This window comes from Corvus kubaryi, unplaced genomic scaffold, assembly GCF_017639235.1.
Source record: "Corvus kubaryi isolate FWS band 111438036 unplaced genomic scaffold, C.kubaryi_AGA036_p1.0 133, whole genome shotgun sequence".
Classification (NCBI taxonomy): Eukaryota; Metazoa; Chordata; class Aves; order Passeriformes; family Corvidae; genus Corvus; species Corvus kubaryi.
The window spans coordinates 23647748-23756106 of NW_024580667.1; the positions used below are offsets into that span (position 1 = coordinate 23647748).

At 41.6% G+C, this 108359-nt stretch overlaps 3 protein-coding genes across 9 annotated transcripts in view; all 3 read right to left on the minus strand.

Moving 5' to 3' along the window:
- Nucleotides 1-553, minus strand: part of CCDC138 (coiled-coil domain containing 138) — a 33454-nt gene extending 32901 nt beyond the window's left edge. Inside the window, exons 1-2 of the mRNA XM_042032966.1 lie at nucleotides 403-553; nucleotides 230-312 (exon numbers count right to left, since the gene is read on the minus strand). Coding sequence (XP_041888900.1) covers nucleotides 230-312; nucleotides 403-553 — 234 coding nt within the window. The remainder of the gene's footprint in view (nucleotides 1-229; nucleotides 313-402) is intronic.
- A 593-nt stretch (nucleotides 554-1146) lies between these two features.
- On the minus strand, nucleotides 1147-35449 carry LOC121669890 (E3 SUMO-protein ligase RanBP2-like). 2 transcript variants are annotated; one of them, XM_042039473.1, is made up of 30 exons: nucleotides 35217-35449; nucleotides 32660-32727; nucleotides 32008-32119; nucleotides 30946-31098; nucleotides 29885-30115; nucleotides 29303-29448; nucleotides 27685-27877; nucleotides 26901-26991; nucleotides 25383-25592; nucleotides 24674-24852; nucleotides 24418-24593; nucleotides 23955-24078; nucleotides 23462-23623; nucleotides 23004-23141; nucleotides 22775-22921; nucleotides 22162-22344; nucleotides 21997-22080; nucleotides 21359-21494; nucleotides 21089-21186; nucleotides 16008-20553; nucleotides 15013-15090; nucleotides 10249-10416; nucleotides 8810-8902; nucleotides 7762-7958; nucleotides 7136-7364; nucleotides 6560-6658; nucleotides 6226-6368; nucleotides 4411-4684; nucleotides 3954-4288; nucleotides 1147-1724 (listed from the first exon to the last, which is right to left on the minus strand). In XM_042039473.1, the coding sequence occupies exons 1-30, from the start codon at nucleotides 35289-35291 to the stop codon at nucleotides 1419-1421; spliced, it is 9174 nt and encodes a 3057-aa protein (XP_041895407.1). In that variant the 5' UTR covers nucleotides 35292-35449; the 3' UTR covers nucleotides 1147-1418. The 2 variants fall into 2 exon arrangements, with proteins under 2 accessions (XP_041895407.1, XP_041895416.1); XM_042039482.1 differs by lacking the exon at nucleotides 15013-15090 and having other exon boundaries at nucleotides 35217-35448.
- A 3414-nt stretch (nucleotides 35450-38863) lies between these two features.
- LIMS1 (LIM zinc finger domain containing 1) lies at nucleotides 38864-106303 on the minus strand. Of its 6 annotated transcripts, none has more exons than XM_042039522.1 (10): nucleotides 71828-72061; nucleotides 55401-55560; nucleotides 50219-50285; nucleotides 48023-48143; nucleotides 47038-47187; nucleotides 45703-45853; nucleotides 44818-44910; nucleotides 43379-43427; nucleotides 41190-41265; nucleotides 38864-40362 (listed from the first exon to the last, which is right to left on the minus strand). In XM_042039522.1, exons 1-10 carry the CDS (start codon nucleotides 71929-71931, stop codon nucleotides 40248-40250), a joined length of 1086 nt encoding a protein of 361 aa, XP_041895456.1. In that variant the 5' UTR covers nucleotides 71932-72061; the 3' UTR covers nucleotides 38864-40247. The 6 variants fall into 6 exon arrangements, with proteins under 6 accessions (XP_041895456.1, XP_041895436.1, XP_041895428.1 ...); XM_042039502.1 differs by lacking the exon at nucleotides 71828-72061 and adding an exon at nucleotides 57779-58103; XM_042039494.1 differs by lacking the exons at nucleotides 38864-40362; nucleotides 71828-72061 and adding exons at nucleotides 40727-40936; nucleotides 57779-58124.
- Nucleotides 106304-108359: the final 2056 nt, after the last annotated feature.

A 108359-nucleotide genomic window follows, 5' to 3' on the forward strand; every position in this document is an offset into this window, starting at 1 on the left:
CTGTGCCGGAGAGGGGGGGGGGGGGTTGGTGGTTGTTGTTGTTGCGCGCCGGCGGGGCCGGGGCGGCTGCTGCCCCTTCCCTGGCTCTAACCAACCGCCACGGCCCGCGCCGGCGCACTCGGGGCCGCGGCAGCGCCGGCCGGGGCGGGCAGGGCAGGGCAGGGCAGGGCCGGGGGAGCCGCCGCATTGGGCCCGGCGGGGCGGGCGCACAACAACCACCACCGCTCACCGCTCCTCTCCGCCCCCGGCACAGCGCGGCCTGAGAGCATCGCGGCCAACCCGCGACCGAACACCGCCCTGGCAGCTGGACCACTCAGTGCCACCTCCTTCAACAGTTCCAACGACGGTGATTCCAACCCGGCCAATGTCCAATCACTCTTTCTGGGAAGAAATACCTCCTACCTAAACCTCCCCTGGCACACCGTAAGTCTACGTCCTCTTGGCCTGTCGCTGGGTGGCTGAGAGGCCGAACAAGCCCTAGCTCCAGGCTCCTTTGAGTGGGTGTAGAGAGGGGTAAGGTCCCCGAGGACACCTGAAGACATACTACTGCCATCCTTTAAAAATAAATAAATAAACCCCCAAATAAAGCTAAGTTAAATGCATGGTGCCAACACAGAGCTGTAGAGTATCAGTTTAAATAAACCCCGCATTCACCCATGCATACTCACTCTTGGGAGGCAAAGTTGTAAAAGGTACAAGCATACTGGCATACACAAGCTAGAGCCTGCAGCGAGGTCAGAGAAGTTGGCCACAGCTAATAAAATACTTAAAGTATGTCAGGTAAAATCCCAATGTTAAGTAGATGTTTTTTCATTAAGCCAAGATTTTTAGAAATAAAAGTTTAAGTACAAAAAAAAAAAAAAGTTGGCATACTGCTCTAGCAAAACATCGATCAACCATTTAAAAACTGTGCTCTCGCTTTCAAATACTGAGGTGATATTCAGAGACTCCAGACAGAACAAACCAGCATCCACCTGGCTCAGCCTGCTTTCTGTACACTGAAATACCCATTAACTTTCAAAGGCCTTCAGAGTACAGTCCAGCAACTTGCATCTACAGTCTGCACATTCAAAAGAGCTTCATGAGAGCAAGAACCAAGTTATACAAGTTACTTTCTTTTAAACAAACCAAAGTGAAGACAAGACATTTATTTTAACAAGACTAGGATTTAATTTTTAAAATTTGACACTTGATACAAATATGTCAGGATAACACAAATACACCTGAAATATGCCAGTGCCTGAACTTTATTTACCATGCAAAAAAATCAATTAGAACACATAAAAAATTCAACTATAACCTGTAATTTTACATTTATACATCAGAAGTGTCCATTTTAAGAAGTTGAAATAATTAGTCAATAACATCTAAGTACTGATTTATACTGCTAGGACATTTGTATACTCAAAGAAATAATTCTATATTTGCCCACAGTCTGTAATGACAATTCTTCCATTTACTAGCCCTTTAGGAGAACCAAAGGATTCGATCTTTTTCACTACATCCATTCCATCTTTCACAAACCCAAATACCACGTGCTTGAAGTCCAGGTGTTCTGCTTTTTTAAGTGTTATGAAGAACTGAGAATTATTTGTATCCCTGCCCTTATTTGCCATTGACAACAATCCAGGACCAGTGTGTTTCACTTCAAAATTCTCATCTTCAAATGCTGTTCCATAAATTGACCGTCCACCTGTTCCATCATGGTTAGTTATATCTCCTCCCTATAAAAAAAAAAAGCACAGCATTAACTGACAAGTCCCAAAACATAACCCAAAAATTGCATTTCCTTTCAACAGTAAAGACTTAGTTTTGGAAGAACTCCTTTTTCATTTTCACAAGTATCAATATCTACTTAGATGTAGGGCTTCCCAGCTTCAGCAGGTTTGTTCATGGCAACGGAAGCTGTAAGTAGAAGGTTTATCCCTTATTCTGAACACAGCATTTTATCTTCCTGCTCCCCATGGTGACATTCCTCTAGGCCTGTCTTTCTCTGCATCACTTGGCCCTGGAAGCAGCCTGGACCTGCATTATCTCATTGAAGGCCTGTCCTTGCTTAGTCCCCACAGACACAGAATTAATCACCTAAAAAAGGTAAACATAGCAGTGACCAGTAATTCCATACAGCTTTTGCCACATTACTGGTTGAGCAGCATGGTGTGTTTTTTATCCTTCTGGAAGGCAGCAAATTTCTGGTTCCTGATAATTTGAGTATACACATAAAGGTGACAGTGTAAATTGTATCTGAAAGACAGCCTTAGTTCTCATTGAAGAGCTTCTCACTGTACCTGAAGAAAGTTCAGGCAAAGCAGAGCAAACTTAAAATATACTCATTTAAATGTGACAAACTTTGTAAAGGCACACATGGTGCAGTTAACTGCTTTAAAGAAAGTCTGCTCCTTATAGAATGCAGAATACCCTGAAATAAGCTTACACCCTGAAGTTTATCAGAAAGTTAACAAATGCGCCATAAAGTGCATACTTCAGACATACAGAGATAGCTAATCAAAAGACATGCTAATATTTTATTCTGGTGACAAGTCATTCATATACTATCACAGAATGGTTTACATTGGAAAGGATGACCTTAAAGATCATCTAGTTCCAACTCCCCTGCCATGGGCAGGGACACCTAGAACTAGGACCAGGCTGCTCAGAGCTCCATCCAGCCTGGCCTAGAACACTGACAGGGATAGGGCATCTACAGCTTCTCTGGGCAATTTGTTCCAGTGTTTTACCACCCTCACAGCAAACAACTTTCTCCTAACATCTAGTCTAAACCTACTCTCTTTTACTTAGAAGCCATTCCCCCCTCTGTCCTGTCACTACATGCTCTTGTAAAAGGCTTCTCGCCATCTTTCTTGCAGGATCCCTTCAGGATCTGGAATGACACCATTGTATCTATCACCTCTAAGCTTTCTCTTTTCCAGGCTGAACAAACTCAATTATCTTAGTCTCTCCTCACAAGGACCAGTGCTCCAACCTTCTTAAAAGTCTTGACCCTCCTCTGGACTTGCTCCAATGGGCTGATGTCCTTCCTATTACTTTTGTATATTATTTTCCTATATTACTGTATACATCTGGGCATATAGAAGGTCATCTACATCCCTCATCTTCAGGGATGTAGTGACATGCAGATCATTAGCACAGCATGTACTGAAGTTGGTTCATTTTGCCTGATACAAGTTACTAAAACTCAATGAACTATTGATGAGAATTTTAAGAAAGGAAAGGTCTATCTGAGATATGATCTATCTCCTAAGCCTTCAGCACTTATGAAGAACTTGCCAGTGCTACCAAATGCACACAGAGGTTTAAAACCAACGCTGTCTAACCTAGGGTTACAGAGGTACTGCAGGTTGATACTCTCAGCACAAAACTTGATGTTTTAGGCAACAGGCCACTGCGTGTTAGTTGGGATCTAGAAGCCTTGTTTTAGATTGAAACCTAACGTCTACACTACCTGGAATATCACTTTTGAAGTGCACATTATCTGAAATAAAAAGTGTACTTTCAAGTCTAAGAGAAGTCTGGAAAGTAAGTGTTCTTAATAGGTGAGCATACAGAAGTCCTTCTCTGGAGAGAGAGAAGAATGAATGGTAGTTTTGGGAAAGCCTACCTTCCTTGGTGTTCCTGTTCAGCAACAGGCCCCTAGTCTATTGTAAGAGGACTCCACTCTCCCTCCATTTTTTCTTCCACACTGACGTAACAGCACTAGGAAACACTGAATCATAAAGCCACTGGCAAACACAGGTGAAAAGCATCCATCTTAGGGTAGCACGTGCTGCTTGCACCATTTCTCATCTTGTAGAGAAACAACAGATGAGACTATCCTGCACAGCGGATCCATGCTGCCAACAAGAATGTGCTATTCTGTGTAAGTCCTTTTTTGAAGGGCCACTGTTAGTCAAGATGCATCTCATCTCAGTGAAGCGTCTTCCTTTTATGCTTACCTGACATACGAAGTCTGTGACTATTCTGTGAAAGCGAGAGTTCTTGAATCCAAATCCTTTCTCTCCTGTGCACAGGGCTCTGAAATTTTCAGCAGTTCGAGGGACAATATTTGCAAACAGCTCCATGGTTATATGTCCTAAAGGTTCATCATCAGCAGAAACTTCAAAATACACAACAGGGTTGGTGTCCTTTGACAATCCTGCTGCCAGAGACAAGTGCCCCTTCTGCAGTTCTGACAAGCTAAGCTGGCATTGTTCAAACATCCTCTTGAAAGAGTTGGCCATTTCTTGGCTTTTAAATCTGACTGCAAATTGCTCTACTTTTACTTCACCATCTGAAAATAAATCCAAGAAGAAGGTTTGTTTAGCTTCATCTTGTAATAATCTCCAGGAAAAATCAGAACCACAGAAACTACAGACTACATAGAAAAAACGAAGACCACCTGAAAAAACTCACCAGCATAATCTGTGGCTGTCCAAATGAAAGCATTGTTTGATGTATCAGAGGGCACTAAGTTCATTTCTTTGGTGATAACATGGTTTGCACAGACTTTAAGAACTTGGTCTCTTCTCATTAGGACTCTATAGTATTTCTTCTGTGTATGGAAGAGGATCTTGATCTCTCCAACACCACGTTCCTTCCACTGAGTAACATCCCTGTCCCATCTGTAAAGTTTTGCCCTCTCCTTGAAGAGAATTTCTTCATCTTCTTCTCCAGATTTTACTTCCACCTAAAAAAACCAGCACAGTAGACATCTGTAATTTCCTAGAGAGATATTAAATAGTCATTACACATACTTATGAAGATTCTGACATATTACAGTGGAAAGTATTCAGTGTGTTCATTTCTCCAACACTCCATTCATCACACCAAAATAGGAAAAACATTTTCAGAATTTAAAAGCCCAACAAATCCCACTATTGGAAATCAATTACAGCACAGCAATACTCCTTCACCATACTACATGTAGCTCTGGTGGGTGTTTGTCAGTTTTGCTTTGGGAGTGGTTTGGTTGGTTGGGTTTTGGTGGGATTTTCTTTTTTGAGTGGGTTGTTTTTTTTTTCTTTTAACAAAACCCCAAGACTTTATCAAGTGCTCAAGTTTCCCAAGTTTCATGTTTGTTGAATGACGTGCATACAGAAGTGAAGACGAAGTATTGTAATCATTCCAGGAGTTACCTTCAGCACTTAGTTAAAGAATATGATACTTGCATTTGAACAGAATAAACACTAAGTATACAAAACTGAGGCCTGACAGCTGTATCTCCACCTCACTTTATGTATGCATTTACTGGCCTCTGATCTCCTTTAGTTAACACCTCTCCAAAGATATTGAACACTTGAGAGCTGGAGAAATATGTGACAAAAAACTTTGTGAAATTGAAAAAGGGAAGCAGGGAAGAAAAACATCACAGAAGTCATAATAGGACACACATTAATAGGACACATTTTGAAGAAGGAAGTTGAACGCATGTTACAAAATAGATCAGACTAGGTGTTCAAATTAAAGGACACCACATACTGCTCCCTTTGTGCTCTATTTGCCTTGCTTAATAATTTTACTAATCTACAGTTAAATTTTATTACTTCTAGAAAGGTCAGAAAATAGCACTATATCATCAAAAGAGTCTGAAATGATTACTAGGCTAAAAACCAAATCAAGATATGAATAACTGTGTGACATCTCACTCAGTAAGTTGTAAGGCTACCTTCAAAGTTGAAGGTTCTCCTACTTCTGGAAAAATAATTTATTTTTAAACTAACGAAGTTAGTTCCCTTAGTCTTCAGGTGATGTTAATTGTACATCTTTTTCTTTAGTGATTCTAGAAATCTCTTGCCTAGCTTAGAGTAAAAATTCTTAGCTGGCATGGCTTTCACAGAACTGAATCTACAAGTCACTGATACAAAGCCATAGCTGAGTTGCACAGGTACTAGCAGTTATCCAGCTACCCTTCCCAATTTTCAGCTGTGCTATATAAATGCTTTAGGTTTTACAAACTATGTGTACAAATTTGCATCCTGACCAATTCTCAGTCAAGTCATAAAGAAATCAGTGTTGAAGATTTTAACTGAGGCACGAGCCAACTCCCCAGGGCTATGCTGTACTAGGATTTAAAACAAGACATGTTTCAACAGAGTCAATTGTAAGACATGCAGAACAAGGCACAACAACACAGAAAGCCAAGTTAGGTAAGCAAAACATATTTTAAATTTGCTGTATTAGCAGACATACTTATCTTAACATTGTTTTATATTCCAGAAGTCATCTTACCTCTGGTAAGGACACAATTGGCTCAAAATGGATATCATCACTGTGTACTACCTCATCATCACTACCACCTTCATCTTCATCTGCTTTACGGGTGGTATCTCCAAACACAGTTGCTCCTGTATTTGCCCATTTGAAGTTTTTATCTACAATTAAGAGAGTTAAAGTTTAAACTCTGTGTAGTTTTTTTTCCTTCCTGACAAAACCTCACAAAAAATGGTTGTTTCTACTGATCAGCAGAAATTTGTAATCATACGATACAACTTTTGCACAAAAGTTACATCGTATGAAGCAGAAGTCCAGCTGAGGTCTGTCTCAAGAGACTAGTTGAACTCACCTTTTGAGCCAAAAGCAAAGTCTTCAGAACTTTTGGATGCCAGATCTGCAAATGACAGGCCTGCAGTATTGCCAAAACCAAATGAGATGATTCTGTTTTCTATCAAATAAAAAGAGGAAAGTAAAAGATTTTTCTCTACCTTCTTAAAGAAAATGCATTTCTGTAGTGACAAGAATAAACTGGAGAACTGCCTACTGCATTTTTTCCCTTCCAATAAATTTAAAGTTTGAATGACACTTGTCATAATGACCATCTATTATGGTTTTAAAAAAGGCCCCAAGACTGTGTGAGTTTTAGCATACTACTTCTATACAGATCCACAGAGTAAGTATTCATATGGTATTTAACAGTAAACTAATGAAAGTACCTCATACGTAAATTACACAATAGACTCTAGCATTGTTTTGTCATGAATTTGAACTTAAATTTCATATATAGACTTTTTACCAGACTGGTACCCATGTTTCTAATTCAGTACTGGTACTACTTCTCCCCAAGACAGCAACTATAGATAAAATGATCTACAGAAAAGCATAGTTTCCTACAAAAAAACCTCAGAGTATATACCAACCTTACCTTGCGTTGACTCTGAACCATCTGAATCATTCTTTCTAGTTGACAAATCTACAGGTTTGTCTTCAGCTTGTGATGAAGTCTGTGATACTTGCACAGTTTCTGTGGTGGAATGTGGTTCTTCACTGCTAGTATCTGACTGGACAAGTACTGTCACCTTATCTTTTGATGGAGCAGGTATTTCTTCCTTACTGGTACAAACTAAGTCACTTGAGCTTGCAAATTCATTCTCCTGCAATTAATAAAAAAAGTAATGTAATAGACAAATAAGTTACAAGACCTTAGGACCCAAACCTCCTCTCTAGGAGACTAAGAACAGTCCTTGTAGAAAAATAAAGAACACCAAGAAAAGTTGTTGTAAGCTTTCTGAAGTTTTTCATTACAGTTAACACATAAAGATGTTAACTTGACAAGAGACCGAAGTAGCCTGTTTTCAAAAAAATACTATTATTTCCTGAAATCAAATCTCCTGTTCCAGTGTTGGCAGAGACTTGAGGCACAGCTACAAAAAAACTCAAATAATTTTTCCCCACTGGATGTTTTAGTTCCACAACTGTACTGTCTCACACATATATGAAGTAATTGTACAAGTTTAATAACAAGAAGTTCAGTAAAGATTTAGATCTTACTTTCATGTCTTGATTTTTAGCTTCTGACTTTAAGTCTTCCAGACTGTCACCTTCAATATCAGTGCTGACACCACAAACAGATGTAGAAGGAACCTGCAAAGCTTTTGTTTCAGCTTTCTCCTCAGGAGCTGGTTTCTTTTCCCAAGTAGCAGCACATTCTATTTCATTGTTGGATTCACCTTTTCCTACAAGGCCTACTGTAAAGAATTAATGGAAAATAACTGTGAAGGCAGCTAAATACTGAAATAATTTTTGGCCCCTACATTGTAAATTAACCTCATAATAGATCAACTTGAAGACAGACTCCAAGAGTTTCACAGACAGCATTACTCTTTAAATAGTGGAAGTGAACTGTCCTAACTTGGGGTGACTAGAATTGAAAATACAACATGCATGGTTTTTTTACTGCTATCAGGGAATTTCCATGCAATGATGAAGAGTTTCATCGTGGAGCTGCCACTACTACTAAGTTCCTTCAATATCTCCTCGTATTTCAGACAGCTCAATCCTTCTAGCCTATATCCTCAAAAAACCCCCAAACTTTACTTCTAGAAGTACCTACCCAGACTTCAAGTCATGCAACACTGAAGTCTGAGGCACAGTCATACACACATAAGCAAGTCATCTGCACCTGTAATTTTAGTACAGAGACCAAATAGGTTTTTTTTAAGGTTGACCAACACTAACTCACAAGCTTAAATTGAGTAACTGCAGAAGCAGCAAGTATTCAAAGATATAGACAACTTTCTCTTGAGCAGTATCATGCTAAGCTGAATTTTGCATATTCAGAGGGAGCTCAAGATAGGAAGAGACTTCAATGCTCTTGTTTAGAGGTCACCTGGAATGTACATTTCCCTTTCAGGTACCCCTTTACTGCTAACAGTTTAACACGCTGAGCTTATTTGAGATGCAGCTTTTCTGCACCCAGCATCTGTGCTTCTAAAAACCGTCCCAGGAAACAAAATTAAGCTCTGCCCATGTGACCTTCAGATTCAGAGTTTATGTTTTAGCACATGAAGCACAATAATTAAAGTTTCTTAAGACATACCTTTTACAGAACCTTGCCCTTTCTTCTTCTCTTCTGAATCACTGGGATAGAGTCTTCCATTAAGTTTCTTAACGGCTGTTTCATAGTCTTCATCTTAAGTACAGGAAACAAGAGTAAGTTCTCAGGCACACTCTAGGTCAGAAAAGTCTGCTAAGCTCTTCCAACTCACAAGGCTAGCAAGCATACATAGTTTTTGCTTATGTTTTAAGAGTTACACAAGTCAACAAGTAAGCTTTCACTTCTAGTTTTGCTTACATGTGCTCCAGTGTGCTGATAACACTTTTTCTCAGCCCAGACTGCTATAGATACGTGGCACAGGTTTTGACTGAGTGATTTTACTAAGAGGACCACTAAACAGATTTGGGAAAGAAGACTGAAGATTTTTTTACATAAAAACTTGCAAGCTCAGGTATTTGTGGGAGGGGGCTTGTCTGCTCCCATTTTCTGTTAAATACAATGTTTCAGAACTTCCATTTAAAGTATTTGCTGCTGAATAAATCAATCAACCAATTTTAATTGCATGCAATAAGGTTTGACATAAAATAAGTTTAGTTATAGTACTAGCAATTTTCTTTAAAAGAAAAAAAACTCATTAGTATAGCATTCAGGGAACCTAAGATTGTTTTTAATAAAGACTGCCTTGTATTTGTAACAAAATACTTAAAGCAAGTGACTTGCTCAAGTACCTGATTATTTAGTCTTGCCTAACCACCTGCCTTGGTAATGATGTCAACACCCGTAATACACCAGACAAATATCCTTAGTCACCCCTGGGCCTCCACTGTACTATTCTGTTTTGCAGACTTGAGCGTAAGTCTTTGGCCATAAGAACATTGACAGCATTACTTCCCATTGGCCCAAACAAAAATATTTGAGTGCTAACTGAGTATCTCAAGTTGGAAGGGACCCATAAGCCTCACCAACTGCAGCTTCCTGCTCCTTGCAGGAGTACCTAAAACCAAGCCATATGACTGAGTGCATCACCCAGATGTTGCTTGATCTCTGACAGGCTTGTTGCTCCAACTACTGTCCTGGGGAGCCTGTTCTAATGTGAACCCTCGCAGTGAAGAACCTTTTCCTAATCTGAACTTCCCCTGACAGCTTCATTCCATTTCCTTGTGTCCTACAGTAGAACAGCAGAGAGAGGAGATCAGCACTGCCTCCTCTGCTGATGCCCTTGAGGAAGTTGCGGACTGTGACGAGGTCACGCCTCAGCCTTGTCCTCTCCCAGCTGAACAAACCAAGTGACCTCAGCCAATACTCCCGAGTCTGGCACTCAAGGCCATTCACTTTGGTCACCCTCCAACAGTCTGATGTTCTTCTTACACACAAGAATCCAAAACTGCACACAGTGCTCAAACTGCAGCTGCATCAGTGCAGTGTATTACACCCTTTCCCCACAAAAGGGAAGTACAAATACAAACTTTGGCATTCCTTACCATCATCCTCATCACTCACATATCCAGGCTTATTCTTGTAACAGAAGAATGTTGAAGGGAGCTTGAGGAAGTCAGCAAGAGCTCTCTGTTCAGGGGTAGGTGTTAACTCGTAAACTATTACGACCTCATCAGACAGAACATCATCCTCTGACGTGGTGGTCTTCTCAGCTTTTTTACAGAAATTGAACAAACCATTAAAAGTGAATCATTTCAGAACAGGAAATAACATTAACCCCACATTGTTACGGAACTGAATTAATTCTAAGGGCTACGTATTTTCTCTTGATACATAGGAAACAAAAATCAAACTTACAGGATGCTAGGACAGAACAGCAACACTTACATGCTGTTCTACTGCTTTTGGAATTCAAATATTAAAACAAAACATGGCTGCATCTTTGTATTATTAAAAGGATTGTTTAATTAAGTCTTCATGTCAAATAAGAGACAACTAAAGAGAAGCGGTATCAAACAGAGGTAAACAGGCATGCTTCAGGCCTGAAAAAAAGTGAGGTTGTGTACAAAAACCTGTCCAAGCAACTGAACAGAACTCATTTCAGATTACTTATTGGATAGCTGAGCTTTTTATTAGCTAACGTCAATTTACCATTATACCTCTTGCTGAAACTTTTATTGTTACAAAAGTAAAGTAATTCCACTACCAAACAAAAAATACTGCTTTCAGCATATTTAACTAGCTTTTGCAGCAAGGAAATATCACCATCCATTTTATTATTTAGCTTTCTGTCTTCTCTCTTTCAACATTAACTTGTTCATTCCACCAGTACTAGAAGAGTGCATGATCAGTGCCAAGGTTAAAGCTGAAGGTAGAGCCTAGAGCAAACTGCAGATAAACACATGGCTGTAAGAACAGACAGCTTTGGAAACAAATATTTGTTTATTATGAGAGAATGGAAACAGAGGGAGGATGTAGCAATTTAAACATCAGGCGTGGTTTGGCTGGGGTTCTGCTTGTTTAGGTTTGTCTTGAGAAGGGGAGTTTGGGAATAAAGGTCTAAGAAACAAATCTGTGAACTATTATTAATAATTACCCCATAAGCACATCAATAGCCACAATAGCTGTTTCTAAGAACAAAATGATGGCTTTAGTATCTCAGCCTATTTTCTGTTCTCCAGATTTAGTTAGAAGAATCTGAGGGTGATCACAAAAGCTCACTGTACTTTTCATTAAAAAAAAATAGTTTGTAAATCTGTGCACAGCTAGTCAGAGGAAACCTAAATCTCCAGCTAGAAAACAAACTAGTACCCAGTTCCTGAAAAACACAGATTTTTCTGATTACAGAATTTAACTCATCATTGCAAGAGGAGACAAGGACAGAACAGACACATTTACAGACATGTCCTTTGATCCTCTGACACAAATGACACACTAAAATAAGTGTTTTTTAAAAGCAGTTTTCTCACAAGTATCTTCCAGATTAAGAGCAGTATAAAGTAAAAGCAAAATCCCAAGTACTGACTCAAACTTACATATTTTTATAAAGTACTACCCCTGCAGTCTTTGCCCTACCTTTGATTACAAGTTGATCATTTCAGGCATTTATACACCAGAGCTACAAAGTAACTCGCACTCATCACCAGCACACTCCTGTAGACTAATTGTTCTTGCTCAGATTTTTAGATCTCAGTAACAGCAAATTGAACAGCAAATTTCTAAGTTCATATCATGACTGCAGGCTACAGATGTTTTCATACATCTTCTCAGAATCTCATCCAAAAAACTCACCCTAGCTGATGTAAGGATTAGAACTACATCTAGTACTGTGTTATGAAGATATGGTAATATGCAGGATATCTCCATGTGTTTTAATCTTTCAGATTAGTTAAACAAGTGTCTTAATTGGACTAAGTAAGTTTGCACCAACTTCACCAGAGGTCTAAATGTAGAGCATTTAGCGCTACAGCAAAAAACCAGCTTTCCTTAGGACTAGAAAATTTTCAAAAATGTATCTTTGAATATTACAAGACACTTCTTCCAAGTCAGTCAGGTAGATGGTAAAAGCATGTGCTTTCTTTAATTTGAGCAGTAGAAATCTAGCCAGAAGCTGTGGCAACAAATACACTGTTCCAGTGTTTTACCACATTCATTGCTCATCAGGCTTGACAGTATTTAAAAAGAGTTATCATGCAGTCTCCTTCAGTTCCCTTTGGGCAAAATAGCTGAATAAGAGAAATACATTTAAGGTCACTTCAGATTAGTCAACAGGTAAAGGTCTCCATGAAACTGATCTGTCAAACACTGGAATAATATCCTAGTGTTCCAAACATCTACTCAAAATGATAAAAGACTTCAACAACAAAGACTACTGTTGCAAAGATCTTAAATATATCTTCACAGGCAGCCACAAAACAAAGAGCCATGCATACATACAATGTATTCTGAAAAGACTGCTGGTTTTAGGATAATAGAACTCTCTACTCTGGGTGAAAAAATCCACACAAAACATTGTTAGTATATGGAAGAAACAACATTCAAGACAATATAATGCACAACAGTTCTTTTCAATACTGTACTGTATTTTCACTTTTGTTTGAACTGACATTTAGACTAGGTAGGCCTAAATCTCTCTAGTCACAATACTGATATTTCCTCTCATGCATTGATCAATGATCATGCAATGATGCAATGACCAATATCTTCTGAATAAAAGAGGAAAGCACCAGCTTAAACCCTAAAGCATGTAAGAGCTACAGTAGCCTGCAACTGACATGACAAACTTGTACAGCACTGGTGTGGTTTAAGTCCAGCTGGCAATTAAGCATCACAGAGATGCTGGCTCACACCCTGTAACCTGGTGGAATGGGGGGGAGAATCAAATGTAAAATTTGTAGGTTGAGATAAGAACAGTTTAGTAATTGAAACAGAAGTGAAATATAATAGTAAATAACGATAATAAAAGGAAAAAATATAACTCAAGGAAAAACAAGTGATGCACAATACAACTGCTGACCACCTGCTGACCAAAGCCAGACTCCATTCCTGTACCCCTACTGGCCCCTCTTCCAGGTAACTCCCCCAGTTTATAAACTGGGCATGATGTTCTGTGGTGTGGAATATCCCTTTGGCCACTTTGAATCATCTGTCCCAGCAAAGCTCCCTCCCAGCATTTATTTGTGTACCTCCTCAATGGCACAGCATGAGAGAAGACAGAGTCCTTGACTTCGGGTAAGCACTGCTTAGCAGCAACCAAAACATCAGTGCGCAATCAGCATTATTCTCACACTGAATCCAAAACCCAGCATTGTACCAGCTACTGAGAAAAAATTAACTTTATCCCAGCCAAAACCAGAACAAGAACTTATACAAAGTTTATGACCAGACCTGAGAAAATGTAAATGCATGGAGGTGCAGAACTACAAGGTTAAATTTCTTCTGAATGTTATTCTAGGGCAACTAAGAAACCATCCCCCAAAAGAGGTTCCCCATGAGTAAGCCTCACATTATATTTGTATAGGGTAGGTTTGAAAACCTAATTTAGAAAGGACTTCTCAAAATCTCTTACTATTAAGTCAGAGCTCAAAGACCAAGAAGTTACACTGAAGACAATTATCAACTGTAAATAAATCACTAAATATATAATCACAACCTAATTATCAGAAAAGTAGAAGTGAAGAACAGTCTTAAATACCAGAAACACTTATTTTGTTTGTTTCTTTAAATATATCCTCCCTGCCATATGCCCCCAACATAAAATCACAATCAATTTGAGGTAGGAAAAGTTCTTGCATGTGTGCATTAGCACAGAATGTTTAATCACTTCACATTACAGACATCATATTATGAAAATAGAACTGAATTGTTAATAAACTCCATCCACAGGGACACTTGGAAAACACAGAGCAAGTGACTTTAGGTTATGGATACAGGAATTCAGTGTTCAAATAAGAACAGCTTCTTGAATGACAATTTGACATTTTAAAACAATGTAAGACTCTAAATTGGAAGACTGTCTTATGCAGACTAAAAGTTTGTTACTTAAAATTAAAATACTTTTAAACCCATGTAAGTTGAGCATGCTTACAGCAAGCATACTTGCAAGCAGCACAGGTAGTAACATATAATCAAACTATAAGCTGTAACAGTTTTGTTTACAGGGTCTGGGTGTAAACAAATTGGTTACAAACTGGCAGAAGTTTTCTAACCAGCTACAGCGGGCTTCAGATTATACATGAAGTATAAAGGCATAAGAGGCAGCTAAGGAGGCGGCTCTCACTTTCTGCGCACTTCTCTCTTCTACGCAGCAGTTAATACTGATAATCAGGAAACTGAAGCAAACATTTCCACAGAGGCTAAATACATTCTAGCTCTTTACCAGGTAAGCTGCCTCAAGATCTTCAGGCACATTTCATTGACATGGAGTTAACCACGTCGGGCACTACAAGACATTTTTTGAAAATACCAATGTAATAGCTCTAGAAAAAAGGAATTTAGGAGATCCAGTGTGCATGCTTAGTAAAACTGTGATGGAAGAAGTGCAGGGCACATATCCTCAAAAAATAAGGCAAACAGAAGCCAAAAGCTTAAACAGGGCCATCCATTGTGCTGACTCATGTAAACATACTAAAGGCTAGAGACATTCTTTACAGGACAAACACAGTAGTCAGACACGCAATTTCAAGTACTCTCCTTCAGCATGCATGTTAATTATAAGGACTACTGAGCCAACTGCTTTGACACAGCTGGGTTATTGTCCATGCCTGCTAGAGTGATTTTATCACACATTCAGTGCAGTATGTAAATACCTTTACTATCAGGTTGCAAGGAGGATGTGCTTGTCCAAAAGGCCATGGGATTAGATTTAAAAAGGCTAAAATTAAATCCTAAAAAATAAATTGTTGATATATAGATGTTTACCTGGAATTTTAAAAGGATAAAACAGACTTACATATATTCTGCAAGTATTCCATAGTCATATTTCACAGCAGGAAATTTCACCTATTAATTCTACACAAGTTTATCCAACCCATGTGAATGAACTACACCTATCATCTTCTGCCACATCACTTTACTACACTTTAGCTAATAACAGACAGGATGTGTTCATAATTCTGAGACATCCCATCCTTCTCACAAGGACCCTTCAGCACATTATAGTGGCCCTGTCACAGCCACTGCTTCTGCCTGTGCATCTTTTTGAGACTGTGACAGAAACAATACAACAGAGTATGCAGTCACAATCTCTTCACAGGCTAAGGAAGGAGGCTGACATCTGGTGTTAAGCTACACAACCAAAACTGCAGAGGCCGGTATTTACCACTTGAAACAAAGGTATAGACTAGTTCCCCAATACCCATCTACTCAGTCATGAGGATAATGCAAATTTTAGCTGAAGCATACATCTGCTGTTCTCACGCTTTGCCACTCAGAGCAAAGGGTTGTATACATACAACATCAACTACATATTTAAGCCCCAAAAGCAAATCCACAGATTCTTTGAGCATTTAAATCCAAGACTCAGATTTAAATCCAAGCTTCAGATGCAGCACTTCAGAGTTTAAGTTCTCTATCTGAAATACCTGTTCTCAGTAAACAAATTTTCATCCTGCATCATACATTTTTATTTGAAAATAATGATGACCTAAAATTCCCTCCTTTAGTTGAAACTCTGGAAAACACGTGGATACCTGCATCAAAACTGAAAGAAACTACCTATTCTCAAGAGAGTAATGAACAGCACAGAACTGACTGCTTAATAAGTTGCATACATGTATAAATTACTAGTTCAACTGACACTCACCTTTTTCCAGAACTCTAAATGAAAAGTTAGATGGTCCATCTTGTGTTGAAGCAGGCAAGTTGTCTACCTTGCTGTCTACAGGCTTCTGAGTAGCAGTTGAGATTTTTGGTGGTTCTGAGATTTCCAGTTCTTTCTGTGCTGTGTTCTGAGATGCTGGAATATGGCCTTCACTCTTTCTTGGGGGATTAAAACTAAAGCCAAAGAGAGAACCCGTGGCTGAAGTATTTCCAAATGTGAATGTCTTTGACTTTTCATTACTGAAAATGCTCTTGACAGATTCAGATCCAAATACAAATTTTGGAGGAGAAACTACTGTTTTTGTTGGTGTTTCAGATGTATTTGACACCTCTGCAGCCTCTACAGTTGCATCAGAAGTATCATCACCATGGCTGACATCAGTTCTTTCTCTGGTTGTTTCTTCTAGCACAGCTACAGCTTTTTTACCACATGGAGATTCCTTTGGTGTATTGGCACGAGAAGAAAGAGGTGTTATCAGTGTTTCTCTCTCTTGGGCATGCTTTGCTTCATCAAAAATTTGCTTAAATGAGTCTGCAACATCTTGCAGCTTGAATCGCACAGCCAGAAGTTCTACTTTTCTTTCCCCCTCTGCGAAGTCACATGCAGTCCATACCCACACTCTGTCAGATCCTTTCATTTGTTGCATGTTCATATCTGGTGTTATCCTATGATTGGCACAGAGTTTTAGTACCTGGTCCCTTCTCATTACTATACGCACTTGTTTGTTGTCATAGTTCTGCAGTATTTTGATATCGCCAATCCCTCTCTCTTTCCACTGTTTTGCATCTTTGTCGTATCTGTAGAGCTTGGCTCTATGACTGAAGACAACTTGCTCATTTTCCTCACCACTGGTCACTTCCACGAGATCAGGCAGAGGTACCACAGGTTCAAAGTACTGTCCATCTCTTTCCTCTTCTTGAGTAACATCAGAATCTTCATCTGTGCCTACTGATGTTCTACTCTGATTCTGTTTGGCAGGAGATTTGGATGGGCTCAAAGCAGATTTAAAGCTGAAACTAAAACCAGTGGTAGACTCTCCAAATCTAAACAGATTTTTCCTTACAGGGCTACTGGCAAGAGGTGATGCATATACAGAACTACTTACACTATCATCCAATGCCTCTTCACGCAAGTCATAGTTATCCCACTCCAGAGTAGGGCCTGTACTTTCAGCATGTGGCTTTATAACCAAATCAGAAGTACTGCTGGCACAAGCAGGGTTTACATTTTCCTCTTCTGACAATTTAGTTTTGTCATCTGTCAGAAAAGTTTTGAGATCTTTTAAGTCACACTTCATTTCTTCTGCTCTCTGTATGAGCTGAGCTGTCCTACCTGTATCAACAAGTTTATGGGGTGTCTGCAGAGGTATATCTAGTAGTAGCTTCTGACATTCTTCAAACTTTTGTTTGAACTCCTCAGCCTGCTCTGGTGTCTTGAATTTTGCTGCCAGATGTTCCAACTTTGCATCACCATCAGAGAAGTCATTGGCCATCCACATCCATGCTTTGTCTGAGCCAGACAGCTGTTTCAAGTTCATTGTTGTCGTTATCCAGTGATTTGCGCACACCTTCAGTACCTGCTCACGCCGCATCAATATCCTTACTTTGCCATTAACTTCATTTTTAAGAATCTTCAGACTGCCCACCCCACGTTCTTTCCACTGGCTTGTTTCTGGATCAAACCTGAACAGCTTTACTCTCTGGGAGTATAACACTTTCTCATCTTCTTCTCCTGTAAATGGTTCTACTTTTTCAGGCATTTGAACTATAGGTTCAAAATGGATATCATCGCTGTCCTCTGTCTTATACACATCATCATCCTTCTCACCAAGGTCAGCAGATGTGTTTGCTTTGTGATCTGTTTTAGAATTTTGTGAAGAAAACAGCTTTTCACCTGCACCTGAAAAGCCTTTGAAGTTAGGATCCTTTTTGCCAAATTGAATGCCTTCCCTAGGAGTACTTTTTGCAAGCTCAGCAAAAGTAGAAGTGCTACTATTCTGCCCAAAAACAAAGTCACTTTTCTCCTTGGCTACTGTTTCTTGAAATTGGAATCCAGTTCCACTATCTGAAGGCGATTCCTTTTTGTCTTTTTCATCAATGCTTTTTAAGAAACCCGTTGTATGCTCTTTGGATGGTTCATCTTTCTTAGTAGTATTTTTAGTAGACTCCTGTATCCCAAACTTAAACCCACCTTCAGGCATTTGCATTGAAAAGTTAAATCCTTCCTTTGCAGACTTAGCTTCAGTATCAGAAGAAATCTGAAATGTAAATGGTGGTGTCTTGTCTTGCTCAAGACCAAACTTAAAGCCTGTTCCCAACTGTCCTCCAGCAAGTTCAGGTAATTTACTTTTCAAGCCAAAAGCAGGAGTTGACAAAGCATCACCAGCTGGCTTACCAGATGGATTTGGTTCTTGGCAGGCTACACAGGCTAGTGAAGAACCTTCATTCCTCACAAAACAAGTACTACAATCCCACTGACCTTCCTTTTTAGTAAAAAGCCCTTCAAACCCATTTTTCAGTGGCTTACTTCTATCAGCAACAGAACCAAACCCTGGAGCAGCAGGTGCCTGAACAGTTGGTATGGATGTATTTGGTTGATTTTGAGGTTTTGGACTCTGACAGGAACAGGAGTTTACATCTTTTGCTTGGCATACAGAGCAGTCCCACTGACCTTCTTTTTTAGAAAAAGCAGCACTCAAGTCATTTTGAATAGCCTTTGGAGCAATCGCTTGGCAAAATTTAGAGGAATTTTGTTGACCAGATACCACTGTATTAGTTTTGTTTGGATTCTGGCAGCTGATACACTTGGAGGCAGTAGGTTCATTTCTTCCTGAACAGACACTGCAGTCCCACTGACCTTCCTTTTTAGCAAAAGCAGAGCCAAACTTGTCCTGCAGTGTGTTGTTACCACTCACTTTGAAACTTGCGGAGCCAGTTAATGGGGTGCCATGTGTTTCCCACATACCTGGATTTGAACTTTGACATGATACACAATTCTTTGCAGCTGCTTCATTTGGAACTGAACATTCTTTACACTCCCACTGATCCTTCTTCAAGAGATGCTGCCCAAACCCACCAGAAGAACAGGCTTGCTGAGCATCCTTTCCAAATGAAATAGTAGTGCTAGATGCAGTGGATGTAGCTGTAAGGCTGCCTTTGCTGTCAGGTTCACTGCTTGCTCCATCTTTTGAAAACTGAAAGCCCAAGTTCATGGTCCCAGAAATGGTTCTGCTAGGCTCCCTGGTGTCCTGATTTGCTGTTTCTTTTGCAGTCCCAGTGTTCTGAGCCACAGATGTGTCAGCATTTGATCCCAAGGATTTTAAAATATTCTGTGCCTCCTCAAACTTCTTTTTGAAGAGCATTGCTTCTTCAGGTGTTTTAAATCTAATTGCAAGCTGTTCTGGTTTGGGCAATTCATCTGCATAGTCTAATGCATGCCATACAAATGACTTATCTGATGCAGCATTTGGAGTTAATTTCATGTCAGTATTTATGTAGTGATTTGCACAGATTTTCAGAACTTGGTCCCGTCTCATTAAGAGACGAAATTTGCCAGATACTTTATGTTTCAGAATTTTCACATTTCCAATACCCCTTTCTTTCCATTCTTTAGATTCTGCATCAAAACGGAAGAGCTTGGCCCTGTTGCAGAAGAATTCTTCTTCATCCTCCTCACCTGTCTTTACTTCAATCTTATCAGGAAGTGGCACCACAGGATCAAAATGAGGACCATCATCATCCTCATCTCCACCATGGGTGCTTCCTCCCTCTGTTTCATGACTTCTATTGGCCAAATCTGAATTTGAAGCCATAAATACAGGTTTACTTGGTTCTTGAACGCTAAGTGTATCGTTCTTCTCAAAACCCATGTTTTTGTGTGCATTTTGGCCTGTGTTTTCTCGAAGAGAGATGCCTGGAATATGTTTACTGCTAAAATTGAAGATATTTCTTGAACTACTTGTGGGATCGTTAACTGGCTTTTGTTCAATGTATCTATCATCCTGTAAAGGTTTATCAGATGTCAGAAGATCCAAGAGGCTTTCTCTACTATTAAAAGGTGCACCAAGAGGCTGTGGTGCAACTTGAGAGGGAGAAGAAAAAGTAAAGTCTCCATCATTAGACTTGAAGTTAGGTTTAAATTTAAAAGTTGTCGGCTGACTTGGCTGTGCTGATGTTGGCAGAGGCGTTTTTGATCCTTCTGCTGTTCCTGGCTGTCCAAATTTAGGCATTGCTTTTGGTTCTGCAGGCTTTAAAGTGGGCGGCGTGACTGAACGGTTTGTGAAATACCCCGGTTTAGGCAGTGTTGGATTGGTGCTTGCCTGTGGGACACTGTAGTTGTAGTAGTCATCACCCGTACGAGGGGAAATGAGGCTAGTACCAGGAGAATCAAAACGCAGAGGTGGGCCATACATTTCTTGGGAAAACATACAACCAGAAGTGTTTTGCAGAGGTGGCGTATGCATTGGTGGTGGTTGATAGGAATATATATGTGGCTGAGGTGTAAGTCGGTTCATGCCATAGACAGGAGGCTAAAGAAAAAGCAGAAAACAAGTGCTCTGCTTATTAAGGTAACAACGACAAACAAAATCTTACTGTGCTGAAGCCCATGTAAACATGTACTCTTAAACGGAAGGCATGCTGTCAAGTTTAAACCTAAACTAGTTTTACCTTAGTTGGAACCAATTAGTTTAAAAACTTGAAGGGCATTTGAGAACAAGCATTGAAAAAGGGGCACAATATGAGTGAGTTTCTTCTTAATGAAAAAAAGCTTTGCAAGCTCCATTTTCTTTTACCACACAATTAAGGGGGGGAATAGTAAAGTGCTATCATACATAGACTGTAGGAGAAATGTACACACATATAACATTTTTCTGGCTTTTCCTCCCAAACTCCAATTCCCAAAAGTTAAGCAGAGAGACAAACTATAATTTTATCCCTAGCAGTCTAAGTTCACCAAATTCTACATAAGGAACTGCAATTACATCCAGCTATGTACAGAATCAAAACCAGTCAGTCATTTTCAGGAGATCATTGGAAGCAACTTAAGGAAATAAACTTTCTCACCTTTGTTGGTGTTACATTGGTTGCAGCAGTTCCCAGAAGATACTGAGAGTTATAGGCAGGTGACTGGCTGTAGAATACAGATGGGCCAGTGGTAGCAACTAAAAAGGAACACCAGGAAAACAGTTAACATTTAACTTTTTTTGTTGTTTTCTACAGACTCCTCCCAGCAATCAGTTTTAAACTGTGAATCACTAATGCACTTTAGCATTACTTTCAAAAGTCATATTTGATTTAGCTAACCATTTAGATAAAAATTCCACAGCAACTTGCCTGTTAACGGGGCTTCATGAAGATTTTGTGCTCTCTGATAACTATCTGGCATTGTATCTGTTCCATAGTTTTCAGCAGGCCACCGATGAGATGCATTTGTGTTGGAATTATTAAGTTTCATTTCTTGCATTTCATTCTGTCAAGACAGGATGCCAAGCAAGAGTGTATCTATTGCACAGGTGTTTGTCAAAGAAAATATAAGGCATGATACCTACCCTTTTGCTATTCAAAAGCATGTTCAAATGGGGGGGTTGGAGCATAATTAAAAGAAAAACAAACCAAGAAGTATCTGCCAGATCATGCAAGGCATGCCCATGGAGTACAAAGTACTCATTGTATTCTAGAGCCAGAACAAGCCAGTACAAAAGCCAGAACCAAGTGGATGAGTACCAAGCTGATACGAGCAGAATTCCTTCTACATACAGAAAGAGTCCCCTAGATGTGTTGCCTCAGCACTCCTGTCCAAGTCCCAAAGAGGAGCTTCTAAGCAGAAAGATTTACTCTAGGACTCACCTTGGGCAGCTTTTTACAGAAAAAAATTCTAGGAATTGTAAGTTAGCCCCTGCTGTTACCACTAGATCCTTACCATAACTAAAAGGCCAATAGTTCTTTACCGAATATGGTGACAGAATTTTTACCTTTAAAGCTTCCACTTGCTGACAAATCATTTGAAGTATAGATTTATGGTCTTCTGCCCACTGAGGGGGAGTTTTCGGAGAAAACTAGGAAAAGAAAAGTTAATTGATTCATTTGAATTTTTCTTACAAGTAACAATTCCCTGAAATAATAACTGGCTAACATACCTTGTAGGTCTTAGTTGGTGAAAGAGAGAATTTGGTTGGTGACGGAGTGGAATGTTTCATTGCTGAATCTACAGTTCGTGACAGACCATTTCTGAAGGCAAGACTTTCCTCTTCACCATTCTCACCAAGTTCCTGGATCACTGAATCTAACACTTCCCTCACAGTTTCAATAGACACTGGCAACTAGAAAGTTGTTTTAAATATGAGTCATGACTGCAATTCTCTCTCAGAACAAGAGAAACTACATTCAGAATTCTGGCTGAGCAATTCACAAGTCTTTCATTACATAAATACTGAGGTCTTTTTCAGCAAAGCTCTAAACCTGTTAAGATTCACATAAGGAAACAATTCACACAAACAATTACATTTTTTCAAACTATCAAACTAAAAGACAGTGGCAAAAGCTCTGCGTTTACATTGGAGCTTTCACCAACAGCGCAACCAGGATACCACATGATCTGGTAGGTTACAGAAGTTACCCAGAATTTAACTTGCCTTAATACAAAGCCTGGTCTAAAAAAACCTAACCTGAATGTAAAGGATTTAATTTTTCAAACAGTAACCTAAGCTACTGCGTCCCTTGGAACAAGTTTTTAAAGCAAGAATTACTTACTTTCTCAGTTAATGACATATCTGAGGAGCTTTCTGCAATAATTTTCATTAGATAATACTTGGCTTTAAGAAGGTAGGTTTTGTGCTCCTCATGCTCTTCTGGCAGCATAACATCATTTTCAATCTCTTCTGCTTTTCTTTGGAAAATCTAAAGAACAGGATGCAGAATGAATAGCATCAGACAGAAGGAAACTGAGTAAAGAGAAACATTTCTGGGTAAAGCAACTTACCACAGCAAGATTCCAGTATGAAACCACATTCTCAATAGCTTCAAATGCTAATAAAGCATCATCAATTTTGCCATCAACTGCATCCAACATAGCAAATGCTATCTGTGCCTCTTCTTCATACGCTGCAACCTGAAAGACCTACAAACAAAATGAAGGAAAACTTGTACTTAAAAATGGAATGACATAACCTTTTTTCCTATAATACAGGGAGAATTCTTTTTCAAGGAAGTTGGTACTGAGGGTACTCAATGCCTTCAAATCATAAACACCATTTTAAAGGTAAGACCAAAGTTGTAAGGAGAGATTTTCTCCCTTTATAAAACACTATTACCAAATATCATCTTTAAGAGTTTCATAGTAATAACAATATGGAATACTACAATGTAGACAAAAATCCCACAACTATGCACGATTCTGACATAGACCCTCTCTTCAGCCTTGGCTCAATCGATCTGTACCTGAATGTCTACACTATGGAAGTGTTTGAAGAGAGGATCAGTAGGTTCAGAAATACTCCTCTTCTTTTTGATAGTTTCCAGCATAGGCAGAACTTTCTTCCAGTAGTAGACACTTCGTCCAATATATTCCTTCTGGTCATAGAAGGAGTTAAGGTTAATTCCCTGGTGAAGGAAAGGGAATAGTTGCATATTATTTCAGCAAATTCAAGTCAAAATCCTATTCCTACATATCCTTCTCCTATTTTCTTTAAGAGTTCCAAAGTCTTCCTCTGACATTGAGTAGCTATGTAAAGTAACATATGTAGAAAATAACACTATAGTTTAAGACAAGAATACTTTATAGTGACTAGACCAACAAATTCGCCTGATAAAATAATCAGTTGTTCTTAATAACACACATTCATCCAATCTCCCATCCTGAGTCTGTTCACAATTTAGAAAATAAGAGGAAAACACTTTGGCTTCCACATATTTAAAAATAATCTCAGCTTACTGTTTTCTGCAAGCTTTTTGCCCAGTGTATGATTAAGGCAGGTTGAAGGCCGTGCTTCTCCAGTGTTCGCAGAGTACTTATGCCATGCTGTACAATAAGCCTCAGTTTTGCTGCTGTTCCTGGTCTGAATATCAGAAGAAACATTCCTTGATTAATATTTTCTGGCTTTCATCTGTTTACATACCATTTCTTTGATGAATACAACCTGCAACTTAAGTCCTAACTTGCTTCTACATTAGAAATGCATTGTTAGAAATGAAAATTCTGTTTTTAGAAATCTTTCAAACATATCAAGTCCCTACTACAATAAAGCTTCAAAACAAAGCTGCAAAAAACTAAAACAAAGCTGCAAAATATGTCCAAAAAATTAATTTTACAAGACTCTATTGGGACCAATCCAAGCTACTGCAGCAGATGCTCCCTTAAGGCTTGATCAAACACTTCCAAACTGAAAAAGCCTTACATTGATTTTCTCTGAAGAAGAGTACGAACAGCATCCCACCAGGATCTTTGCTTTTCAGTATAGAATTGCTTGCATATTGGCAATGGCAAGAATTGAGGTTGATGTGCACTATAGTGAGAATTAAACTTCTCTTGCAGTTGTAAGTTGCTAGTGAATACCACCCCAAGTAGGAATACCTGTTTGTAAAAAATAAAGTTATTAATTAACAAAAAACTTAATTTGTATGGTACATTAAAGAACTTAAAAGTTCACTTACTTCAAGGTCTAACAGGCAAATAGATTCAGGAGCATCTGTCTCAAGTCTTGATGTTTCTTGGGGCAAGTGAAAAAGCTGTTTTAACCACTTGCGCATGGGAGGCAAGACTGACATAGAGTTCCACTGCAAGCCAAGCCACACGAGGTGCTGGAGACTGCCGTTGTGCAATCGAACTGCACCTATGCAAGAAACAAGGTTGGATGCAAATGTCAGCTTCCTGCAAGTCCTCAACACTACTATCTGATCAAAGCTGGATTTCACATTTCTCTCTGCCAGAGCAGCCAAAGATACTTTACAGACCAATAAGCACCAAGATTCCAGTTTTACTTATGAAGGGTCACAAACTTCAGTCAGAATAGCCAAACATACCAAGTTCATCTAAGTGCTCAAAGCCATCAGCCGCTTAAGCTTCTGAGGGGATGACTCTCATCATTTCCATTTTCACTTTATTCAGTCCAATAGGTAACTGATTTTAGCAAAATTTTATTCTCCAAAAGTCCTTAAGGAATTATTGAAGTAGAACTTCTTTACATTGCAATGAAGTATAAGTCTTTCCTATGACATTTAGCCAACTTTGGACAGCTATTCCAGGTATTTGTCTTTTGCTGCAGTACAAATATTTGTGTACCAGTACCTCTTCCACAAGTATTTGCAGAAGACATTTAGGTACACAAAGCTGTGCTGAGCTTCAGAAAGTAACACCTCTTACCAATATCGTATTTATGAAGTTCCCCTTGCACTGGTACTTGTGTACTGACATTTCCAATATCATCTGTGCCGATAAAAGACCTCTCCCTAGAAGCTCCACTCTCAAACAGGCTACCAAACAATGCAAATGAACCGCTCTTGTTTGCAAATGATTCCACAATCTCTTTAAAGAAGTCTTGCTTGCCATGACTTAAGTTCAGCAGCATATGACCTAGAAAACAAAAATATCACTTCACATAAATAAAGAAGCGAACACAAGGAAAGTAGTACTTGCTATGCTGGACTGCTCTTTACTACCGAAGGCTGGATGGGAATCAGGATTTCCCCTTAAGAAACCCACAGACTGTTTAGGTATGTTCTGCCTGTAATTAGGTCAGTGTTTCAGCACATAGGCTTTCCAGGCTTTTAGTGACAACAATCCCAAGGCATTTGTAAATCCAGCTCTTTAGGAAAACAAAGCCCTCTTACCATGACTATTCTAAGGGCATTGCAAGTGGCCTTAAAATAAATAGCTGTAATATAAGCAGAGGTCTGTATTAATGAAATCCATTCTGAAGTAAATGAACCTGATGTCTAGGGGTTCATCTGTTTTCATCTAGGCCCTCTAGGAATTTTGTAGACTTAAACACTGTCTATACTTGGCAGCAAAAAGAACAAAGCTGATGAACAAGTGAAAGGATGAAAGATCAGGGAAACAAACTAATATTTTCTTTCCCTCTTTGGGCTAACAGTACTTGCAAAATAGCATCAGCAGGCAGAAGCTATTTCCAGTACATTTGGATGCTTTAGGTTTTAACTTTTATATTTTTCAAATCCTGTACTGCCTAGTGTGTAACTCTGAAGTTTCATGTAGCCTGTTAACTTCTGCTCTCTCATGCCAGGTAAACGTAACAAAGCCTCTCCAGGCCTGCTCTCCAAGGACACTCAGACTGTCCTAAGCCCAAAAAGTATAGACCAAAAGCCTCTAAAGTGAGGGGCAAGCTTGGGGAAATTACATAATTAACTAAAGCTTTAACTGGAGAATTAAGCCTGATATGCAAATAAACCAAACTTATAAAAGTGGGAAGAACTTGTGACCTGCTGTCCATCTTGGGGTCCATTTTGACAGTATCCTCTGGACTCCCCAGGGTGTACCTTTGAAGGCCCTTCAAATAAATACCTACCTTATTCCCTTATTCTTGTCTAGTCTCTGTTTTTAGGTGGCCACTTCAGGCATCAATTTAACAGATAAAACCTCAATTCTACCTTAGCGTGCTGGAAAGTCAAAAAGGAGGAAAAAAACCAACTACTATTGAAACAAAGAACACACTCTACCAGCATGCTTAAGACACGAAAAATAACTTTAGGTGTCAGAACCAAACCACTGTTCTATTTACATATGTAGTCAGAATCTATAAAGTTTTACTATATATTGGAGTGATAACATTACAAGACACACAAATGTGTTCTTTAACAAATCTTAGCCTTTACAGTAAATCTGCAGCACTAAAATGGAACTATGCAGCTATTTTTTTATTACCAGACTGGCTTTTTCGATCACAGGCCAACATTTCTAGCATATCTTGTCCAGTTTGATCCCCCTTTATGAGCTTTGACTTTGGTTTAGGAACCTGGTGAAGTAAGGAGAAAATTGTTACAGGTTTTTCACAGTAAGAGCAGAACATTTAAATCAATCTCAGAAATTAGGAAAGCTTCTTTTTAGCATTAGGAAGCTATAGGAAAACAGGCATTATTCATTCTGAAGGTACACACATTGGGTTGTAGTTCTGTGTGGGATGGGCGAAGAGAGCAGAGAACCCACCTAAAACCCAGAGATGTGCAACTATAGCTATTAAAAATAACATTAAGTGTACACAAGAGCGAGTAATACCTGCAATGCAAGCAATGGTATAAGAAAGATAGTCAAGGCAAAGAACTTTGATTTTTTTAAATTCCATTGTCTATCCAACAAGTATTATTAGAACTATTCAATTCCTCTCCCTCTTTCCTTACAGGAATAACACTCAACATGTGTATTTGTTGTATTATGAAAAAGGAAATATACTGCAGGAAATAAATACAATAATACTTAAGAATCAGGTTACTCTGGCAAGGGGAACAGTTGAAGGTATACTTTTACCCTATTCAAGTCATTTGAAACTTTTAAACAATTGTGAAAGGGTTTGGTGAGTGAGAACAGAGTTCTCCTTTAGATACATACACAAACACTAGTTCATCTCAGGAATACAGGAATTCAACACATGCACAGCAAGAACATTTCGAGAAAAGCATAAACTAAAGGCTTAGACCAAAAGATCATTTACCTGGAAACTCAGGAGATAACACAATGCTGCTAGTTCACACACAGCTCTCCACTGTGCCTCATTGTCTTGGGCCATTTTCAGCAGCAAAGCTCCAGCATGCATGTACAGCTGTCCTTTCATTTCCACAAAGGTACGAGACAACTCGTCAGCCACACTCACATATGGCTTCACTGACTGAAGTGCACGATCAAAACTAAAATGCAGAGAAGACTCATTCTAAAGAGAGTCCTGGTAAAAGCTATAGCAGGTGATTTTGGTTCATGCTATTAACTGTGTATTAAGTAACTATGAGTTAATGGTAAGTACTGTTTCTATTGCTCAAACTCAATTGATTGTTACTAGAAAGTACAATCACCTCAAACTCCCAAAGCTCTCAAGTTTATTGAAGTAAATATTACTGTAAGGTACTTACAGTCTTTTTCATCACATTTTTCCACAGCTACTTTCAAAACTATTGTCCTGAACCACGTTGATAAACTTGTTCACTACTGCAGATTTAGAGACATACAGGAGGTATTATTCACTCAGCCCTTTCTTTTCATTCATTTATCAGAAAGGTCCAAAATACTGTTCAACAGGCTATTCAAAAATAGAAGGTACTATAAAAATTCTAGTAGCTGTAGATCACTACACAATCCCCACTCAGGAGAGGCTTTCCAGGAAACAGCTGAAACTATTTTTCAGTTACTGGAAAAGTCTCTAATGGCTGTTAATGTTGCCATGATCTGGAAGTATTTCAGAGGTAAACATCTTGAAAAGCTCTAATAAATCAGAAGCAGAAAACTCAAGATGGTCAGTGTTAGAGGAAAAAAAAATAAAATAAAACACACTTGGTATTAAATATTCCTCATCCATTCTGTATTGCTTCAAATACTCATGCAACATTAACAGACTCAAGAATATTTTTACAAAACAATACAGCAATATAACCACCACTGTACTACTGAGGAACAAAGACAAGTTAGTAAAACCAGTAACAAAGGGAAGATAATGGCAAGAAAGAAACCCAGACCTTAATCAAATTATTGACTACAAACAATACTACTCTAGGTGCACCACAGATGGTAAGCCTTTTTGTCAGCTGTAACACCACCAGTTTTCTCTGAAGGAGACTTCTTACTGCTGGTGGTTTCCTCCCTCCCAAATATACTACATACACAGAGTTCCTAATTACTCCAGTGTGTTGTGTTATTTAATAATAGAATGACTAGGACAAAACTGATTCACAAGAGGCAGTTTTGGCTTTTCAGTTGGACTTTTGTTGCTTTGTTTGGATTGGAGTTTTTCAGGTGGGTGTCTGCTTCCAATTGTCTCGGAAATCTGGATTAGTCAATTGCTGAAGAACAGAACAATGTTTTCCAACTGAAAGGAAAGAAGGTACAAAGACACAGCATATAAATGAGTCTTCTGCACGGCTGCGTGCTGACCATTCAAACATTTGTCAAAAGACAGCTTGGGGTTTACACCCAGTAAGAACTGCTCTTGGTGGACAGTACAGGAAATCTCCTCTATCACCCAAAAACAAGATAAGCAGTGAAACAGAAGCTTGGCTGATGTTACGTGGCCCTAAACAATTCTTAGAGGGTTTTTTCTTACTACAGAAAAGTTTAAACAGTACCTTTCAAGTGCCTCTCTGCATTCCTGAACATCTCTAGAAGAAAGTGTCAGTTTGACAAAGCTGGAATAGGCCAGCAGATGATCTTTCTTGATAGTTCTCCAGTTATTTTTATCAGACTCCAAGTCTTGTAAAGATTCCAGATATTCCTAAAGAAGAAAGTTCATCACAGGATAAGGAACAGTCATCCTTCCATGAAGGCAAGGGCAGTACTTCTCCAAAACACACTAGTAGCATTTATTGCATAATCCAGTTTCACAGGTGAGACCTTAACATATTCTTCAGCAGCAAAGTTCCAGGGAACTATTTGCTTGAGCAATTTTATCCCTAATGGAACTGCTGTGTCTAACTCAGCTTTTGAAGTTAGAAACTCAATAGCTCTATAAAGCTTAATTTTAGGGAGAAAATTCGAATTAAAAAAAAAAAATACACAAGAAGTATTTTGTAATTCCACTGGTTTCAGCAGACTTGCATTTGAAGGAGTTAAATCCCTTGAGAATAGCTGTCAGAGTAACGACACTAAGAGAAATAGACCATGTAAAAAGATACGGAAGACTATCACAGGATCAAAATATGATTAAACACCTCAAAGGTCTCTACAACACAGGAACACCATTCCAAGCTTGACTGCAAAGGTATTCTCTTCTCTGCCTCCTGACAGTGGAGCACAGCATCTTTTAATCTGTTATTTGAACGGTAGAGCGCAACTAGTCTGATGTTTATGTAGACATCATCTGGTCTTTGATAAAGTTCTGCTTGAATCAAGTCAAAAAGCTGATTCCACCCATCTTCACCTCTACAATCCAGTAACTGCTCCTGTTGAAACATGAAGGCAAGATGTTAATATTTCATTTCCCACATCAGTCTTTTGAGCAACTACAGTACCAAACAATAGTCTTTCCTCCACTACATAGACTACATCACTCAGGCTACAATACTCTTAAAAGCTTTCAGGTATTACGTAAAGTTTAGGAAAAAAAGCTCAAATATTTAAAAATGCAGGTAACTATCACAGAAGAAAATCCTCAGAAGAATTTGCCTCTTACCAAGAGTAAGAAATGCTTCTCAAACCATTTGGGTCAAAGACAGCCTACCATGCCACAGACTATACCTTGCTTAAGAAAGCCCAGGCACCTTGAGACTTCAATGTGGCTGCTGCCCAGCTACACAAAATTAATATATCCGTGCAAAAGTGACATTGCATGGCTGAAAGTATGTACATGGTATTTGAGAATTACAGCATTTCTCACATTCTGTAGAAATGATCATAATGCAGATTTGAAAACAAAAGAGCAGTGTAAAGCAAGAAAGTCTGAGTTCACAGATTGGCTACCTTCCTGCCAGTGACACAACAGAAAGAACAAGTGACACCTATCTCATTGTTAACTTCTTCACAATTTCTCAGCATTTTGGAAGAGGATTAAACTTGAAATATTAGAAAAGGTATGAAAGCATGCAGCTGCAGCTTCCTTTAATGCTGGACAAAAATGTCAGACTAGAAAGAGTGTAACATCTAATAGTTTTAATACTAAAGATTCTAAAATAATTTAGTCAAAAGAGTTTTGCTTGAGGTGACATGCAAAAGGCACTCCAGACAGATGCTGAAAGTTGTTCAAACCATTGAACAGAGGTAAATTTGAACTTACCTTCAACCTGTAAATAGCAGGGCTCCCAGGAAAGAGCTTAGCAGCTCTGTCAACCCAATATTTTGCTCTTCCATCAGTAATGTCATTATTGCATAGTAACTCTGCAATCTTCAATACAAGATCTTTCTGTGTTGGGTTCAACTCCACAGAACGCTATTTTTCCCCATGCAGACACAGGAGTTTGGAAAAAAAAAAAAAAAAAGGCAACTTTAACTTACGATCCATGTAGAAAAAGTAAGAGTTACACCCCCACAAACATACCCAGCTATTCAAGTTAGTTGAATCTCTAAACACAGATTATGTGAGAAAAGCCTTTCTACATGCCACCACTAGTTTACAGCACCCAAACAGAAGTGCTGAAATTGAGAACAGCCTAAGAGAAATAATGCAAAAATCATCTCCTCTGCATCTACCACTACGTACTGCTATAAATGGATAGCAGGATTATAAGGACCTCTAGTCTAGACAGGTGCAAAAGCTTTTAAAAAAAATTAAGACACACAGTTTAGTAAGCGTGATAGCACTCTATAGAGTTGTATTGGCACAACTTCTGGGCACATCTTTCTCTCCAAAACCAGAACAAAGGCAATCTGACTGGAAATTTGACATTTATATGGTTGCCTAATCGAAATTAGATTTGTCCCTCCCTTCTGCACCTGCCCTCTTCAAAACCAACCAAACAAAAAGCCACAGTAGGCCTACAGTCTTCTAGTAGCAACTAAACTCCAGTTGTCATCACAGTTTGCATTATGGGATTCTACAACAGTAGTCCAAGAGGCAATGCGTGACTTGGGGAGAATTTAACAGCAAGCAGCACAAAGATCAAGTCCAGAAGAAAAAACAAAGAAGCAACTTCAAAATATACTACAGAAGCAAGCAGTATCAAGTGAAGAATCCTCTCTGCAGTGCTTCTTCATGTGCTTTCCATCATCAAATGTATATGACAGTTTTCCCAGAAGCATGTTTTCTTCTATGGGTTTGAGAATGTTCAGCACAGAAAGGTTTTAGAAGTCCATTTAGAAAGGAATAAAGCAGAACATTAGGGGTCAATGTAGTACTTACCTTGTAACACCCAAAAGCTTTTTCTATGTTATCCTCAGCTTCATAAATTTGTCCAAGAAATCTGTGTGCTTTGGGATCTCTCTCTTGTACATTGAGGTATGTAGATATATATCTATGAAGGGGAAAAAAAAAAGTCAGTTACTTGACCAGTATTTTCCACTAACACTCCCCCTCCCACTCAAGCTATAATGGCAACCTAATTTGCCATACAGGACGCACAGACATATTTTGTTCTAGATGCTTTGGCCAGACCACACAGAAGTATACACGTTTTGTTCCAGAGACTCTGTCAGGACCTTTAAGTAAGCAGCAACATGGTTTATACCTGTACAAATGCCACTTACTCACCAGACAGTATTTCTGTTTACTAATAAAACAAAAGCAGGAGTTTTCAAAAATGGTAAGAACTACTTAATACAACGAGCAAAAGAACCAGCCAATTCAGCCAGATAAGTTTTTTCAGTACCACGTAACTAATCTTCTTCTAAGTTATTGTTTTACAGAGATTTAAACAGCACTCAATATCCACATTGACCGCTAGCTTAAAGCGGCATGATACTGATCTTGGTTTCTCTGGTCTACTTCATACAAACATAGTTTTTCTTTTATACCTTAGAGAACAAAAAAACAAATGTCCATCAGTGCATGTTACCTTTTAGCAAGTTCATATTCTTTTATTTCAAAATACAGCTTAGCAAAGAGGAATCCTTTCATCGATTTCTGAAGGAGAAAAACCATGACAAACACACTTTAGACATTTGGTACTTCAAAAGTAATTCCCTAACGAGTGACCTTTCTTTTCAGCAATGCCTAATACTCAGGTGACTGAATCTGACAATTCATTATCAGCTCAAATCCACTCCTCATATATAGGGGTTTGTTTCTGAAAGATGTATGTTGAAGAATGAGAAGAATAAAAGTTTTTGGTATGAAAAGGCTACTAGGAAAATCGAGATTACAAGAGAAGAAAGCAACAAGCCTTTATACATATGGTATTTCATATACCACTCATTAAAGAGAGCAGAAGAATAGGGTCACCTACATTTATTTTATTCCTTTGCAATATAGCAAGGAAAAAAGTTATTCTACAAATCAAGAGAGATCTATCATTTAGCCCTACTGTAGTGTACTGTCATTAGACACTGCTGTTTAAGTATACTTGAGGAAAAAGCAACTTTTGCCTAAGTCGTTCTCAATTTGCAAAAGAAATGCATTTATGCAGTTGTTTATTTCTGACTAAAATAACTTTAACATACACACTCTATGAGCAAGAGGCAAAACACCTCCAAAGGTATTTTTTGAGAGGTAGAACAAGGAAGTAACAAAGAAGCCAAGCTGGCATAAGCATGATCAGGAGGAAAAGTGAAAGGAGTGAGTTAAAGAACTGACAAAGTTACAATCAAAAAGGTAGAAGCAAACCAGACAAATTTAAAGCTTGAGCTCTCAATATCAGTTCAAAACCAGATTTTGCTTTTGAACCAAGAAATACTGGAGCTAGTTACATCTATGATTCCAAAGAAGTATGTACATTTTGAATTCACTTGAATTACAAGTCTCCCTCCCTCTCTCACCACTGTTATTCATGAAAAAATTTAAAAAGCAGTTAAAAATAAAAGCAGGCCTTCTACGATGCCTTGAGTTTCCAGACTGTAGTTTTGAAGCCTGTTATAAAAGGGAAACACTGAAACATGCCAGAGTGGTGGAGCTGCATTTGGCATCTCCTTTTAAACACGGGTGAAAAGAAACCTCAAAATAAATGTTCTGCAACTTTATAAGCACCCCCCTCCTTAAATCATCACAACAGGAAAATCAGTAACATTTTCCACCACTGACTGTGCTTATACAATTTTTGTAAGCATTACTTCATTAAAAAAACCCCTAGCAAGTAAATATGAACCAGTTGGTCTTAAGCACAACAGTACAGGATTTGAGTTCAAAACAATTAAACAGCACCTATGATTCTGAGAGTCATACCCTTGACACTGTCTGCTCTAAACAGCACCCAAATCAATTAAGCCACAGAACAACTTTGCTGCTGTCAGGAAAGAGATACAAATAATGATGATGTACACAAGGCCTGCATAAAGGCCCTACTGCATAATGGTAAACATGGATGTATTCATGCTACACAACACAGTGCTGAATATTCTAACTCAAAAAAAAATCAATTCAAGAGCAGTAGAACAGGATCTTTCAGGATTAAATAGCTCTCATGAATTGCATCAGACTGCTCACTGTGATCCTTTTCCAGATATAATGAAAAATGGTAACAAGTCATGCAGAGTTCCTTATCCTTCTGTCCAGTTACCAAAATACAATAGAAAGATTATTTTCTCCCATTTCTTCCTTTCTTAATACTGCGATAAAAACAAGAATATTATTGACATAGCACATAAAACAAAACTGAAAGTGTTTCACATGTTCCTTGTTTGGATTCTTCTTCTGAAGAAACGAAACTCGAGAATCTTTTCCTGAGAAATAAAACTAGGGAAAAACAGGAACTAAACTCTCACAAAACCGAAGAAGTCTGTACTCAGAGAACTGGTGGACTCCTTAAGACTACACTAGGGCTCACCAGCTGTAAAATACAGGTGCACAGCTCTGGCAAACCACTGCTCCCGCTTAAGGAAAGTGCCTCAGTACGTGAAAGCCCTCGGCCGTTCCTCATAGCTTCCCATGCCTCACTCGATTTAGAGAGACCCTGAGCAAACACGCGCTCAGAAACTCCCAAATACACTATAATTCACAGAATATTAGAACAGTCAGGAATGGAAGAGACCTCTGGAGATCATCTAGTCCAATACCCTCCCAAGGCTCGGTCACCTAGGGCAGGTGATAACAGGCGCGTCCCGGTGGGGTTTGAGTGTCTCCAGAAACATATCCCTCCAGAGAAGGATTCTTTTTTCTTTTACCACCACGGATGAGGAGGGACCAGCCCCAGCAGCGATGCGCCGCGCTCCGCGCCGTAAGTCCGCAGAGAGCGGCCACCCCCCAGTCCGGCAGCGCAGGGGCAGCGAGCGCAGCCGCCCCCAGCCCGGCGGCAGCGAGGCCTCCCGGCGGCGCGGGGGGCGGCAGCCCCTCAGGACGCGCGGCAGGGCCGCCACCGCCCCACGAGGGGCGGGCGGAGAAGAGGCCCCACACCGGCCGCACGGAGCGGCCGCAGCGCCCCCCGGGCCCGGCGAGGGCGGGGAACGCGAGGCCGCGCTTACCTCTCTGGGGGATGGAGCCGCGGCCTGCAAGGAAGCGACGTAGCGCTCCACCTCGGGCTTCGTTCGCCTCATCATGGCGCCGCCGCGGCGGCGGGGGCCGCGCCCGGCCTCTGTCCCGGCGGAACGCGCCTTCCCTGCCGGCCCGGCGGGCTTGGCCCGGCGCCTGCGGAGGGGAAGGAGGAGGGATAAGAGGAAGGAAGCGCAGGAGCGACGCAGCCGCCGCACGTTACGCAAGTTCCCGCTCAGCCGTGCGGCGCGCGCAGCCCCGGCGCGAGCCCGGCTCCCGCCCCCGTGTCAACGGCCGCGGGGCGGGGCCTGGCCCGGCCCGCGCGTGCGCATGGGGATGGGGGAGAGCCGGGGGACAAAAGTCTGTCGTGGAAAATTGTGAGAAACTAAGTTGTAGCATTTTCTCACCGAAAACTATAATAAACTCACCTCAGTAATATATAACTATATACCGGTGATAATGTATTTATCACCTAAATAATACACTATATATATGTGTATATATATGTGTGTGTGTGTATATATATATAATAAACAACTTTTTATCTAAATCTAAGTAACACTTCTGGCGCTGTTGGAGCAAGTCCAGAGGAGAGACACGAAGCTGACAGGAGGACTGGGACGTCTCCCCTACGAAGACAGGGTGAGGAAGTTGGGGCTGTGGAGTTCGGAGAAGGTTGTGTGGAGACCTCAGCAACCTTCCAGTATCTCAGGGGGCCTACAGGGAAGCAGGAGAGGGACTCTGTCAGGAACTGCAGTGATAGGACAAAGAGTAATGGGTATAATTAAAAGAGGAGCAATTTAGATTAGATATAAGGAAGAAATTCTTCACTGTGATGGTAGTGAGGCACTGGCACGTGTTGCCCAGAGGGGTTGTGGATGCCCCATACCTGGCAGTTTTCAAGGCTGGGTTGGATGGCGCTCTGAGCAACCTGGCCTCGTGGGAAGTGTGCCCCATGGCAGGGGCTTGGGACTAGATCTTTAAGTTCCCTTCCAACCCATAGCATTCTATGATTCTATACTTTGTGGTTCAGAGCAACAATAAATTTAATCCCTAAGCATAAAGGCCTTCTTACTGAGATCCAATGCTCTAGAAGATGAGTCTCCAAACATTGTAGCAGCTGTGGTGACAAACCTTTTTTTCCAGGCACTAAACATATAACTAAACAATTAAGCTCTAAAGCACAGCTGGGAACATGGCCTAAAAGATGGACCAGTAACCCTCAAGGCAGGACAGATCTGCAGGTTGTAGTTGTACGGGTTTGGTGGCTTGAGGATGGTAGCCCTGTGGTGAAATTCCTAGCAGGAAGCCTCAGACTGTACTCACTGGAATTGGCCATCTTTCCTGCCAGTTCAGATGCTTTGGTCAAAATGAGGCCAGTGGGCCGTGTCTCTGAAGAAGTGTAATTAAAAATTTCTCCAGTTCTCAATCTCAAACAACCCATTGACAGTCACAGGATTCCTGCTACGCCTAAAAATATGCTGATAGCCCCACAGCTCTTGCCCTCTTTGCAGGAAAAATAAGGAAACATAGCCAACTTTTTCTTTTAAGACCAGCAACATCCATGTAAGACCTTGACTGAAAGAATTAATCCTTTCTTTTATTCTTTCTTCTATTAATGGTGATTTATTTAGACTTTGGATTTAATTCTACAAAAAAAATCATTTTTTTTCTCTCTGTACTTTTTAATGGTGTGCCTGCAGCTGGGATTACCAAACAATTTCTTATCTGCACCTGCCAAGCTAAGTAATAGAAGTGTTGGTGCTGGTGCAGAGGAGAACACTGGAGTTTACTCAGCTCATTGGAGAATATTACTGCCCTTCAGCTGATGGGGAGGGAAACTGCCTTCATATAGACCAGGTCCAGTACTTTGGCAGTGGTCACTGTCTCACCCATCGCTGTGGAAGTGGCACCCCCTGTGTTGTCCCTGGTGGTTGCAGCACAGGGCAGGACAGCACTGACTTGAGAGCTGGCCCTGCAACCTGACTGTGCTCAACCCAGCATGGTACCTGTCCATTGGAACCGAGCACAGGATGTGCCCTGGCCTGCAGCACAGAGGCTTTAGGCTCTGCTCTTCCCCCTACAGCGACATCCATTGGGCTTTCTGGAGTGCTCCCTAGTTAGCCTAAGCAGGCTTTCTAAAGGAGTCTCTCTTGCCCGTGCATAATTGATCCGTGCAGCAGAAAGGGCAAAGCTTCTGAGGCATCCGTTCCCAAATCCCAGGTTCACGGACTCCTTGACAGACCTTACAGGGGACATGGGTTGAAAAACAGTACTAGACTCTGCCTCTTTCAGGAAAGCATGTGCAGCTATGCAAAATATTTCTAATACTGTTGGGCCAGGAAGTGAGCTTCAACACCAGACATGTAATTGTGCAGGCTGCCTAATTGCTAGCTTGCTCCTTGGCTCTGCTTCGTAACTGCTTTTAATTAATCCTGTTCATGACAAAGTCCAGGGGTATTATACCAATGACAGTTCATGCCAAAGACAGCTCCCAAGAGAGCGATATGCATTTGGGGAGTTCTCCACTTGAGCTAGGACTCCAGTAGTAGTATTTTCACCGTGAGGGTGGTGAAGCACTGGAACGTACTGTCCACAAAGGCCTGTGAAATCTCCTTGCATGGTGATGTTCACAGTTTGGCCAAGCAAGACCTTCTGCACTGATGCAACTCGGAAGTTAGACCCACTCTGAGCAGATGGCTGGGCTGATCTCTAGTGGTCCCTTCCAACCAACATTTTTCCACGCTTCACCAGGCTTTGAACCCTCAAGTACCCCCAGATGCTTTCCAGTGTCACATCATGAGATCTGACATACACACACTACAGTTCATGGAACAGAAGGTGCTGCCTTGGTGAACTGCAGCACAGTGATCACCATCAGGAACTTGGAAATGGAAAAACCCAGCCTGTGTCAGACCCCAAGGGCCACCAGAGTGAAGGGGAAATCCGAGGCCACTGTGCTGCAGAAGGACGTAGCCCTGAGCAATGTGGATGTGAGCCATTTAGCCTTGGAGCTAGTGACCCTTCCCAACTCTGAGCAATAAGGCTGGGCACACATAGGCTGAAGGAAGAGATGTACAGTCAGTGTACCATGAAAAACCTAGAAGTCAGTTATAACTTCAGGAGGAAGCAAGACTCTAGCACAGTCCAGAATTTCAACAGGGCTACTGTGGTAGTTAAGTAAACAATTTTTGAGGGGCATTTTAAGCTTTTGTAGTCTTCAACAAAGGGGCTATATTTATGAATCTTAGGGCAATCAATAATTATGTAGGATAAAAGAGTCAAAAAATACCCTACCTAGCAATAAACTGGAAGTTTGGGGTGACAGTTTCATTACAGTGAAAACAGGAGAGAAAAAGTTAACAGGAGGGTGTATGTTTTACACTCAGACAAGATACTTTCTTTAGGAAAACCTAGTGACTGTGCCAATTCAGAAAATATCCAGAAGAATCAAGCTGTTCTTTATGAAACAAACTGTGATTTCTTTTATGAACCTTAAAACTACCTACAGACATAGGCCTTTAGGAAAGGCATATGTCTCCTTTAAATCAAGATAATAAGGAAGTATTTACATAGTCACAGGGAACTAAGTCTTACTGCTTTCCCACCCATCTCAAGCATTTATTTCAGAGAGGCAATACAAGGTTTAATAACATGGCCTTTATTGATGACACAGGAAAGCAGATGTTTTAAAGTAACTAATTTTTCATTAACAAGAAAGAAAATTTTAGTTCCTGTTATGTAATTACATAGAATCTGTTTAAGTCACTAAAGTACAAAAATAAAAAAAAGTTTGCATACTTCGTACCATCAAGAAGACCTAAGTAGCTGTATTTTCTATAAGAAAGGGGAAAATAAAACAAATTTGCATGGACAGAACTCAATAGTATAAAACAATTAAATGTATGTTATAAAGAATTTTGATTAGTTGTAAGCTCAGTCCTTGAGGATGGCTAAAGAAGTAGATCCTAGCAGGATCAAACCTTGCATATTTACACTCAGAGGTGTAAAAGTAGTATTGCCAGTTAATTGAAATACGCATTTTCAGTATTGTTCTGAAAATCAATGAAGTCTAGAAGCTAAATTTTAAATGCAGATGTTCACATTTCAAATAAAATGCTTCTTGCATCCTGTATAATTAAGGCAAAGTATGTTATCTTCTGAAAATACCTTCTATATAGTTTCTGCATAAAAATATGAAATAAAAAATAAAACTATATATATTTAATGGTACACTGGTATGTATGGTCCAGCAGAATAAGGCACAAAAAGTAAATAGAATGCAAAAGCATATATAGATGTTAATGTGTTATTTTAAGTGGAATATAGCAAAATTCAAGTAGTTCTGAGTATGCTCATTTCTTGCAATAGGAATACATTTTTATATAAGTATCTCATGCTAAGCCTGATGTAGAAACATTCATCATGGAAGCATAATCTATCAGAAGTATGTCATTTGTACAGTGGCTGTATTTAGAAATCTGATAGTTTTCAAACCATCTGAAACAAGGCTCCTTAATGAGATGACTCGGCCTGAAATCCAAGTGTGAATTTTTCCATGAGGCACAGTATACTGGTTTCCTGCCCTTGACCAGGCAAGTTTTGTCTGCATGCTTAATACGAAGGTTAATATTTTCACTAACATAAATGACAATACACGTCCCTAAAGTTGGGCACATTTGCAAAGTTTGTTTTCACAGGTGGTGGTCACAAGCAAATTTTCTCTCTCTGAAAAGTTCTGCAGAGTGTCAGTGTACAGAATAGGCCACCTGCATCAGTACAATGGCATTATTGGTCAGAAACCTTTCAGGTCAGCTGGTATTTGTTTTGGAAGTACAGTTTGTCAACAACTAAGCATACATGTGTAGAGAACAGAGGATCTTAATGTATTTTGGGTTGATAGAAGGCATACATCAGCATTTGTTGTCTGACTGCAGCCTCAAAGCAGCAACTCTCCTCTCCAGCCCCCCACCAAGTAATATCTATAATATTTTCACAAAGGAAGAGGAGAGTAGATGATGTCTTTACTTCCTTCCCAAAGTTTCAGCTAATTTCTTCAGTCTTTTCTTCAGCTCTAAAGGAAACTTCTCGTAACACTTTTTGCAGACAGGCTTCATATCAAACTCAACAAATTTATTCCTAAGACAACAAAGAAAAAAGGCAAAGTTTTAGCGGATGCGATAGTGAAAAAAAGAATTAAAAAAAAAATCTCCTATTACATGCACACAAGCAAAAAATTAACCCCCCAATTTATACGTATACATTAAGTTACTTTTACAAGGGTATATACACTGTAGACAGTGATTACAATACCGTGTTTGAATAAGTTACATAGATTTTACCCAGATGCCCATATTTATTAACCATGTAATTTAGAAAGCTTTTCAAACTTAATTGTAGACTAAACATAAGATAATGGAATAACGAGTTAATATTTTAAGTTGCAGTTGTGTGAAAGATGTTTTGGTTTTGACTGCTGTAAGTTCATGCAAAGTGCAAAAAAAGCATCCTTCGGACTAACCAAAGAAGAAAGAAGCAGAGGTGGCGGTGAAAAGGAAAAGAAGTTTACAAGCAGATTGGCTTTTTCTTTTTCTGCTTCTCTTTATCCTTTGCTTCACGTTCCCGTTTGGCAAGTCGTCGCTTAAATTCATCTGGCATTTTCTCATAACAGTGTTTGCAGACAGGTTTTAGATCAATTTCAACAAACTTATCCCTTTAGAGTTAAATGAGAAAAAATAAAGGATGGAAAAGGAGAAGAGTTAGGAAGACTAACTGAAGGAAGACCTGAAGAGATAGCTGAAAGAGACATAAAGAATTAAGTGGAGCAAGAGGAAGAGAGAGGCTCTTATTTCCTCAATGCTGCTTACATGTTTTTCATATAGTAACAGCTACGCTATAGAAACACCTATGCTTTGAAGAGAACCACTGACTTGTTTTGAAGACATCACACTTATCCATAAACTTACTTGAGGGTTAACTTAGTGTTGCAAGTTGAACAAGCGAAACAGTTCACACACCATGCCTTATTCAGAGCAGACACAACTAGGGAGATAGGAAAAAAGAAATCATTAGCATTATCAATTAAAAAAAAGTGATTACAAAGACTTTAAGCTTACATATTCATGAGGTGTGAAGAACAGTCATTGCTTCTTGTATCAAGTATTAAGGACCGTAATAATAACATGGCCAAACTAGCAAACACATTTTAGAGTGTAATGAAGCAGGACTGTGAAGCATTGATACAGCTGTCTGTGAGGCAAGACCAGCTTAACCTATTTCTGCCTCCTATTTTTTGCTTCCACTTCATCTCATACCCAGCTTATCTCAGGCAGTGGTTCTGTGAGGCCGGGTTCCAGCTTAATCAGGAAATGCTTCCAGCTGAAGAGCAATCCAACAAAATTGTGTTTATGTTTTCATTCAGTTTCTTTTCTCAGATCCAGTTCAGACTGCACTGCAATCAACAGTTGCACTTGCTCAGCTGAAGAAAATAATGTGAAGCCAGCAGCCAGGACACTGCTGGTAAATCAGCACTACCAAGGTGAAAAAAACTACGGACTCTTTTTATTCTTTGCTTTGCAGAGAAAGTAACTATTTTCTATTTGTTCTGTAGGTAAATCCAATTCCTGTTCCTCTCAGTACAGCTTTCCAGTTTTCCCTGGCAAAATTTTCGTAAGTTAGAGAATGTGGGACAATATTTTTCATATAATGTTTTTCTTGTTCGATTTCTCAATGTTTTTCTCACAGTATTTTGTCAACAACAAGGAGAACCAAAGCATTGTCATGCAGAGGGTTTTTCCTGCACTATGGGGCCAGCATGTCCACAGATACATAGTTATTCTGTTACTGTCCAGAATAACACTAGACAGATGAAAGTCTTTGCTCCCAAGCAACCCTAGGAATGCAGTCATAGGCACCCTTCTGAAAAACTGTTGCCACAGATATTTGTTTCACCAGACAGAGAACAATACTGGATACCAAACTTGTGACAGCTGACTCAAATTTGTGTGCAGAAATGAAAGAAGAAATGTAATTGAAGACATACACTGAAAATAAAGAAATTAGTGTATACTATATTCTGTTCAGTTTAGAGACCAAAACTTACAATATGGGTGTCAGATTATATGGTGAAAGATTAGGATCATATAGAGATGTAGTTATCAGGAAAGTTGCAGTTCTCCTCATTTCAGTAGAATTTTACCGAAAATGAGGACTCTTTCCTCTAGAGCATTTTGGATTGTTATTTTGCAGGTATAGTGCAGTCCAGAAAATGCGGAGAAAGCACATCTATGGAATGTATGTCTTACCCTGGAGTTACATGACTATAAAATAGTTTATGTCTCTTTTTGAATGTTCAAAGCTTCCTCCTACTTTGCTAATGGCTTTGGCTTAGATGAGGCTAACATAGCACTTACTTTGGATGGGGTAAATAGGCACATAATGTCACATTATTTCAAGTAGAATAATTTGCTTTTGGCATTTTATCAGAGCTAGTTATCAAAAAAAAATCCCTCAAAACCACCCCTTTCTCCCAAAAAACCCAATCAAACAATAACAAAACAAACAAATTACTTGCAGTTCTGCCTTTACAGGCCATATATTTCCAAGTATGATCATTCCTGGTTTTGTGACATTATCTATAAGCTTAGATTTTCAAAAGAAAGGTGCCTGCAGTAGATAGGTAAATATCTCCAGGATTCAAACGGACATAATGGGAACAAGGCATTTTAAAAAAATTCCCAACAGTGCCCACCTATGTCTTTCAGTATCTAAATATTTTTTTGAATTTGGCTCATGATCCACAAATTAATTTGTGGAGATGCTTGTATGCTCATTCTCACCCTTGCATGTGTTCTTTTTTGAAGATGGTATGGCAGGAAGTCACTTCTGAGCATCTTCCAGCATCCCTGGCCTTTGCATGTCACTAAAAGGGGTTTCACAGTTCTCTTTGGTCATGGGGTGATCTTCTACCATCATGAAATGATGTAAGGTTTTCCTGCCACTTGGTCTCTGGTTTATTGGCTCTAATTGAATTTCTGGTCAAGAGAACGTCTGTTTTTGTTTTAATGAAAACAGGACTGTTTCCCCCTTACTTTCACTTTTAAAGAGAACTTCCATCAAAAAGGAACATTAAGGAAACAGTTAAAAAAGTGCTTACCATCTCCTTCAATCACACGGTTGCAATGGAAACAAACATCACCAAATAGCTGAAGAGGAAAGAGAAGGAATAAATTTTTAATATAATTATTTTATTGAGGGTAACTTCTTGAACTAGCAAAATAACTATATTTCAGCTGATGAGCACAATCGCTTTCCTGTTTATTCCAGTGAAATAAAGAGAATGCTGGCAAGTCTGGTTTGGTTTTCCTAGTGCATTTTGCATCATCTCATCACAAAAAGTCTTGATAATATTAAAGCTGAAAACGTTTATTTAACTTTCATTCTCTGTAAGTACGATTTTGTTTTGTTTCAAGATTTCTCTAATCCTGAAGGTTTGAAATACAGCAGTTGGTGTCATATACATATTGTTACTAACCAGAAAAATTAACATTTGGACTTACATGCATGACTAAAACAATGTATTGCTGTAACGGTAAGAAAATTTTATCTTTATTAAAAAAAAAAAAAGGAAAATTTGGGGCAAAAATATTAATTCTTTTTCCAGGCTTAACATTTGTCCACAATATAACAAGAAGTGCCAAAAACTTCATGTATTTTTTCTAACTGTAGTAGTTAACCTAGGAAAAGACATCCACTCACAGCTCTTGTCTGGTGTATGGACTTGCCCCATTCCAGCTGCAACATTTACTATGAACGTCACAGCATTTACAGTCTGCAAGTATGCCAGCACCAATCATCTGCCCTTCTTCACTAATGACTAATTAAGAATCCATCTGTAATTAGCAGATGCCTTACAACTCCCAAGTGTAAGCCCTCCTCATGTATTTATGTAAGCAAGGAGGTGAATGTGACACGACATAGGTGGCTTCCAAGGAAAAAAGGTCTATGCATTGTGATGCTGGACTCCACCTCCAAGGGTGTCTGGAGAGAGGTGGTACCGTGACATGGAATTCCTACATAAATGCACGTGGTCACTAGAGGGTGTCTTCTGACAAATTTAGTCTTGGAAGTCTTCATCGAACTAATGACTGAGCAACAGCATATATCAACACACAGTGTCATAGAGCAGCAGATGCAGGGAAAACCGTATCACTCACTGGGGCTCCAACCCAGTTACTGAGTGGCAAAATCATCTTTAACTTCTTAGGAGAGATTAGGTGTCGTTAGCTGCTCTGATCCACAGACATGTCAAAGCCATAACAGCTCTACTTAAGTACCACTAAGCTTGAAGAACAACTTGATACTGATTGTCCTAGCCGGCCTTTGTGAAATACCTGCAGCTTTCTTTTTTAATGCCACACAGATGAATAGGGAAACCTATATAAATTAAACACAACAGAACATATACTAATTGCCATTACACCCACAGGTGCCTTTAACAAAACAGAAGAATGTCCATGGTTTTACATCTCTAGCTAATAAAACCGATTTGTGGATTTACCAATTAATGCCATTTTTAAAAATATGCAACCTTACCTGATTGTAGTGGGTTTCACAGTACGCCAAGCCTTTTCTCTCATAATGACGATGGCCCAGGAATGGCTTTTCACATTTTGCACAAACAAAATGCTACAAAGAAAATTACATTTTTTTATCTTTTGGAAGTAACGTTATTTTTTTATAGAAAGCAAACTAACCACATCCACTACTTGAACATGGCTGAAGTCTACTGAGCCATCTTGAAAAGCAGAGTTCAAACTTCTGTTTCTACATTTAGACCATTAAAATAATATTTCTTTTAATGTCTTCAACATTTCAATCCAAAAGTTACAAAAAAACCCACAAGCAATGGATTCTCATTTTTTATCAGTGAACAGAATTAAGAGTTACTAAATAATCTGCATTATCATTACACCCTTGTGAAGGAAGCATTTCCTAGAGGAGACTTTCAAAACAACAAAAGGAATAAACAATTTATCTAATTAAAATGGAAGATGTGGAACTAAATGTTGTACGTGGCCTTGAAATACGAACTCTTGTGAACTGTTAAAGAAATATGTACATGGCAGATGACTACAGAAGACCTAAGGGTATTATGATGCTTAGTAACATGGTTGCTACAGATTTGATTGCCTTTCCACATTTACTGCTTTGAGCTCTGAAACTTTCTTTTGTCTTGCCCTGCTTCCTTTGATTACTGATTTTAGTTTCACAGTCAAAGGTCTCTGTAAGGTGGGAATTAACTCCTATTTCACAGTGGAAGACCAGCCACAATAAGGTTGAAGAGGGATTTGGAGAAGGCATTTGTAATTATTGCTGCAAACTTTGAGAATCCTTTCACTGAAATTGATCAGCAAAATCACAGATAAATATGCTAAGGTTTACGTTTGTAAGAGACATTGTATAGCATCTGATGTTTACCTCCACGTGCCATTGTTTGCCCATAGCATTCACCACACGGCCTTCAATTGGTCTCCTACATGCCCCACAGATGGGGACACCCATTTTGTCATGGCAGGGTAAGCAGTAGAGTTCTCCCTTCAGCTCACGAGCATCAGCAGTAAGTTCCTTCCTGTTCAGAAGTTAATGAATTGAGAGCATGAATAAAGGCACTCAAAAATGTCAACTCTTGAGAGTTTCTGAAATGAAAAAAAGTTATCATTTGCTTTAGAAATTATATTCATACTACAGTAATGCAGCAGCATCAAATATAACATAGTTCAACATAGTTCAAGCCTGATTACAGTAAACTGAGGACAGGCTGCAAAGCGAGGTGCACCGAATCTCTCTGGAAACAGCTACTGAGCTATTGTCATTCTGCTCAAGCAGCACAAATCTGTGTGTGAAAGCTGCAGATGTTTGGTTTATATTCTGGCACTTATCACCAGATTATTTTAGATTTGCATAATTGTAACTGAAAGTAAAATGTAGTCCTTTATATCTAGTTACATTTTCCTTGTATCGAACTTCAGAGAAAGAGAACTACAGACCCACGTGAGCTAGGCTGATTCATTTCCCATTGCAGAATCTTATAAACTCTACTTTTATGTAATTTGCATGGTTAGATACTGAGAACAGCTAAAACTTGAAAGTGACTGTAATCACTAATACTCTCAACTGATTGCACTGATATAACACTCCATAGTGTTATTCAATCAGCCTTTGCTATGGCACTGAAATAGTAGCTTCCTTTGCAGCAGAATTAAACAACTATGAATCCATGCTATGTCCTACAATGCTCCATGCTCCCATGCTCATCCTACATCTCTGCATCAGTGCAGGATGTAGAAATGTGCAGTTTCATGGGCTGCAGCTGCAGAAGATGACAAAATGACATGGGAAGAAGGCTTCTAAAAAAGATAGGCTTTAAAAAGAGGAAAAAGTTTGGATGCTGTTCAACTAAAAAAAAAAAAACCGGCAAGATAGTAATTTAAGCAACAAAAGAGAACCGCTTCTCTTCCTCTCCCAGCAAAATAGTGAGCTGTATTTCACTACTGCAGAAATGGTGCCTGTGTCGATACTTTGTATTTTGTAAGGTACCACCTTGTGCTGCAGTCCAATCTTTCTTTAGTCCCCAGCAGGTCAGCTGTTGTTTGAACCCCACTAAGCCAAAAGCAGTAACACGTCTGGCCACAAGACATCCAGACCCCACCACCTCTTGTCAGTTGTACAGGATAAGTTTTCACTTTAAGATGTAAATTGATGAAGCAAATAAGCCCAGCATTTTCCTGTTTCCCTTTGCAGAACTAAAGTTACCCGCAGTTTGCACAGTTGAAATGATCAGGGTGATAAGGATCATTTTTGAATATGAGAGGCTGTTCATCAATAATGGCATGACACTTCTGGCAAATGTACTTTCCCAGGCCTCTGGCTTTTTCCCTGTTATGGCAAGGACGGCAGAGATGTCTGAAACAGCATAAAAAAAGAGAGGTAAGTATTGCTATCAGGTACTACAGTGCAAAATATAAACCAAAAATCTCTCAGAACCTCATTTCAATCAGTTCTTTATTGAGTCTTGTTAAAACAACTTCCTTGCTAAGGAGGGATCACCCAAGTTCAGGGTGATCATTTAATTTTCTGGCACCACAGGAGTATAATTTCTTCAGCTCAGCTAAGTTAAAGCTGTGTTGAAACACAGAAAACAAAGGTTCTTATAGATTCTCATTGCCAAATGTTTTACTTTCAAACTCTTAAACATTTAGATTGGAAGCTGGGTGAGCACACAGGTCCTACTTCTGTAGATAATTCTGTATATTGTATTATACATAAGAAGGCAATGGCCATATAATCCACTTGTAAAACATTCTTTTGATCACAGCTGGCAAAAATATCCTACTCTGTGAAGGGTCCTACTGAACATTAGGCAATTATTATTATATGGTACCAAACTAGACCAAAATTGGAGAACCAAGTTGGAAAAAGAAAGTAAACATTTTTATATCTATAAAAAAAGACAATGCTTCTGTATCCGAATGTTTTCTCTCTTATTACATATAACAATGGCCCCAAAATGTCACCGGAAAAAGAAAATGTTTCCCATGAAACTCAGTGTTGAAGTAGGTAAAATGTTAATATTTTAAGATACTCATTCTTGATTTTGTGATGCGCTCTTAGACCTTCTTCTCACAGAAAATACTTCAGTTGCTCCATCTGAGCTGGAAAGCTTCAGGAACCAAAACTTCTCAGTCCTGCTATTAGTTCAATTTATGATCAGTTAACAGAAGGAAGGGTGGAGATTTACCTGCCAGCATTCTTGACAAATCCAATATCAGCCAATACTGTTTGGCAGATATCACAGCAGAAGCACTCTGGATGCCAGCTATTGTTCATGGCTTTAATAACACGACCAATAATGAACTCACCTGTAAGAAACACAACACCAGGATGTAAAATACCATACTAGACAAAGTTAAAAGTAACCTACAAATGAATCACTACAATGACTACAACCATCATTTCTTTTCTTACCCCAAAATCTGGGGGGACACATTGCTTTCAATATCGCAGTTGTGATTCCAAACCCTGGAATTTGGATTTGTTTGTTGTTTTTTGCTATGGGTCAGAAGAAGACATCTTTGCTGATAAACGACCTTCTGCTCCTTACATACAAGTCCTACATGCACACTCCACCTTCTCTCTGCAATAATCCTGTTTTGGTCCCTTCACTGTTTTTACTTATCTGTTCTCAGGCTGTTAAGAAATTTATGGAGTACTTCATATAAAAAGGGCTTTCTTGTGTCCTAATCATCTTTCTCCTTCTTTTCTTTAAGGATCTGACAATTTTAACTTGCCATGTACATAGCAGGGGTTTCTACTCCACTAGGACCAAGCCTTGAAGGTATTCTATACTCAAGGCACAATAGAACTGAGCTTGAGTGGCTGTGGACCTCCTGCAAAAAAGCTCCCACGGAGTCCAAATGCACAGGTGCAGTGAAGCTGCAGAACAGTCAATCCAACACACACAACTTCTGACCTACCACAGGGAGTCTTGTCCCATAAGGCATTAAAAAAATAGCGTGAGAACTAATGTTTTGCATGCACAGTGCGACTGTACAGCACAGGCAGTGGAGTGATGTCCATCACACGCCTGATTTAGTTGTTCTCTATGCGGATGGACAGTGTAGCCAGGGGCCCTGAGCAGTGCAAAATGTGTTGGGAGCTCAGCTTCCCACTGCTGTTGGAGGCTGAGTTCTGGCTTTGGAGAACAACTCCAGAGCTGCCAAAGGGGAACGATCAGGCAGGTAACCGATGTGGACAATAACATCCAGCATGTGACTCTGTAGCATTCCCATGAAGTCATAGCTTTTCAAGAACAAAATCCGATGGACTCCAAAAATGTCAGGAATGCTCAAGGCCTCATCGTTGACAACAGCCCCATTGACTTTGTGTTTATTAAGTAAAAGCAGTGGAAAAGCCCAGCTCCAGGCAGGACCTTGATGCGGTTTTAAGGGAGCTGGCAATACCAGGAGAGAGGGTAGGAGAAGGGGAAGCTGTGCCAACTGTGCAGGAGAAATCCTGGAGAGACAGGCAGCATAGCTCCTCACAAATTGCCACCAACCCATTTCTTCCTCTTCCCCTGCTTGTTCATGTCTGCAGCCTTAAATTCATATTCCACGGCATCTACTTCCCTCTTCCTTGGTATTCAACCCCACCCCCCACACAACAAATGGCCTCACTGAGATAAGTTAAACCTTTAGCACCTTGCCAAAGGTGCCATAGAAACAAAAGGGCTTCCAGAGCAGTTTAAGGAATAATCAAATAATGACTTCTCAGCTCCGGCCCAGCAAAATGTGTCACACACAGAGAAAAAAGAAAACATGCAAGTGCATGTCAGCACAGCAGACACATAAACATTTACATCAACAGCGGCAAATAAAAAGCAGCCCTCAGTATCACGTAGGATGGACATTAGACACTGAAGCCTTAAAGGTATTTGTTTCAAAAAAAATCAGCAGGGGCCCAGCTGACCATCACTTAATTATAACAACAGATGATGAAGATTGCCTCAGCTTCTGTGAAGTAGGACAGCACAGGTCGGTTACAAGAGTCAAAGCAGATGACAGTCTTGTTGCAGGGTTTCAGTTACATGAGAAGGGACAAATGTCAGCACATAGAGACATACAGATATAAATAATCAGGAGTCATGAATGGTGTATATAATCAGGAGTTTATGAATGGTCTGTTCATTGGATCACTGGCTCAACAGCTAAACTACTTACTAAAAGAATGCAAACTTTTATTTTTCAATCCTACTGGTTTATGACCTTTAGAAAAAGCAACTCCCCAGTTTCTCTGAAGTCTAGTTCATTCTGGAGGTTCAGATGCTCAGCTGAACATGAGCACCTCCCAGAGAACAGATACAAGGGCAGCACATCTTCCCCCAGTGACACTTCCATTGTGATCAGTGTGAAGTATTTCACTTTGAGTTAAAACTTACCACATTGATGGCAGCAAGGGGCAAAAAGCATTTGAAAATCATGTTCACAGTACTTCCTCCCTTCAAACTGCAAATAGAGAAAGATCTAAGTGTTAGAGGGATGAGGAACATGCACTTAACATAAATGCTGTAACACCCTGGTGTGTTTCCAGATACAATTAGGTAGTAAAACAGAGGGGCTGAACAAAAAAACCAGACCATGAGCTCTATGTGCTAGGCATTACATCCACCCACCTTACTTCACCTACTAGTTAGCATGTAGTGTTAATAGCACACCATTTCTCCGGTTCTGCTGAGAGCGTAAGGCATTTTCTGTCACCCATTTACATCACAGGAGACATCTGAAGTTTGACAGACTGCTGAAACTGATGCAGACAAGCACACTCTGAGCAGGAAGTTAGCTAACAAACAGCTTGGCCAGCAGGAGGCGAGAAACATTTTTCCCAAACTTATTTGAGGTCTTCCTCACTCTACATTTCCTGCCAGAATGACCCAGCATAACGGAGGAAGTACACATGGTGGAGGCTGGGGTAGGAAGAACACCCAGGGGCAGAAATCTTTGCAATTTATGGAGCAGTACAGCCAAAACATGAAGGGAAATAAGCCTTTTGCTTCATGATGCTTATTTCATAGAATCATAAAATCATTTAGGTTGGGAAAGACCCTTAAGATAATAAAGTCCAAATATTAAGGAGCAAAGTTCACTACATCGATCAGATTAAATTGATTTTAAAGGATTTGAATTTTATCACAGCTTAGGTAAGTTCAGCTACAGTTCAAGCTCTCATAGAAAAAAAAAACCCATATGGAATAAAAAGATTCAACAGTACTGAATTAGTAGCTTAGCCAAAGAATATGTAAAAACATGCAGGCAAGTATGTGCTGAAATGAAGGGAAATGTTTAGATACCTTCAGGCACCATCATTATTAGACACAAATGCCAATGGGCATGTCAAAACCAGGTAGACAATATTAGGTATTCTATAAAATGTTTGGATTTGAACGTCTCAGTTTAAAACAGTGGAAAAAGGAGGACAGCAAGAAACCTTGCTCTTTTCTTTTTACTGGGCCTAAGACAAAACAAAGTGAATAGCATAAAATACTACCCACAAAATAAGGTTTTGTACATGGACAGAAAATACAGAAATGTGTTTCAAGATTACCTGTTCTATATTATGAAATGACAAGAATTGAATACAATATAATTATAATAAATACTCCTGCAACTGGCAGGATGGGGATCTAATGAAACATTTTTAAAGTCACTAGATATTTAAGGTTAGAAAATTCCTGTTCCCAACCTGAATTGCACCTATTAGGAACAGAAAGACATTAGCTCAGTATAGACTTTTTGAAAAGTCTCTGCCAGAAATTTATCAAGTGCTATTCCAGTGTAAAACTCTAAAACAGATTACTTTTTAATTTCAGCTTTTAAAAAAATAATAATTGAGAGGTACAGAGCTATTACTTTCTCAAGGAGTAATGGAAATTACTGGTTCATTGTGAATTGTGCTTGCTTCCTGTTGGATAAAATCCTTTTCAAACTGAAAAAAAAATGAAAGCTTCCTGTTGTGTGTAAACAGGTGGTCCAGTGGGGGATGCTTAGGCTTGCTTAAATTTCAAAGCCACCACATGTTGATCTGGACAGACCAAACAGGTTTTCTTCCCCTCTTGTTTGTGTCAGGCAAGTTGGTTCCCATTCAGTCTTGTTTATATTTTCAACCTCTCTGCTCGTTTGTGCTGCCCTTTGTGCTGCCCTTTGTGGGTGACCCAGCAGTTATCATCAGAGAAAGCCTTGAGCTTCTGTAACAAATCTTATAGTACATAGTTTAAAGCAAGGTCATTTCACTGTTACATGCTGAAGGTCCACGAGGTAAATGGCTCGTGAAGTAACCTCCAGCTTACCTGCATGTTTTTAGCTAACTTAAGTGGAAAGACATGCACAAAAACTGAGTCTTTAAGAGATTGTTTCTCTAAGGTGGCTTTTGGTAAAAACCTTTTTAAGAAAACACTCGAGGTACAACTGGAATAGAAACAAATCTGACCATCTGTTCTGCCATTAGTATAGGACTGTGCACAGCTACCTGTAGAGAGGCTCTACAACAGCAGCTCTAGGGAATACACACCTTCCAGGTGCTGGAGTAAAAGCAGACCAGAATTGCTACCACTTCACACCTAACAGCAAAGGATGGAGATGGTAACTCTGCTGGGATGTGCTTGTGTTAACTTTTGTTTAGATTGAGTGCATAAAAAAACTTGCTAAAATGATGTTACTGAGCAAACTGGAACACAAATCAAATATGCCCTACCCACAATTTCTGGGCTAATTTCACATTAGCTTTCAGGAATCCATACTATCATTCCTAACACAGGTTAATGAGGACATCCACAAAACTCCTGGATGCTGTGCAGACTCTAAGCTGTGGATGGGCACCACTTGTGCCTGTGAGCGACTTGGTTCCAGAGCCAGACCACAGCGAGCTGTGCTGATCAGGGTGCCTGCGAGGCAGCCCAGAGACAAGTCCTGCAGCACACGAGACCTGACCAGTTCCAACCCCACCCATGGAACACAGCGTGAAAGCTTATCGTGGCAGTGTGTGACGGCAAATGTGATAAGCAGCTTAATGACTAAGTGGGGGAGCTCTGCAAGGCTTGCAATAGGCAGGGGAACAGTATTTGCCTTCTTAATTGCTAAGAGCTGGAAATAATTTCCAAGAAATACTAGCTTAGCTAAACCAGGCACAGAATAAACACAAACTCATTCTGGGCAACCAACAAATGCCTGCATTTACCCATGGGAACCTGCTCAGAAAAACACATTACCTGGCCACACCTCCAAACACATCCATCTTCTCAAAGACTGCATTAAACCGGTCTGAGGAAGATGTCCTTTCTGCCTGTCTTCTCCAGTCAGTGTTTTTCTTGACAGTGATACAGATTATCTCAAGTCCTCTGAGCACTGTCAGCCACTCCTGAGCATTCACCAACCTAAGCCCACCTTCTACCTGCTCAGGACTTTCCTTCCTCCCACAGAATCACAGAATGGGTCAGGTTGGAGGTGGGGTCATCTGGTCCAACCTCCCTGCTCAAGCAAGGTCATCCTAGAACACACTGCACAGAATTGCATCTAGATGATTCTTAAATATCTCCAGTGAGGGAGACTTCACAACCTCTCTGGGCAACCTGTACCGCTGCACAGTAAAGAAGTTCTTTCCCATGATCAGGTAGAACTTCCTGTGCATCAGTTTCTACCCATTACCTCTTGTCCTGTTGCTTGGCACCACCAGGCAGGGCCTGGCTCCCTCCTTCAACACCATCCCTTCAGGTAACTATATATGTTGATGAGGTGCCCTCTCAATTGTCTCTTCTTGAGTCTGAACACGCCCAGCTCAAACATTTAGCACACAGTGTTATTTTCATTCCTGCGATAACCTACTGGCACTCCACTTCTGACTTACTGTCTTTGAGAGCAGTATGTGTCAAAGACCAATCACCATGAATGTAAGTGTTAACAAGGTAGCAGTAGGAAGCAAAATGCCTACATCCAATATATCTAAGCATCACTAGGATACTTGCCTCTGCAACAGAGATTCAGGTATGGCCACCCATGAGCAACACAGAGAGATTGTAACATTCCTGAACTAGGTCCAAAAGTAGGACTTTTTCTGCTGCAGTCTCCCTTAGGGGATATAGGCTGCCTAGAAGACGATTTCTGAAACTTACCTTTAAGGACCATTCAACTTTCTGAAAGAGGTCCCTGGAATATCTCATTGTTTTTTGAGTCAGAAAAAGAATTAATAAAGTATTCATTATTTAGAGAAAATACATTTTATTGGTTTAAGACATTTTTATTAACATAATTACAAATATTTTAATTTTGAAACATTCATATTATTTTACATTTGCCTCAGGTCTTAACATGTCAGGATGGACTCTTTATCGAGTCAGCTCAGTATATATTAACAATTGTAATGCCACTTGTTAAGTATCTAGGGGGTGTTCTTTTGTTTATATTTAATTAATTCTACCTTGCAGATCACCTTTTGATGCGTTATGGAACACTACAGGCTGATTTACTACAATTTATGTAGCACTATCCCTAGAGCCTTTTGATCCTCAAACAAGGTGAGAAAAAGCAAATCCCCAGGAATCCCCTTAGCCAGGCTCTTTTGCGATCCACACTCTTCCCTCAGCCTCTCCTCATAGCCACATAACTGGCTCTGTAAAATTAGAAATGCTTCTATGGAAGATAAACTATTGTGCTCTTGCCAAAGCATGACACCTGTATGTGAGAGCACAGGATTGTTCCTTTTACACTCTGCTCATTTTCCTTTTCAGATCATCATATGACACAAATCCTGTAACTGCTACCTGAAGCTGGACTGTAAGCTACTTGAGCAGGGCCTTATCTCTGACAGTAATTCCCTGTCTCATACCACCTGTCTCATACCCTAGACCAATCACTTTGTATTTTATAAACCAGTCTAGAGCTTTCACTAAAGTCACTTTGTGCTGAGCCACATTCTGAATCCCCATGATAGGGGAATGTAAAAGGAAATGATACCCATACCAAAATACCCTACTGAGACAAGGCCAATCGACCTGGAGCTGAGAAATATGAATGGGATCAGGCTTTAACCTGTGAAAGTGTGTTAAGAACTGATAATTTTGAATGCTCTGGACTGTTAAACTTAAAGAGTTGATCTTACACTGGCCCTGTCTGGTTTGGATCTCAGCATGCTGACATACAGATCATCTCTTTTTCCATGCCAAGCTGGACTCACTCAACTCAGCAATAAACCTCCTATGGACCACAGAATGCTGGAGTTTCCCTCTATATCACTTTCTCCTCTAAGAAGTATGTTTTCTCTGTATTTCTGGTATGATACACCAGATTCACGAATTTCAGGGAAAAAAATCTGCACTGAGAAAAATACCTCCAGCAGTTTTTCTGTCAGTGCTGATAACATTAGGCTCCACATTTAAAAAAGGTTATATACATTGATATCCTCCAAATTAGTACAGAAATGCTTCTGGCTTTTTTCTCCCTTTACTGGGCATACTCTTTCAGAGCCCAAATCCTCCCATGGGACTTTCTAAGCTATCTGTCTGCCTGTAGCTACTTCTGCTATGGGAATGAAGGCTCAAGAGGGGGTACGGTGACAGGAGGGGTCCTGCTTACCTCGTAGAAGAGCCCTTCAGGGAACTGCTGAAAGCACTGGGCGCAGACGAAGCACTGCTCATGGTACAGCTCACCATTGCTGTTGACAATTTTCTCGTCAGGGGCAAAGCCCCCCCTGCAGCGCTCACAGATGGCATTTGCGAGTGCGTTCGCCATGTTGCTGGCATTAAAAAAATAAAAAAAGAAAGAGAAAATTAGCCTAAATACACAACAACACCGGTTGTTGGTGGTCCCCCATCCCCACACCAGGCCAAACTACATCAACCTAATGCTAAGCTGCTCAACACAAGTTTTTCAATGAACTTCATGGCTTGTGGCATCTCCTCAAAAATAAAACTAACCACTTCTCCCTGCTCCCTAACTCTTTAGAAACAAAATCCCTGCGATGTGCTCTAATTAATTAAAAACCCCAAACAGAAATGTTGACACTACGGACACATTTACAGGCTTTTTATGGTTAAAAAAGACAGGCAATTCAAAGTACTATAAGAATTATGAAATACATTAAAATTACTGGAAACAAGGGCAATTATTAGCAATGATTGAGAACTGGCATCACATAAGAAAACATAAATTATTAATTGTAAACCAATTCCTAATTCTAAAATATACGTATAACAGCATTAGTTCAGAGCTCTAAATAAACAATGTGAAAGAATGTGTGGGATCTAGTCTGGCAGATATTAATGAAAATCAGAATAGTTAAATAATTATCCTTTAAACGAGCTCTGCATAACTTGAAGTTATTTTACAAATTTAGTTTGAAGTCATGGGATTTTTGATTGGCTTGTTAGGATTTATCTCAGGGAGCTCAGCTCATGATGTACCAGCTCATAGCCCACTCCAGGGCCAAGGGGGAGGATGTAATGCTCTGGCTGACCCACCGCAACCCACACACAGGCCAACACAAGCTGGCAAACCCATACCAGGGATGCAAAGAAATACTGAAACAGCAACCTTGGCTGCTTCTCAAAGGCACAGGACCAAAAGAATTGGCAGTGTGGTAGCTGTCCACTTCTGCGGAAGATAGTACAGCTGTGTTTCAGTTAATTAAGGCCAGAAAAAGGTTCTTTAGATTTTTCCTTTGCAAACATTTTCTTACTCATATCTAGACTCCCAAAGCGATGCCTTCCAGGATCACCTCTCTGCCCTAATACCATGTGGTAGCAGAGAGCAAATATAGGGCAATGGTCTAGTTTCATTACAATCTGATCTCAGCTGACAAAACCACTGACTCAAACATCTATCTGGAAGGTTATTAGACAAGTGACATTATTTTAAACACATGTGCATGCATGCATACATTTTGATATAGCTATCATGCTGTGCTTCTAAGTGCAGAGCATGCAGTCCTCTGCACGATGCCAAGCCTTCCTTCTTATCCCTTCAAGAGCTCCCACCATGTTCAATAGGAATTGAATTCATTCCCTGCACACCCTCCAAGGGAGCAAGCAAATACCTAGCATGTGGTTCAAAATGGAATGTGTTTTATCTATTTCTTACACTGTCTCACAGAAGAGCCCTACGCAAGGTCACATCTGACATGTTATTATTAGCTGGCACTTTTTTTTTCTCTCTCTTGATCTTTGCAGATAAGGAAAACAGTAACTGCAATCCAAATATCCACTGCCCTCACAGTGAAACAAGTGGGCAAATTTCACATGAAGATGGGCTGCAGGATGGTCTAACCCATACATAACAGACAGACCTATGGACAAACTGCAGTGACTATACACATAAGGAGTGATCAACTATAAAGCTCGCCAATGGTCTTCATGGACTGTGTATGCTTTCTCTGGGGCAAAACCTCAGTCAATTTCCCCATCCTCCTTATCAATCTAAATGAAGAATAATCACAAGAGAAACTGGGATCTTTCATCATCACTTCAACAGTGCTCGAGCATTAAGGATGTTAAGTACTGCTATACATGAAGTATAATCCAAGCAAAAACATGAAACAAAGTTCAAAACCAAATGAAAACAAAGTTTTCCTCTTCAGGAAAACGTGCTTCACTTTCAAACACATCATATATGTAAAACAAGTGAAGTACGTAATACTTCTGCATTAATGAAGCGGTTTATCCATTTGCCCAGAATAACTAGCAAACAACCTGAAGGCAGAGAGACTACTTTACAATTTCCAACCCCAGTTTTACTGCTGATAAAAATTTCTGATGCAATTAATGATGAAATTTAAAATAATTCAAATTTTAGTTGACAGTTACAACTGGCAATGTTTCAAGCAGAACAGTGGCAAAGGTTGGATGAGAGAACAGCTTGCACAGCCTGCTCAGATCTCAGATCATAAAATACATTATGTACAATACACCAGTAATGTCACTGGAGTTACACCCCAAAGCTGAACAGAATGAACTTACAATCTTGCATAAAAGTCACAAAACTCTTTGTAGAGTTTTATTTCACTGTGCCTACGTTGCAATTTTGACACTGGTTTCTCGCCTTCATTTTCTGCAGAGTTGTGAGCATCAGGAGTGACCTTGTACGCAACCTCTTCATCCTCTGGGATGGGGTACGGCTGAGCTCTGCGCTGGAAGTCCATCTCGCTCCGATTGCTTTCCTGGGTGTATGTATCCTATGCTTATACTGCAAAGAAGCTGTAGGCAAAGTCTGAAAAACAGTATGCTGGATTTCCCCTTGTTCCCAGCAAAGTGATTTACTTTAACAGCTCCGTGTCATGTAGCTGGAGCTACTCAGCGCCCTCCTAGAGCTTCAAGTTAAAAGTTCAGTGGTGGGGCTGTGAGCCTGTCACGCTGAGATTTACTGAGGCTGGCTGTGCACAGAGGAGAACACTCCCCTGCCAGGCCCTTATGTAAACTCGCATGCTGGAAAGTGTCTTTGCTGCTGGCTGCTGACAGAAGCTGCCCAGCAGAGCTGTGGTGTGAGTACCCTATGTGAGCAAATAAGGTCACCCCCAAACTCGTCTGCAGCTTCTTTCTGCTGAGGGGGGTTGTTTCGGTTTTTGAGACAAAATTTCAGGAGGAAACACTCCAGAATGAGTGCTCCTCCATTTCCTCCTTCAATGAGACAAATGGGTCACAAGGAGTGAAAGTGGGAAAAAGAAACCAAACTGTTTATTAACTCGAACAAAACAGGGTAGAACAGGATTAAAAAAAACCCCAACCAAACTCAAAATACAACAAATTCCCGGAGAGGGAACAGACACCCGGGCTCGGACCAGCCGGGGCCACCCCGCAGGCTCCCCGGACCGGCGAGGAGGGAAGGGAGTCAATGAGGCAAGGGGAAGGGAAGGGCAAAAAGAACAAGAAAAAAACCCCAACAGAACCTTTCCCCAGCTAGCTGGAACACAAAGGGAACCAGAAAGCAGCACAGCGCTCCCGGCGCACTCGCTCCCGAGCCCCGCCGAGCCCCCCCAAGCCGCCGGGCCCCGCTGAACTGCCCCGCACTTGGGCCCGCGGCTCCGGGCCGGGGCCGTCTTAGAGGCACAGCGGCCTTGGGCAGTGAGCGGACGGCTAAGGAATAAAGCGGCTTCATGACATCAGTCCAGGACAGGGGTGGAGGCAGATTCTAACAACATTTTATCATGGGCAAAGCAGCAGTGGAAAGCAGGAAGAGAAGACTCCTGTCTCCAGGTAAATATTGCTTTAATGCTAGAGTATGTTAATTACCTTGTAAAAATGGCCTTTAATGCTCCACTTGTGTCTTCTAAGTCATATGTGCTGAATTTATCTATAGGTGTCTTTCCTCTTGTCAGTACTTCAGACAAGGGAAAGGTACAGACAGATAATTTGATTTCTGTTGTGCTTCTCAGGCCATTAACTAAGCTGACAGGCATGCCATAATGGACAATGTATGAAGGAGGAAAACCAAAGCTTTATTTCCAGTGATGCGCTGCATTTAAACTATCCAATGTAAAAAAACTAACTGAAATAGGATTTGCAGCTAATAATTACATTCCTTCAAGCTCTCCCTGTTTGAAGCACAGTGCTTGTGGCAGATGAGGGATACTCAGCTTCTTGCACTTTCTAACTGCAGAAAAGGAAGGCTTTTGGGAAGCCCTCCTGAGTAACTAACTAACTGGCTCAGCCTTGTTAGCAATCAGTTGAACTGCAGAACTGCATGCACTTTGTGCTCATGACACACAGCACGCAGGTATCTGAAGAATCTGCTAGACTTTGACAGGGCATGTGAAAGCAGAGGATTACAAGAAGGAGACGAGCAATGGAAACAAGTAGAGAAACTAGAACTAGAAGATCAGAGAATCACAGAATCATTTAGGTTGGAAAAGACCTCAAGAGCACTGAGTCCAACAATTAAACTAACACTGCTACATTCACCACTAAACCATGTCCCCAGGTGTCACATCTACACATCTTTAAAATACCTCCCAGAATGGTGACTCTACCACTTCCCTGGGCAGTCTGTTCCAGTGTTTGACAACATTTCCGTGAAGAAATTTGTCCTGATCTCCAATCTAAACCTCCCACAGCACAATGTGAGACCATTTCCTTTTGTCCTGTCACAGGATATGACAGAAGGTCTAGTCAAGGCTAGTCTCTTAATATACCTGTACCTTCCTAGGACCTACTACAGAGGGTCTGGCTGATGACGGTTTTTTGGCCGTATCTCTCACCAGCAGCTGGGACAGCTTGCTCAGCAAGCGTACAGCAGCCCACACACCCCTCTCCACGCAGGCCGGAGCTTGCACGCAGCTGCCTTCCTGAGCTCAGCCAACACAGTCCTACACTGCTGCTTTGCTGACAAATTTGTGGAATGGGTTTGGTCAGTGTCTTTCCTTCACTTCCCCTCAAAAAGGAGCAACCCCTAGGCAAGCTATTTCCCTGTGTAGGTGGGAGCCAGGCAGCATGACCTGGCTTATTTTCCTGTCTGTAGGTGTGATTATTCATCCTATGCCAGAGCTACCAGCAGTCACAAGCTCTAACAGGCTAAGGAGGCTGCACCCTCACCACTGACACAGCTTGGCTGCAGCTCAAGCCCTATTTTTATCTGTCATGGGGCAAGCTCCAGATGAAGCAATGCTCAGGTTGTAGCCCTAGGCCACAAAGATCTTGCCAGAGCACCACTGCAGTCCTGGAACAAAAGGTTTCTGCATTCTCTGGAGCACCAGTGATGAAAATGAGCAGTGTCTGCCAAAAGATATGCAGGTATAGTGATGCCAGTTCTGCTTCTTCGTCTTGCTTCCCAACACTTTGTGCACAGGTCAATGCTGAGCTTCTGTAGGTATAAAAAACTCCAGCAAGACTGACTGCAATGGACTAAAAATGCTGATTCACCAGGATTAGTGCAGGTGCACAAAGCCACTAAGATAAGAAACAGCAAGTCAGCCTATCTCTTCCTCTTATCGCTATTTTCTCAACAATTTCCCAACTGTTTTCCTGTATTTTGTCCCAGATCACAGACAATTCTCCTGGGAAGATGCTGCTGCAAATCAAAAGTGCCCCGTAAAGTTTTTCTCCTGGTGGACTACTACAATTCTTGCAGTAACCTGAAATCCACAGGTGACCAACGTGGCTAGAAGCCACTTCTGCTGTCTCATGTCCTCTTTGGTCAACAAGAAAACATTTGCTTGCTTCTTCAGCTTGCTACTGTGCAATGTTCTGCATGGCTGTAGCAAAGCAAGTAGTACAGCAAGTTAGTGCAGCAAGATGTCCATCCAAAAAGCCTGATTTAATCTTCCTAGTCTTTTTCAAGAAGCAGTCCTTCAAACATAGGGCTCCATATGTGCAATAAGTAGAAGCTGCCTGGTTCTCCAGTCATATTACCATTGCTGCTGGTGGAATGACTCCCAGTGTTTTCCATTAAGCAAGAAAGGAGCTTGACAGGAGTTTAAAAAGGGCCTTTCTGCTACTGAACAAAACACAGCTTCTACTGTGAAGGTCTGGTAATCCACAAATCCAGAGCAGCTGGCCATCTTTCTCTTTTCTGTCATTTTGCAGGAGGCATGCTGCCAAGACCTGAAATACATTGTTAAAAATACACTGCATTTTCATTAGGGAATTCTAGGCTACTCTGAAGTGAAGTTGTCCATGGGGAGTGAGAAGCATGTAAGGGGTTGGTTGTTTTGCAGCACAGCAGCTTCCCAAGGGCATTCCCTGGGAAATGGGACAAAACATACCAGCCTGTTGTTAAAGATGCAGTGTTATGGAGAAGAGAAAAGGGAGAAGTTCAGCGTTTAACTAGAAAAGGTAAGTATGAAAGAAAAAGACAGTCTCGTCTTGGCACACTGAGGATCTTATCAGAAGCCAAATCTGGTGGTAGGGAAGGTGCTGAAAGAAAGGTAGAAGAGGGAGGGAGAAGTGTCCCGCTGCAGTTACCAGAAGGGCTTTAGTAAACAATAGCAAAAATAGCTGCACTGCCTAATCCCTGCTGAAGGATGACTGCCGCCTCACTCCACGCTGCTTTCTCTGGAGAGCTTTCCAGTCAGGCTGCCCATGCTGGTGGCTGCCAGGGGCAGACAGGGACTCTTACAGAGACGACTCGGTGGCCAGCCAAGCCTGCTGAGCATTTCACTCCGTGCCACAAATAGCCGTGCGGAGCAGTCACGGCTCCAAACAAGGTGCTTGGCAAAGGCAGCTGCTGCTTGGCAACCTATTTGTGCCACCGTGACATATCGCTGCACCGCCGACGCTGTCGGGAGGCCAAATGGCCCATCGGGCCACCCCGGGGGGATGAGTAATCACAGTGCATCCCACCACTTCCCCCACAGGTACGTGTGGTTTAATTTTAATGATGTATTAACAGATGCTATGCAGTGGCTCTCACACGCAAAATACAGAACAACCTAGAACAGAACTTTGGCTGCAAAAGATGTGTGGGCTGGCAGTGCCCTGCTCTGATTTCTGCACCAACATTTTGAAGCACTAGTTGACCTTTGGTGGGGGTTTTTTATTGAAATTAAAAACACTCCTGGGTTCTGGTTGCTGCAATTGTTTATCTCTTAAGCAATAAAATACTTTCCATGTTAAGCTGGTCTCCTAAGGCAGTTTGAAAGAAGGCATGAATCTTTTATATAATAAAAATGCACATTACAGGTAGGATTTTCACATATGCTCAGCACTGCTATAACTACTGTTTCTATTAAAAATGATGAAAAACCATCTCAAAATCACTACAGTAAAAACCAGGTGAATTCTGAGTGCTCCTAAAAGCTTCATTCTTTAGACTTCACCTCAAAATGCATAATTAAGCTTATGTGGTGGGAGTTTAAACAGGGCAAACAAAAAGGCAATTCTAGTTGTTTCATATAGTTCAGTATAAATTTATTCTAGTATAAACATGTCCAAAAAATGCTTTGGTCTCCGCAGACAGAGAAGGTTCACATTCCATCTCTCCATAAGGAAGTAAACATAACTGGAATAGACAGGTAAGCAGCACCTTCCCACACAATGTTTTATCAATAATTCAAGCACAGTGAAAAATCAGCCTGACAGAATTTGTAGAAAGGGAGAGCAATATGCAACTGCAGCATTTTCCTGTTATAAGTAATATTTCAGCAAAGTATTGTGTTTTCTTCCTGCTGGTTACAAGTATTACCAAATGAAGCCATGCTCCATGTAAACCAAGTAATGACTTCTGTGTACAGATATTTGATACTCTTTAAAAGAGTCATCTCTTCCTCCCCCACTACTATTTTTTTTAATCCTGTGCAGACAGGAAAAACAAAACAACAGACACAGTATCATGTATGAGAAGCTCACAAACTCCAATAATTTTGTGTTGCACGAGACACAGTATATTATTGGTTATTCTTCAAATTTGCACCCTGTGTAGCTGACTGCATGCCTACCTCAACATGGTATCCAAATTCTGTATCCAAAGTCCTCCAACTCTATAAATTTCAAAGATGCATTTGCACTGATGCATTTCATATAGCATTTACAGCTTCATTTCCAATTTAAGAATAATAAAAAAGGTCAGCCACTCAATATGAGGGGCTACACATCAAATATCCCTGAGACACCTGCTGTGAAAAGAACCATCTTTTCAAGTCTGAAGAAATAAGATCAGGCCCTCCAAGCTCCAAAAAAAGTGACAGGACAAGAAGAAACAACCTCAAGTTGCATCAAGAGAGGTTTAGATTGGACATTAAGAAAAAAATTTTCATGGAAAGGGGTGTCAAGCATTGGAACAGGCTGCCCAGAGAAGTAGCAGAGTCACCATCCCTGAAACTATTTAAAAGACAAGTAGATGTGGCACTTGTACACATAGTTTAGTGGTGGACTTGGCAGTGCTGGGTTATTGGTTGGACTTGATAACCTTAAGAGGTTGTTACAACCTAAATGATTCTATGATTCTAAAACAATGCAGTGACATCTTTCTCTTTAGGGTAACAGTTTCCTAGCACCAGTATTCAGTTCATGTCATCTGTCACTGACATCTACCAAAAATCCTCCACTGAATCCTCAGTGTAATGGCAAATGCCAGCCTTTGATTCTGCCTGAGTCATCTGCCTGCACTATGTGGAACCAATGTTTTGACAAGCTAAACACCATGACCTGAGCGGTTCATCCAGGAGCTATAATTATTATTATGACTCAACATAACACCCCAGCAATCAGGAGAGACTTCCAGTACATCCATGCAGCTCCTTGTAGGGCAGAGAGAACTGCAACACCAGGCTTCCCAGTTCACAGCAACATCCTTATAGTCACGTCTCCACTGGAGACACCATGCTGTGGACTGACCTTCAGCTTTAGTAACCTGCACGTCACACACATGTTTTATTATTACTTTCTTAGTATTAATCTACACTTTCAGCAACATAATTTCTTCTCACCTTCATTAGTCTGAGCTTCTATATGATGAAGTGCAAAGTTTTTCATTGCCTGAATTAATTAATTTTGAGCAGATGTACAATGTGTTATAGCAAACATCTCCTCAGCTGTACCTCTTCTCTCACACACATGCTAAATTGTAATTATTAGTTACTCCAGGTTTTGGTTTCACATTTTTCTCTTCCTACATTCACTACAGCACCACCAGGCTTTAAAACCTGCAGAGGATGGCAGACAGCTAAGCCATCTGCAGTCAATACTGCAGCATGCAATAATAGCCCTAATATTCAACAGGCAAGAGAACAACCAGGAGCAGTGTATGTTCTGAAGACTCAAGAATGAGTAATGTGTCAACAAATAACACTAATACAAAATAGCATTGCTTTCCTACGTCATTACAACGGTTTTAATATTTAGGGTTATGCAAACTGAAAGTCTTCAACTCGTACTTTATTAGCTATTCAATGCTAGTAGCAGACCTGCCAAGTAAACATGAACAAATTTCAGTAGGAGCTTGTGCAAAGCAAGATTTCCATGCATTTTTCTAGCAGAAGGTTTGGCAGCTATTGCCAGGTTTTTTTTTTAAGTAATTGTTTCTGTCCCAACACCTGACTAATCCTCAATGAGTAAAGCAGCAGTAGACAGCTACAGTATCTATTAGAACACTTGTGAGGGAAGAAGATGTAGAAGTTACCCCTTGCAACAACATACTGCTGGGATCATCTGGAAGAGCAGCATTTTTTTTGCTTGACAGAACAGAATCAAAGGAAAGAGGGAGGATGACAGGGGTTTGTCCTTTCAATCAGAGGCGTTCGAGCCCTGCCAAGACTCCTTCTGCTTTGCTACATACCATGGAGAAGTGGGTGTAATCTGAGGAGTAGCTTTAGAAAGCATTTTAGAAAGCATCTTAGTTTAAAACTAAGCAATTACTTGTACACGTCAGACAAAATGCATGACCTGCAACTTGGTAGCTCATGGAGTTATGCTATTCTGAAGCTGCATTGCTACAATGTCCTTTAGAAAAGTATATATATTGGGACCAGCTTTGCAATGTATCAGAAATACAGGGTATGCTTCACTTCAGTTTCTGAAGTCAGTGAGAAGAAATGTACGAAACAAAAACTGAAAAGCCAAATATTGAGCAGGACAAATAGCTTTCAATGCAAACTTCCTGTATTGGAAAAAGGGGACCAGCCATGGCAGTTTTGAGTCATGACTCTGAGTGGGAGACCAATAGTTGCATAGAAACAGAGTTCAAAAGGTAGACTCACCTCGGGATCAAGAACTTTATGATCTATGAAGAGTGTGGCATGCATGGATTTAACATGCTAGAAAAGTCAAACATCATTTCACATTTGCTCTACCTTTGTCCACTCATTCCTTGCTGGAACAGCTTGAATGTTTTGAATCTTTCATTTTAAAAAGGACAGCTGAGAAATGATGCCAGGTATTGCTATGTGTCTGCCAGTATGTAGCTTCCTTTGAGGCTAATAGTAAAAAGTTTTTAATTCATTTTCTTCTAGCTCTATCACAGCCATTAGGGCAGCCAGAAACAGCAGAAAGGCTACAAGGAAATATGTCATAAAAGTCAGAACCCAAATTTCTCTTGTTGGACAAAAGGCTCCAAAAAGATCAGAAAGGTTCATCTATAAAGACACATCACAGGATGACTTACAATCTGCTGGCAAAATTGAGCAGTATCATCAAAAAGCACTGCTCACAGAGGATTATATATGAAGCCATCATTTCAGAATGCTACCAGGAACTACCTAAAATGAGAATTTCTACAAAGCTGGCAGATACAAAGATGAAAACTGAACAATGGCAGCCTAAAGCTGCTATGACAAATCAAGCAAGGAAAAAAATAACACACAACTATGTGTACTACAGCATCAGGTACTACACATGAAAACTCAGAGCATTGAGTGATTTGGCAAATGCCCTGAGATTGCTGGGTGAAGGCAAAACCAGAGGAGTTAATTGAAGGAAAAAACACTGAATGCCACAAACTCTGTAGGAAGTCCCTGAGCCACAGCTGGTGGCAAGATGGGATTACTACCAAGGGCAATCCCATAAAAGGCCCACTCTTTCCTTCTACCTCCCTCCACAGGCATCAGCCTTTGGCCATCCTCAGAAGCAGCATACTTGGCAAGCTAGAGCTGTTCCCATGCCTGGAGAGCATCACGTAAAAGGCTCATGGTCCTCTCGAGGACACTGTGTCAGTCAGCTTCGCGTTTCCTGGAACAGCTCAGAGATCTCAGGAAAACAAAAAATATAAAGAAAGGGAATCCAAACTTACAACCTTCAAACTTTTCTTCCAGATGCCTGCAAGTTGGTAATTTTTATTAAGTGATAACATTGGCATAATTTAGTTTTTCTCTTCTGTGTGTAAATTCACTTCAGCGTGACAGACTGCATTCAAAGGACAGCTTAATTATAATGAAGAATAATAAGCAATCGCAGTACATTGTCTTTAGAGAACACCTCTGATTAGGTGTCATCAGGACACACGAAAACAACAGCAAAAGAAAAGAAATGCACAATTTACCTTTAGTCAGCTAATCCTGTAAATAAGAGCAGTGAAAATCTTAATTGCTATTAATCATCGAAGCTTACATGTTTACTAAAATCATAGATTTAAGAGGAAAAGTAGTTACTACTCAGGCTGATGTTACACAAGCAGCTATCTCCGGTCATTTGGAGTCACAGGAGGTGACAGTCCAGGTGAGCAAGTCAAACAAAATTGCTTAGTTGTTGTGCAATGTAGGAGACAAGGGGTGAGAGAGAAGGCAAGCAAAAAAGGGTGTGTTCCTCAGGAGTTATTTTAACCCCTAGAGCAATGAAAAGTACAGCACAAATGAACAGTAAAGCCTCTAGTCATTTGGATACCTCAAACTAAGGCTCAATGCAAATTCTAAGTATCCCAATATTAAAATCTAACCATGAAGCATATTTTTGCTGGCTGTAAGTTACTCTAATTAATGGTACCAATTCAGTGTTATATTTACATGGACAAATCCCTTCTTCAATTAGAACAGCTAGCAAACCAAAGTGTTTCTTAGTCCAAAGCTCCCAAGCACCTGATTCAAATGAGTATTTGTAGCACCCAGCTCTCCACTATTCTAGCAGAGTTATTAACCAGAGCAAACGAAGAAGCAAAATTGTTTTGTGTCTTAGCACTTCTTTGAAAGTTTTTCCTGCTTTAATAAATTAATTGCTTTTTTAACCAATGTATGGAACAATTACTGCTTCATCTGCTGACACTGGCACGGTGAGCAAGTTAAACAACTCTCACAGAAAGCAGCCATATAAATGTTAACATTGGTGATGCTATAAAGAAATATTACCAAGAGAAATCAAATTTAAGTAAGCTTCCAGGTTCAGACAGATCTTTTATTTTCTCCTTAACCTGCTCTCAGTACCCTAAAGCATCTGAAGGCTCAACAGGTGCCTGGTTTCCCAGACAGTCCCTGAACAGCATTTTCATTCCTTCTTCCTAGGAAGAGCAGATCTTCAGGGCTGATGTGCAGCTGGAAACAGCTGTACATCTTGTCTGGCAGCTACACATGTGCTTTTGATGGCAGATTAAGGAGATTTGTGACCTTTCACACCTCCCAAATGCTGCATTTCATAAAGAAAGGGAGACACTCAGCCCTACTGTGTTGCCAATGGCGGGAATTTTATTCATTTGTTTCTTTTTACACTCGCCTACAAGCCTTGCTGTGCAGAGCCTATCCCCCTAAGGCTCAGTGGGATGTAACCATGTGCTTATGCCTCCTGTTTCATCTGCAAGGAAGTCTTTGTGCATGAAATTCTGGGGCACATCCACATGCCTTCCAGCCTGGAGTCAATGTGCAGAGGCAGGCAGGAGCCTGAACAGATCCAGCAGAAGACTGCCTGCACCTACTCAAACACATGTACCCCTCAGCTTCAGCAGCAGAGAGCAAAGGGAATGCAGATACTCTAAAACTATTAATATGGAAAACATCTACAGTGCTTTCTGCACAGGAGAGCAGAGCAGTGAATTACGTGTGACTGACAGACACTGATGGAAGCTCATCAATGATTATTTATTGTAAATGCTGAAATTTACTGTTTGGTAAAAACTTGAGACTAACCTCTTCAAAAATTGTTTACATTTTTAATGGCATTTGAATGCATATGAACTTAGAAAAGAGAGTTACAGATAGTACCTAACAGTGATTAAATTCACTTTTAAGTGTAATTGTCAAAAAACCCCCAAAGATAATTGCCTCTGCTTTTGCCAGTACCTTGTACTGAGCTCTGAAAATTAATACCACCAATTTTTTTAGAGGAATCATTCTATTTCTAAAAAACCCATGGGATGAGAAGGGGAAAGAGCAAAAATAGCTGGCATACTGCTACTGCTAAGTGACTCCTAATGATTAATCATAAATATATGTGTACAATTTCCTTTGCATCCCGTTTTCTGAGAAAAGCAAGAAAGAATAGCTCAGCATACAGTCAGAATTTTTTACATGCCATTTCTAAAGACAAAGCAAGACCAGACCTACAGGAGATGTCATTTTTTTCCCACTAAATCAATATAGCTGGAAAAGAACAGGTCTTTAGAACAGTCTGTTCTGAAAAGCAGATTTCTCAGGTTGCATTTAGTTCAATGACTGCCACATCTGTTGCACACAATGAAGTGCCTGGCATCCTCTTGCATTTTGAATTCTGCACCCAGGGAGCATGCTGTATAATTAAGGCTTATGAGCTGGTGAGTCTGCTCAAACAGGCAAAGAGTGGTCTGCATTCAGCACCCCTACTTCAGTGGAGGTCTAAACCAAACACATTTTTGTACTGTGCAAGTTCAAGTAAAGGATGAACTATCCAGACCACCTTTTACATGGCACAGACAGGCTGCAGCTCCCTAAGAAGTCAGTAAAAGCACCAGTTTTAATCTGCTCTAGCAGCAGATTAAAAGGCTGCCAGAAAACCTATGAGGTTTGTTAAGTGATGCGTGGAGTGAGACAGAAAGAGAAGCCAAATTTTCCATCCCCATCAATATGCTGTGGTGTCAGGACAAATTAAACATATGTGACACATTACATGACAAACATATGTTCTGGTGCACATTTAGGAGTTTCAGTACATTGTTTCACAGTGCCCTAACTATTAGTAATCTCACACGTTTTAAGTACAAATGGCACTGACATTCCCAGGAAAGAGCAAAGGCAGAATTTTGGCACCAAGCCCTGCTGAGCGGCTTTGTAATGCCAACACTTGGCTATGTCTCAGCCACAATTTGCAGGTACACAGGTCCCTGTCCTACCAAGCACATCTGGCTCCTGCTGTGATGGCTGGACCCAGCAGCTGAAATAAAAGGTTTTTAATACAGAAGTTCTCAATGGGTGACCTGGGGACACTGGCATCTTGAGTACATTTTGGCCCAGGATTAAAAGAACACTGTTGGAACTGAGAAAGCAGGTTTCAGTGAACTGTTGCTAGAGGGCTGATATTATTTAACACATCTGGATTAATATGTATGTAAAACAAAATACAAAGGTACTAGAACAAAGAACTGGAGAGAGATACTATGAGAGGGCATTGCAAAGCCATGGGTGGCAAGATATATTTAGCAGACATAAAAGAAACCTCTTGTCTTTCTTGTGGACTCTAGATACTCTGAAAGTATTTGCTAAGGACAGGCATCTAAGTGGCACTGGGAGAACATATGGCAAAAACTAGAGCTTTCCATTTTTAGAAAACTAATGAGCTTTTCCTCTTTGTTCTCAATTGTTCTTTGCCCTCTTGATATGTCACAATTCTGTATTTATAATGCCATAGTCTTTTGTCATGGAGAATGCAGTAAAAAAAAAAGCCTGCCTTGCAACACACTGAAATATCACAATATGGGTTAGGAAGGAGCAAGGTTTAGTTTGAATAAGAACCAGCTTAAGTGATTAGCAAACATAAGATAACCTCTAGTTGAAGGTATGGGTTGTCTCCTGCTCTAAAAGCATCATCTGACCATGCTCTATTCGCCTTCTTGTATTTCCAGCACTCTGCCCTAAGCTGATTCACAAGTACCCTGATTAGGTATTTCCTCCAATTTGGATTTTATTTCTCAAGACCAATCCCTGTTTCATGTATTTCTCATCTCTAACTGGAAGAGACTCAGGTGATCAAAACACCCAGACTTCTACTGGTGCAGTAAACACACCCCTTCCCCCTATCCAGCCCCCAAATAGTCTCATTCCCATCTTGGATATACATAGTAATAACAGCAACACAACCATACAGAGCTAGTGCTCATTTTTATGTATATGCTTCAAAAAGCGGCTTTCTCTATCCCAAATAGATCTCTCTTTCCTCATTGCTAGTTTTGTACAAAAGAAACTAAATTTAAAAATGTCAGTAATCTCTGTGCATCTTTTAATCTACTAAGTCTGGTTATTCTTCCAACTGCAGTCATACAAATATAACATATATACTGCAAATGCTACTAGAAATCCATCTCAGAAATCAATTCAGAATTAACACTACAAAGAGATACCAAGCACACATACCAGACCTGCAAGTTAATACATTCATGGAAGTGATATGCTATTTCTGACATCTTATGGCAAATAATCTCTGTAGGTTACAATCATACATTTTGCCACAATTAAGGTCCTTAGTTATAACAAAAGAGTGAATCCCCCAGATCTGAACGACCATTCTTCTGAAATCACTAACACAGTTGACGAAAACACAGTAACAAAAACGTTTCAAATTACACAGCACTCCAACCTGATGCACAACCACTACCAAGGAAAAATAATCTAAAAATACAATGAGACAGGCATTAGCAGATAGGAAGTACTTTCTCTCCACTGAGGCTTTTGTTAGCAGATACATAAGGTTCCTATTCTGAGGAGCTTGAAGTGGGAACAGATTGCTTTCACACTGAGCACACTTAGAAAAACACCTTTGCATTTTTACTTTTTTTGGGGGGGGTCTCTGCACTTAATCAAGTTAGAAACAAATCTTTAATCTTCATGCTCTGAACAGAGGCTTTCTGCAAATTCATTGTTAATTTTTTTCAAAAGGTTCATTAACATCAGGAAGATAACCCCAGACATTAAGTGGCTTTTTGATTTTTGGTCACTCTTGCTGAGTAAGGTCAGGCTTAGCGGCCCTGCTGCATTCTTCTGTCTAAAGCCCTTTCCGAATCAAAGAACCCCCCCACAAAAAAACACAGAGCCCAGCAGCCACCCCATCTCCACACCACCAGCCTGGCACAGGGACTGTGCCAAGACCCTCAAGAGGCAGCACAACCCACAGAATCTGGGTGACCCAGAACTTGCTTCAAAGCAGATGGAGCAAAGTTGTCAGGCTCCAAAACGTTTATTTACTTGCAAGTGCTGGCCATCAGAAGGGATCCAGAAGTAAATGCCAGCTAACATTTGCCCTTCCCAAAGTCAGGGAAGGCTGTCACAACGTCGCCAGAATGCACAAGGTCGCCGTATGGCTCCTGTATTCCTCCTCCAGGGGTTCTTCCATCGTGTTTTGGGGCTGCTTCTCAATGCATGTGTTTTGCAGTGACTTTCCAGAGCTGTGGTTGCATTTTGTTTGTTAAAACCACCGAAGCAAGCAGGCAGCAGAGAAGGGCTCGGTGCCCTGGCAGTACCATCCATTTGCACTCACCTCAGGTTCTCTTCCTGTGACCCGGGCAGGACACTGTCAGGACGATCGCGTCTCCTCCTGTACAGACCCGAATGTGACAACTCTTTCAGCTGCAAGGCCGTCATATTCCCCTACCTGGAGGAGGGCTGGTTTTTTTTTTAAAGGTGAGGGGGGTGTTTTGGCTTAGGGCTGGGTTTCTTTCCCCCGCCTCTCCCAGCTGTGGGTGCCGAGGAGCGCGCCTGCCAAGATGTCTGGAGAGCAGCGGCTGGGCGGTGTGTCGGCACACCTGCGCCCGCCGGAGCCACCAACCTCTGCAGGCAGGAGGGCAGGCAGGGCAGGCACCCGCCGAGCTGCTTCCTGTTTCTCATAGGTACACACCCTCCCAAAGGGCACCACATTTCCTTTATCACTTGATCACACCTATGGGATGTGTGCGACAAGCTCACCCCCTTCCCTCCAGCTTTCCTCAAACTCTCACCGCCCCGACAGGCACGACCCTGCCCTGTGCTGGGCAAAGGAGGCGGCTCTCCCAGCGCCTCCGCAAGAAGCTACACATCTCCAGGACTGCAATGAGCTGTTTACTCTTTCCTGTTATAATTTACGACAAAAGGAAAGTCATTAGAGCTACGAAACTTCAGTTACTCAAGCACGTTGGCAAGCTGTGATAGGGAGGTTAATGCAGCAAAGTGTGCCGCAAAGTAACTTCAGTAACTAGCATGAAAATACTCTTTTGGAAATGCAACAGCACTGTGCATTTTTCTTCTTCTACCTTGAAAATCAGAAGAAAACCACAATGTAATTTTCTTCCTACTCTCAGCTATCAAAACACAACCACTATACCAGTTTGTCACACTTTGTAGTGATGGAGTGTCCTGTCTAATTGTAAAACAGGAATGGAAGTGCTTGAAGTTTCCTGCAAGGCAGGAAGGTGGTTAGCAGGGAATTTTGCAAGCACTGCATCTCATCTCTCTTAGTAAATCTTTAGTACTAAATAAAACACTTCATTTCAGGAGGCTTCAAAAAAGCTTACCACTTCTTGAAAAATGTTCACAATTTCTTTGACATTATTCTTGACACATATAAACAAAAACTTCAGAGATTTTTACTTCTACGTGGTGAGTGGGGAAGGTGTGTTTTTTAAATGAACTTGCATTTAATAAAAGCCAAGAAACCTAACAACTAGCAAGGACTGTTTTGACTATAATAGGAAACAAGTTCTATGTGGTATGAATTACAGATTTCAGTATTAAAGTGTTTATTTTGTTGCAGAATATATGTAAGAGTATTTTTTAATTTCTCTAAAGGAAAAAAGTGTAACATAGGTGATACTGGGTATATCATACGACACCAATTTTGTTGAGGTTACCAGACTGAACACAAACACAGTAATTTTATATAATACTATCAATGTGCTTCAGCCTGGAATGTCATCAGCACATAATATTAAACATCACGCAATGGAAAAATAACAAAATTGTTTTGGAAAAGCAAACACATAACGTAACAATCACATAAATAGATAATAGTTGCAAAAATTCAAAGTGATTTATAAGATGTTAGCGGGTTGCGCACACTGAACTGTCAACAAAAGCTACACACAACTGAGCTCCTGTCCTCAGAAAATAAAAGCAAGAACAATCACAGTATTTGCCTAAACACGCTGCATTCCCATTTCAAATGAAGTATTTAAAATTGTTTCTCAGTACAGAGGAGGATAAGCTTAAACATAATTGAATGCCAATTCCCTGCAGTTAGTCAATCAGCGATCCAATGAAAAGTTAATGCTGTTACGAGTGGAGGTTCAGAACAGCTGATGACAGATGTTCATGGCACAGCAGCTTTTATACATTACCAATGGTCTATACTCTGCTTTAAATATCTGTGTATGAATGATTTATCTTTGTCCAAATGATCAATTTTAGATAATAATCTAAAAAGTGATGAGTAAATTTTTTTTTGTGAAAAAGCTCTTTGTAAACTATTGAAATTGAGCTTCTACCTACAAATTTGTTCACAGATTCTTATTCACTACAGTAGCCATCTGTCCAGCATATACTGAATACTTTTGTGTTAAACATGACACAAGCCAATAAAAAATAAAAGGACAACTCTTCACCCACTTTGCTGCACGTTGCGTTAGTGTGAAACACATCACTTCATTAAACTTCTATTTATCTGCATGAGCAGCTGCTGTGCTTGGGCAACAACTTTTACTCAAATGTCCTTGGAAACCAGAGCTCCACCAAACCAGTAATATGAAAATTTAAAATTAACACTACCAGACAAAGCATGCAAATTGAAGGAATACAGCAAGTCCAGACACAAAAACGTGTTGTTATACAGATCAAATCCACCTAAATATAAAGGAGGGCAAGATGGTTAGGTTTTTAAAGTAAGACCAGGGACTCAGCTCCATAGCTCCATCTCACAGGCCTCTTCAGCAAACTTCAACAGGGGTCTACACTGATATAGAAAACACTTTCTTGGAGGACTTCAGAACAAGCTAAAAGTTTTCTACAAGAAGAAATGCAAACTGCACTCCTTTTCTGCCCTGTGGGATTGCCCATGAATCCTCACGAGGGATGCGGTTTCAAATATGAATTTACCCAAACAGTCAAATCTTAAGTTCTGAGTATCAAATACAAGTTATAAGGGTGTTTTTTGCACAGATGTTGCAGAACACAAACGTTATTTCTCCAATAACTCGCTTAAATGCTTCCACAAAGCAACTCGGATAGACCTGGCTCTGCAAGAGCTTCCCCAGCGAGTGCCTCCTGCTCCCCACACCCCTTTTTACCTTCCAGCCCCTATCTGCTGTTTATAATTCCTTTTCTGAGAGATTACATTCTTCTCATGTGGGATGGGGCCACTTGGACCTTTCACATTCCATCAGAATTTTTGAGGACCAGCCAAGTTACCACAACTTTTCTCATTACCAGTAATGCACAGCCTTCTTGTATGTCCTGTACTTTGAAGGCTTACTCTTCATTTTCCAGTGTGTGACTCTTCCCTCATGCAACTGACCTTCCTCCTGCTCCCAGAGAAAGCCAACACTGCTACTGCAATGTGATGGATAACCATGGTGGTCTTTCAGTAGAGGAAAATATTCCCCCATGTCTAACCAGCAAAAGGTGGAACCAGACAGAAAGTATGCAGTCTTTCATTCATCACAAGCAGTAAATAACTTTTAATTATGCTCATGGTTGAGTTTTCACTGCAGTTCTACAGAGCATTTATCTTGATATTCCAAGCCTCCAGTGCTCCCTCTTAAATTTCTGTGAAAGTACTACTGTTCTGCTGACTCTAGGTATTCAGCAGAATTTTCCAATTCAAAAATCTTTTAAGATAGATAGGTTATGTCTTGCTACTTTATACTACATTCAAAGGGATGTGAACAGCAATTCACGATGCTGGAAAACATGTTATTGAATTTAGGAATAACAATAAATGCCAAGTGCTTCAAATTCAGGACATTCCTTCATGAGCCTGTATTTACAGGGAATATACACTAACTATAGAAACCAGAAAAGATGAAGTTTTAGGTCTCTCATTCCACACAGAAAAAACCTGTATTGGTGTGTGTCACCTTTTATTCACTCTAGTAGCATGTTCTTGTTTTTTTGGTTTTTTTCAAACTTTGAAAAAACTACCAATCTTCATTTAAATTTACTTGAAGATTTTCAAATTAATAGAAAAAAACTGTTTTCACATCAGCACAGTCAGTCAAAGCAATAATCAGAAGAGTGTTCTAAGAACACTATAGGAATGCCCGTGGTGTGCTCACAGTTACAAGGTGGCTGCATGTTAAAAGGGGAGCACATTCCTCCATCCCCTCATCGCTCACCCAGCTTATCACTGGAATCAGTTTCCAGAGGAATGTGTACAAGAGTGACTGTTTTCTACTATTTCTCACAAGATTTGGACTCACTTTAAGGTGAAGGAAAAGGCTTATACATCAGCAAAGGACTCACAGAAAATAAAGGAAGGTAGCAATAACCTTCCTGCAGTTTTGCAAGAATCCCTAAAGCACCCAAATGATGTGCCGATGCCAACAAAGCTTCACGCCTCTCTGGAGCTCCAGAATGAGTCCCCACAGATGGGTTTGGGTGTCAAGGAATAGTGTACCACACTGTGGGTCCCTGCTGGGGCAGGCAGTGATAAAATGAAATGCACAGAGAGAATACCAAGCACAAATACTAAGGACAGACACCTTGAAACAAATTTCAAAGCTTCACAGGAGCCTAAACTGTTGATTCAAGGAGTTAAATAATTAATTGCATTTCCTTCCTTGTCTAATGTCACTCCAACATCCTTTTGATGCTTCTTACTGTGTTCCACTCAGTGATCAATCAGTCCTGAAGCACGCAAACTTAATCTGCGGATTAGGCTAAGTACTGAGGCCCTTGATCTATGTCCACACTACAAAGCAGAGCTTTGGCTTTATGTCCATGCTCCAGCTGACCAAGTGGGTTTATTGCAATTTAACAGTAGTTACTAGTTTTTGTTAAACCTCATCTACTAATGCCTGTCCCTGCCACACAAGGTAAAGTAAAAATCTACATGATGGTTGCAACCAGGTCCAGTGCAAGGTGTCCTGGCCCATGGTGTGGGGGCGGTGGGGGGGTTGGAACTAGATGATCTTTAAGGTCCCTTCCAACCCAAACCATTCTATGGTTCTATGGTGTGCTCAACACTCTTCAGAGCAGTGATGCACTCAACCCACTGAAATCCTCTGGGAATTGAGTGTGCAAAGGGAAGGCAGGGCTACTGTGGTGAACACGGGGGTCCTTTCTCATTCTGGCAGCACCAAAGGCATGTCCACATCCACGGCTGGTGCCCCACAAGGTTTCAGTGAAGTATGGCAGAGATCCCTGCTCTCATTCCAAATATACTATTCCAATAATAACAAAAAATTATAAAAGCAACCATGGGAAAATCTTCTGTCTGCCTGAACATGGAGCAAGGTATTTTGCTTTCCTTCTCCAAGCTCTCCGCACGTGCTGCTCCATGAATTCCTAAATTCAGCAGAAAAAAAAACCTGCAAAAAGCACACTTTTCTCCAGAAACAGAAAGAAGCAGAAACCTACTTCGGCTGAGCTTTACAATACTTCCCTCTACTGGTAAAACACTGCCTTGTTTCTCGTGCCAGTATTTCTTTCTACAGCCAGAGGGAGGTACGGATTAACCCACACATACTTTAGTAATTCAGACCGGGGCCAAGCTGAGAGCAGAGATGAATGACAGACCAGCGGGTGAAGATGCAGATTAGCATTATAGCCAGAAATTTATGCTGTTAATCAGCAGATGATCCATACATGAGTAGGTGTGCAAAGAAGAAAGTGTGACACAGCATGAATCAGTTTTGTCCTGCCATTTGTAAGTAAGTCTCTTAAAAAAAAGAGTGACAAACAAGCTGGCAAACAGTTGATGCTTTAATATGGGTACAATTACTCATATAGACCCTGTATATGATGGGGTAACATCTTAAAAAACAAAGGGAAAAAAATAAAACCCACACCAAAATGATGAGGAGAGGGAGAATTTAAAGCCAATAAAATCACAGTTTAGATTAATTTTCATAGCCTAGAGCATGTGGAAAAAAAACCACAAGCAATTCCCAACCTGCATTTCTAGATCCAGGACCTACCCTTCAGAATAATTTTTACTGTCTTGGAATTAAAAGCCTCTTCCCAACAGAGATTTTCAAAGCAGGTCAGAAATACACCTTTTATGTTTAAGCACCTTGGTTATGATGCATGAAGATCCTAAGATGAAAAGTCTTATCTTTAAAAAAGTTGTTTTCTACTTGCACTCTACAACTGTAGGTATGTCCAGAGGGTTTACTTTATTCTACTATGATGGGGAAAAACTGCCTCTAGAAATAAGAGTAAAAAGCCCCAGGTGCCAGCTGTCTTATTGGGTGGCTAGAAGTTCCGCAGCAGATGTTACAAAAGACTGAAGAAATCACTAAGTTAAAAAAAAAAAATTAAAGAAAAAAAAAAAATAGACAGAAGCAGAACTAGAAAACAGGTAGCAAATGAAGGAAACTGCCCAGAGAGCTGCTGCCCCAGATGCCCTAAGGAATTACCTGTTCTGGCAGTCAGGTTTGTGTCCCAAAAGTCAGCAAGCCCTTCCAGGGGTGCAGAGACATTTCATATGGGCAATTGCTGAGACCTGGTTTGGGTGGAGAGCTTGTGGAACATCTCAAAACAAGTCCTGGACTGAATGTGACCTTTCAGTGAAGAAACGGGACTATTAGGAAATCTTAGTTTTTCTCCAAACATCACTCATCAGGGTTAAATAAATGCAAACAGAACTTCAGCAGCCTACAAACTGCTTTCTCTGTTGACTCCTGGACCCTTTGCTTTCCATCTTACAAATACTTTTCAAATGACTAATGCTACATTACAAGTAGAGAAAGAAAAGCTTCTCATAAAGGTTTTGTGTCCTTACACTGAAATGAAATGCCAAGGAGAGAAGACAGTACACTCCCCTTGAGAAGGCTGGAGCAGGTGCTGGTAACCCTGACAACATGCACATGGCTTGAAGGCACCACCACCTCTTGGCACACAAACAAATACAACCATGAAAGCAGTAGGTGCCACTACTTTACAGCTCCAAGGGCTGGTGTTTTAGGACAATCCAACCCTGAGCTCCCAAGAGGGCACCAGAGCCTTTGAATGCTGCTGGTTGTATGGTGAGGGATGGTCAATTTAGCAGCCCAGAAGAAGCAATGATCCTGACTCTACACCTATAAACACACCGTACAGACACCTCACACAGCCTCTACTGCCCAAAAAGTCAAGACAGGGAAAATACATTACAGAGGAAAGGGGAGGAGGCAGTGAGGGCACAGAGGAAACTCTTGAGACAGCACAGAAGGCCAGACATACTGAAAACTTGTTCTATACTCTGACCAGCATTTCCAAGAAAGGTAGAAACTGATGGGTCCCTAGAGATTATCACCTTTAAAAGCTCATCATACCTGTAGTATGATGATTTATTGTATATAAAAATGAACATATTCTCTAAAGCAAAATATAGAAAGTAGATCAGGTGTCTACAAAAAAGGAAGCTGAATACATGTAAAAACACTTAAAAATCACAGATGAGGTGCAATTTTTAGCAACTCAAACAAATCTTAATTTTTAAGTACATACATTTTGGTTTCAAAATTATTAAAACTTGTAATTCATATCCAAGCAGAAAAATCCATACTGAAAAAAAAAATCCACAGTGCAAAAGAAATGAAAGTAATTCAACCTGGACATTCAGGATGATGTAAAATGGAAAAGCCATCCCCCCCTCCCCTTAATGCTGTAAAAATTACTTTGGGATTCAGCATAAAACATAAAAATATGATCTCATATGGATTTTTCATAATATTTTAAAGCACATGAAAAACCTACTTAAGATTCTTAAATTAGAGCAAAAGCCTTAAACCGAAAATGCACAGCTGCCCTACCGTAAAAGCTTTGCTTCGCTGGAAAAGTCACTGACTTCTGCCCACGACCATACCAGAAGCGATACAATTTCAGTAATTTCTGTGAGACCAATCTATTCCTTCCACTGGAATTACAGTTTTGGGTTCAATTATTCTGTCACAGTGTCCTCTTCCTCAGCCAGCAGAAAACCCGTCAGCAATGGTGTATCTTCAAACTGACCACGAATCCTCTGTTCTGGGTGGGGACAAAATAGTGTCCCTAAAAACACTCCCGGGGAGCAAAGGATAGAAATCTGCTGGGAATACCAGAATACCTCCATTCATTTCCAGAACAACAAAGGACTCTGCTAAAAGCACTGTTACCATGCCACTTGCTGTTAGTAGTAATAAAACCCAGGAAGTAAAACTATTATTTGTCCTCTTCCTAACTCTATCACCATTTCCAGCATAGCTCCCGCTCCCAAGAATTTCCCAGTGAATGACTGAAAGCCCATACAATTTGTAGCCACGCTGTTGGCTCAGAAAGCAGCACAATGTGCACTCCAGCAGATGCCTCAGCCAGACCCTCAGCCCCAGTGACCAAGTGGACACTTACTGTCAGCCTGTAGCCTTGCTGGCAGCACGTTCACAATGAGCAGCCTCTCCCATATAAAGCTTTACATCAAATGCCCACTGCTTGCATGTTTTCCCTGTGGTTATTACTGGTAGTTGTGATAAAATAAAAAAAAAATAATTTAAGTGACTCAGTAAACCACTTCCTTCTTCGACCCTGTAAAAACTTGATGCTGTAAAGAAGAGAATAAATCTATCAAAATTCACGGTTCAGCTCCACAAATTGTGCCAATTCTTCATTTCAAAACCATCAAGGACAGAGAAGGAAGCAACCTTTCACCTCATAGGAAAGGCTATAGCTTTAGTTATACCATCGGTGCATGGTACAGAAGTACAAAATCTGGAGGACAGCAGGACAGCATTCCAGGTCCCTGTAGGGGAAGAGCAACCCCTGGAATCACTGATGAGCAGCACAGAGTCAAGCAGGGCCACTTCAACCCATCACAAGCATCTCTCTCAGTGCCATGCGGAGTGAGAAGAACCCATCTCCCCACCTTCCCACCTGCTGAGAAATGGGAATACCCTCTGATTTTCTTCTTTTCTGAGATGAAGGCAGACAGTGTTACACACTGTAAGACTACTGCCATCTCTGACAACCTCAGCAGAGGACAAGGACTAACTGGGGACAAAAAATAACCATCTCGTAGAGCAGGTTAGGATGGTCAACTTGCCCAGACAACCAAGAGTCGAGCTGCGTCTCTCTTGTATGGACAGACACTCACATTCAGTTTTCCTAATTCAATCTGAATCTCTGGCACACCTCAAAGGCCTCTGGCAATCGTTAAAGCAGGAATACCCTTAAAATCAGCAGTGTTTCTTCCACCACTTGCTACATAGATCTGTAACAAGCAGAGCCTGAAACCTTGCTCACCATCAGTGACAAAGAAATGAGGCCACAACCTGATCTCTGCAGGGGGACATGCAGGACGTGCTGCAGGCAGAACTTGTCCCAGTTCTGTTCGTACAGCAGTACAGCTTCAGGCTTCAGTCCCCTGGCTGCCAGTATGCCGTCCTGAATGGTCAGGCAGGGAAGTTTCCTTACCACCTGCTTTCACCATATACACAAAATAATGCTATGCCATAGCAACAGAGCCTCATTTTGCTTTTCCTTCATCATGTCTCTACATCCTGTTTCTTGCTCCTATTTCTGTCTTCAGGCCACTTAACATTATCACTAACCCGTTTCTGTGGACAAATTAACAATGTAAGTTATCTTTCCAAGCTGCTGTTTCCCATACTGCCACATAATGCTTCCTCATTTGAACTTCTTATCTCTTCCTGCAAAGACCCTTCAAGTACAAAAGCAGCAGTAAAGTTTCATTAAACTTATCACTAGACAGTTACTCTCCCAGGCGAAACAATGCACTACAGCTTTGTCTCTCCAAATAATGTGGCAAACCTTGAGGTAAGAGCATTTTGTTCTTGAGGATGAAGAAAATCCCAACAAACCAGTTGTACAAAATGAGAGGCCTTGGTTACTACTGCAATTCATGTTATTTAATGTATTGCTCATAAGCCAGCAGTTCCGCGTCCATAGGAAGGCAAGGACAGTTTGTTGATTCATGATAACAGTAAAAGCTGCAATACTTCATGGTTAATGTGAATAAGCATCTGTTAAAAGGGAACTAGGGAAACAAGCATTAACTCTTCAATTAACGTTTCAAAGCATGTTTGAGCAGTTCATTAACCAGTTGGTCTGGCTAAACCATGTTTTTCAGTTTTGTTCACTCACAATAGTTGGCTCTCTTTTATCACCAACTTGTTTTTCAAAAGAGCTGTGCTAAAAGAAAACTTGAGAACAAAATTATGGCAAATGAGAGCAAAACAAGACTGGCCCCAGAGAGACTATGCTTATAGGCACTGACAGATCGTTGCGGTCTGTGGTAGCCCAGATCAGGCCTTATGGGAAGTGCAGGGCAGAGTGACACAAACAGCTCTAGACAAAGTCACACAGTTCAGCCAAGCCCATCAGCTGCTCCTGGCACCAGGGTTTACTGCGAAAGGGGTCAGCAGAAGTGGCTCTGCAGTGATCATGAAGCTCCTAAGGTAACAGAGACGGGGCTGGACCTGCACTAGGCACGGAATTAGACCAAAAAGTTGTCTACAAGCAAAAGTTAGCTACAGAATGGAACCACTGGTTCATACCCACATTTCCACAGATGCAGAGTATTTTTCTTTGCTCCTCTAGCAGACCAACATGAACTAGAACTGCAGAACACAGGTAGAGACAAATCCCCAGAGCTGCTCCAGGATGCTCAATACTGCAGCTTCTGGGCAAGGCAGTGTCCTCTCTGCTTCAGGCAACAAGGGCAACCCTCTGCAAAGAGACCTTTGAGGTTCCTGCATTGCCAAGAGCTGGTAGAGAAGCCAGACAGTCACACCCTGTAGCTGTCTGCCTCGTCATCCCCTGAAATCACCGTCTCTGGGGCAAAACAAGCAGAAGGAAATATATACTCATGCCTCAGCTGTTCCAGTTTGCCGAGGGTGTATACAAGAGATGGCTGAACTGACCTAGGAGCTCAGCACCAAGTTCCTTTTTTCTCCTTCTGACACTCTTCCTTCCCCTTTGCTATACACTCCTTCCTCCCTCACCTTCACCCCAGCTGCAAGGAGCTTTAGCCCACGTCTTCCTCTCTCAAGAGCCCTCTCCAAGCCACCAAACTAGAAGACTGGGTTTGGGGGGGTGGGTTAGTGAATGCAGCTGCTGTAGAGCAAAGGACCAGTGGGCACCATACACAGCACAAGGCAGGAAGATGCAGGAAGTATCCCTCCAGTTCAACAGAAGTGAGCTTTTTGACCCTCAGTGTGGTCATCCTCAATCAGATGTGGACACCCCATCCCTGGAAGCATTCATGGCGAGGTTGGATGGGGCTCTGAGCGAGCTTGTCTAGTGGAAGGTATCTCTGCCCATGGCAAGGGAGATGGAACTAGATGATCTTAAAGCTCCCTTGCAACCCAAAACACCCCCTGATCCTGCGCACTGGCACAAGGCACGTCCCCCGGCAGACACATCCCCTCGGCCGAGGCGTAACCCCACGGGCTGGGGAGCCGGGAGGGCCGCAGGCGGCGGTCGCGGGTGCACTGTAACGGAGGGGATGTTTGTGAAAACTGTATTTATATCTGTATTTGTATCCCTGCCCGACATCCGGGGACGGAGCCCCCGGCTGCAGCCGCCGCCCCCGCCCCACGGGCCGTGCCCGGACCCGCGCCGTGGGGAGGCCTGGCCCGGCCCGGCCCGGCCGCGCTTGCACCGGCAGGCGGAGCCCGAGAGCCGCGCTCGGGCCCGAGCAGTCGCCTCTCCACAAGTCCCCGTCCCGGGCTCCCCTGCCCGCAGCCCCCTCCCCGCCGACCCCCCACCCGCCCCACATCGCCAGGCTGAAAAGGCGAAGCCTGCTCAAAAAACGGGAAATAAAGCCCCAAACGCCCCTGGGGTTCCCTTTGCAGTCCTTCCTGTCAGTGTCATTACAGCTGCCGTTCAAAGCAGACCCCAGGCCACCAAATGCTAACAGCAAATCAACGTAAATCAGAGCTGGACCTCCAAGCCAGACTGACTCAAGTTCAGGTAAAAAGTCACAACTGCAGCCGTTCAAATAAGAAATTTTTCACTACGACGGTGGTGAAACGCTGGAACAAGTTGCCCATAGAGTTGGTAGATGCCCCACCCCTAGAAACATTCAAGGTCAGACTGGAGGGGGCTCTGAGCAACCTGACGGAATTGAAGATGTCCCTGCTCATTGCAGGGACATTGGACTAGACGGCTTCTAAAGGTCCCTTCCACCCCAAATTCTACGATTCTATGAAATGGCACCAATAAAAATAATCTGCTCTCAACTGACGAGAGGACAGCCACCCATTTGTCTTTGCTTGGACTCACTGCAATATTTAAACTCAACTTTTTCAAAAGTGCTACTGCTACACCTGAGACAGGCCTGGAGCAATGCCCTAGGATGAACCACACTGCTCAGCTGAGGGCCCCTCGCTAGGAAGTGATGGGAAACACCATCTCCACCACTAGGCCTGCTCTCCTTGCCAAGTGTCCTCTCCTGGGCCCAGTAGCAGGGGCAGAGCTGACTGGAGCAGGAGCAGACTGCAGGGACCTAAGTGCCAGCCACAAACAGATGGCACACCTGGCGCTGCAGAACTGGAGTTGCAGCAGCTGATCAGAGGACGTATTTGATGCTGGGAGCTTCCTCTCCTCTAAAATGCTTATGAGTAACAGGAGAAAGGCTTGACCTTTCCACAAGAGTACTGCTGTTAAAGAAGCAAAAGTGGCATTCTCTTGTTTAGCAGTTAAACAATGGAATTCGTTCCAAATCCAATAAACACTACTTGCTGGTTACTTTGCAAATTCTAAACACATTGATGTTCATCTACTTTAAGTCTGATGGTCCTGGTCCCTGCTGTAATTTCATCTGTAGAGTCCAAAACCACAACTGACCAGATCCTAGCCCCAGGACCCCCATGGACAGATGAAGAGGACAACATCCCCACCATTCTGCCCAGCCTCCTCCCCTGCAGTGCCCATGACAGGGGAAGACAAACAGGATGGCTACATAATGCCCAGCACAACTGCATGGTTCCTTGCAGCTGCATCCTGATGTGCAGAGAGATGCACACGCACTCTGTTGCACAGACAGCACAGCCATGGGCACTTCTCATGCCAAACTGACACAGTCATCAAAGGTATGTCAGGGCATGAGTCCTATTTCAGGATCTCTGACTTCAACTACCTTCGTCGCTGTACCTGTGTCCTTTCTGACACAAGAGCACACTGGAGGAGAAAACGCTGCTTTGGAGAAAAAAGTGATTTTAATTCCTGGGTAGGGCTATCATACCCTTCTATTTCACTTACAGAGACTACAGATACACTTAGATACTATCAAAACAGATTTGCCATCCATGGATACAACCCTGTTGCTAGATTTCAGTAAAGAAGCACGCACCAGCCACTGGCTGCTGCGTGCTATCCAATCTTCTTCAAGTGCTTTGTTGCTTTAACAAGGCCTCTCTGTTATCCTCCTCTGGCAGGACAACAGCTCTCAGGCTTTTTCAGTAATGAATACACCATCTCTTCAAAATAATCTAGGTCAACCTTTTTTTATATTTAATGCACAGTGTTTCCAAAATAAGATCAATTTCTCTCTGCAGGCACATCATAAGACATGATAAGCCTTTTTAACAGTCCTCCAAATGGCCCAGCCCACAGACATTTGAATTCTTTTTTGTGAGCACAACTCTTTGCATTTCTCTTCATGAAATTTCAACTTCTTGATTGTGGAGCCTCTCTCCAGAGTGCCAAGATCATTTTTAATTCATCTCCTGTATCCCTAAAGGTTTCTTCAAGTCAAGGACATCCACAAACTTTGTAAGCCAACTTTCAGCTGCAGCATCCAGCTCACTAATCAAGTTATTAAATGCAAGTGGCAAAGGAGAGAATTCCTGCAAGGTGCAGTCAGACAGGTTCTGTTTAGGGGGGTCCTGTTGGTGGCTCTGTGTCAAAACATGAATTCCTGTCCAAATGCTTCTTTTCACACAGCTGCACACCTCCCTTCCGGCAATTTCACTTAGTCTGTTATTTCCAAACTGCAGCGTGCTTCTCTTGAAACCAAGCACTGAGTCCTAACTAATATGCCTTGCAAGGGGATGATGAAGGAACAGGAGAAGGTATCAGCAGCCCTTATGTGAATGGTCTGCAACAACAAGAGTGGCAAGAGTGGACAAGTGGATACACAAAAGAGAATTTGCAAGGCTTGAGCTCCAACAAAGTCAATCATCGTTACTCTAATTCTAAAGCCTCTTTCTCTTGTTTGCTTATGAAATTTTGTGCGATACACTATCAGCAGATACACCTCATTTATTTTCTCCTTTCTGTTTATAAGGCATGCTCATCTGCCAGACCTGGAAAATTGGCTGTTTTGAAACAACCTGTTCTTGGAAATCCATGTGGCTCTTTTAATGCTGGTTTGTTCACTAAGTGCTTATACACTGGCTGTTAGTTACACTCATGACTTGCTAGGGTTCAAAGTTAGGCTGACTGAGCTTTAATTCTCCAGCAGCCTATTTTTGCCACCATTTTCAAATACAAATACTGTGGTCAATCTTCTGGATGTCTTCTGGGGCCTCTTACACGAGCTCTGAAAAAGCATTCCTAATAGGCCTAACAGCAGTCTCTGAATCATCCAGTACTACTGCTGGCACAATGTGCATAGTATTAAGCCAAAATATTAGAGAAATTGTATCACACTATGACATTAATGTTACGAAAAGCATTCTTCCTCACCATTACTAATGCATATTATTATCTTTAAGGATTAAACAGGAACAGTGACAGCCAAGGGAAAATAAACAACATGCAACCAGGAAGGTTATGCTTGTGGAATGGTAAAAAAGGACTAAAAAGACAAATCTCTTGTGAGAAATTCTTTACACATTTCAGCCTGGATCAAGCTTCATTCACCTCCAGGGTTTCATTAATGTTCTCCCTTTTCCCTGGGGTTATGTGAAAGAGGAAATGAGATAACACCCAACCCGACCTTGTTACAGCGCTCCAGCCCTTTGAACAGCACTCAGCAGTCACACTGACTAACACCATCGGTAGCTGCTTTCCTCCCAAACACACTGGCAGGAGCCCAGGGATCTCCCTCCCAGGCTTGCTGCCACCAACCCGGGGCCAGCTGGCCGCTGCCGACCTTCCTTTTGCTACTCACTGTTTCACCCATCAGGAGTCAGGAATATATACATGACTCCTTTCCCCCTCTCTTCCCAGTGGTACCAAGTAACTTGTGCTTGGCAGTGTCTCACCAGGGCACTGCAAGGGCTTGCCCCGGTCCCCAGCCTTCACAAAATGCAGGCAGTGGCTTGGCTTGTAAAGGAAGCCCCTGCATCCACAGCACCAGCAGACATGAACTTCATCTTTGAATCTCAAAGCCAACTCAGGATTCTCTGGACGAAGGATCAGCCAAGGTAATGCCTGTCTGGACTTGCCCACCTGGCCAGGGCTGGACCACAGGGCAGAAGAGAGAGTTGGGGCATAAATGCCTGCCCCAACCTGAGTGAAAATGCACTGCAAAGACTGGATTTCATTCAAGAGTGGTTTGCTCAATGCTCAGACTAAGCTGCACAGAATTATGTTATCTGTGGCAAACCTCCGTGCACATATGAACTTCTGGATTACTGACCAATTGTAGCACTAAAAAAACGTTCATAAAGAAGTTTTACATTTAAGAACACTATTAGAGGAATAAATTTAGGCATCAGCAGAGGGAAAAACAAGTTATTACATACCAGATCAGTGAAGATGAGCTCAGCGAAAAACTTAATTGTTTGGCGGGGAAAATACAGTGAGTCACCTTTTAAAATTTCAAGTGTTCTCAGTACAATCTCTCACAAGACTCCAAAGTACTTCATAGACTCAGAAAGAGTCTGCAGGCTCTCCAACTCAAAAATCCCACCCTATGAATAAGTGTTTTGATTATTGGACTTCCTTCACATTATTAGCTGGGTCCCAGTTTGAATAAATCTGTGTTCCAACATGAAACTGCCTTCAAGTTTTTTTATTACATACTGGTTGGCCTATTTGCATATTGCTCAAGAAAGAGATATTATTACCATATATGTGTGGCACTGACAACTTCTGTGCTTACCATTCGCCCTCCCACCTCACCAACTATGGTGCTCTCCTCTCCTGCCCGTCTCCCACCCTATTTTGGGAAACAGAGAAAAGGAACAGTGTAAAGACTTGTATAAGAATTCGTCTACTCCAAGCAGAAGGATTTTATAAGCAACTAGAAATGTATGCAACATTTCTTTCTGAAGGTCATAACAGCGTGAAGTACTTTTATTCACAGACAGCCCTTCCTAGTCCACATGTCTGTCTTGTATTTAAGTGCAGTAAATCTCAAGAACTACTCCACCCCTTCAGGTCAAGAGCAGTGGGGTCATGGATCTGCAGAAATCACCCTTTTATATCATCCAGTCCCCCTTCTGTCACCCAGAGGGATTTCCAGTCCCTGCACACCCTCCCCTCCTTCCTCAGCTCTCTCCTCTTCCCTCACCAAGGGGGTTATCCAGGGACTTTCCGTATGGGTGCTTCTCCAGCAGCACAACAGGAAGGTGCAGCATTGTGTGCAGCAGCACAGAGGCACAAGTGTGTGCTCCCTGTTGTAAGGAGCAAAAAGATACTGTTCAGAAGATAAAACCAAAACAACTTATCTGTAATCATTCACCATAAAAATTCTGTCTTTGACCTTACAAACATAAACTTTGGCATAACTGCTACCAGGAACTGTGAAGAATGCTAATTTGTAAGAAGTCAGTGCACATACTGCACATATTTTAAAGCTCTCGCTATTAATTCTGCTTTATGTGACAGTAGCTATGCAATAACCTTCCAAGCTGACACCAGCATTTTATTCTTCCTTTTTCCCCTGAAAAATAGGGACACTTTACAGCAAAGCAGCGAAGTCTTATCTGCAGGATAAACTAAGGTACTACTCCATTCTGCTCGCTATAACAAAACCAATCATTAAGGGGAAACAAGAATACTTTTACTATAAATCACATTTGATCACCCTACTGCTTAGTACTGAATAATAAATTCTAATTACTTAATTTAACATCAACACTTCTTTCGCTTGCAATTCCACCTGTAGAATATTAGACATGCTGTAATCCCGGAATTGTATTTCTCTTGCAGCTTTACCTGATTTTGCTTATTTTAGGTAGGAAGAAGGGGGTGTCAAGGCAGTCTGTCATTCCCCAGATGACTATCTTCTTCACCTATCAGTCCTCCACTGGCAACTTCCCTCTGCTACATACAGATCTGACTCTGTGGTGTTTAAGCATCTCATGGTCCTTACACTATTTGTCCCCAAGCACTCCTGAAAGAGAAGGCGGAGTGGAACTCAGTTGGCAGCTCTGGAGCTGGGACAGAGGCAACACTTATCAAAGATTTGGGAGCAGGAGATGGTGCAGCACAGGGGATCAAATCTTGCTCTGGACTTGCATCCTCGCCTCAGACCACATGGAGTCTAGAGATACACTCTAGCAGAAAAGCTGCTTCATTAAAAATAAAGAGAAAAAAAATGGAGCTGTTTAACTTGAGCAGAAGGGAAGGATTTCAGGGCTCTCAAGCAAAGCCCTCATTAGCAGCACAGTCCCACCTCAGCTTTGGATTTGCAGCCTGTTTGCTGGCTGGGCTGAGGGTCTCTGGCATTTAAGAGCTGGATCTGAAAGCGTTGGCTGGGGACACAGGTAGACAGGGGCTGTCCATCTGTCTGTCTGTCTCACTCCTTTTTCTGAGTTTTTTACACTAGGCAGTTCGAAGAGGGGGAATCGCTTCCCTGGCACCAGCAGCCCATTTGGGTGCTCCTGTGGTGGCCATTAGCACGAATTCCTGTTTGTAACTCCACACGGCATGACATTGCGGGTTCACCTGAAGATTGTTCGTCTGTCATGGGGAGCAAGATCACGCTGCTGCAGCCCACCAGAGGCCATCCTCCAAAGCACCTTGGCAGGCTCCTGCATTTTCATTTTTGGAGAGGGCAGGGAAGCATTTCTCTAAGAGAAAAGGAGCGGCAGGACGGAAGGAATCCAGGCCTGGAGGCACAGTGGGGTGGAGCAGTGGGAACACCGCTCGAATCACCTCACCTCCACATTTGCTGCACCCTGCCAGCCTTGACAATTTTGGCGCCACACTTGCTACCCCTTGGCCTCAGTCACCCCAGTCACCCTCAATCACTGGCTGGCTGCGTCCATTCCCCTTTCCTTCCCTTAATCGTCCTCAGTAAATGGAGCATCAGAAACAGGCATTTCACTTTAGGAGAAGGAAACAGCTCTTTTGCCTGCACTGGGAAACCAGCCAGCCCCCATTCAAATCAAAGGGAAGGGGTCACGTGGATGCATTTCCATTAACTGCACTGGTGAGGCAGGCTGCAAGCAGGCTTCCCTTTCAGCCAGACCCCTGCATTTATGCCTTCTGTTGGGGAGGTGGTGGTGTATTCAGCCAAATTACCTGGGGGATTCATCTTCTTATACAGTGGCTGAAAGCTGGGAGGAGGCTGTATTTGCAGAGGGCTGAATTTAGCAGGACCATAATCTGGTGGCAAATAACTGAAAAAAAAGAAAACTGATTTTCCATCTGCTAGAGCTGTGGTCTCCAAATTATTTTGATTGTGTACTTCTACCAGTAAAAAATTTTAAGCTCATATCCCCAATACATGTACATTTATTTATTTTTAAATTATCTGCATACAGTTCCAGCATCACACAAGGAGACTGCAGGGGTTGAAGAGCTGGTTACAGCAACTATCATCTGCTTACTGGCACTGGCCCACCACACAGGGTCTTATGCCAGTAGCATCATGAAATACTCCAGGGCAACTTTCAGGTAACATCAGTCTCAGGAAGGAAACAGAAAACAAAAAGAAACATAAGCAAAAGAAAAACAGCACAAGGATTCTTGGGAGCGTGTGGTATTTCTCAAGAATTTTTTTCCATTGAAAGTAATTTTTTAAAGCCTCTGTGGACACACACCCTTCACGAAAGAATGCGAGGAAGGAGCATTCACAGAGATTCTAAAGGCAACCTAAATACAGGTCACATATGTGTTATGCATATAAACAGTCATATTCAGATAAATAATTACTATCATGGTTTGCCCTTAACAAGCAGTTAAAAACAGAGGTCTGAAGTCAGTACTAACATGCAGTGGGTTTTTGGCACATCATTCGTGCTTCCTCTGACAACAGACATTCCCATTTCAATTTTTATTTACTTTTAACTGCTATAAAAATAGCAAGTCATCAAGTAATGAAGCACATCAAACACTCAGCATATAAATAAGTAAAAAGATCAACATCAGGTGTGAGGTAAGGTACAGGTCATTTTTATTTGTGTGGAAAATAGGGCAAACTTAGAAGAACAAGAGCAGTAACAGAACTAGTATTGTATTTATATGCTTATTTTCCCCCTTAATTAATTCCCTTATGGTAAGTTACACGCTTATATCAATGATAGCAATAGATAAGGAAAGTGTAAGTCCTATACAGACATGTGCTTTAAGCTGGAACTTCCAGAGACACTCAAAACTTATGAACTCATTTGAAAATAGTGTTGCCATACAACTCAAAAAAGCCTGATGCACATCTTTCAGAATAACCCTCGCCACCGTGTGTCTGACAAAAAGTAAAAGTGAACTCTGTGTACTAGAAATTTCAAAAGAGAGAAGTTACTTGCAAAATTGACTTTCCTGCTTTCTAAGCAATAGAGATCTGCAAGGATGCCAAGCTATTTTGAACACAGCCTGTAAGAGAATTCATTCAGGACAGCAAAAAAGTGCCAGCCTAAACCATCTTTATTTTATTACCATTTTTAGATCATGGTAATGCCAGTAACATACAATTATTAATTTTGATGCATGAAGAGAGTACTGAATTAAATTTTAAGAAGTTACTTTGCTTGTCTATCAGACCCCTTTTTTGGTAGCTCTGATCTGCTACTGAAAAACAAGGCATCAGTCCAATGTAAAGAATAAGCCTGAGGGGGAAAAAAAAGTTAATATTACTCAATATTACTCAAAAAAAATCCACTAGTTCTTTTGACAGAAAGAAAAAGAGGAAGAAAAGCATTTTCATCTGAATGCACACATGGAAAAACAATTTGGGTTCCTTCAGATTCAGGGGGAAAAAATGCAGAGGAAGTTTTAATTTAAAAAACACCAGAACAGCCCAAGACAACCACACTCAGCAGCCAGGAGCTCACAGCCATAGGAGCCCAGCTCCTCACATCCCCACAGCATCTCCCGTGTGCCCTGCTCTCTGCTTCACCCTGGGTACCACCCCATCACTGCCATGCTGTGAAATGTGAGCAGGGACAATCGGGAGCAAAGCAGAGGCTTTCTGTCATTTTTAGTTCCCCCATGACTGTGAACATGAAACCCAGGAAGAGACAGTTGGCCAGATTGTGGCCAAAGAAACCCACTACTTAATGCTGTTGTCTGCGACAACTAGAGATTTAAAACACAGGAAGTTCCACCTCAACGTGAGCAAGAACCTCTCTACATTGAGGGTGGCAGAGCACTGGAACAGGCTGCCCAAGGAGATTGTGGAATCTGCCTCTCAGGAGACATTCAAAACCCAGCTGGACACATTCCTGTGTCACCTGCTCTAGGTGACCCTGCCTTGGTAGGGGGGTTGGACACAATGATCTCCAGAGGTCCCATCCAACTGTAACAATTCCATGATTCTGTGATTTATGGGACACATTTATTACTAATTTTCGATTAAGTAGGAGCTTCAAAATGTAAGGGGCAGTTACAGAAATTTGAAAAACCACTACCCATGCTAAGTGCTTAAAATGAAACAAAAAGAGAAAACCAACAGCAAAAAAAGGGTGAAATCAAGAATTTAGTAAAAGATGTGATGTCAGGCATGTACTCTAATTTCAAATCTTATCTTTCAGGCTGGGCCTCTGGCTGTTCTTCTGAGCCATTTCAAGTTACTTAAAACTTCTTGCAGTCATTGCAGACGGAGCAGCTCAGATGGGATTTGCAGGGAATCTTCTTCCCAACGCAGGAAGTGGAGACAAAGGCAGCAACTGGCAGAGACAGTTTGGGTAGAAAAAGCTGATGCAGTAAGAGAGGACTTCAGATGATGGATGGTGGGAGGGAGGGGAAGGCAATTACCAGCCACAGCCCATAATGGGAAACAATGAAGTTTCATCCTGTAAAGTCCAACATCCCACCAAGTCCCAATATGTTCCAGATTTATTAGTGGTTAAGAATAGATACTTGTAAAGAAAACACAGGAATTCCAGTAAATGAATTCAAGACAGTAATAAAGCCAGAGAAGATTATATACACCAGTATTATATGAAATACAATATGTGAAATGAAAGTGATACTCAGGGGAGCACCTTCAAAAAAATGGTTCAGGAAATGTTTCTGAACTTCTGCTGACATGAATGAGAACAGCTTCAGATACTCAGTGGTTCCCAAAATAGGACTTGCAACCCAGTGCCTTCTCTTCCTGGGTTCATTACAGAAAAGCAGCTTTTTAATTATCCAGATTTAAATAATCCTGAAATATCCTGTACCTAAAACTTGAAATTAAATTAGGTTTTCTCAAAAACATGCTCAAAGTGGCCCAAAATTCCCTTAAATTCTGTTTTTTTCCATGTCCATGACTTTCAGCCTAAAAATGTTGGAAGATATGAAAAATTAATTAAAAATTAAATCAGCCCTCAGCTTTAATCACAAGTGCCAGGAATCATGGAACAGCAACTATATACTGGAAGAGGCAAAAGGGAAGAAAGAGAAATGAAGATAAAATTTCCTTGTGGTCAGAACAGCCACAGGATTTCCCACTGAATTCCTTTCAGCTAGGGAGATCTTAATATGTTATTTGTATGTGGATAAAGTACAATAGAAATGCATGGTTTTATTAAATTTTTAAGAATTAAGATAGGCCAACCACGCCAAATAGCACATACTTACCCAAAGGGAGGGATGAATTTTACTGGGGGGACTGTGCTATGCTGCGGTCACCTTCTGAACAGGAGCTGGAGGAGAACACCCTGCTTTTGGGATCAGAGCAACAGCCTCTGCTCAGGGAGGAGGTTGCTTTATCTTCAGGCCAATCATCAATGTATGCTTAGACTCCTCAAAGGAACCTTCCCAAACACAGAATATTCAGTCCAATCAACCTATAACTGAGAGTATGAAAACAAAGAATTCATAAACCAGACACCGCTAAGGAAGAACAGGAGCTGTTTTCCCCCCATAAGGTGGGAGATGGAACACCAATTCAAGAGGACCTCACTGCTGATGTTCTTAAGAGCAACACATTTGGGATAGCAAAGGTGGCTTCCTTTGTTTTTTTTGCTTTTAAGCTTTCTTTTTCCCAAACAAACAACAACAAAATCTGTATACCATTCCTGGCTTGCTCTCTGACCTTCAGCAAGTGGCCATCTCCTTGACATCACACTTCAGAGACACAGTTTACACATAGCCCATTTCACAGCTTCTCAGGTGGGATCAAACATGCTGCAGCAGCATGATGCTGAGTACCAATCCAGCTTTCCTACCCTAACCAGATATTTTTTAAAAAAATTATGGCAGGTGACCTGTCCTGCTATAAAACCTACCACCATGAAGTTACCTTTAGTCTTCCAAGAGCTGGCATAAATTCTGTGCTGTGTGCTCTGCCCAATTAAACACAGACATCATTTGTGCCTGTGTCTGATCATGTTTGTCCCACCAAGTAGCACCATACATGAGTGTAAGCCCAGCCCTAAGCTCCACTTAAACTTACCAGTGTCCCTGAAAACCACCAACATTTTTATCTTTCAGAAAGTGGGATAGGAATCAGAGTTCCTTATAGCCCAAATGAAATCTGCCAGTACTGTTAACTGGAATAAAACATATCTAAAAATGCCAGCCCCTTCAAAAATCCCCTTGCAGCAGAGTTATCCTTCTCATTTTACTGGCTTTTAGCAATCATTGTAATTAAAGCACTCCCTCTCCCACCCCCTCGACTTTTGGGATGCTACAATGGGAATGCTGCAGTGTGAAAGCAAAAGCAGTCCAATCATCTGCTTAATATCACATTTACTTGATACTGTTGCTCTCAGGGCAGCAAATCTGTTCTAACTAACATTGCCTTGCAACTATCCTCTTCAGAAATTGGCTTTTCCACAAGCATTTATAAAGGAGATAATAATAGGTTGCTCTGAACAACCCAACAGAGTGCTCAGCATTCAGCAGAAATCACCAGCCTAAATTAATTAGGAATGCAAACACAGTACAAAACTCACAGAGATTATGATTCCAGCAACTTAATGGATAAATCATTACAGTGGTCCAAAATCAAATCTACTTCATAGGGAAGAGGGGGATGGTACCAAATTAACAGAAATACTGTTTTTACCATTAAACCCCAGTGTGCTGTTGCTAATGTCATTGAAAAGTACTGGTATAATGCTGAGTAAAGCAAGAAATATTGAGCAAATGGTGTAAGTTCTTAGAAACCACCCTAGAAACCGCAGTGACTTAGATACTGTAAGTGTTATCTTCACCTTCCTTCTTTAACCTCTTCAGTACTGAACTGCCTGGCCACAGGTGATTCAGAGCCCCACAGCTTGTGGGATGCAACGATGGTTATTAAAATTCTCTTAACCAAGCTGATGTCAACTTCCCAGCTGCCCTTTTATTTGTGTGTATCATTCACTAACCACTGTTATAAGGCACAGCACTCCTCCCCTGCTTGCTCTTTCCTGAATGGGTGTTCTTGCTTTGTCAAAATTTAACTAACTGCACAACACCACCAGCCTTGGAGCAGACCCACATGTGCCCAAGAGATCCCCTGACCTCACCTCTGCCAGAGGCAGAGCCTGGCTCTCAGGGAGGTCACCAAGAACCCCACATCCCACAGTTCCACGGACACCAACCCCACTCCAACCCCTACCCACTTGCAGCAGTAACCCCACTGCCAACCCAGAGCTCAGCTCCCTTTCAGGAACACAACTCACTTGGCTGTAAAATTCACACCACAGAGGGGTGTGACTGAGGACTCACAAAAGCTCCTGTGAACAGGAACCTCCTTCTTGCTTACCCATCCATAACCACTTTGTTTGCACCAAAGAACAACATGCAGGCCACCACCAAGTGGCTACTGGGCTAAAAATGCAAATTAAATGATACCAGTTAGCAGTACACTGGGTTAATACACAACTTCTTTACACTCCACTGGATAAGACTGGAAACTGTCATTTGGGTTCTGACCCTCTGAGCAAGCAGACCTGTGGTGATGTGACTCGCTCTGCTTTTCCAACTTCTGTTTTCTTTCACACATTTACATGGCCATTTGCCAAACTATACAAACACAATTATATCAAAAAAAAAAAAAAAAAAAGAAGACATTGTAGAGATCTGTTGAAAAACACTAAGTAAAACTATAGGGTCATATATGTATATAGTACAATGATAATTTTTTTATTAAATTCAGGTCTTTTGAATGAAAAAAAAAAAAAGGCTGAAACAGCCTTAGTCACTATTTATAAAAACAAGACAAAAAGTATGCAAAATATACTTTGCTAGATATCAAATCCAATGTATGACAACTGAAGGTATTTATCTATAGGCACAGGGATGTGACACTGGCCAGGCATGCTGGGCCCACCTGTCTCACAACCAGCTGCTCTTCTTTAAAGGTGAGAAATCAGAGATTAGGAAACCACCCTTCTCTTCGGAGGTTGACCTTACTGCACCATCCATACAAAGCTAATTCAGGACAGTGGCGGTTTTGTCCCTATACTTCAGACACAGCAGCAAGGTTTCAAAGCTGACAGAACTAGTTTCCCAGTACTAGCAGGTATTTTGTCTCATTTGGCCATTGATGCTCCACTTACGGACCCTTAAGATTAAATCAAGCCCCATTAAAGAGGGCAGTGGAATTTCAATTGGCTTTGAGGAGAATTGGGAAAGACACTGCCTTAACTGTATCAGTTTAAGACACTAACCTCTAGAATTTGCACGTTATCAGAAACATTACACAGTGACAGATCAAACATGTGGTCATTTCATCATTCCAAACAACATGCGGAAGATAATCAAACTGGTGTAGAATTCCCCATTTATATGCATACATTCTTGAGGAATTCTCCAGGAGGAAAACCCCACTAATCTACTTCTATTGAAGTTAATGACACATCCCTGCAGATTTGAAAGGAACTTGATTGCGAGTAAGGGGCCATGCAGGCGGTGACTATGCGAGAGCTCTAGTGAATCGAACAGTAGCACCCTGGCCAGCTAGCTAGAACTGAGCTCAGTTTGGCTCTTCATAACTACTGAATAAGCAAACAATCCCTGACTTCAGCAGTTTCCTCTCTTCTCCCCCCGTACATAAGTTATGAGTGCAATTGGTTCACAGCACAGCATCGTGCCTCTGTGATGAAGGGAAAGCCACTGTTGCAGTGCGGGTTGATGAAGGACTGAATACGTGTGTCCTCTGTAAAAGTGCACATTTATTAGCACAGAAAATGCATTATTTACAGAAGCAAAGAAACAGGATACACCTGAGCTATTAGGAAATCAAACATCCTAGTATGCCACGATAAGGTAATAAAAAAATGATAAGGTACATAAGAATAAAACTCTTCTGGTGTTGAGAAAAGACAGGAGAGGCAGAATTACGACCTAGTGAGGTACCCAGGAGGGCTCCCACACCTATGTTACTATGCAGGCTGCCAACTATTGCCTTCTGCTTGGATGCTCCCAGATGCTGATACTTGTTTCCCTCAACTCCTTTGTTACATATATGGAACAAATTTTGCGTTGTCAGTGCATGAAGCCCATGAGGATAGATATGGCAGGAAGGTCTGTAACCTTTACCACCCATCAAGCAACCATTCGGGACTCCTCCCTGGCTGAGCTGTGCCATGCCACATCATCAGCTTCTCCTCTGGTATGCAGCATCCTAATGAGGGGCGGCCACAACTTCCCAGCATCCAGGACAAAAATGTCAAATGACCATTTGTGGAGGCAACAGGCAGAACCAAAGCACCCGTTGCCACAGTGCTTTTGGTGCCACACCATCATCTGCTGAGGTTTTAAAGTCTTAATTCCTGTTGGTGCATTTCTTGCTTCAGAAGAAACACTTCAGAATGGGCATCCTGTCTTCATTTATATGCCTGACCAGGCAACTGCTAATAATAATTTGAAGACAACATCCTATTGCAACACCTGCTTGTACACAATGAACGGAGTTAAGGAAAAATTTATGGCAGAATCACTTAAAAAAAAAAAAAATCTATGTTTTCTCCTGCCACTCTTCTTACCTATGTGGTTGGTTTAAATACTTTACATGCCAGATAGATGTATGGTACCAAAAAGCTTATAAAGAGAATACAGAACACAGATGCACTCAACCCTCACATAAGCCACAACCTGTGGGGGTGAACCCAGGTCCTGTTAACTGAGGATATGTGTCACACACTTGAGTTCTTGGCTTCAAGGAAATTACAATTTAAATTCATAACTTGACCTGAGTGAACTTAGGAATTTAACTTAAGGGCTCTGCATGAGCAGGACTGTATTGTCTTCAGACTAAATAAATTAATCTGATTATTTTTTCTTAGATACATTTCACTGTCTATCAATTTCTGAAAAGCAAGTGTGTCCTTTTTAAACATCTTTAATGTTCACTTTAAGATAAGAATACTTGAAACAAATATGATCTCCTTGTCCTTCCTGATGTCTCTTAATATCATAAGGAAAAAAAGACAGGAAAAAGTTTTCAGTAAATGCAATTCTGTTAATGCCCTTGCAACACTTCCACTCGACAACCAATTCAGCACCAAAACATGAAATATTAGATATTGAAAGCACCAACGCTTTTGCCTTATTAAATTTTAAATCAACATGAACTTTATACCACGAAATCTCTGTGGTATAAAGAAAAGCATTTTTTAACTATGAATTTCCTTACAATTAATTCAGGTAGACCCTGCCTTCCATGCATCACCAAGACCAGCTCCAAAAGCATTACTATTTCAATCATCAACACAGAGTCGATATATTATTCTTTCCAAGTTTGATTGAAAACCTTTTGACTTGGAACTAAGGCCCTGCTCATTTTGCATTTGCTTTCATGACAAAGGATTAATGATAGGTTAGAAAATTTGGACTCAGCAGCTTTTCACTATATTCCTCTCCCACTGTGGCAGGGACAACTAGTAAATACCTGGAAACGCAAACCAAGGAAGAAGCATTACTCAATGTATAAGAGAAAAATCCTCTGCTTGACATTTGTACCATCAACACCCTCCATGCCCACACACGCTGGACACTAGAAGACAGCTTTCAGCGGTGCAGCTCCTCCTCTGGGAGAACAGAGCCCTTCTTCCTGCACAAGACCTCCCACACCATATTACCACCACCTCAGCCACGCTAGCGACGGCTGTGGTGGATACAGCTGCTCCGCTGGGCACACAGTGACTGAGATCCCAGCATCTGTCCCATCCCATCCCTTCTGTGAACCCTGGCGCTTGTTTTTGTACATGCATGGAAGGAACACCGCTGCAAATTTTTAATTGTGTGCTATTTGGACTTAATAGAAAATCCATGATTGAAATCAAGCCACTATACAGCTAAACATTATCAAAACCCATCAGGTAAAAATGATTACACCATTTTGACCTCAAATCACACAAAATACTCATTTTGTAATTCTGCCTTTGTTGGGAATCGGTCCCAGGTGAAACTGCCCTGAAAAGACATCAGTATCACGCAATGGCATTAAATTTATTGAATGTCTCATTCAAGTACAAGTTGACAAAGCTATTCATAAATTAATAAATGGCCCAAGGTGAGCAGAAAGATTTCTCATGAAACCTGAGCAGTAATGCACTATTACTGTTCCTGGATCCTTTGCCATTTTATCATGTGGTAGTAATTCTCTCAAGGGTGATGTCAAGGATCCCCTTAACTGTACTGTTTGTCCATCTCTGCATGGTAATGATAAAAATATTGATTTTCACATCTGTGACTCAGATGCAATTTGACACAAGAAGTCCAAATTATTTCCCCCTTGCAGGGCATCAGCAATCACAAGCACAAACAGCTTCACTCACATCAAAATGAAGCAGCCTCCTTAACATGTGACACTGAAAACAGTACTTCATTTTCTCTGTACTTTTCAAAACGAAGGCCTGGTCCAGCAGTAGATTTTAATACAGGCTGAGGAGGAGATCGTAGAATGGTTTGGGCTGGAAGAGAGGTCTACCTTGGGCAGGGACATCTTCAACTCAATCGGATGGGTCTGAAGAGCAGCAGCTGCAGGGTGAGATTTGCCTTGGGTATGAGCTGACACCAAGGAGCATCCTGCCTTTCCTTGAGAACCTTGACACATGAAACACCCCACCACCCCTGTAAACCCTAGGATCCTCTCCAGGTCCTGCTGGAGGGGACAGTTTGATAAGTCCTATCCTGCATGTGACAATATGGAAAATGTGGCTTTCAGTCTTAGACAAAGTTTGGAAACTTTGACCTTTAAGCTTACACCATGTGTAGCCACCAGCAATATTCCAGCCCTCCTCCCTCACTTCATCTGACTGCAGAGCTATGGCACAACTCATCTCTCTACCATCCAAAGCTAAACCCAGCCTAGTGACCACATGGCCCTGTGCCAGTGCCTGAAAGACATCCAGCTTCCAGCATGGCATTAAGTGGGGCTGTACAAAGCCATTTCGGAGGGGACATAATGCGAACAGGATGCCCATGAAGAAGGGGATCCCTTTTCACTTCGAAAAGAGAGAAATTGTAACTGTGAGAGAATTCAACAGAGGGGGATTCATCCCAGGGCTGCGAGCCCTTCAGTTTCTCCCAGAGACTGTCCTGGCTCTGAGAATTTCTTGCATTTTTTTTTTTTTTTAATGTGAACCTGAAACAGTTCTTCAGTGTTGGAAATCAGCCACAAGAATAAAGCTGCTATTCTCTGATATAATTAGAAGTGTGAAATCACACTTCTTTGATGCATGACAGCAAATGAGCCCACTGAAGGGGCAAAAGGAGGTAGATTTTTTCTGGGAGATAAGTACTTTTCTAAATAACACCTACCCTCAGGACCATATTTATACAACTATTTCAACAAACAACTTTAGAAAGTCCACTATAATCTACTAACGAGAAAAGATCAAAGAAACTAACAGGAAGGCCAGGATGCAATCAAAATATTTGATACCTGAGCGGTTTTGTATCCAAGCCATAAACTCAAGGGCATTTCAGTGGAAGCTGTGGGAGGAGATGCTGCTGTGAACACCTGGAGGTTGTGTGGCCATGGTAGGTGGAGCCCCTTAGGGGACTCCTCATGCCCCACTGCCATCCCTGCATTGCTCCCCGCACAGGACACCACCGGCGCCCACCATCCCCAGCCTCCCACCATTTTCAGTGAAGCTATGTTAAACAACCAAGGGTGGAAATTTTACTCGTTCCCCTAAATCCCACCACCTCCCCCGCCAAAGTTAAATATTTGGCCTTTGGTTAAACTAAATGGATTTTTGTTTTTCCTTTCAGAGCAGTCTCACGATCTCCGTGTGACCCCGGTGGGAGGACAGAGGGAGGCAGGGAGACCCCACCGTGCACTCAGAGCACTGCCAGAGCCCAATGAATGTCAGCCCACTCAGTAGCAGAGATGGGTGTAATAAGCTTTTAAATACTTCCTTTCCCCTTTTTCTTAAAAAGAAAAAAGAACAAGGGAAAAGCTACTGGGATTTTCTGATTTTCCTTCTCACACCTTTTTTTTTTTAAATACATATGTAGAAAACATTAAACAACTACATCTTTGGATGCAACTCAAGTTAAACAACTGCTTCGATAGTCTAATTTTTGGAAAAAAAATAGCAAATTCTCACTTTCTTGAAAGGCTTTACTTCTACTTATTTGTATATTCCCTAGGTTATCAGCACATTTCCCTTGGCTTTTCTGACAGCAATATACATGTCCTTGTAACCAGAGAAGTATGGGAAATTCTGGAAACATCCAACTGTGTATAAATATTTAAAGCTCAGACACTCTAATACAAAACAAGTACCTCTCTGAAACAAACATCTCCAGATGTTTTAACATATTTTTATATATAGATAGATATATATATAAGATGTGACTCAGGCACGGAAAGCCAAAAGAATGTTCTCATTTCCTGAGACTGGCTAACAAAAAGGAAAAAAATGTGAATGAAGGAACAAAGATTTCAAAACTCAGCTTTTTCTTAACAGCAGCAGCTTTAAAATGCTCCACTTCAAATCCTTTTCCGTATAATCAGAATATTGCCTCTCTCTTGCAATTGCATATACTCTCAAAAGGAAACACAGAAAGGAGAAAAAAATGCTTTCTGGGTTGTTAAAAGTACTACAGAAATGTCTCATTAGAGAAGTGCCTGTCCTTGTTTCAGTTCCAGTGAAGCTTACCGACACCTCCCAGCAAGCCCCTCTCCCACAGCCTGCCTTGTCTCCAGGGCACAGTGGTCGAGAACAAGCCAGCAGCCACGTGCGCTGTGGCTGTCCCTCAGCTCTGTCTCTGCATGGCAGGACTCAGCCTGCAAGACCTCACAGCACATCTTGCTCCATTTTTTTTTCCCCGACAGTACAAGCAGGTATAAACAGCATCCAGTTCCTCTGGGACCTGACAGCAATGGGTGAAGAAAGCCCATGGACATCATCAGATCATGAAGTCTTGTCCTACCAACAAATGTCAGGTAGATTTAAACAGGCATCAGATGTGTCCCTATACTCTGTGCCCTTTCTAACCATAACCTACATGTCGGGGGGGCAGGACATGGGATTTCCTTCCTCTGAATCCTTTGAAGATGAATTTCTGCAAACCAGTTCTGTGAGAATGATGACAAAACCACTACTGGGGTGGTTTCCCTTCAGGCAGGGCAGTAGGAAGGGACAGCAAGCTGCAGAGAGAACATACTCAAGTGCACTTTCCACAACAGAAAGCAAAATTGCTCAGACAATCCTTCTGCAACAACCTACAGGCAGGTGATCCCTCTTCCAGTGCAACAGAGCATGGACTCCAAATCCTGACACCGCACCCAGGGCAGCCACAAGCAGTCCCCAGACCACCACCAAACACTGCTCCCTCCATCTTTAAATCCCCAGCACCTTGTCACAGAACCCCACTTTTAACACTGCTCTCTGGGCCATAGCTACATGACCCATGCACAAATCCACGCTTCTACCGAAACGGGTATTGCTACCTTTCCCAAGTTCTTTCCCCTCGACATCACTGCCACTCACAGGATCAAGGAATCGATGATGGAGATAGATGCAGTTTTAAATCTATGTACCTACCAATCTTTTTCACCATAGGTTTTCAGCTGGCTCAGGTCCCTGGTGCTGGCATGAGAAATGTTGGGGGATGGGAATGTGTCGGTTATGGATGGGATGGGAATGTGCTACAGGCGGCTGTAGCATAACCACACGCTTAATTAAAACATCTCTGTAATCATCACTGCCTGTGGGAAGAGAAGCTGCCCTGGCAGGGCCCACAGATGGTCTGTCCTGAATCGTAGCACTGGCCAGAGCTGGGTCTGGGAGATGGCCGTTGCCACGTGAATCTCAGCCCACTTACAGCAGACCCTGGCAAAAATAAGTTACTTAGCACAAATGTCGGTCTCTCTTGCCATGAAACGCAAGTCTGTCTTGCTACCAACACAGCTCAGAAAAGCATGGTGGTCACATGCAAAGCTCAGCAATATGTGCCTATTTGCAAGCATTTCCTCACGAAAACCAGAGGGTTTTGCAAGCAGAGGCTGCTGTGCCAATTCAGCCCTGAATCCACAGGGGCCGCCTTCCCCTGGCAGTGCCGGCAGCATCCTCTGCCGCCCTGCTTGCCAGGCTGTATTCTTCATTCCTAAATCAGAGGTGGAGTGTGCCAGGAGACACCAAAGGAGGGCTCGTGGATGCTGTGGTTCTGCAAGGCAGGAGGCTGACAGCCAGTTTCTTGCCCCTGCCAGGCAGTGCCCAGACCCAGTGGGGATGGCCAGGCTCCCACAAAGAGTCCTTGCAAAGTATCGAGGTCTCTTTTTCCTTCCCAGGTTGAATTTGAAATTAATACTCTGCGCAGTTCCCTCTCCCCACATCAATCCCACAGCTGCTGCACATCAGTGTGGGGTCTGGACTGAAGCCACTTTGCCATGTTGTTGCCTCCCAAATATTTGCTGGTGTTACTGCATTGCTTTGCTGTGGCCTTTCCCAGTGCCCCCAACTACAGAAAAATAACATATTAATACAGAAAACCCTTTTAATTTTGAGCACAGCAGCTACCCCATGCTGCTCTGGCCACCCAGGAAATGTTCATAAAGTCATTACAATGCCTTAGCTTCCCAGATGATCCACATCAATTCCCCACCCATGATGCGAGCAATAAACCCCCCCTCCTCAGTTTTAATTCTACTGTTCGCACCAGTTTAGGTTTTACTCAGAGACAACAGCCCATCCACCAGTGTGTTCTCAGTTCTTCAAGCTATTTGATGCAAGCAATGTTTGAAACAACCCTAAATGAACCATGTGACTAAGGATCCACCTTCTTACTGAAATCTACAGAAACGGCTGATGAAGCTTTTTAATAAATCAAAAAGTGATGAAAAGAAGGATCATCAGAGCTGGAATTCAAGAACTTCTTATTTAAAATATAAAGAAAAGCCACAATATGAAAAATACAGAGCATAAAACCTCCTCCTGGGTGTCAACCATGTTGTAACGCTATTTTTCATGCACCCTAGGGTGCCCCAGACTATGCCATTTTGGCACAGGAACGTGGTTTCAGGCTGCAGAGGAGGTTCACTTTGTCCATAGTTTGTCATCGGCCACACCATCAGCTTCTGGCACCCTGGACATCACTGACAGTCTCCAGATGCTGAGACAAATTCAGCAAACTATTCGATACAAAGAGTTACTATGGCACACAAAACCAGCCAAGGAAATTACAGTATCTTGACTTTTTTCCCCCCCACTTCTATCTGTTTAAAAAACAGAAGTCAGCATTTTCATAAAGACTTACACACCACAGGAAGGGAAATGCTGAAGTAATTGCAAAGGAGTGTCCTAATTTGAAGAAAAGTATGAACCCCAGGGCACAGTCCCCTGCTACATTTTCCCTAATTGTCAGACTGAATTAGGACCTTTCACCTTTTCTGCCCAACACCAGCACTTCTGCACAGACTGTTAAGGGTGACGTGCTCTGTGACACATCCCAGCACGACAAGGACAGCAGACCACGTACACGGCTGCTTCGTTCACACTGTGCAGAGCTTAGACAAGGGAAGGCTTTGGCTATAAAAACGTGACTGTCAGTTTCATTTTCCTTGTCATCAGCATTTGCCATCATGGAAAGACCTGACATGAGTAATTACCCCACTGACTATCAAGCTGCTTTTAGCACAGCTAATAATTAAATCCTCCCTATATTGAAAAGTAATAAGAGACTGCATTATGCTATGGAGTGAAAAACTTTTGAACTGGGCTTTGGAGGAGAACAAAGCACAGACAAATCAGGATGTGTAACCTAACACACAGCATGAAGCCACAATTGCAGGAGCCGAAAGGCTCGCCTTAAGTGCTCCAATAATAAATATTTTACTGCAGCTTGAAAAAGAATTTGTTAACTGTGCAAACCATCCTCTGTGTATTGCAGACCATTAATGGTTCCCCTGCAGTAACTGTATGGAGCCAGTTCTAAGAAAAAGACCTGTGCACTACAACTGAGACCAAACTGCAGCATCACATTTAGCTTCTTATTTAGAGTCCCCTATCAAAGCCAGTAACACCATGAAGAGCCCCCATTTTTCAGCTTCACAGTCTGCAGTGGAATAAGAACTGTGAATCCAATGAGTCTGTGCTAGTTTTTCAACTGTAGTTATACTTGGAACAGAGAGGAGCTGGCTTTGTCCGGTATTTTGCTGTATGCTGGCCTGTATTTCTTGCTACAAAGAAAAACTCAGTTTGTTCTAGGGAACTGCAAAAGCTTAAGATAATAATGGTTCTGAACTGAGAAGCTAATGTTTTTCTCTGAACCACATATGAAACTTATTCCAATGATAATATATCAAGATAAGTTCAGCACAACCAACTGAAAAAGCTGCCCACAAAACTCAGAGGACACTTATAAAGCAAGCAGGCATTGCCACGACGAGCTATCAGCCCCAGGCAGCACACCAAGCAATCCTGAATGACTCACCACTACCCAGCATCAAGCCACTGTGCATCCCTCCTTACCCAAATCCCCCTCTTCCAGAACAGAGTCTGGTCTCCCAGCATGATGCTGAGTGAGAAAGCTGTGCCTCAGTAACGACTGCTCAAGTGACAGCACCAGCCTGCAAGTTCCTCAAGTTGCAAAACAAAAGCCATAGGAGTAACTCAAGTTCAAAAAGCCTTCATAAAAAGAAGAGGAAAAGAAAAAAAAGGTTAAAAAGAAGAGTATTTCCTTGTGCATACCTGCTGACCAGATGTCTGCTGCTTTTCCGTGTACCAAATCTGGAGAGGGACCTCAAATCATTCTTTCCTTTTTTGTTTTCTTCACCAAAATTCAGATTATTTAAACTCTCTAAATCAGACCAAAAACTCAAGACACAAAACCCCTTAGGAATTTCAGCTTGTGGAGACCTTTGAAATCACTTTACATTTTGTTTAAAAGTAGGTTTGAATGACATATTCACATTTTTAGTGGGGTTTTTTTAAGGATCAAAACAAGAAAACACACCAATTTTTAATTTTCCCTCCTCGTATTTTACAAAATCAAAATGCATCTTTCAAGAGCCTTACCCCTTAGTTTTAACTTCAGTGGACTGGAATCCTCTACAGAAAACCCCCTCAGCCAGAAGGCTTGGAAACAGTTTTTCCGGAGGAGCTGACTCCACAGTCTCTCGCCACTGTGCCACCCTGCCAGATGAACAGCCCTGCCTGTCCTGGTCAGCACCTCCCTCTGCTCCCTCGAGCTGAGCTTCTGTGACAATGAACTGCACGGCACCTTCACCTCCTTAACCATAGCCCAGCCCCTTGTCCTCCATACAACGATTCACCCCAAAGGAAGGGTGAGAGGAACAGAGGAAGCCAGCCAGTTTAGGGAATGGGCCCCATATCCAGCCTTTACTGGGAAAACAGTTCTCATTCAGGGCACACCAGCAGTAGCAGGACTCCAGGCTGACTGACTCTCAGCCAGGGGAGGATTTGCTTGGCCGGGAGCAATGATTGTTCCTGCTGCTGTGAAAGGATGCTTGAGCCACCAGCTGTACCCTGGATGGCTCTGCTGCCACCAGTGTTTCCCCAGATGTGCTGGCCAGACACATCCTGCTGCAGGTAAGCTCCCTGCTACTTCATCTCTGCAAGTTTCTGCAAGCGTGGGCTCAAGTCTGACTTTGTCCCAAAATTTCTCACTGTGCCAGGGGTGTAGCCTAGTTCATCTCCTTGGAAGCATGTACCAGCAGGGCAGCTGGCCTGCTCCCTGAGAATTTCAGCAGAACAGATGCCAAATACGTAATTGCTCTGTTTACCTGGCCAAAGAGGCGGCTCAGCCAGAGCACCTGTGTGGGGCTGAAAGACACAGAGCTACGCGCAGTCACAACAGCCTGACACTGGCAGCACAAATACCAACAACTCGGCCACTTTCAGGAATGCAGAAAGAATCCCGACCTAGAAGCAACCACCACCCACTATGAAAGCAAGCGGCTTTTGGAACTTCTGAAGAAAAAACAGTTACCTCAATACATACAGACACCTGAATCACATTATCATGTTTTTCTAAGCATATGGCTGCACTGCAGCTGGAGCGAAAGCTGGTCAAGGCTGGTGAGATCCTGACGAGGGCATCAGGGCACTGACCCTGGGAGCAGAGCTGGCTCACGTGGCACAGGATGCCACCACTGTAGCCCAAACTCAGCCTGACTTTGCAGCTGCCACAGCTTTTTTCCAAAGGTATGGCGCAGAGCTGGAGGAGCCTGCAGGAGAAGTTGGGCACAGGAAATATAAGGTGGTTTTTAAACAGGCTAAAGTTTGTGTGCCAGAAACCGTCCTGTACCCGCAGTCCAAGACAGCTACAAAATCACTCTTTTTCCTTCCCTCAGCTCCAGGTTTTGACATATCAGCACAATAGTTTGCCAGGTGCTTTAATTAGGGCCATTTCTTCCCAAGAAACAACTGCACAGGATGAGGCTTTGATACGCCGGGCAATGAGCAGAGCAGCCTTTGCTTTCCGTAGTCCACCCCCACTAGACAGGACTTCTCGGTAATTGTGGGATATGCATAAAACATCACGAATCTCACCACATCAACACCCGAGGTTATTTAGTATGATGCTTTTAAAACAACTACCACCCGCCCAGGACAGGGCGTCTTTTAATGCACTGGGCATCAGACCGCGCTCGGGACGAGCGAGCCGCAGTTCTGGGTGTTACCCCCGATCGCTGAAACAAGGGCACAGGAGCCGCCCCAGCGCTCCGTGCGAGTGCAACGCCGCGGGGGGAATTGCGGGGAGAAGGGATTCCTGCAGTGCCCCTCGCTGCCGGGGCTGCCGGGGACACGGGAAAGTTTCCCCGTGGAACGGACACTTCACAGAGGCAGCAGCCGGGCCACCCTGCACGGCCGCGGGCCGCCCGTCCCCTCGGCGGGACCCCAGCCCGACTCCGCCGGCGCCCGTGGGAGCAGCGGGAAAGCGCCTTTCCCGGGCAGCAGCCGGTGACAGCGGCCCGGCCGAGACAAAGCGCCGCCCTCGGCAGCCGCCCGCCGCGGGAGGCGGGACGGGACGGCGCGGGCGGCCCCTGCTCCTCTCCTACCTGTTACAGTTGATCCCCGCCGCCGCCGCCGCCGCCAGCCCCAGCATCCCGCCGGCCGTCGCTCCCGCCGCTCCCGCCAAGCGCTGCCCACCGGCGGCGGGAGGGGCCTCGCCGGGCCGCGGTAATGGCGCTGGGCGGCCCTGACGGCACCCGCCCGCCGCCGGGGGGCGCG

Bases quoted from the DNA above. Each gene is read 5' to 3' on its own strand.
- LOC121669890 (XM_042039473.1), bottom strand. From the start codon at position 35,291: ATGATGAGGCGAACGAAGCCCGAGGTGGAGCGCTACGTCGCTTCCTTG. The intron at 24,594-24,673 runs GTAAGTGAACTT...TTTTACAAACAG, and splicing joins TTTGCCTGTTAGACCTTGAA to GTATTCCTACTTGGGGTGGT. The intron at 6,369-6,559 runs GTGAGTTCAACT...TCTTAATTGTAG, and splicing joins CTTTGCTTTTGGCTCAAAAG to ATAAAAACTTCAAATGGGCA.
- LIMS1 (XM_042039494.1), bottom strand. From the start codon at position 57,960: ATGGACTTCCAGCGCAGAGCTCAGCCGTACCCCATCCCAGAGGATGAA. The intron at 47,188-48,022 runs GTAAATCTCCAC...ATGCTGTTTCAG, and splicing joins TTTGTCAAGAATGCTGGCAG to ACATCTCTGCCGTCCTTGCC. The intron at 43,428-44,817 runs GTAAGGTTGCAT...TTTCCTCTTCAG, and splicing joins GTGAAACCCACTACAATCAG to CTATTTGGTGATGTTTGTTT.